The sequence below is a fragment of the Platalea leucorodia genome (assembly GCF_965183815.1).
Source record: "Platalea leucorodia genome assembly, chromosome: 9".
In the NCBI taxonomy this organism is placed as follows: Eukaryota; Metazoa; Chordata; class Aves; order Pelecaniformes; family Threskiornithidae; genus Platalea; species Platalea leucorodia.
In genome coordinates, this window is record NC_138831.1 from 17,449,214 (window position 1) to 17,563,660 (window position 114,447).

Sequence of the window (114,447 nt, forward strand, 5' to 3'; positions counted from 1 at the left end):
CAGCACCCACTGCCCTCGCCCTATCGCCCACCCCGATTTCCTGGTGTGGGGCCTTTCATGTCCCCCTTGTGCCAAGCCGTGTCCCACGTCCCCCCTCCCTGGGCCAGCAGAGACACCCCCCCCCAGGCCCTTTGCACATTTTCACCTTTTCCTCCTCGTTTTCGGCCCCGGGAAAGCCGCCGAGCGCTGCCAGGCTGGGCCCAAGCCCCCTCCATCCCCCCGCTCGCTGTGCATAGTGCTTCTCACCCCTTCGTGGGAGACAGGGCAGAGGAGCGGGGCTCAATGCCCGCTGCCCCCCCGGCCCCTGCAGAGCCCGGGGGGTCCGGCGGGGGCTGAGGGCAAGTAACAGGACCCAGGTATTTGAGCCCAACCAAGTTTTTAAGAGTAGATTTTTTCCGTGAGCAAGAGCGTGATTTTTTTTTTTTTTTAATTTATGTGAATAAAGTGGTCTTGGTTTTGTTTGTTTGGTTTTTTTTTTTTTTTTTTTTAAATGGACTCTGCCACAGCTCCTGTCCATCCGAACCTGAGGGAAGGGGGCAGACCCTCGCAGAGGGCAGAGCCACAGCACGATATGGGGGCCAGCAGGGGTGGGGGGGCCACGCGACACCCCCCACTCGTGCCCTGCCGGCCCCAGGAGGGTGGTCGCATGAAGGACGTGGGACGCAGCTCCGGCGGCTCCGGGGCCAGGGGGCTAGGAGCTGTCGGGGGCTTCGGGGCTGGGGGCTGCAGCCCTCCGCTTCAGGGGGATGATGCAGATGCTGTTTTTGGCTTCTTTGACTCTCCACCACCGGCCGAGCCTATAGATGAGAGAGATGGGGGTCACCCTCGGCCGGGCCGCAGCGGAGAGGGGGCTGCCCCTGGGCAGTGGCAGGGAGTGGGGACGGTACCGGTGCTCCTGTCCAAGGCCGGCCACCAGGAAGTCGCCGCCTGCGGAGAACTTGAGGCTGTTGACAAAACCCACCTGGAGGGGACAGGGCAGGGTGAGGGGCTCCCGCAGTCTCCTCCTGCCGCCCAGGGAGGGGAGCCCCCACCAAGAGACGCCCCCAGCCCAGCTCCAGCATCCCCAACCTCCCCATCCGTACCAAGGGGATGTCACAGAGGGGCTCCAGCTTCCGAAATCCCTCACCACACTTCCAGAGCTTCACGCTGGCACTGTGGGAGCCTGGGGCAGAGAGAGGAGACTCCTGCTATGCATCCTGACCCAGGGAAGGGAGCAGGACAGCCCCCCCAAACCCCTGCTCCAAAGCGGCTGCCACACACCTGTAGCCAGGAGGTCACTGTTGCGCAGAGCGGCCACTGCGGAGATCCAGTACGGCTGCTGCAGGCCCTGGGAGTCCTGCATGCCGTGCGCCTGCCGGGCCAGCGCCAGTGGCTTCTTCTTCGTCAGCCCCCACAGGGCTACGGACCTGCCAGGGCGGGGAGGGGTGAGGGGGCTGCGGGGGGCACCGCCTGCCCACCCCGGGCACCAGCCAGCCCCGCGCTCACCCGTCATCAGCGCCCGACACCATGTGCTCCTCGTTGATCAGCTGGATACAGTCGATGGAGCCCCTACGGAGAGAACAGGCAACTACCAGCAGTTCCGAGCGTGCTTTGGGATTCCATTTAGGAAGCAAGGGCTCACCAGGGCGTCAGTGTCCCCAGAGCGCCAGCAGGCTCCTGGTGACACTTAGCACCCTCACACCGCTGCCCCAGCTGGACCCGCCTGCCCGCAGGCCCCTCTCCTGCCCCAGACCTACTGGTGCCCGTAAAACACAAGCTGTGACTCCTCGGGGATCTTCCAGAGCCGCACGGTGCCGTCCCGTCCCCCCGCCGTCACACAGCAGTCCCGGCTCAGGCTGTCCACCCCTGTGATGACCTGATGACGTCCTGGTGCCCGAAACTGGAGGGAGAGGTGGCAAAGAGCTGCGGCGGGCACAGCCACAGCTGTACAGCTGGTACGTGTCTTTCCAGAAGGACAGGCCCTGCGGATGGACAGACAGATGTCCGTCTGGGGGGGCAGCGGTGAGGGGCACCAGGGAGGATGGCGCTGCCTGGCCCCACAGGCATCACAGCTGATGCCCCTGACTCACCGAGACGGCATTGCGGTGCCCGGTGAAGATGTGCAGGCGCTTGCAGCTGGCTGCATCCCAGATCACGATCAGCTTGTTCCTGTCTCCCGTAGCCTGGCAGAACACAGGGGATACCCGAGACCTACTCCTCGGGGACCTGCGGCCCGTGCCAGCCTCTGCTCCCACCCCATGTGCTTTGGGGGTTCCTAGGGACCCATTCTTGACTCCGGTGGAGGCAGGGGCTGCTTTAACCCAGCAAAGTATACCTGGGCATGAGATACGGCTCCCCAGGACCCCGGGAGGAGATGCACTCCCCACCACCACCTCTCCGCCCCACATGGCAGCGCCAGCATCCCTCTCCCGTACCAGGTACTTGCCATCCGATGAGATGGCCATGCAGAGGACATGCGACGCGTGCCGCTCCCCAGTGCCCTTCTTCCCCCCAGGCACAACGCAGAGCCTCTTCCCGCTCTCCACCTCCCCTACGGGAAAGGCACCACCGTCACCCCCTGGGAGCCTCCCACCACTCCGGAAAGCATCAGTGAGCCTCCCACAGAGCCCAAAACGATGCATGTGCACATCCCCAGAGGGGCCAGGGGCCAAGCCACCTCCACAGGCACCCACGGTCCTGCTGCTGCAGGGTCCCCGCAGGGTTCGGGCTGGGGGAACAGCCCGTCGTGGCCCCAGGGGAACACTTGCATCTGATGAGGGAGCCGTCCTTGGAAGCAGAAAAGATGAACCTGTCATCCGGAGAGATGACCAGGCAGGTGATGGGCAGCTGGTGCGCCCGCAGCATGCGGATGCTGGCTGGATCCAGAGGCTGCACCTGCAGGGAGAGCGGGATGTGAGCTGGGCTGCCCCCGTCCCTTCCCCAGGCTTGGGAGCACCCGAGCACAGCACCCTTCCTTCTCCAGGGCGCCAGCAGCCGGCACGCCGGGCGGGAGAAGGGCTGTGGTCCCATAGCTGGCATGGCAAGTCGGGGTACCAGCTGTGGCCATGCCTGAGTGTCCCCAAAGCCGGCACTTACAGTCCGGCAGCCCCCCAGCACTGGGCACTTACGTCTTTGGCGATGAGGCGCTGCAGCCGGCCCTTCGGCTCGAGCTGGGGAAGAAGCAGGAGGCTCAGCGGAGGCAGCCCCAGCCCCGCGGGAGGGGGACAGAGCCCGCCGGCGCCACCGGGACCAAGGGGACGCGCCCCGCTCCCTGCTCACCACGTCCTCCTTCAGCCGGTCACCGATGAGATCTGCGGGCGTCTCTTCCTCCTCTGCCGCCGCCCGCTCCTCCTCTGCGGTGGACACGGGGCATGAGGGCCAGGCTCAGCACCGGGGGCTGCCTGCCTCTCTGCCCCGCCGGGGCACCGGCGCCAGGGGCCAGGTGGGGCTCACCGTACTGGCGGAGCTGCTCCAGGTACAGCTTGGCCATGCGCAGCTTCTTCTCCTGCGGCATCTCCTCTACCTCCTCCTCCGCCGCCGCCCCAACAACGGGCTGCGGGGACAGGCGTGAGCACCGCCACCGGCACCCCCACCGGTACCGCCACCCCCCCCGGCGCAGCCCTTACCTCTCCGGCTCAGAGTCGCTGGACACCTCCTCGTCGACGGGCCGGCCGGCCGCCGCCCGCGGCCTCCCCTCAGTGCCCGGGACCTGCGGGAAGGGGACAGGCGCGGCAACACCCGCCGGAGCGACCCCGCCGGGGCAGTGCCTCTCGCCCCCCTCCCTCTCCCCGGCCCGGCCCTCACCGCCACCCGTGGCCGCCGCTGCCCCGGCACCCCCCACTCACCGAGACGGTGTGGCGGTGATGGCGTACCCAAATCATCATCAGCTTGTTCTGCCCCTCAGGGCCTCTGGTCCCATCGCACGTCCTTTGGGGGGTCCCAGGGACCCGTCCTTGGCTGTGCCAGGGCCGTGGCTCTGCCCGGGGCGGGTGCCGGGGGGCCTGTCCCAGCGATGCTCTCAAGAGCTAAAATCTGCTCTTGTGCTGAAACTTCATTTTGCGCTGCCCTTCCTGCTGGGGATGCCGCTGGAGCCAGAGCATCGGTGGCTTTGTAGCTCCCGGGCTCGGCCACGTCAGCCCAAGGCAGCGCAGGCTCCTCCGATGGTGGGAGGCAGAAAATGTGATTTACCCCAGCGTGGCCCGGGGGAGGGAAGGCTTCAGCTTCAACTTCAGCTTTGGCTTCAGCTCTGGCTTGGGCTTCTCCTCCCCTCTGTTTCACCGCCCAGCAGAGAAGCTGGTGCTTTGTGGCAAAGACGAAGCGCGTGGGCAGGTCTTGCCCTGGACCGCTGGAAGGAGCGGCTGTCCTGCTGCTCTCCGGAGGACGCCGGCTCCTCGGGGGCTGAGGGCTCTTCTTTCCTGTTAGATGTTGGGAAGAGGAGATACCCCGGCCTGCAGAGCATCCTAGGGCTGGGGCTGCTGCTTCGTCTCTGCCCAAGCAGAGTCCTCGCTGGGGGCCGAGTGCCACCTCATCCACGCCCTCGGCAGCTGTAAGCTCAGCTGTTGTAGGTTAAACCCCGACTTCAGCCTTCCGCATTGCAGGATGAGGTCCGTCTGAATCGCCAGGGAGGAGACCATGGGGCTGGCATCTTTCTTTGCGCCCTGAAGGACTGCAGGCGCAAAGCAGCAGAGGTGAGGTGACAGCCCTCTGTCCCCTCCAGGCAGGGCACGTTGCAGCCCGTGATTCGCAGGGCCAGGAGGGAGCCAGGGGGCAAGTGGCTCGGCTGGAGGCTGCTGGTCAGGAATAGCCCCCTCCAGAAACAGCCCCCTCCCCACAGACCCGCTGGGAGCAGAGTCCCCCTCGCCCAGGGTGGGGGAGCTCCGTGCTGGGGTCCTGCCTCCTCCCCGCTGCCCTCACTCACCCTCTCTGATGTACGCCATCTCCTCACGCATATCCGCCTGCCGTCCCATGAGCCCTGGGGGGACGCAGCATGTCAGGGACCCTGCTGCCTGTCAGGAACCCCGCTTGCCCATCGGGGACCCCGCCACCCAGCCCGCCTGGCTGCACAGCTCCCCGGGGAGGGCTGACCCCGGGGTGCAGCATCGGGGAGAGGACGGATGGGCCTGTTTCCAGCCCCACCTGCGCAGGCAGGGGTGAGAGGGGGTGAAGGGGTGCCCCACAGGTCCTGCCCCGGGACACAGGGACCCTGAGAGAGGAAGGGACCCCGGAGCTCATGGCTCACCGATGAACCTGACAGCCTCCTGCCGCAGGGGCTCCTGCGGGCTCCGCAGGTAAGGCTGGCTCTGGCGCAGGTAGTCCTTGGCCTTCCTCCTCTTCCTGGCCAGCTGGAGAGAGGAGAAGGGCGCAGGCTTGGCATAGAGCTGCCCCCCAGTTGTCCCATCCCCCCACCCAGGGCTACCCTCCTTCCCCCCAGCACGACATTCCCAGCTTCCTGCCATGTGGCATCGGGGTTCAGAGGGAGCAGAGGGCTCCCCAGGGATGCTGGGGTGCCATCCTGGTGGCAGGGTCCCCTTTGGGACCCCAGGGGAGAGGACAGCAGGGAGCAGAGCCTGCTCCGGGAGGCTCCGTGCTGCTAGAGGGGCACAGCCCTCTGTCCCCCGCACTGGGCATGGGGCAGGGTTCGTCCAGGTCGGATCCCGGGGGCACTGGGGCTGCGCTTACCAGGCACTCGCTCATCCTCCATGCCTGCGCGATCTCGGCCAGCTGCGCCAGCTGCCTCCACTTCAGGAACTGGCCAGCGCTGCGGAGGGCTTCAAGGGAGGCCTGGTGAGCAGCAGAGAGATGCCACCACCACCACTCGGGTCACAGGACCCTGTGTCCCCCCTCTTGGCAGGGCTCGGAGCCTGTCCCTGCCCGTGCAGGGAAGACACAGCAGCGGGGGACTGATGCTGCCACCAGGGTCAGCACCCCAGGGTGCTGAAGATAAGTGCAGCCACCCTCTCTGGCTGGAAGCCTATTGGGGCTTCAAGCTTTTGGCCCCAGGATGCTGCGGAGCCATAACCCAGTCTCTGAGGCTGCAGGGACCGACGCCAGGGGCAAGTTAAACCTCATGGTGACACACATTTGAAGGGTCCAGTGTCAGCATTGCCCTGCCCAAAGGACCGGTCAGGTTGGGATCCCACCTTAGCCACACTCTTGTCCTGGTCGTGCAGGTGAAAGAGCAGCGGCAGTACGCTGTCCCACACCTCCTTCTTCATCCTCTTCTTTTCGGCACCCACCACGAGCCCCATCGTGGTTTGGAAGAGACGGATGGAGAGCTCCCGCACGGTGCCTGACTCCTGGGGGAGGAGGGGAGGAGGACCTCAGCCCCAAGCCCATGGCGTGCAAGGGGCTGACATGGAGATGGATGTCCCCAAACCAGTGGCAGGCAACCCCGTTCCAAAAGGGAGCGAGCTGCGGCATGCAGAAGGTCTGCTCAGGGGGGCTGGGGTCCCCGGGGCTGGGGTCCGGAGAGGGAGACCCTGCGGAGGGCTGGGGGATGCTGCCAGGGCAGGGTGCGCATTGGTGGGGCTCAGCACACCTGCTGCCCTCCTGCCACCACCGTCCCCACCGCGGCAGGGAGGCCGAGCTAGGGTGAGTCCATGCTGGGGGCTTGGGACGCAGCACGGAGCCACCGAGGGCAGCGATGGGGTCTGGGGGCTGTGGGGCCAAGCGTCCCCCTGCAGAGCACGGGGCTGCAGCGGGAGGCGTGAATGGAGGTGTCGGGTGAAGGGGGCATGGAGCTGTCCCCCAGCCTTACGTTGTTGAAGAGTGGCTGGAGCTTGCCAGCTAGTGCCAGGGCGGTGAGGCTGGGCACCTTCCCCTCCAGCAGCTGGATCATGTTGCTGAGCACGGACAGGGCCAGGGCGCTGGCATCGCTGTCAGCATCCTGCAGCTGCTCCATGATGTGTGGCAGCAGGACAAGGGTTCTCTTTGCCTGTGTGAGACACGCCACCTCCTTTTTGTAAAGCAGCGACAAATCGCAGGGGTGAAAACCCTCTCCTCCAACACTGGCCTCCCCGCTGGCTTCTCAGCAGGCAGCGTGGGTTATGAGGGCAAGGTCCCAGCAGACAGGGCTTACCGGCATGGCCATGGCAAGTCCAGGGCGCAGAGGGGGAGGACAGGCAGCGCTGGCTCCTTGCCAGCCCTCGGCTGCCTCCTTCTCCACCAGACCCCTTGGGCAGGCTGGTGGGCGACCAGCACTGCCTGCAAAGCTGCCCAAGCTGCCAGCAGCCCCCACCACAGCCACTGCGTTTCACCCTGGGGCTCAGCACCCCCCGCTCAGGCTCTGCAGACCCCACGCTCAGGCTGGTCGCTCTGCTGCCAGCATCCCTGCCTGGACATGCTGGCAGAGGGAGCCCGGTCCCCTTGGCACTGCTGCCTCTCTCCTTGCACGGCACAGCCGTGGGGCAGAGGGCCAGGGAGGCAGGACAGCTGGCTGCAGCCGGCACAGCTCCCGATGCCCAGAAAAGCCTAAGCCGCCGCACTACCCACTGCTCCAGCCTGGGCTGCTCTCCCGGCTGTCCCCTACTCACCGCGTCGGGCCTCTCGGTGAGCCTGAGGATGCCCCTGAGCACCAGGCTGGGCATCCCCAAGCATTGGCTCCGCAGATACATGGGGAAGATTTCCAGGGCACGGTCCAGCTCTTCACCGAGGTCGGTGCAGCCCAGCATCTGAAACACGTGCAGCGGAAGCTGGTGTGGTGCTGGCTCCAACCATCAGCTCAGGGCAAGGAGGCTGGGGCAAGACCAAACCCGGACGGAGGCGGCGGGGATTGCGGAGAGCCCCCGTGCCCCACACCACACCGCCCTGGTTGCTCGCCTGCTCCTCCATGGTACCAACCGGAGCCCACCCACCGCCCCAGCTCCCCCCACAGCGGTGGGCATGGGCGAGCCGAGCGTTGGAGGCAGTTTGGAGCAGTGCCACCTCGAGGCTCACCTCGACGAGGAAGACCATGGCGATCATCTCCCAGGTGGGGTCCTCCACACTGAGGAGCTCTGCCAGATGGCAGAAGATGGTGGAGCGCAGGGGTCTTGGGGTCTTCATCATCTCCCTGGCAGGGGGAAGGAGGCACGGTCAGGCCTGAGCCAGGCAGGCACATCTCTTTGGGGTTCGCACCAGTCTGGACATCACCACTCTGCAGCACTTTCTCTGAGCAACGGGGACCCTGCTGCCATCAGCCCCAAGGGAGGGGGTGGCATGGGGTGCCCAGTCCCCGAGGAGCAGGGAGAAGGGGCTCTCACCTGGCCACAATCCGCACTCCCATGAGGTGGGTCTGGGCGCTGAGCAGGGTGTCCCAGCCACCCTGCGCCTCAATGGCCAGCACCTGGCTCTCAAAGCCCATGCTGCAGAGCAGCATTCTCATGGACTGCACCGCAGACCTGCTCAAGAAGAAATGCTCAGCTCCCACTGGGAGCCCTGGCTTGGCTCCAGGTGGCTGGCAAGGATGAGAGGGCAGGGATGCAGCACCTGATGGGAGTGAGCAGATCCTGTTGGTGCTCCTTCCAGAAGATGTGCACCTCCTGCAGCGTCAGCTCTGTGGTGAACGACACTTGGAAAAGCAGCACCAGGAAAAACTGGGGGAAAATCGCCTCTACCTGCTGCAGGCAGGTGGGCTGCAGGAGGATCTCGCCTATCGTCCTGGCTGCCTGCAGAAGACACCCAAACACCAAGATGTCCCTGCGCCCCTGGGGAGGTCAAGGCTTGGGGTGGGCAGGGAAGGGGAGCAGCGGCCCCGCACAGCTGAGAGCAGCCCCGGAGGTCAGCAACTCACAGCCAGGGAGCGGATGCGCGGGTGATCCTTAGGGGAGGTGGAGGTCTTGCGCAGCGACTGGTTCATCAGCATGCTGAGCAGCTCCTGCAGCACCTTCTTTGCAGCCTGGGGCTCGGACAGCATCGTCTTCCACATGGCCATGGCGACACTGCGGGAAACCAGGGCTCTGTCAGCGGGGACACCCCGGAGGATGGCTGGGCTGAAGTCCCTCAGGAGGGTCTTGGGGCCCCCCTCCCAGTGTGAGAGGAGCCCCAAAGAATGGTGGGCCCCATACGGGGTGCACGTTGGGGAGCACTGCAGCAGGCTGGCCACCACTTCGCTGGGATGTTTGCCCATCAGCACCAGCAGGGCCCTGTCCAAGCTGTTGAGGGCTACCAGCGCCTTGATGGAGGGCAGGCTTCTGTAGATGGCCCACATGACGTTCAGCACCTGGAGGGCAGACATGGGTGGGAGTGGGGATGTCAGCAGGGCAAGCGTGGCCGTTTACCCAGCTCCCACTGGGAGGTGCTTCCGTTCCCGTTGCAGTACGCCGGCTTGAGACAGCATCAGTGCTGGCCAGGCGCAGAGCCGGGGGAGGAAAGGTCCCCCGCTGGGCTGGAGCATCGGCCATGCCACCCACGGGCTCCTCACCTGCCCTGCCTGGAAGGCAGGGTCTGCCACAAGGATGTCCACCATGTGGGCAGCCACACTGATGCTGTAGATGCTTGGGTCTCTGAAGCTCTCGATGGCCATGAGGATGATGTCTGCCTGGTCGGAGGGTCGGAGGTATTTCGTGAACATCTGTGAGATGAAGGAGAGGAGGGAAGATTTGTCACCCAGAGCGTCACCCAGAGCATCTCAGCTGTGCAGTGAGAGTGAGACGCAGAGTCAGGGTGCGCTGGGGAGGAGACCGACAGTGGGGGTCAGGGTCCCGTGGGGAACTGGAGCTCGCTGGGGGCCTTTGCCTAGCCCCTGCTCAGAAACAGCACGAGCTCCCATCATCCCCATGCATTGGGTATCCCTTCACTCATGCCGACCCCCCTGGTCAGGGGCCGAAGGCACTTCTTACCAAGAAGATTTCGCTGGCACAGCCGTTTTGTGAAAGCTGCCAGGGCTGCTTCACTTGCCAGGCCTCCTGCAGCTGCCCTGTGTCATGCAGCCAGGGCCACCTGCCTGGGGAGGAGCAAAACCAGGGTTCTCAGAGCGAGGGTGCAGAGCTGGAGGTGCAGTCTGAGAGCATCGGGCTGAAAAGTCACTGGCAAAGAAAGAGGGCACCCAGACAGGTCTGGGGAGCAGAAACCAGGGAGGGTCCAGGGCTACTGTGAGCAGGGGTGAGGGGAAATGGCTTTTCGGGCAGGCGGGTTGGATCAAGCTTTCTCTTGCCAAGGAGAGCGGCCCCTGGCTGCCCATGCCTCGGGGCACCCAGCCCGACACAGCTTCTCTTACTTCTCTGCTGCAGGACGAAGGTGTGCAGGTGATAGAGAGCTTCTGCAGCCTCGTGGCGGGTCCCCTGGTCCTTGCAGGTGCAGCAGAGGGTGAGGTGCCCCACCAGCTTCCCCAGCATCGCAAACCGATGTGTCTTGGAGCACTGATGTCTGACTGTGGCTTGTGCAAAGCAGGGGCAGAGCTGGGGGAAGAGAGGCAGCATGGGCACAAGGTGAGCCCCAGCTGCTCCCAGAGCAGCCAGGCAGCAGCCCAGAGCAGGGCAGCGCTGCCAGACGCAGGTTCCTGCCTGTGCCCGTGGCAGCCCTGCTCTGCCCTGGGAGAGAGCATGGACAGGACAGGGGCAGGGCAAAGACTCCTGCTCCTGACCTCCTGCTGACTGGGTGCCCAGCTTCCCCGGGAGGTGCTGGGGCTCAGGGCCACAGGGGCTGCCCAGGCCAGGAGCTCCGTACCTGCAGCAGGGGGCAGGTGGTGATGAACTTGGCTAGCCTGGCAATCCGTGCCATGGCCCTCTCCTGCACTGCTGCCAGCTGGGAGTTGGTGAAGGACAGCAGGAGCTGGGAGGAGAAAAGCTGCTGATGTGCCAGGGAGGTGGCATGGCACAGCCCAGCCCAGCCAGGCTTGCGCCGGGGCAGTGCCCGGGATGGGGCACGTGTCCTTCTTGCCCCTCGCGGCAACTTGCTGCGGCCAGGCAGGTCGCCGCATCACACTCCTGCTGCTGCGTCTGCTGCTTTCCACTCACTCCCACCTAAAAAAGTGCCTGCGCCCCCCACCCGAGGACCCCAAGGCTTTGGGATGACCACCTGCCTGGGGACCTGCAGTGCGGGCTCTGGGATATGGCCTGTGGTGAAGCTGGAAGGGGAAAGCCCCAGGGCTGGGCTCCCCTTGCCAGGCAGGCAGGTCCATCTGGGAGGGAGTGTTGGGCAGGATGGGCAGTGGGCAAGGCTGCAGGGGTGAGGCGGGCTGGGGCAGGAGGAGAAGGGTCTCTGGCAGCAGCCAGGAGGCAGCGGGCTGGGTGGGGGGCACGGCAGGGAAGGAGGGATGTTCCCTGCCCCCCTCCTTGCACCAGGCACTGGGCAGGGGGCACTGCTCAACCCGGGGGTCACTGCCCGTGGCGACCCTGTGCCAAGGCCCGACCTGCAAGATCTTCTGCAGCTCCAGGATGCCGAGAGGGCCGGCGCTGCGTACCAGTGCCTGCAGCATGCTGTCCATCGCAGCCAGGGTCTGTGAGGCGGACAGAGTCTTGGGGGCAGCCCTGGAAGCCTCGGGGTGGGGGGGGGATGTCTGTGGCCCTGCGGTGCCCAGGAAGGGGCCTCGGGGTGGGGGAGGTCCCTGTGTTTCACCCTGTGGCGTACCTGGGAGTAGAGGAAAGCCGTGGGTCCCTGGCTGTCCTGCGGAGGCAGGTAGAAGATGCTGCAGAAGCAGATTTGGAGGAGGCTGCTGCTCTTCTCCTGCAGAAGCAGCCCCGCTTGGCTGTGGGGACAGAGAATTGCTCTTCAGATCCAGCAAGGAGGAAGCAGACCCCGGGGTTGGAGACCTGGGCTGATCCCCACACTGCAGGGGACATCTCAACCCCCCCATGACACTGACACTCGCCTTTGGGGGGAAAACCCTGTGGCACCCCCTGCCCTGCTGTCTGCCTCCCTCGTGGACCCAGGGCTGGGGAAGCCCCCGACCTGGGATTGCCCAGCACCGGGAAGGCCAAGCTGGGGGCTGGGGCAGCTACCTCATGGAGCTGATGGCCAGCATGGCTTGCTGCCGCACCGCAGTGTCCAGGTGGTCAGCGGGCTCCTCTTGCAGCAGCACCTGTGGAGCACAGCAGGGTGGGACGGATCGGGATGGGCAGTCTCCCTTGGCCAGCAAGAGCCTGCGGGGCTGGCAGAGCCCAGGTGCCCCCATCTTGGCACCCCCTCCCCACCCAGCACCCAGCGGTCCCAAGCCCTGTGGTGGGAAGGGCTGTGCCCATTACAGAGCCACAGGCTGGCCGAGAGACCTGCAAATGTCATCGGGTCCAAGCCTGGGCTCCAGCCGGGCCACCCAGGTGGCGTTGGAGCATCTACAAGGACGGAGACCCGGAGCAGTGCTCATCCACACCCCGCTGCCTGGCCGAGCCCTCTCCTGCCCCCAGGGCCATGCCACTGCACGCTGCCCCTGCCTCAGCCTGGCTGGCTGTCCCCTCACCTCAATGGTCTCCACCACCTCCAGCTGGCAGAAGTAAAGCATGTCCCACATGGTGGAGTCCACTCTGGTAGTGCTGCAGATGGTGTGGACGGAGGCCAGAAACTGCAGCTTCTGGTCCTCTTGCTGCCAGCCGGGGAGGGGACAGATGGACAGACAGTGTCAGGGGGGAGAGAGAGAGCTGCGGGGTGGCCAGCACAGCCCCCAGCACCTTGTGAGCACGGGATGGGGTCAGAAAGATCGGCCAGGAGACAGGGGCGCCGCCTCGTAGAACTGGCCAAGGTTACCTTTGGTCTGCTCCGGAGGAAGGCTCGGATGATGCCCAGGGTATACGCTTCCTCCCTGGGCAGAGCCAAGGCAGAGTGGCATGAATCTGGCAGAGAGAGAGCAGGCAGGGCTGGGGGGCAGGCAGGGGGGAACACTCGAGCCCTCTGCCCAGCTCCCGGTGATGTCACCAGCCCTGGCTCAAGGCTGGGATGCTGGTGTCCCCTGTGTGCCCCAGGGGCAAAGGTGCGATGCTGGAGGGCCGCACGGGGAGGGGGCCCTGGCGTGCCCAGGTGAGGGACACGCTGGCACTGCGGGGCAGGGAGAGTCCCTGTCCCGGGATGCCATGAGAGGGCTGGCTCCCTGGCCACTGTGCGGTGGGAGCCCCGATGCCAGCCCGCCTGGGGGATGGGAGCCTGGGACAGGGCAGAGCAGGGTGGGCAGCCCCCTGCCTGCAGCGCCCACACACTCACCTGCCTGCAGCGGCTCAACCTTACACATCTCACTGGGCTTTGGCCTGGAGCTGGGAGCTGGGGCAGCTCTGTCCTCCTCCTCCCAGGCCCGCCTAGGGTGGTCGGGGGGTCTCCCCGCCATCCTGCGGAAGGAAGGGAGGGAGGCAAGGGGTGAGAAGGACCCTGCGCCCCCTGGGGCTGCCCTGCCGGGGCAGTGGCGCAGAGGTGGCCGTGCTTGGGGGGGCTCCTTGCTCCCACCCTGACCCAACACCGACACTGTAGGGGCAGGGCTGGGTGACACAGGGTGTCACAAAGGGCCCCAACGTCACCCCCCCCAGGGGGGCACCCCCGAAGTGCCCCCGTTCCCCCCCTCCGCAGGAGCCCTCCTTGCCCCAGGGGGACGGGACTGACTCCCTCTTCCTCCTCCTCCTCCTCCTGCTGTGGGGCTGGCGTTCATCTCTGCCGGAGGCATCCCCCTTGTGGCAGGGACCCCTCTGTCCCCGTCCCCTCGCTCCCGGGGCCTGCTGCCACCCCCACCTGCGGCCGGGCTGAGCGGGGGCGCAGCCCCCAGCCCCTCAGGCACACCGAGGCTTTTCCTTCTTCCACACGAGGCCCGGGACGAGGCCCGCGGGGGTCGCTCCTCTCTCCCCAAAGCCGCGGGCACACAGGCAAGCCCGACGCCCTCCCGCAACTGCTGGGGATGTCGCGGTCCCCCGGTTACGGTTGCCATGGTGCGTGGCAGGGTTCCACCAGCCCCCGGTTGGCCGCGACGGGGGGGGGGGGGGCGGGGGGAGGGCAGAACCCCCCCGCTCCCCTCGCCGGGGCCCACGGCCCCAGCCCGGCCGTACGAGGGCAAGCGGGGTCCCGGCCCCGGGCGCTGAGGGGCGGCGGTGCCCCGAGGGCGGTGTGGCCGGGGAGGAGGCGGTGTGGGCTGAGAGGGGCCGGTGCGTGGGGACGGGAGGCGGCGGCAGGGCCCGCTCGGCCCCCGCCGCAGCGCGGAGCCCGCATCGGGCCCCCCGCCGCAGGGCGCATGCGCAGAGCGGGCGGGGAGCGGGGCCGCGGCCTCCGGCCGCCAGGGGGCGCGGTTCGGGCGCCGAGATGTGGCGGCGGCGGAAGTGAGCGCTGAGCGGCGGAAGTGGCGGCGGCGGCGGCGGCGGGGCCGGCAGGTCGGTACGGGCGGGACGGGGCCGGGGGGAGAGGGAAGGGGAAAAGGGGAAGGGGAGAGGGGTGCGGTGATGGGTCAGTGCTGGGGTCAATGGTGGGGTCAGTGGTAAGTCAGTGATGGGTCAGTTTTGGGGTCAATGATGGGATCAGTGATGGGATCAAAGATGGGTCAATTTTGCGGTTCGTGATGGGTCAGTGATGGCTCAGTTTTGGGGTCAGTGATGGGGTCGATGGGGTCAGTGATGGGCCCAATGGGTCAGCTTTGGGGTCAGTGATGGGTCAGTTTTGGAGTCAATGATGGGGTCATTGATGGCTCAGTTATGAGGTCAGTGATGGGATCAATGATGGCTCAGTTTTGGGATCAGTGATGGGGTCAGTGATGGCTCAGTTTTGGGGTCCGTGATGGGGTCAGTGATGGGGTGGGTGCTGTGTGTTTGGGAGGTGCAGCCATGGGGTGGGGGCAGTGATCAGCTGGGTGCTGCTGTTCAGGTAGCTCTGTCCTCCTCCTCCCAGGCCCGCCTAGGGTGGTCGGGGGGTCTCCCCGCCATCCTGCGGAAGGAAGGGAGGGAGGCAAGGGGTGAGAAGGACCCTGCGCCCCCTGGGGCTGCCCTGCCGGGGCAGTGGCGCAGAAGTGGCCATGCTTGGGGGGCTCCTCGCTCCCCCCCTGTCCGGGAGCTGCTGGCAGCTGCCCAGAGAGCCAACGTGTCCTTCATGTGGGTGGCCAGTGATGGGTGGGGAGCCCTGGAGAGCGTGGTGGCTGGCAGTGAAGCAGTGGCGGAGGGAGCAATCACCATCGAGCTGGCAGCCTACCCCATTAAGGAGTTTGCTGCCTACTTCCGTAACCTCAACCCCTACAATAACAGCCGAAATCCCTGCTTTCGGGAGTTTTGGGAGCAGAAGTTCAAGTGCAGCTTCCACACGCAGGACTGTAGCCGGTACTCCCTCAAGACAGGCAAGTTTGAGCCAGAGTCCAAGATCACGTTTGTGGTCAATGCGGTCTATGCCATGGCCCGCTCTCTCCACAACATGCACCAGGCGCTGTGCCCCAACGCCACCAAGCTCTGCGACGCCGTGAAAGCCGTCAATGGCAAGAGGTTCTACAAGGACTTTATGCTCAATGTTAATTTTGATGGTGAGTCCAGAGATGGAGACAAGGGTTGGCTGCCTAACTGGAAAGGGATGGGTGGAGGGACGGGGAGGAGGAAGGAGACCCGTATTTGACCCAAAGCCCTCCGGTTCCTCCAGCCTGCCCACACCTGGGGACCCGTGTGCTATGGGCTGTGGTTGTCCCAAGATGCCAACAGCTCACCATCACCCTTGGGAGGCAATCTAGGCCTTCTGTCCCCAGTGTGGAGAAGCTGGTGACCAACTCCATCCTGCTAGAGCTGGGTGGGACCGGCCCCACAGGGGCCCCTCCGGGAACGTCAGGCCTTGGAGACCTCACTTGGAAGCGCCATGATTTATTCACATTTCAGGGATTAAAGTGGAGGGAGAACCTTGATCAGGGACCTACATAGTTGGGGATGAATTAGAAGTGTGTCTGTGCTCTGTGGCTTGGGCTGAGCCCAGCTACCCAGGTGTCACTGAGAGCCATGGAGGCTGAAAAATCCCGCTCTGTCCCTGCAGAGCTGGCTGGGGCTGCCGAGCATTTAGGCATGTGGGGAGATGATAGTTCTCAACCATTGCTTTCCTGCTCCTAATGTGTGCATAGGCAGCAATTATGAGAGTGAAGGCAGGGAACAGGTTGGACATTTGCCTGTGACCATGGTGGGATGTGACCCTTTGAAGGGGCCCTGCCTCCACGCCGGGAGCGAGCACTCTCCTGCCCCATGGCAGTCACCATCTCCCTTTCTTCTCCCTCCAGCTCCGTTCAGGCCAGCAGGCACCAAGAGTGTCGTTCGATTTGACCGCTACGGTGATGGCATCGGGCGCTACAACATCTTCAGCTATCACCACATGGACGGGCGGTATCGGTATCAGAAGGTGGGCTACTGGGCTGAGGGGCTCATCCTCAACAGCAGCCTCATCCCCTGGGCTGAGACCTCCATCCCCGTGTCCCAGTGCAGCGACCCCTGCAAGAAGAATGAGAGAAAGAGCATGCAGCCCGGAGACATATGCCGCTGGATCTGCATCCCCTGCCAGCCCTACGAGTACTTGCTGGATGAGTTCACCTGCATGGACTGCGGTCTCGGTTACTGGCCCAATGAGACCCTGAATGGCTGCTACGAGTTGCCCCAAGAGTGTATCCGCTGGAAAGACGCCTGGGCCATTGGTCCCGTCACTATCTCTTGCCTGGGTTTTATCTCCACCCTCTTTGTTTCTGGAGTCTTCGTGAAGAACAATGATGACACCCCCATCGTGAAGGCCTCAGGCCGGGAGCTCTGCTACATTCTCCTGACCGGGGTCCTCACGTGCTACAGCATGACCTTCATCTTCATCGCAAAGCCTTCCACCGAGGTGTGCACGCTCCGGCGTCTGGGGCTGGGCACGTCCTTCGCCGTCTGCTATTCGGCCCTCTTGACCAAGACGAATCGCATCGCCAGGATCTTCAGCGGGGTGAAGGAGGGGGTCCAGCGCCCCCGGTTCATAAGCCCCACGTCACAGGTGGTCATCTGCATGGCCCTTATCTCTTGCCAGCTGATCATCGTCATCATCTGGCTGCTGGTGGAGACCCCCGGCACAGGCAAGGAGACGGAGCCTGACAAGAGGTACATCGTCACCCTCAAGTGCAACAACCGCGATTCCAACATGCTCGTTTCGCTCACCTACAATGTCCTCTTGATGGTCCTCTGCACGGTCTATGCCTTCAAGACACGGAAATGCCCTGAAAACTCTAAAAGGGCTTGATCGGAGCGATCCTGGTGACTTGGGCCCCGCAGGGTTTGTGGCTAGGAGATGCGTGGGCCTGGGCAAGGGTCTTCGGCCATGGACCTGGTGATGGTCACCTCTGCATTGGGGCGTTCGTTACCGGGTGAAGTGTGGCTGAGGGGGTAACGAGTCCTGGGGAGAAGGACTGCCCTTGGCAGACTGTTTGCTAGGGTGAGGATGGGAAATGCCCCTGAGACCTCCAGAGACCCCCTCTGACCTGACTGCAGAGGAGTGATTGCCACCCTTCAGCCCCAGCGCATGAATGCCAACCCCAGGGCCCGCCTGGTCCCTGGGAAGCCGAGCAGTGCAGGGGATGGAGGAGCGTGGGGTGCACCCTGCACCACCTCAACCCCCCAGCAAGGTGCCCTGCCAGCTCTGGAGGACTGTGTGGGGTGGCTGCGGTCGGGGGCTTCTGGAGAGGACCTGTATCCCCTGGTGGGAGCAGGCACTGGGATGAGGGGTGTTGGTGAGGCTGGGTGGGGTGCTGCTCAGGGTGCGCCCCCCTTGCAGGAGCAGCGTGTCCCCATCAGGGCAGTGCCCATCCTCTGCCCATGGGTCTCCAGCAGGTCCACCCTGACGGAGGGACCCGGTGCAGGGTGGGATGTGCCTGCGGGGTGCAGGCAGCAGCCTCTGCCCGGTGGGAGGTGGCTGGTGCCACAGCGAGGGCTTCATCCTGCCCCACTCAGGGCAGAGGGCTGGCGGCAGCAGCACCTGATGCCCACCGCTGTCTCCAGGTCCAGACCACCACCATGTGCATCTCAGTGAGCCTCAGCGGCACCGTGGTCCTTGGCTGCCTCTTCACCCCCAAGCTCCACATCATACTCTTCCAACCCCAGAAGAACGTGGCCAGCCACCGCGTGGGCACCGCTCGGTTCAGCGTGGCAGCCGCCAGCTTTAGCCGGTTCCACGGTGAGTGCAGGGGGGCTGGGGAAGGGCTGGGGGGCAGCACCCCCTTCCTGGCAGGGAGCTGGGGGCAGCCCAGCACGGGCCCCTGAAGGAAACAGGGGTGCAGGGTAGGGCACAGCTGGGAACAGGGCAATAGAGGCTGCTGTGTCCCCTATGGCTCAGCCTTGGCTCTGTCCCAATCCCCCATCTCCCCCTGCCTCACGTGGCTGTGAGCCCCAAGGCTGCAGCATGGTCTGCTGGGGGGGACCACTCCCGGGGGCCTGTCCTCACCCTGGGGGGACACGGCCACCCTGGGCACCCTCCACCCCAGCCCCGGGGGATGCAGCTGCCCCCGGCCCCTGTCACCAACCCAGGGGGGACACAGCTGCCCTGGGCACCCTCGACCCCAGCCCTGGGGGACGGAGCACCCTGGGCACCCATCGCCCACCCCAGTGGGATGCCCTGGGGGGGGTGCTGCTGCCGGACCCCAGCCTGCCCCTGACTGCTGCCTTCCTGGCCAGGCTCGGCCTCGCAGTACGTGCCCACAGTGCGCAACGGCCGTGAGGTGGTGGACTCCACGACGTCGTCCTTGTGAAGGACGGGGAGGCCAGGTCGTGGTGCTGCTGCTCCTGCCTGCGGCTGCACTGCACCCCGGCTCCCTCCCCAGGGAGAGCAGCGCCCGCGGCACCGCCCGCTCAGGGGCCAGAGGCAGCCGGGAGGCTCGGCCCCCGCCCCAGCACGAGCTACACGTCCCACGCGCTGGGTCATGGTACGTTGTCACCCTTCCTTTGCACTGAGCCACGTTACACATCCCTTGTCCCCTGCCCTGAGCCCTGGTGCACTACCCCCTGTCCCTGCACCCAGCCATGGTGAACATCCCCAGTCCTTTGCACTGAGCCGTGGTGCACGACCCTGTTGTCACCTGCACCGAGCCATGGTGCGTGTCCCCCCGTCTCTTGCACTGAGCCGTGGTGCACGTCCCCTGCGTCACCTGCACTGAGCCGTTCTGCACATTCCCCCATCCCCTGCGCTGAGCCCTGGTACGTGTCCCCCTGTCCCTTGCACCAAGCCACGGTCCGTCCACGTCCCCGTCCCTTGCACTGAGCTGAGGTGCACATCATCCCCTCCATTCCCTGCCCCGAGCCACGGTGAACGTGCCCCCCGTCCCTTGCACTGAGCTGCAGTGCACAGACCCCGGCCCTTGAACTGCACTGTGGTACACGTTCCCCACCCCTGCACCAGCTGTGGTGCAAGCCCCTTGCCCCAAGCCGCCGTGCACAACCCGACTCCCTCTTGCTGAGCCACACCAAGTCACGCCCCGCTTGCGCCGAGCCACGCCGAGCCCTGCCCCAGCACCCACTGCCCTCGCCCTATCGCCCACCCCGATTTCCTGGTGTGGGGCCTTTCATGTCCCCCTTGTGCCAAGCCGTGTCCCACGTCCCCCCTCCCTGGGCCAGCAGAGACACCCCCCCCCAGGCCCTTTGCACATTTTCACCTTTTCCTCCTCGTTTTCGGCCCCGGGAAAGCCGCCGAGCGCTGCCAGGCTGGGCCCAAGCCCCCTCCGTCCCCCCGCTCGCTGTGCATAGTGCTTCTCACCCCTTCGTGGGAGACAGGGCAGAGGAGCGGGGCTCAATGCCCGCTGCCCCCCCGGCCCCTGCAGAGCCCGGGGGGTCCGGCGGGGGCTGAGGGCAAGTAACAGGACCCAGGTATTTGAGCCCAACCAAGTTTTTAAGAGTAGATTTTTTCCGTGAGCAAGAGCGTGATTTTTTTTAATTTATGTGAATAAAGTGGTCTTGGTTTTGTTTGTTTGGTTTTTTTTTTTTTTTTTTTTAAATGGACTCTGCCACAGCTCCTGTCCATCCGAACCTGAGGGAAGGGGGCAGACCCTCGCAGAGGGCAGAGCCACAGCACGATATGGGGGCCAGCAGGGGTGGGGGGGCCACGCGACACCCCCCACTCGTGCCCTGCCGGCCCCAGGAGGGTGGTCGCATGAAGGACGTGGGACGCAGCTCCGGCGGCTCCGGGGCCAGGGGGCTAGGAGCTGTCGGGGGCTTCGGGGCTGGGGGCTGCAGCCCTCCGCTTCAGGGGGATGATGCAGATGCTGTTTTTGGCTTTGACTCTCCACCACCGGCCGAGCCTATAGATGAGAGAGATGGGGGTCACCCTCGGCCGGGCCGCAGCGGAGAGGGGGCTGCCCCTGGGCAGTGGCAGGGAGTGGGGACGGTACCGGTGCTCCTGTCCAAGGCCGGCCACCAGGAAGTCGCCGCCTGCGGAGAACTTGAGGCTGTTGACAAAACCCACCTGGAGGGGACAGGGCAGGGTGAGGGGCTCCCGCAGTCTCCTCCTGCCGCCCAGGGAGGGGAGCCCCCACCAAGAGACGCCCCCAGCCCAGCTCCAGCATCCCCAACCTCCCCATCCGTACCAAGGGGATGTCACAGAGGGGCTCCAGCTTCCGAAATCCCTCACCACACTTCCAGAGCTTCACGCTGGCACTGTGGGAGCCTGGGGCAGAGAGAGGAGACTCCTGCTATGCATCCTGACCCAGGGAAGGGAGCAGGACAGCCCCCCCAAACCCCTGCTCCAAAGCGGCTGCCACACACCTGTAGCCAGGAGGTCACTGTTGCGCAGAGCGGCCACTGCGGAGATCCAGTACGGCTGCTGCAGGCCCTGGGAGTCCTGCATGCCGTGCGCCTGCCGGGCCAGCGCCAGTGGCTTCTTCTTCGTCAGCCCCCACAGGGCTACGGACCTGCCAGGGCGGGGAGGGGTGAGGGGGCTGCGGGGGGCACCGCCTGCCCACCCCGGGCACCAGCCAGCCCCGCGCTCACCCGTCATCAGCGCCCGACACCATGTGCTCCTCGTTGATCAGCTGGATACAGTCGATGGAGCCCCTACGGAGAGAACAGGCAACTACCAGCAGTTCCGAGCGTGCTTTGGGATTCCATTTAGGAAGCAAGGGCTCACCAGGGCGTCAGTGTCCCCAGAGCGCCAGCAGGCTCCTGGTGACACTTAGCACCCTCACACCGCTGCCCCAGCTGGACCCGCCTGCCCGCAGGCCCCTCTCCTGCCCCAGACCTACTGGTGCCCGTAAAACACAAGCTGTGACTCCTCGGGGATCTTCCAGAGCCGCACGGTGCCGTCCCGTCCCCCCGCCGTCACACAGCAGTCCCGGCTCAGGCTGTCCACCCCTGTGATGACCTGATGACGTCCTGGTGCCCGAAACTGGAGGGAGAGGTGGCAAAGAGCTGCGGCGGGCACAGCCACAGCTGTACAGCTGGTACGTGTCTTTCCAGAAGGACAGGCCCTGCGGATGGACAGACAGATGTCCGTCTGGGGGGGCAGCGGTGAGGGGCACCAGGGAGGATGGCGCTGCCTGGCCCCACAGGCATCACAGCTGATGCCCCTGACTCACCGAGACGGCATTGCGGTGCCCGGTGAAGATGTGCAGGCGCTTGCAGCTGGCTGCATCCCAGATCACGATCAGCTTGTTCCTGTCTCCCGTAGCCTGGCAGAACACAGGGGATACCCGAGACCTACTCCTCGGGGACCTGCGGCCCGTGCCAGCCTCTGCTCCCACCCCATGTGCTTTGGGGGTTCCTAGGGACCCATTCTTGACTCCGGTGGAGGCAGGGGCTGCTTTAACCCAGCAAAGTATACCTGGGCATGAGATACGGCTCCCCAGGACCCCGGGAGGAGATGCACTCCCCACCACCACCTCTCCGCCCCACATGGCAGCGCCAGCATCCCTCTCCCGTACCAGGTACTTGCCATCCGATGAGATGGCCATGCAGAGGACATGCGACGCGTGCCGCTCCCCAGTGCCCTTCTTCCCCCCAGGCACAACGCAGAGCCTCTTCCCGCTCTCCACCTCCCCTACGGGAAAGGCACCACCGTCACCCCCTGGGAGCCTCCCACCACTCCGGAAAGCATCAGTGAGCCTCCCACAGAGCCCAAAACGATGCATGTGCACATCCCCAGAGGGGCCAGGGGCCAAGCCACCTCCACAGGCACCCACGGTCCTGCTGCTGCAGGGTCCCCGCAGGGTTCGGGCTGGGGGAACAGCCCGTCGTGGCCCCAGGGGAACACTTGCATTTGATGAGGGAGCCGTCCTTGGAAGCAGAAAAGATGAACCTGTCATCCGGAGAGATGACCAGGCAGGTGATGGGCAGCTGGTGCGCCCGCAGCATGCGGATGCTGGCTGGATCCAGAGGCTGCACCTGCAGGGAGAGCGGGATGTGAGCTGGGCTGCCCCCGTCCCTTCCCCAGGCTTGGGAGCACCCGAGCACAGCACCCTTCCTTCTCCAGGGCGCCAGCAGCCGGCACGCCGGGCGGGAGAAGGGCTGTGGTCCCATAGCTGGCATGGCAAGTCGGGGTACCAGCTGTGGCCATGCCTGAGTGTCCCCAAAGCCGGCACTTACAGTCCGGCAGCCCCCCAGCACTGGGCACTTACGTCTTTGGCGATGAGGCGCTGCAGCCGGCCCTTCGGCTCGAGCTGGGGAAGAAGCAGGAGGCTCAGCGGAGGCAGCCCCAGCCCCGCGGGAGGGGGACAGAGCCCGCCGGCGCCACCGGGACCAAGGGGACGCGCCCCGCTCCCTGCTCACCACGTCCTCCTTCAGCCGGTCACCGATGAGATCTGCGGGCGTCTCTTCCTCCTCTGCCGCCGCCCGCTCCTCCTCTGCGGTGGACACGGGGCATGAGGGCCAGGCTCAGCACCGGGGGCTGCCCGCCTCTCTGCCCCGCCGGGGCACCGGCGCCAGGGGCCAGGTGGGGCTCACCGTACTGGCGGAGCTGCTCCAGGTACAGCTTGGCCATGCGCAGCTTCTTCTCCTGCGGCATCTCCTCTACCTCCTCCTCCGCCGCCGCCCCAACAACGGGCTGCGGGGACAGGCGTGAGCACCGCCACCGGCACCCCCACCGGTACCGCCATCCCCCCCGGCGCAGCCCTTACCTCTCCGGCTCAGAGTCGCTGGACACCTCCTCGTCGACGGGCCGGCCGGCCGCCGCCCGCGGCCTCCCCTCAGCGCCCGGGACCTGCGGGAAGGGGACAGGCGCGGCAACACCCGCCGGAGCGACCCCGCCGGGGCAGTGCCTCTCGCCCCCCTCCCTCTCCCCGGCCCGGCCCTCACCGCCACCCGTGGCCGCCGCTGCCCCGGCACCCCCCACTCACCGAGACGGTGTGGCGGTGATGGCGTACCCAAATCATCATCAGCTTGTTCTGCCCCTCAGGGCCTCTGGTCCCATCGCACGTCCTTTGGGGGGTCCCAGGGACCCGTCCTTGGCTGTGCCAGGGCCGTGGCTCTGCCCGGGGCGGGTGCCGGGGGGCCTGTCCCAGCGATGCTCTCAAGAGCTAAAATCTGCTCTTGTGCTGAAACTTCATTTTGCGCTGCCCTTCCTGCTGGGGATGCCGCTGGAGCCAGAGCATCGGTGGCTTTGTAGCTCCCGGGCTCGGCCACGTCAGCCCAAGGCAGCGCAGGCTCCTCCGATGGTGGGAGGCAGAAAATGTGATTTACCCCAGCGTGGCCCGGGGGAGGGAAGGCTTCAGCTTCAACTTCAGCTTTGGCTTCAGCTCTGGCTTGGGCTTCTCCTCCCCTCTGTTTCACCGCCCAGCAGAGAAGCTGGTGCTTTGTGGCAAAGACGAAGCGCGTGGGCAGGTCTTGCCCTGGACCGCTGGAAGGAGCGGCTGTCCTGCTGCTCTCCGGAGGACGCCGGCTCCTCGGGGGCTGAGGGCTCTTCTTTCCTGTTAGATGTTGGGAAGAGGAGATACCCCGGCCTGCAGAGCATCCTAGGGCTGGGGCTGCTGCTTCGTCTCTGCCCAAGCAGAGTCCTCGCTGGGGGCCGAGTGCCACCTCATCCACGCCCTCGGCAGCTGTAAGCTCAGCTGTTGTAGGTTAAACCCCGACTTCAGCCTTCCGCATTGCAGGATGAGGTCCGTCTGAATCGCCAGGGAGGAGACCATGGGGCTGGCATCTTTCTTTGCGCCCTGAAGGACTGCAGGCGCAAAGCAGCAGAGGTGAGGTGACAGCCCTCTGTCCCCTCCAGGCAGGGCACGTTGCAGCCCGTGATTCGCAGGGCCAGGAGGGAGCCAGGGGGCAAGTGGCTCGGCTGGAGGCTGCTGGTCAGGAATAGCCCCCTCCAGAAACAGCCCCCTCCCCACAGACCCGCTGGGAGCAGAGTCCCCCTCGCCCAGGGTGGGGGAGCTCCGTGCTGGGGTCCTGCCTCCTCCCCGCTGCCCTCACTCACCCTCTCTGATGTATGCCATCTCCTCACGCATATCCGCCTGCCGTCCCATGAGCCCTGGGGGGACGCAGCATGTCAGGGACCCTGCTGCCTGTCAGGAACCCCGCTTGCCCATCGGGGACCCCGCCACCCAGCCCGCCTGGCTGCACAGCTCCCCGGGGAGGGCTGACCCCGGGGTGCAGCATCGGGGAGAGGACGGATGGGCCTGTTTCCAGCCCCACCTGCGCAGGCAGGGGTGAGAGGGGGTGAAGGGGTGCCCCACAGGTCCTGCCCCGGGACACAGGGACCCTGAGAGAGGAAGGGACCCCGGAGCTCATGGCTCACCGATGAACCTGACAGCCTCCTGCCGCAGGGGCTCCTGCGGGCTCCGCAGGTAAGGCTGGCTCTGGCGCAGGTAGTCCTTGGCCTTCCTCCTCTTCCTGGCCAGCTGGAGAGAGGAGAAGGGCGCAGGCTTGGCATAGAGCTGCCCCCCAGTTGTCCCATCCCCCCACCCAGGGCTACCCTCCTTCCCCCCAGCACGACATTCCCAGCTTCCTGCCATGTGGCATCGGGGTTCAGAGGGAGCAGAGGGCTCCCCAGGGATGCTGGGGTGCCATCCTGGTGGCAGGGTCCCCTTTGGGACCCCAGGGGAGAGGACAGCAGGGAGCAGAGCCTGCTCCGGGAGGCTCCGTGCTGCTAGAGGGGCACAGCCCTCTGTCCCCCGCACTGGGCATGGGGCAGGGTTCGTCCAGGTCGGATCCCGGGGGCACTGGGGCTGCGCTTACCAGGCACTCGCTCATCCTCCATGCCTGCGCGATCTCGGCCAGCTGCGCCAGCTGCCTCCACTTCAGGAACTGGCCAGCGCTGCGGAGGGCTTCAAGGGAGGCCTGGTGAGCAGCAGAGAGATGCCACCACCACCACTCGGGTCACAGGACCCTGTGTCCCCCCTCTTGGCAGGGCTCGGAGCCTGTCCCTGCCCGTGCAGGGAAGACACAGCAGCGGGGGACTGATGCTGCCACCAGGGTCAGCACCCCAGGGTGCTGAAGATAAGTGCAGCCACCCTCTCTGGCTGGAAGCCTATTGGGGCTTCAAGCTTTTGGCCCCAGGATGCTGCGGAGCCATAACCCAGTCTCTGAGGCTGCAGGGACCGACGCCAGGGGCAAGTTAAACCTCATGGTGACACACATTTGAAGGGTCCAGTGTCAGCATTGCCCTGCCCAAAGGACCGGTCAGGTTGGGATCCCACCTTAGCCACACTCTTGTCCAGGTCGTGCAGGTGAAAGAGCAGCGGCAGTACGCTGTCCCACACCTCCTTCTTCATCCTCTTCTTTTCGGCACCCACCACGAGCCCCATCGTGGTTTGGAAGAGACGGATGGAGAGCTCCCGCACGGTGCCTGACTCCTGGGGGAGGAGGGGAGGAGGACCTCAGCCCCAAGCCCATGGCGTGCAAGGGGCTGACATGGAGATGGATGTCCCCAAACCAGTGGCAGGCAACCCCGTTCCAAAAGGGAGCGAGCTGCGGCATGCAGGTCTGCTCAGGGGGGCTGGGGTCCCCGGGGCTGGGGTCCGGAGAGGGAGACCCTGCGGAGGGCTGGGGGATGCTGCCAGGGCAGGGTGCGCATTGGTGGGGCTCAGCACACCTGCTGCCCTCCTGCCACCACCGTCCCCACCGCGGCAGGGAGGCCGAGCTAGGGTGAGTCCATGCCGGGGGCTTGGGACGCAGCACGGAGCCACCGAGGGCAGCGATGGGGTCTGGGGGCTGTGGGGCCAAGCGTCCCCCTGCAGAGCACGGGGCTGCAGCGGGAGGCGTGAATGGAGGTGTCGGGTGAAGGGGGCATGGAGCTGTCCCCCAGCCTTACGTTGTTGAAGAGTGGCTGGAGCTTGCCAGCTAGTGCCAGGGCGGTGAGGCTGGGCACCTTCCCCTCCAGCAGCTGGATCATGTTGCTGAGCACGGACAGGGCCAGGGCGCTGGCATCGCTGTCAGCATCCTGCAGCTGCTCCATGATGTGTGGCAGCAGGACAAGGGTTCTCTTTGCCTGTGTGAGACACGCCACCTCCTTTTTGTAAAGCAGCGACCAATCGCAGGGGTGAAAACCCTCTCTGCCAACACTGGCCTCCCCGCTGGCTTCTCAGCAGGCAGCGTGGGTTATGAGGGCAAGGTCCCAGCAGACAGGGCTTACCGGCATGGCCATGGCAAGTCCAGGGCGCAGAGGGGGAGGACAGGCAGCGCTGGCTCCTTGCCAGCCCTCGGCTGCCTCCTTCTCCACCAGACCCCTTGGGCAGGCTGGTGGGCGACCAGCACTGCCTGCAAAGCTGCCCAAGCTGCCAGCAGCCCCCACCACAGCCACTGCGTTTCACCCTGGGGCTCAGCACCCCCCGCTCAGGCTCTGCAGACCCCACGCTCAGGCTGGTCGCTCTGCTGCCAGCATCCCTGCCCGGACATGCTGGCAGAGGGAGCCCGGTCCCCTTGGCACTGCTGCCTCTCTCCTTGCACGGCACAGCCGTGGGGCAGAGGGCCAGGGAGGCAGGACAGCTGGCTGCAGCCGGCACAGCTCCCGATGCCCAGAAAAGCCTAAGCCGCCGCACTACCCACTGCTCCAGCCTGGGCTGCTCTCCCGGCTGTCCCCTACTCACCGCGTCGGGCCTCTCGGTGAGCCTGAGGATGCCCCTGAGCACCAGGCTGGGCATCCCCAAGCATTGGCTCCGCAGATACATGGGGAAGATTTCCAGGGCACGGTCCAGCTCTTCACCGAGGTCGGTGCAGCCCAGCATCTGAAACACGTGCAGCGGAAGCTGGTGTGGTGCTGGCTCCAACCATCAGCTCAGGGCAAGGAGGCTGGGGCAAGACCAAACCCGGACGGAGGCGGCGGGGATTGCGGAGAGCCCCCGTGCCCCACACCACACCGCCCTGGTTGCTCGCCTGCTCCTCCATGGTACCAACCGGAGCCCACCCACCGCCCCAGCTCCCCCCACAGCGGTGGGCATGGGCGAGCCGAGCGTTGGAGGCAGTTTGGAGCAGTGCCACCTCGAGGCTCACCTCGACGAGGAAGACCATGGCGATCATCTCCCAGGTGGGGTCCTCCACACTGAGGAGCTCTGCCAGATGGCAGAAGATGGTGGAGCGCAGGGGTCTTGGGGTCTTCATCATCTCCCTGGCAGGGGGAAGGAGGCACGGTCAGGCCTGAGACAGGCAGGCACATCTCTTTGGGGTTCGCACCAGTCTGGACATCACCACTCTGCAGCACTTTCTCTGAGCAACGGGGACCCTGCTGCCATCAGCCCCAAGGGAGGGGGTGGCATGGGGTGCCCAGTCCCCGAGGAGCAGGGAGAAGGGGCTCTCACCTGGCCACAATCCGCACTCCCATGAGGTGGGTCTGGGCGCTGAGCAGGGTGTCCCAGCCACCCTGCGCCTCAATGGCCAGCACCTGGCTCTCAAAGCCCATGCTGCAGAGCAGCATTCTCATGGACTGCACCGCAGACCTGCTCAAGAAGAAATGCTCAGCTCCCACTGGGAGCCCTGGCTTGGCTCCAGGTGGCTGGCAAGGATGAGAGGGCAGGGATGCAGCACCTGATGGGAGTGAGCAGATCCTGTTGGTGCTCCTTCCAGAAGATGTGCACCTCCTGCAGCGTCAGCTCTGTGGTGAACGACACTTGGAAAAGCAGCACCAGGAAAAACTGGGGGAAAATCGCCTCTACCTGCTGCAGGCAGGTGGGCTGCAGGAGGATCTCGCCTATCGTCCTGGCTGCCTGCAGAAGACACCCAAACACCAAGATGTCCCTGCGCCCCTGGGGAGGTCAAGGCTTGGGGTGGGCAGGGAAGGGGAGCAGCGGCCCCGCACAGCTGAGAGCAGCCCCGGAGGTCAGCAACTCACAGCCAGGGAGCGGATGCGCGGGTGATCCTTAGGGGAGGTGGAGGTCTTGCGCAGCGACTGGTTCATCAGCATGCTGAGCAGCTCCTGCAGCACCTTCTTTGCAGCCTGGGGCTCGGACAGCATCGTCTTCCACATGGCCATGGCGACACTGCGGGAAACCAGGGCTCTGTCAGCGGGGACACCCCGGAGGATGGCTGGGCTGAAGTCCCTCAGGAGGGTCTTGGGGCCCCCCTCCCAGTGTGAGAGGAGCCCCAAAGAATGGTGGGCCCCATACGGGGTGCACGTTGGGGAGCACTGCAGCAGGCTGGCCACCACTTCGCTGGGATGTTTGCCCATCAGCACCAGCAGGGCCCTGTCCAAGCTGTTGAGGGCTACCAGCGCCTTGATGGAGGGCAGGCTTCTGTAGATGGCCCACATGACGTTCAGCACCTGGAGGGCAGACATGGGTGGGAGTGGGGATGTCAGCAGGGCAAGCGTGGCCGTTTACCCAGCTCCCACTGGGAGGTGCTTCCGTTCCCGTTGCAGTACGCCGGCTTGAGACAGCATCAGTGCTGGCCAGGCGCAGAGCCGGGGGAGGAAAGGTCCCCCGCTGGGCTGGAGCATCGGCCATGCCACCCACGGGCTCCTCACCTGCCCTGCCTGGAAGGCAGGGTCTGCCACAAGGATGTCCACCATGTGGGCAGCCACACTGATGCTGTAGATGCTTGGGTCTCTGAAGCTCTCGATGGCCATGAGGATGATGTCTGCCTGGTCGGAGGGTCGGAGGTATTTCGTGAACATCTGTGAGATGAAGGAGAGGAGGGAAGATTTGTCACCCAGAGCGTCACCCAGAGCATCTCAGCTGTGCAGTGAGAGTGAGACGCAGAGTCAGGGTGCGCTGGGGAGGAGACCGACAGTGGGGGTCAGGGTCCCGTGGGGAACTGGAGCTCGCTGGGGGCCTTTGCCTAGCCCCTGCTCAGAAACAGCACGAGCTCCCATCATCCCCATGCATTGGGTATCCCTTCACTCATGCCGACCCCCCTGGTCAGGGGCCGAAGGCACTTCTTACCAAGAAGATTTCGCTGGCACAGCCGTTTTGTGAAAGCTGCCAGGGCTGCTTCACTTGCCAGGCCTCCTGCAGCTGCCCTGTGTCATGCAGCCAGGGCCACCTGCCTGGGGAGGAGCAAAACCAGGGTTCTCAGAGCGAGGGTGCAGAGCTGGAGGTGCAGTCTGAGAGCATCGGGCTGAAAAGTCACTGGCAAAGAAAGAGGGCACCCAGACAGGTCTGGGGAGCAGAAACCAGGGAGGGTCCAGGGCTACTGTGAGCAGGGGTGAGGGGAAATGGCTTTTCGGGCAGGCGGGTTGGATCAAGCTTTCTCTTGCCAAGGAGAGCGGCCCCTGGCTGCCCATGCCTCGGGGCACCCAGCCCGACACAGCTTCTCTTACTTCTCTGCTGCAGGACGAAGGTGTGCAGGTGATAGAGAGCTTCTGCAGCCTCGTGGCGGGTCCCCTGGTCCTTGCAGGTGCAGCAGAGGGTGAGGTGCCCCACCAGCTTCCCCAGCATCGCAAACCGATGTGTCTTGGAGCACTGATGTCTGACTGTGGCTTGTGCAAAGCAGGGGCAGAGCTGGGGGAAGAGAGGCAGCATGGGCACAAGGTGAGCCCCAGCTGCTCCCAGAGCAGCCAGGCAGCAGCCCAGAGCAGGGCAGCGCTGCCAGACGCAGGTTCCTGCCTGTGCCCGTGGCAGCCCTGCTCTGCCCTGGGAGAGAGCATGGACAGGACAGGGGCAGGGCAAAGACTCCTGCTCCTGACCTCCTGCTGACTGGGTGCCCAGCTTCCCCGGGAGGTGCTGGGGCTCAGGGCCACAGGGGCTGCCCAGGCCAGGAGCTCCGTACCTGCAGCAGGGGGCAGGTGGTGATGAACTTGGCTAGCCTGGCAATCCGTGCCATGGCCCTCTCCTGCACTGCTGCCAGCTGGGAGTTGGTGAAGGACAGCAGGAGCTGGGAGGAGAAAAGCTGCTGATGTGCCAGGGAGGTGGCATGGCACAGCCCAGCCCAGCCAGGCTTGCGCCGGGGCAGTGCCCGGGATGGGGCACGTGTCCTTCTTGCCCCTCGCGGCAACTTGCTGCGGCCAGGCAGGTCGCCGCATCACACTCCTGCTGCTGCGTCTGCTGCTTTCCACTCACTCCCACCTAAAAAAGTGCCTGCGCCCCCCACCCGAGGACCCCAAGGCTTTGGGATGACCACCTGCCTGGGGACCTGCAGTGCGGGCTCTGGGATATGGCCTGTGGTGAAGCTGGAAGGGGAAAGCCCCAGGGCTGGTCTCCCCTTGCCAGGCAGGCAGGTCCATCTGGGAGGGAGTGTTGGGCAGGATGGGCAGTGGGCAAGGCTGCAGGGGTGAGGCGGGCTGGGGCAGGAGGAGAAGGGTCTCTGGCAGCAGCCAGGAGGCAGCGGGCTGGGTGGGGGGCACGGCAGGGAAGGAGGGATGTTCCCTGCCCCCCTCCTTGCACCAGGCACTGGGCAGGGGGCACTGCTCAACCCGGGGGTCACTGCCCGTGGCGACCCTGTGCCAAGGCCCGACCTGCAAGATCTTCTGCAGCTCCAGGATGCCGAGAGGGCCGGCGCTGCGTACCAGTGCCTGCAGCATGCTGTCCATCGCAGCCAGGGTCTGTGAGGCGGACAGAGTCTTGGGGGCAGCCCTGGAAGCCTCGGGGTGGGGGGGGGATGTCTGTGGCCCTGCGGTGCCCAGGAAGGGGCCTCGGGGTGGGGGAGGTCCCTGTGTTTCACCCTGTGGCGTACCTGGGAGTAGAGGAAAGCCGTGGGTCCCTGGCTGTCCTGCGGAGGCAGGTAGAAGATGCTGCAGAAGCAGATTTGGAGGAGGCTGCTGCTCTTCTCCTGCAGAAGCAGCCCCGCTTGGCTGTGGGGACAGAGAATTGCTCTTCAGATCCAGCAAGGAGGAAGCAGACCCCGGGGTTGGAGACCTGGGCTGATCCCCACACTGCAGGGGACATCTCAACCCCCCCATGACACTGACACTCGCCTTTGGGGGGAAAACCCTGTGGCACCCCCTGCCCTGCTGTCTGCCTCCCTCGTGGACCCAGGGCTGGGGAAGCCCCCGACCTGGGATTGCCCAGCACCAGGAAGGCCAAGCTGGGGGCTGGGGCAGCTACCTCATGGAGCTGATGGCCAGCATGGCTTGCTGCCGCACCGCAGTGTCCAGGTGGTCAGCGGGCTCCTCTTGCAGCAGCACCTGTGGAGCACAGCAGGGTGGGACGGATCGGGATGGGCAGTCTCCCTTGGCCAGCAAGAGCCTGCGGGGCTGGCAGAGCCCAGGTGCCCCCATCTTGGCACCCCCTCCCCACCCAGCACCCAGCGGTCCCAAGCCCTGTGGTGGGAAGGGCTGTGCCCATTACAGAGCCACAGGCTGGCCGAGAGACCTGCAAATGTCATCGGGTCCAAGCCTGGGCTCCAGCCGGGCCACCCAGGTGGCGTTGGAGCATCTACAAGGACGGAGACCCGGAGCAGTGCTCATCCACACCCCGCTGCCTGGCCGAGCCCTCTCCTGCCCCCAGGGCCATGCCACTGCACGCTGCCCCTGCCTCAGCCTGGCTGGCTGTCCCCTCACCTCAATGGTCTCCGCCACCTCCAGCTGGCAGAAGTAAAGCATGTCCCACATGGTGGAGTCCACTCTGGTAGTGCTGCAGATGGTGTGGACGGAGGCCAGAAACTGCAGCTTCTGGTCCTCTTGCTGCCAGCCGGGGAGGGGACAGATGGACAGACAGTGTCAGGGGGGAGAGAGAGAGCTGCGGGGTGGCCAGCACAGCCCCCAGCACCTTGTGAGCACGGGATGGGGTCAGAAAGATCGGCCAGGAGACAGGGGCGCCGCCTCGTAGAACTGGCCAAGGTTACCTTTGGTCTGCTCCGGAGGAAGGCTCGGATGATGCCCAGGGTATACGCTTCCTCCCTGGGCAGAGCCAAGGCAGAGTGGCATGAATCTGGCAGAGAGAGAGCAGGCAGGGCTGGGGGGCAGGCAGGGGGGAACACTCGAGCCCTCTGCCCAGCTCCCGGTGATGTCACCAGCCCTGGCTCAAGGCTGGGATGCTGGTGTCCCCTGTGTGCCCCAGGGGCAAAGGTGCGATGCTGGAGGGCCGCACGGGGAGGGGGCCCTGGCTTGCCCAGGTGAGGGACACGCTGGCACTGCGGGGCAGGGAGAGTCCCTGTCCCGGGATGCCATGAGAGGGCTGGCTCCCTGGCCACTGTGCCGTGGGAGCCCCGATGCCAGCCCGCCTGGGGGATGGGAGCCTGGGACAGGGCAGAGCAGGGTGGGCAGCCCCCTGCCTGCAGCGCCCACACACTCACCTGCCTGCAGCGGCTCAAGCTTACACATCTCACTGGGCTTTGGCCTGGAGCTGGGAGCTGGGGCAGCTCTGTCCTCCTCCTCCCAGGCCCGCCTAGGGTGGTCGGGGGGTCTCCCCGCCATCCTGCGGAAGGAAGGGAGGGAGGCAAGGGGTGAGAAGGACCCTGCGCCCCCTGGGGCTGCCCTGCCGGGGCAGTGGCGCAGAGGTGGCCGTGCTTGGGGGGCTCCTTGCTCCCACCCTGACCCAACACCGACACTGTAGGGGCAGGGCTGGGTGACACAGGGTGTCACAAAGGGCCCCAACGTCACCCCCCCCAGGGGGGCACCCCCGAAGTGCCCCCGTTCCCCCCCTCCGCAGGAGCCCTCCTTGCCCCAGGGGGACGGGACTGACTCCCTCTTCCTCCTCCTCCTCCTCCTGCTGTGGGGCTGGCGTTCATCTCTGCCGGAGGCATCCCCCTTGTGGCAGGGACCCCTCTGTCCCCGTCCCCTCGCTCCCGGGGCCTGCTGCCACCCCCACCTGCGGCCGGGCTGAGCGGGGGCGCAGCCCCCAGCCCCTCAGGCACACCGAGGCTTTTCCTTCTTCCACACGAGGCCCGGGACGAGGCCCGCGGGGGTCGCTCCTCTCTCCCCAAAGCCGCGGGCACACAGGCAAGCCCGACGCCCTCCCGCAACTGCTGGGGATGTCGCGGTCCCCCGGTTACGGTTGCCATGGTGCGTGGCAGGGTTCCACCAGCCCCCGGTTGGCCGCGACGGGGGGGGGGGGGGGGCGGGGGGAGGGCAGAACCCCCCCGCTCCCCTCGCCGGGGCCCACGGCCCCAGCCCGGCCGTACGAGGGCAAGCGGGGTCCCGGCCCCGGGCGCTGAGGGGCGGCGGTGCCCCGAGGGCGGTGTGGCCGGAGAGGAGGCGGTGTGGGCTGAGAGGGGCCGGTGCGTGGGGACGGGAGGCGGCGGCAGGGCCCGCTCGGCCCCCGCCGCAGCGCGGAGCCCGCATCGGGCCCCCCGCCGCAGGGCGCATGCGCAGAGCGGGCGGGGAGCGGGGCCGCGGCCTCCGGCCGCCAGGGGGCGCGGTTCGGGCGCCGAGATGTGGCGGCGGCGGAAGTGAGCGCTGAGCGGCGGAAGTGGCGGCGGCGGCGGCGGCGGGGCCGGCAGGTCGGTACGGGCGGGACGGGGCCGGGGGGAGAGGGAAGGGGAAAAGGGGAAGGGGAGAGGGGTGCGGTGATGGGTCAGTGCTGGGGTCAATGGTGGGGTCAGTGGTAAGTCAGTGATGGGTCAGTTTTGGGGTCAATGATGGGATCAGTGATGGGATCAAAGATGGGTCAATTTTGCGGTTCGTGATGGGTCAGTGATGGCTCAGTTTTGGGGTCAGTGATGGGGTCGATGGGGTCAGTGATGGGCCCAATGGGTCAGCTTTGGGGTCAGTGATGGGTCAGTTTTGGAGTCAATGATGGGGTCATTGATGGCTCAGTTATGAGGTCAGTGATGGGATCAATGATGGCTCAGTTTTGGGATCAGTGATGGGGTCAGTGATGGCTCAGTTTTGGGGTCCGTGATGGGGTCAGTGATGGGGTGGGTGCTGTGTGTTTGGGAGGTGCAGCCATGGGGTGGGGGCAGTGATCAGCTGGGTGCTGCTGTTCAGGTAGCTCTGTCCTCCTCCTCCCAGGCCCGCCTAGGGTGGTCGGGGGGTCTCCCCGCCATCCTGCGGAAGGAAGGGAGGGAGGCAAGGGGTGAGAAGGACCCTGCGCCCCCTGGGGCTGCCCTGCCGGGGCAGTGGCGCAGAAGTGGCCATGCTTGGGGGGCTCCTCGCTCCCCCCCTGTCCGGGAGCTGCTGGCAGCTGCCCAGAGAGCCAACGTGTCCTTCATGTGGGTGGCCAGTGATGGGTGGGGAGCCCTGGAGAGCGTGGTGGCTGGCAGTGAAGCAGTGGCGGAGGGAGCAATCACCATCGAGCTGGCAGCCTACCCCATTAAGGAGTTTGCTGCCTACTTCCGTAACCTCAACCCCTACAATAACAGCCGAAATCCCTGCTTTCGGGACTTTTGGGAGCAGAAGTTCAAGTGCAGCTTCCACACGCAGGACTGTAGCCGGTACTCCCTCAAGACAGGCAAGTTTGAGCCAGAGTCCAAGATCACGTTTGTGGTCAATGCGGTCTATGCCATGGCCCGCTCTCTCCACAACATGCACCAGGCGCTGTGCCCCAACGCCACCAAGCTCTGCGACGCCATGAAAGCCGTCAATGGCAAGAGGTTCTACAAGGACTTTATGCTCAATGTTAATTTTGATGGTGAGTCCAGAGATGGAGACAAGGGTTGGCTGCCTAACTGGAAAGGGATGGGTGGAGGGACGGGGAGGAGGAAGGAGACCCGTATTTGACCCAAAGCCCTCCGGTTCCTCCAGCCTGCCCACACCTGGGGACCCGTGTGCTATGGGCTGTGGTTGTCCCAAGATGCCAACAGCTCACCATCACCCTTGGGAGGCAATCTAGGCCTTCTGTCCCCAGTGTGGAGAAGCTGGTGACCAACTCCATCCTGCTAGAGCTGGGTGGGACCGGCCCCACAGGGGCCCCTCCGGGAACGTCAGGCCTTGGAGACCTCACTTGGAAGCGCCATGATTTATTCACATTTCAGGGATTAAAGTGGAGGGAGAACCTTGATCAGGGACCTACATAGTTGGGGATGAATTAGAAGTGTGTCTGTGCTCTGTGGCTTGGGCTGAGCCCAGCTACCCAGGTGTCACTGAGAGCCATGGAGGCTGAAAAATCCCGCTCTGTCCCTGCAGAGCTGGCTGGGGCTGCCGAGCATTTAGGCATGTGGGGAGATGATAGTTCTCAACCATTGCTTTCCTGCTCCTAATGTGTGCATAGGCAGCAATTATGAGAGTGAAGGCAGGGAACAGGTTGGACATTTGCCTGTGACCATGGTGGGATGTGACCCTTTGAAGGGGCCCTGCCTCCACGCCGGGAGCGAGCACTCTCCTGCCCCATGGCAGTCACCATCTCCCTTTCTTCTCCCTCCAGCTCCGTTCAGGCCAGCAGGCACCAAGAGTGTCGTTCGATTTGACCGCTACGGTGATGGCATCGGGCGCTACAACATCTTCAGCTATCACCACATGGACGGGCGGTATCGGTATCAGAAGGTGGGCTACTGGGCTGAGGGGCTCATCCTCAACAGCAGCCTCATCCCCTGGGCTGAGACCTCCATCCCCGTGTCCCAGTGCAGCGACCCCTGCAAGAAGAATGAGAGAAAGAGCATGCAGCCCGGAGACATATGCCGCTGGATCTGCATCCCCTGCCAGCCCTACGAGTACTTGCTGGATGAGTTCACCTGCATGGACTGCGGTCTCGGTTACTGGCCCAATGAGACCCTGAATGGCTGCTACGAGTTGCCCCAAGAGTGTATCCGCTGGAAAGACGCCTGGGCCATTGGTCCCGTCACTATCTCTTGCCTGGGTTTTATCTCCACCCTCTTTGTTTCTGGAGTCTTCGTGAAGAACAATGATGACACCCCCATCGTGAAGGCCTCAGGCCAGGAGCTCTGCTACATTCTCCTGACCGGGGTCCTCACGTGCTACAGCATGACCTTCATCTTCATCGCAAAGCCTTCCACCGAGGTGTGCACGCTCCGGCGTCTGGGGCTGGGCACGTCCTTCGCCGTCTGCTATTCGGCCCTCTTGACCAAGACGAATCGCATCGCCAGGATCTTCAGCGGGGTGAAGGAGGGGGTCCAGCGCCCCCGGTTCATAAGCCCCACGTCACAGGTGGTCATCTGCATGGCCCTTATCTCTTGCCAGCTGATCATCGTCATCATCTGGCTGCTGGTGGAGACCCCCGGCACAGGCAAGGAGACGGAGCCTGACAAGAGGTACATCATCACCCTCAAGTGCAACAACTGCGATTCCAACATGCTCGTTTCGCTCACCTACAATGTCCTCTTGATGGTCCTCTGCACGGTCTATGCCTTCAAGACACGGAAATGCCCCGAAAACTCTAAAAGGGCTTGATCGGAGCGGTCCTGGTGACTTGGGCCCCGCAGGGTTTGTGGCTAGGAGATGCGTGGGCCTGGGCAAGGGTCTTCGGCCATGGACCTGGTGATGGTCACCTCTGCATTGGGGCGTTCGTTACCGGGTGAAGTGTGGCTGAGGGGGTAACGAGTCCTGGGGAGAAGGACTGCCCTTGGCAGACTGTTTGCTAGGGTGAGGATGGGAAATGCCCCTGAGACCTCCAGAGACCCCCTCCGACCTGACTGCAGAGGAGTGATTGCCACCCTTCAGCCCCAGCGCATGAATGCCAACCCCAGGGCCCGCCTGGTCCCTGGGAAGCCGAGCAGTGCAGGGGATGGAGGAGCGTGGGGTGCACCCTGCACCACCTCAACCCCCCAGCAAGGTGCCCTGCCGGCTCTGGAGGACTGTATGGGGGTGGCTGCGGTCGGGGGCTTCTGGAGAGGACCTGTATCCCCTGGTGGGAGCAGGCACTGGGATGAGGGGTGTTGGTGAGGCTGGGTGGGGTGCTGCTCAGGGTGCGCCCCCCTTGCAGGAGCAGCGTGTCCCCATCAGGGCAGTGCCCATCCTCTGCCCATGGGTCTCCAGCAGGTCCACCCTGACGGAGGGACCCGGTGCAGGGTGGGATGTGCCTGCGGGGTGCAGGCAGCAGCCTCTGCCCGGTGGGAGGTGGCTGGTGCCACAGCGAGGGCTTCATCCTGCCCCACTCGGGGCAGAGGGCTGGCGGCAGCAGCACCTGATGCCCACCGCTGTCTCCAGGTCCAGACCACCACCATGTGCATCTCAGTGAGCCTCAGCGGCACCGTGGTCCTTGGCTGCCTCTTCACCCCCAAGCTCCACATCATACTCTTCCAACCCCAGAAGAACGTGGCCAGCCACCGCGTGGGCACCGCTCGGTTCAGCGTGGCAGCCGCCAGCTTTAGCCAGTCCCACGGTGAGTGCAGGGGGGCTGGGGAAGGGCTGGGGGGCAGCACCCCCTTCCTGGCAGGGAGCTGGGGGCAGCCCAGCACGGGCCCCTGAAGGAAACAGGGGTGCAGGGTAGGGCACAGCTGGGAACAGGGCAATAGAGGCTGCTGTGTCCCCTATGGCTCAGCCTTGGCTCTGTCCCAATCCCCCATCTCCCCCTGCCTCACGTGGCTGTGAGCCCCAAGGCTGCAGCATGGTCTGCTGGGGGGGACCACTCCCGGGGGCCTGTCCTCACCCTGGGGGGACACGGCCACCCTGGGCACCCTCCACCCCAGCCCCGGGGGATGCAGCTGCCCCCGGCCCCTGTCACCAACCCAGGGGGGACACAGCTGCCCTGGGCACCCTCAACCCCAGCCCTGGGGGACGGAGCACCCTGGGCACCCATCGCCCACCCCAGTGGGATGCCCTGGGGGGGGTGCTGCTGCCGGACCCCAGCCTGCCCCTGACTGCTGCCTTCCTGGCCAGGCTCGGCCTCGCAGTACGTGCCCACAGTGCGCAACGGCCGTGAGGTGGTGGACTCCACGACGTCGTCCTTGTGAAGGACGGGGAGGCCAGGTCGTGGTGCTGCTGCTCCTGCCCGCGGCTGCACTGCACCCCGGCTCCCTCCCCAGGGAGAGCAGCGCCCGCGGCACCGCCCGCTCAGGGGCCAGAGGCAGCCGGGAGGCTCGGCCCCCGCCCCAGCACGAGCTACACGTCCCACGCGCTGGGTCATGGTACGTTGTCACCCTTCCTTTGCACTGAGCCACGTTACACATCCCTTGTCCCCTGCCCTGAGCCCTGGTGCACTACCCCCTGTAAGCTCAGTTGTTGTAGGTTAAACCCCGACTTCAGCCTTCCTCATCGCAGGATGAGGTCTGTCTGAATCGCCAGGGAGGAGGCCATGGGGCTGGCATCTTTCTTTGCACCTCGAAGGACTGCAGGGGCAAAGCAGCAGAGGTGAGGTGACAGCCCTCTGTCCCCTCCAGGCAGGGCACGTTGCAGCCCGTGATTCGCAGGGCCAGGAGGGAGCCAGGGGGCAAGTGGCTCGGCTGGAGGCTGCTGGTCAGGAATAGCCCCCTCCAGAAACAGCCCCCCTCCCCACAGACCCGCTGGGAGCAGAGCCCCCCTCGCCCAGGGTGGGGGAGCTCCGTGCTGGGGTCCTGCCTCCTCCCCGCTGCCCTCACTCACCCTCTCTGATGTACGCCATCTCCTCACGCATATCCGCCTGCCGTCCCATGAGCCCTGGGGGGATGCAGCACCCCAGGGTGCTGAAGAGAAGTGCAGCCACCCTCTCTGGCTGGAAGCCTGTTGGGGCTTCAAGCTTTTGGCCCCAGGATGCTGCGGAGCCATAACCCAGTCTCTGAGGCTGCAGGGACCGACGCCAGGGGCAAGTTAAACCTCATGGTGACACACATTTGAAGGGTCCAGTGTCAGCATTGCCCTGCCCAAAGGACCGGTCAGGTTGGGATCCCACCTTAGCCACACTCTTGTCCTGGTCGTGCAGGTGAAAGAGCAGCGGCAGTACGCTGTCCCACACCTCCTTCTTCATCCTCTTCTTTTCGGCACCCACCACGAGCCCCATCGTGGTTTGGAAGAGACGGATGGAGAGCTCCCGCACGGTGCCTGACTCCTGGGGGAGGAGGGGAGGAGGACCTCAGCCCCAAGCCCATGGCGTGCAAGGGGCTGACATGGAGATGGATGTCCCCAAACCAGTGGCAGGCAACCCCGTTCCAAAAGGGAGCGAGCTGCGGCATGCAGAAGGTCTGCTCAGGGGGGCTGGGGTCCCCGGGGCTGGGGTCCGGAGAGGGAGACCCTGCGGAGGGCTGGGGGATGCTGCCAGGGCAGGGTGCGCATTGGTGGGGCTCAGCACACCTGCTGCCCTCCTGCCACCACCGTCCCCACCGCGGCAGGGAGGCCGAGCCGGGGTGAGTCCATGCCGGGGGCTTGGGACGCAGCACGGAGCCACCGAGGGCAGCGATGGGGTCTGGGGGCTGTGGGGCCAAGCGTCCCCCTGCAGAGCACGGGGCTGCAGTGGGAGGCGTGAATGGAGGTGTCGGGTGAAGGGGGCATGGAGCTGTCCCCCAGCCTTACGTTGTTGAAGAGTGGCTGGAGCTTGCCAGCTAGTGCCAGGGCGGTGAGGCTGGGCATCTTCCCCTCCAGCAGCTGGATCATGTTGCTGAGCACGGACAGGGCCAGGGCGCTGGCATCGCTGTCAGCATCCTGCAGCTGCTCCACGATGTGTGGCAGCAGGACAAGGGTTCTCTTTGCCTGTGTGAGACATGCCACCTCCTTTTTGTAAAGCAGCGACCAATCGCAGGGGTGAAAACCCTCTCCGCCAACACTGGCCTCCCCGCTGGCTTCTCAGCAGGCAGCGTGGGTTACGAGGGCAAGGTCCCAGCAGACAGGGCTTACTGGCATGGCCATGGCAAGACCAGGGCGCAGAGGGGGAGGACAGGCAGCGCTGGCTCCTTGCCAGCCCTCGGCTGCCCCCTTCTCCACCAGTCCCCTTGGGCAGGCTGGTGGGCGACCAGCACTGCCTGCAAAGCTGCCCAAGCTGCCAGCAGCCCCCACCACAGCCACTGCGTTTCACCCTGGGGCTCAGCACCCCCCGCTCAGGCTCTGCAGACCCCACGCTCAGGCTGGTCGCTCTGCTGCCAGCATCCCTGCCTGGACATGCTGGCAGAGGGAGCCCGGTCCCCTTGGCACTGCTGCCTCTCTCCTTGCACGGCACAGCCGTGGGGCAGAGGGCCAGGGAGGCAGGACAGCTGGCTGCAGCCGGCACAGCTCCCGATGCCCAGAAAAGCCTAAGCCACCGCATTACCCACTGCTCCAGCCTGGGCTGCTCTCCCGGCTGTCCCCTACTCACCGCGTCGGGCCTCTCGGTGAGCCTGAGGATGCCCCTGAGCACCAGGCTGGGCATCCCCAAGCATTGGCTCCGCAGATACACGGGGAAGATTTCCAGGGCACGGTCCAGCTCTTCACTGAGGTTGGTGCAGCCCAGCATCTGAAACACGTGCAGCGGAAGCTGGCGTGGTGCTGGCTCCAACCATCAGCTCAGGGCAAGGAGGCTGGGGCAAGACCAAACCCGGACGGAGGCGGCGGGGATTGCGGAGAGCCCCCGTGCCCCACACCACGCCGCCCTGGTTGCTCGCCTGCTCCTCCATGGTACCAACCGGAGCCCACCCACCGCCCCAGCTCCCCCCCCAGCGGTGGGCATGGGCGAGCCGAGCGTTGGAGGCAGTTTGGAGCAGTGCCACCTCGAGGCTCACCTCGACGAGGAAGACCATGGCGATCATCTCCCAGGTGGGGTCCTCCACACTGAGGAGCTCTGCCAGATGGCAGAAGATGGTGGAGCGCAGGGGTCTTGGGGTCTTCATCATCTCCCTGGCAGGGGGAAGGAGGCACGGTCAGGCCTGAGCCAGGCAGGCACATCTCTTTGGGGTTCGCACCAGTCTGGACATCACCAGTCTGCAGCACTTTCTCTGAGCAACGGGGACCCTGCTGCCATCAGCCCCAAGGGAGGGGGTGTGTCCCGATCCAATGTCGGGGGAGGTATCGCTAGGATCCCAAGGAGAAGGTTAAGACGCTGGAATCCGTGAGGTGTCGTACAAACTTTCACTTTTATTTGAGGGGAGAAGAGAATGGAGGGAGGAGGGAGGAGAGGAAAAGAATAGGGGAGAGAGACAGAAAGAGAAGGAGGAGTTTATCACCACTCCTTCGAGTCTGATGATCTTCGGCTGGGTCTTCGGTGCCCTCAGGCGTCGTCGGGGACCGAAGCGAGGGGGCGGGGGGCCCCCCGAGGGTACAAGCATGAAAGGAGCGATCTCGCGCGCCGCCCCTGCTGTGGGGCACGCGCGCTCCTTATATAGGGGGCCTCACGCATGCGCAGACCACAAGTGTGTACGTGCGGTTCGCCACGGACGTGCTGCCCCCGCCTCGGCTCTTTTCGCGCCTTTTGTCCCTGCGCAGGCGCACGAGGTGGTTTTCCTCAGAACTGTGGAGAAGAGGGTCTTTTCGAGGCGCGACGCTGGATGGCGCTACAGCGGCAATGTCGAGACAAAACCGCATTTTTCTATCGGTCCTTTACAGCAGCCCGTGGCTCGACATTGCAGCTTGGTGGCATAAGGGAGAGAGAAAGAGAGAGGGAAAAAAAGGGAGAAAGGAAGAAAACGGGGAGTTGAGGGAGTTGGGGATAAGGGTGAAGGAAAATTGTGGGAAGGAAGAAGGGAACAAGATTGTTTCGGGTGAAGGAATGCCTTAACATGGATTAACTGGGGTATTGCTCAATGCAAGCTCATTCTCGAACGACTTTAACAATTCTTTAGCTTTGAAGGGTCAACATTAGAAATGGGGTTAACAATAACTGGCAATATGCAATTTCTTCCTTCAGGAGGAATTGGGAACGGGTTTAAATGATTGGTACTGAGATTGGTTGTGGCTGATGGATGGTATGGATTTTTGTTACACCATCAGGTGGAGCGCTAGGAACAAATTGCATATTTGACACAACATGTCGAATTAATTGAATAAAACATGGAATTAGGCAGGGTAGGAACAGTAAGGTGGCAGTTGCACATGGCAAACACAATATTAATTGTTTGACCCATGGTGCCCCTGGTAACCAGGACCACAAATCGCCGTTCCAACCACTCCACGTTTGAACAGGGACTTGGGCTATTTTCCTGATATCTTGGGTCAATTGGAGAACTACTTCTCCCACCACATCTATTTCTAGGCAGCAGTTAGAGAGATTTAATTTTCCACACACCCGTCCCTCCTCAGCCAATAAATAATCTAAAACCATACAGTGTGGAAGGATTGCCGTGCGCATTTGTTGAGATTGTCGAGTTAATAGGTCTGTGGCGTCAGCGGTTTTGTTGGTGATAATTTCGAGTGCCGCTTGTAGTCCGATTATTCGATTTAGATTATAGATTGGTTCTCTTGCCCCTGCAATGGGCTCGTTAGGATTCCAGGTTGCTGGCCCATAATGTTCAATTATTCGCTCGGGGGGCCATTCGTCATTTCCCCATTTTTGTGTCCCACCTAAATTTACCTTGGTAGATCGCGTCTTACGGGCAATACTTCTATCCCCGAGGTTATCATACACCTTTACGCCTAGTTGGGGTCCACCAGTTTCTGGCAGGAGGAAAAATAGGGGCCTTATGATCCCTATATAACAAACTCCCGACCACCCCGCGGGTAAGAATTTATATGCCGTATTCCCACAAATCCAATAATGCCCCTTTTTGGCTTTATTTCCCTGAGCAAATGGCCCGTCTTTCCCCGGTGGAAACTGAAAATAAGTTGTGTCTTTGTCACCCAGAGGGCTGAAAAAGGTGGTTGCCCCATCCCTTATTCGGCCGGTACAATACCAAGCCCCATAAGTACCCCTCCATTTACAAGTTTGTTTGTAATGCCGGAGAATCAAGGTTTCATTTTTGCTTGACCAATATCCCTTAAACCCCTGGTTACGCCCTGTGTCATTAAGCCACACCCACAGGTCCCTTTCCTTGTTGAGGGGCTTACGTGTGAGAGTCCATTGACATTTGCTTTCTCCCACTTCGACCCCTCCTTTCTGGGTGCGATTCAAACAATATTGCCCCTTAGCTGGAAACTGAATTGGCCAGGTCCCACTGTCATCCCACGGATCGCCTGCGGCTTCGCTGTATTTGCTTACAATTTGGTCTGGGGTGAGGGGTGCGGATGTCCACGGCCAACTTGATAGCCCTAGGGGTCCGCCGCAAACCCAACAGTGGCTCAGATTGAAAGTTTGACTCACGGCTTTCGCTAATAACACGAACTCGTTGTTCTCGAAGGGATTGTATGGAGGAGGGGAAGGTAGAGGGAGTGGTCACTTTCATGGAGGTGTCCCTGAGTTAAAATGATCCAAAGTAGCAGGTGCGTCGTGGTCATATCGCCGCCCTTAAAAACAGAAACAGGAACAAAACTCGCTCCTTGGGCTAGAAGGAGGGAATAATCCATTTGGTGTGGATTTTGTGGGTTCTCCCCCTGGTATCTTTTGCTTTCCATGTATGTTTGCTTAGGGGGGTATCTAATATGAGAGGCACAGCTCCCACGGTGGGAAGCTCAACCAGAACCGGCTGGCCAGGAGAGTAAAATGGTGCACTGGGGGAGCTGGGGTTTCGAGAGACAGGTACCATGGTTGGGGCTTGCGGACAAAACACCGCAATTTTCGGGCACCCGTTTGTACCCCAGCGATTATTGACATTGGTCACTGCCTCCCCCACCCGCTCGGCCCATCCCGGTTGGTGTGGTTTTAAAAAGCGCTTAAGCAGCCCGTTGGTCCGTTCCACAATCCCGTTTGCCTGTGGATAATACGGAGTGTGGAACATCCACGAAATCCCTTCCCGAGCCGCCCATGCTTGGACTATTTTGGCGGTGAAGTGCGTGCCGTTGTCTGACTGGATGGTCTGTGGTTTAGGGAAGGTCCCGAACCATTCTTTGAGGGCCCTTACAGTATTTTCCCCAGTTGCTTTCGCACAAGCCCGGGCTCGTACAAGTCCGGAGACTATCTCAACCCCTACATTCAATACGTAACGTTTCCCTGCGGACTTTTGGAAGGGCCCGATATAGTCGATCTGCCAGGCCTCCCACAAACCTTTCCCTTCCCTGAGGTGCAGGGGCTCGTTTTCCAGGGGGTGTCTGTCCAAACGGACACGGCATTGTTCACAAGAGGATATGCAAGTCTTGCACTCCTCCCTGGTGACTGGCCATCCCCGAGCTTGTGCTTCCCGGTACAAATCATTGATCCCTGAGTGCCTCCGCTCTACATGTAGGCACTCTAGTAGGTGTTCCCAGTTCTCCTGCACTTGGGTGCTCTATAGCGGGGCTAGTCGGGCCAACTCGTCCGCCTCTGCATTCCACCAGCCCGCCGGGGTATCGGTTTGTTGGCGGGAAGCTACCCACGCCACCGCAAATGTCCCCCGTTTTGCAATTTCGAGAATATCTTGCCACTTCTCCTTCTGCCAGATTGGTAGTCTGTTGACTTCCCAGCCATTCTGCTCCCAAAACGGGAGCCACTCCGTGCAGCCCTTGACTACTGCATAGGAGTCTGTATAAATGTGCACAGGGGAGGTGGTCTGGCTTTCGCGTTGAAAAACGCTCCACGCTGCGACCAGCTCTCCTACCTGTGCACTGCCTTCTCCCTCTGTAATTATTTTCTCCTTAGTTGCTACTTGAAGGGCTACAGCCCGATATTTCCAAACCTTCCCTTCCCGCTTCGAGGAAGCGTCAGTGAACCATGCGTTTGGGCCCTGCTCTGAAAACGGGGGAGCTACTTTGACCACGGGGGCAAGTGGAGGGTTTTCCCTATTTAAGTCTGCCTCGTCTTGTATGGTTAGCATTTTAGCGGCCCCTTCCGTAACGGAGAAGACCTCACAATAGTGTTCTATCTGAGCATGCCATTTCCTTACGGACGCTCGCTGAGCCACCCCGTCGGGGGGTGGGGTCCCTGCCAAGACTGCTTTAGTCACCTTAAATGGGCTCCGAAGAACTATCGGCTGTTGCCGAATAGTTCGTTCGGCCTCCCGTAAAGCTAGGCTAACTACAAACAACCCCTTCTCCCAAGTAGTGTATCGCTTTTCGGCATCCTTGAAGCTGCGCGAGTAGAATCCGATGGGCCGGGTGGGCCCTTCGGGTCCCTTTTGCCACAGGTGGATGGAGAGCCCGGTACGGGCAAATCCCCATTCGATCTGAACCGGATCGGCGGGGTGAACGGGCCCTAGGGCTTGATGGGCGTTTGCCTCAAAAGTTAGTAGCTACAAGGCTTCCTCGTGGATTGGGGTCCACTCCCACTGAGCCTTTTTCCTTAGTAGGTCGTATAGTGGTCTAGCAATAATCAAAAAGTCAGGAATACGTTTTCTCCAAAATACAAGCAGCCCTAGAGCGTGTTGCAAGTCTTTTTTGGATTCGGGCATTTTGAGGGAGTCTAATGAGGATAGGGTATCCGGGGGAATACAAGCCATCCCCCCCCTCCACCAGATTCCTAAAAATTTTACCTCACTGGAAGGGGTTTGGACCTTTTTGGGTGGGATTGTCAATCCTATCCGTTCCAGGTGGGTGACAATATCACGCTGCGTTTTTTCAACGTCCTCTACCTGGGTCCCTCCTATAAGCACATCATCTATATACTGATAAATTTTGACTCCTGCTTGTATGGGGATAGTTTCAAGTTCTTGTGCCAGTGCATGGTGGGCCAACGTAGGGGAGTGTTTATATCCTTGGGGCAGTCGAGTGAACGTATATTGTTGTCCCTCCCACGTGAAGGCAAAGCGCTCCTGGTCCCCAGGCTGCAGCGGGACCATAAAAAACATGTCTTTGACATCAATGGTTGCCATCACTGGATGGGCTTGCTCCTGAATGGTTGCAATTAATTCGGCAATATTTGGCACGGCGGCTGTTAAAGGGCCGGTATTGCTGTTGAGGCGCCGGTAATCTACGGTTCATCTCCATTTACCACTGGGTTTTCTAACAGGCCACACAGGAGAGTTAAAAGGGGATTGTACGGGAATTGTATGACTCCTTGCCGTTTCAGGTCCTCTAGTACAGGGATGATGCCTTCCCTTGCTCCCAAGGGTAGCGGGTAGGGTTTCACATTGGTCAACCGGGAAGGAGGAAGGGGAGGCGCTGCTTGCAGCAGGCGCATTTCTGCACTAAGGGCTCCTGGCTAATCTTCTGACCTGGGGAACACCGAAGGACCACGAGTTCCCCTGGGTGTCCCGCCACTGTTTCCCTTTTAAAACATCTATTCCCAGGAGATTCATTTGAAAAGGTCCTGCAGCCGCCATGGTGTTCACCGGACTCTCATCTCCTGGTAGCCGTAAGGTTACCGGGGTCATGGGCACAGATTGGGTTTTCCCTAGGGCATTTGATACTATCAGGTGCTTAGAAGGGGTTGAAATGCCGCACCGTTCTGTCTCGCTCTGTTTTATTGCTGTAATTTGGGCCCCCGTATCAATTAAAAAGATCATGGGCCTCTTCCTCGGCCCTACTGCAACGGTAATGAGGAGGTCCCCTTTATCGTTGCAGGTGAGTTGTCTAATGAACATCCACCCCCCGCCTCCCCCCTCACCCTGAGGGGGCGGAGGTTTTAGTTTCCCACCGCCCTTTCGTCCCCCTTGAACCCCTCCTCCCTGTCCAATGCTGGGGCGGAAGGCGGGTTCGGTTTGGGAGGGGGTCCTTGCCCAGACCACCTCCGCACCAGGAGCTCTAACTTTTTGGTGGGGAGCCCATCCGTTAGGTCTCGGGGCACACCCTTTTGCAGTCCCTTCTGCCACAATTCTTGTCGTCCTCATATATGTATTCTGTCTTTACCAGCGGGCACATATGGGGGGGTTTATCCACAGTCTCTCTTAATCGCTTTAAATCTTTCTGGGGATAAATTTGGCGTACCCCTTTCTCCTCCAGCATTACCTCCGCCTCAGCGGGGGCGTCTGCCTCCCTCAGGAGCTGAACCCTCAGCTCCTCCTTCAAAATCATATTTTGGCACTTCTCCTCCTCTAGCGCCCGTTTGGTCTCTAGTAATTGCTCTCGCAGCGGCGCTATCGCCGCTTGCAAGAAAGCAGCCACAGCCTCCGATTGGCAGGGCGCTCGTTTCTTGTCCTCCACCGCCACTGCCAGACGCGCTCCTAACACAGCACAAACGATGGCTTTCCCTTTCCCCTTCTTCACTCTAGCTTCTTTATGCAAGACTGCTATTCGGTCCATAACACTTTGCAGTTGGAACCAGTGGTCCCGTGCCCAATCTCGTCCCGGGGGTGAGGGGCGAGAGCGGTATGTTTCTAAAAACTCATATAATTTCTCCATCTCTTCAGAAAAATCGCCTGCCTTTTGGGCGGCCGTGTCCTACAAAGGGGAGTTCGTCCCGGGAGGGTCAAACCTTAGAAAAACTAAGTTTCCCCTGTGCACTCCCAGGAGGCCAAAACACAAATGAATACCAAAAAGTTCCTACAAAGGGGGGGTGTCGTCCCGAGAGGGTCACGCTTCAGTATCCAAGTTCCCCCTATATGCTCCCAGGAGGCCAAACCGTACACTGCTACAAGACAGAAAAGAGCCTACAAAGGGGATACCGTCCTGAGGGGATCACCCCGTAAAATTCAAGCTTCCCCTGTACTCCCTCAGGGGACCAAACCGTACACTACTACAAGACAAAGACGAGCTTACAAAGGGGATATCATCCTGAGGGGGTCACACCGTAAAATTCAAGCTTCCCCCATACTCCCCCAGGAGGCCAGACCATAAACTACTATGAGGCACAGGAGAGCCTACAAAGGGGATATCATCCTGAGGGGGTCACAACATAAAATTCAGCTTTCCCCTATACTCCCTCAGGAGGCCAAATCACAAACTAAGACACGAGTTTCAGTGCAAAGGTCTCAACACCCACTCCTTCCTTGCGCTTTGTTCATCTCCAGCTGCTTCCCTCACGGGAGAGCAGAACCGCGGATTGGAACTCCGCACTTGCTTCGTATTTATTTGTACTTCTCGTTCACATGCAATTGCTCAGCACACCATAAGGTTGTATGACACTCTCGTCTCAAGGGATCCTGTCCGTGACGCCAATTAAATGTCCCGATCCAATGTCGGGGGAGGTTTCGATACAATCCCAAGGACAAGATTAAGATGCTGGAATCGGTCAGATGTCGTACAACCTTTCACTTTTATTTGAGGGGAGAAGAGAATGGAGGGAGGAGGGAGGGCAAGGGAGGAGAGGAAAAGAATAGGGGAGAGAGAGAGAAAGAAAGAGGAGGAGGGCTTTATCACCACCCCTTCGAGTCCGATGATCTTCGGCTGGGTCTTCGGTGGCCTCAGGCGTCGTCGGGGACCGAAGAGGGGGGGGCCCTGAGGGTGCAGGCATGGAAGGAGTGGTCGCGCGCGCCGCCTCCCCCGCTGCGGGGCACGTGTGCTCCTTATATAGGGGGCCTCACGCATGCGGAGACCACAAATGTGTATGTGCGGTTCGCCACGGACGTGCTGCCCCCGCCTCTGCACTTTTCGCGCCTTTTGTCCCTGCGCAGGCGCACGAGGTTGTTTTCCTCAAAACTGTGGAGAAGAGGGTTTACTCAAAGCGCGACGCTGGAGGCGCTACAGCGGCAATGTCAAGACAAAACCGCATTTGGGTGATCTCGGCCAGCTGCGCCAGCTGCCTCCACTTCAGGAACTAGCCAGTGCTGCGGAGGGCTTCAAGGGAGGCCTGGTGAGCAGCAGAGAGATGCCACCACCACCACTCGGGTCACAGGACCCTGTGTCCCCCCTCTTGGCAGGGCTCAGAGTCCTCGCTGGGGGCCGAGTGGCACCTCATCCACGCCCTCGGCAGCTGTAAGCTCAGCTGTTGTAGGTTAAACCCCGACTTCAGCCTTCCTCATCGCAGGATGAGGTCCGTCTGAGTCGCCAGGGAGGAGACCATGGGGCTGGCATCTTTCTTTGCGCCCTGAAGGACTGCAGGCGCAAAGCAGCAGAGGTGAGGTGACAGCCCTCTGTCCCCTCCAGGCAGGGCACGTTGCAGCCCGTGATTCGCAGGGCCAGGAGGGAGCCAGGGGGCAAGTGGCTCGGCTGGAGGCTGCTGGTCAGGAATAGCCCCCTCCAGAAACAGCCCCCTCCCCACAGACCCGCTGGGAGCAGAGCCCCCCTCGCCCAGGGTGGGGGAGCTCCGTGCTGGGGTCCTGCCTCCTCCCCGCTGCCCTCACTCACCCTCTCTGATGTACGCCATCTCCTCACGCATATCCGCCTGCCGTCCCATGAGCCCTGGGGGGACACAGCATGTCAGGGACCCTGCTGCCTGTCAGGAACCCCGCTTGCCCATCGGGGACCCCGCCACCCAGCCCGCCTGGCTGCACAGCTCCCCGGGGAGGGCTGACCCCGGGGTGCAGCATCGGGGAGAGGATGGATGGGCCTGTTTCCAGCCCCACCTGCGCAGGCAGGGGTGAGAGGGGGTGAAGGGGTGCCCCACAGGTCCTGCCCCGGGACACAGGGACCCTGAGAGAGGAAGGGACCCCGGAGCTCATGGCTCACCGATGAACCTGACGGCCTCCTGCCGCAGGGGCTCCTGCGGGCTCCGCAGGTAAGGCTGGCTCTGGCACAGGTAGTCCTTGGCCTTCCTCCTCTTCCTGGCCAGCTGGAGAGAGGAGAAGGGCGCAGGCTTGGCACAGAGCTGCCCCCGAGTTGTCCCATCCCCCCACCCAGGGCTACCCTCCTTCCCCCCAGCACGACATTCCCAGCTTCCTGCCATGTGGCATCGGGGTTCAGAGGGAGCAGAGGGCTCCCCAGGGATGCTGGGGTGCCATCCTGGTGGCAGGGTCCCCTTTGGGACCCCAGGGGAGAGGACAGCCGGGAGCAGAGCCTGCTCCGGGAGGCTCCGTGCTGCTAGAGGGGCACAGCCCTCTGTCCCCCGCACTGGGCATGGGGCAGGGTTCGTCCAGGTCGGATCCCGGGGGCATAGGGGCTGTGCTTACCAGGCACTCGCTGATCCTCCATGCCTGCGTGATCTCGGCCAGCTGCGCCAGCTGCCTCCACTTCAGGAACTGGCCAGCGCTGCGGAGGGCTTCAAGGGAGGCCTGGTGAGCAGCAGAGAGATGCCACCACCACCACTCGGGTCACAGGACCCTGTGTCCCCCCTCTTGGCAGGGCTCAGAGCCTATCCCTGCCCGTGCAGGGAAGACACAGCAGCGCGGGACTGATGCTGCCACCAGGTTCAGCACCCCAGGGTGCTGAAGATAAGTGCAGCCACCCTCTCTGGCTGGAAGCCTGTTGGGGCTTCAAGCTTTTGGCCCCAGGATGCTGCGGAGCCATAACCCAGTCTCTGAGGCTGCAGGGACCGATGCCAGGGGCTGTGTGGAGGGAGCTGGGTGGGAAAGGGACCCACCTCCCCATCCATCCAGGTAGCAGGAGGAAAAAGACAGCAGTAGGCAGGGAGGTGGGCCATGCCTGGTCCTAGGCACTCAGCAAGCTAAACCTCATGGTGACACACATTTGAAGGGTCCAGTGCCCTGCCCAAAGGACCGGTCAGGTTGGGATCCCACCTTAGCCACACTCTTGTCCTGGTCGTGCAGGTGAAAGAGCAGCGGCAGTATGCTGTCCCACACCTCCTTCTTCATCCTCTTCTTTTCGGCACCCACCACGAGCCCCATCGTGGTTTGGAAGAGACAGATGGAGAGCTCCCGCACGGTGCCTGACTCCTGGGGGAGGAGGGGAGGAGGACCTCAGCCCCAAGCCCATGGCGTGCAAGGGGCTGACATGGAGATGGATGTCCCCAAACCAGTGGCAGGCAACCCCGTTCCAAAAGGGAGCGAGCTGCGGCATGCAGAAGGTCTGCTCAGGGGGGCTGGGGTCCCCGGGGCTGGGGTCCGGAGAGGGAGACCCTGCGGAGGGCTGGGGGATGCTGCCAGGGCAGGGTGCGCATTGGTGGGGCTCAGCACACCTGCTGCCCTCCTGCCACCACCGTCCCCACCGCGGCAGGGAGGCCGAGCCGGGGTGAGTCCATGCCGGGGGCTTGGGACGCAGCACGGAGCCACCGAGGGCAGCGATGGGGTCTGGGGGCTGTGGGGCCAAGCGTCCCCCTGCAGAGCACGGGGCTGCAGTGGGAGGCGTGAATGGAGGTGTCGGGTGAAGGGGGCATGGAGCTGTCCCCCAGCCTTACATTGTTGAAGAGTGGCTGGAGCTTGCCAGCTAGTGCCAGGGCGGTGAGGCTGGGCATCTTCCCCTCCAGCAGCTGGATCATGTTGCTGAGCACGGACAGGGCCAGGGCGCTGGCATCGCTGTCAGCATCCTGCAGCTGCTCCACGATGTGTGGCCGCAGGACAAGGGTTCTCTTTGCCTGTGTGAGACACGCCACCTCCTTTTTGTAAAGCAGCGACCAATCGCAGGGGTGAAAACCCTCTCCGCCAACACTGGCCTCCCCGCTGGCTTCTCAGCAGGCAGCGTGGGTTACGAGGGCAAGGTCCCAGCAGACAGGGCTTACCGGCATGGCCATGGCAAGACCAGGGCGCAGAGGGGGAGGACAGGCAGCGCTGGCTCCTTGCCAGCCCTCGGCTGGACATCACCACTCTGCAGCACTTTCTCTGAGCAACGGGGACCCTGCTGCCATCAGCCCCAAGGGAGGGGGTGGCATGGGGTGCCCAGTCCCCGAGGAGCAGGGAGAAGGGGCTCTCACCTGGCCACAATCCGCACTCCCATGAGGTGGGTCTGGGCGCTGAGCAGGGTGTCCCAGCCACCCTGCGCCTCAATGGCCAGCACCTGGCTCTCAAAGCCCATGCTGCAGAGCAGCATTCTCATGGACTGCACCGCAGACCTGCTCAAGAAGAAATGCTCAGCTCCCACTGGGAGCCCTGGCTTGGCTCCAGGTGGCTGGCAAGGATGAGAGGGCAGGGATGCAGCACCTGATGGGAGTGAGCAGATCCTGTTGGTGCTCCTTCCAGAAGATGTGCACCTCCTGCAGCGTCAGCTCTGTGGTGAACGACACTTGGAAAAGCAGCACCAGGAAAAACTGGGGGAAAATCGCCTCCACCTGCTGCAGGCAGGTGGGCTGCAGGAGGATCTCGCCTATCGTCCTGGCTGCCTGCAGAAGACACCCAAACACCAAGATGTCCCTGCGCCCCTGGGGAGGTCAAGGCTTGAGGTGGGCAGGGAAGGGGAGCAGCGGCCCCGCACAGCTGAGAGCAGCCCCGGAGGTCAGCAACTCACAGCCAGGGAGCAGATGCGCGGGTGATCCTTAGGGGAGGTGGAGGTCTTGCGCAGCGACTGGTTCATCAGCATGCTGAGCAGCTCCTGCAGCACCTTCTTTGCAGCCTGGGGCTCGGACAGCATCGTCTTCCACATGGCCATGGCGACACTGCGGGAAACCAGGGCTCTGTCAGCGGGGACACCCCGGAGGATGGCTGGGCTGAAGTCCCTCAGGAGGGTCTTGGGGCCCCCCTCCCAGTGTGAGAGGAGCCCCAAAGAATGGTGGGCCCCATACGGGGTGCACGTTGGGGAGCACTGCAGCAGGCTGGCCACCACTTCGCTGGGATGTTTGCCCATCAGCACCAGCAGGGCCCTGTCCAAGCTGTTGAGGGCTACCAGCGCCTTGATGGAGGGCAGGCTTCTGTAGATGGCCCACATGACGTTCAGCACCTGGAGGGCAGACGTGGGTGGGAGTGGGGATGTCAGCAGGGCAAGCGTGGCCGTTTACCCAGCTCCCACTGGGAGGTGCTTCCGTTCCCGTTGCAGTACGCCAGCTTGAGACAGCATCAGTGCTGGCCAGGCGCAGAGCCGGGGGAGGAAAGGTCCCCCGCTGGGCTGGAGCATCGGCCATGCCACCCACGGGCTCCTCACCTGCCCTGCCTGGAAGGCAGGGTCTGCCACAAGGATGTCCACCATGTGGGCAGCCACACTGATGCTGTAGATGCTTGGGTCTCTGAAGCTCTCGATGGCCATGAGGATGATGTCTGCCTGGTCGGAGGGTCGGAGGTATTTCGTGAACATCTGTGAGATGAAGGAGAGGAGGGAAGATTTGTCACCCGGAGCGTCACCCAGAGCATCTCAGCTGTGCAGCGAGAGTGAGACGCAGAGTCAGGGTGCGCTGGGGAGGAGACCGACAGTGGGGGTCAGGGTCCCGTGGGGAACTGGAGCTCGCTGGGGGCCTTTGCCTAGCCCCTGCTCAGAAACAGCACGAGCTCCCATCATCCCCATGCATTGGGTATCCCTTCACTCATGCCGACCCCCCTGGTCAGGGGCCGAAGGCACTTCTTACCAAGAAGATTTCGCTGGCACAGCCGTTTTGTGAAAGCTGCCAGGGCTGCTTCACTTGCCAGGCCTCCTGCAGCTGCCCTGTGTCATGCAGCCAGGGCCACCTGCCTGGGGAGGAGCAAAACCAGGGTTCTCAGAGCGAGGGTGCAGAGCTGGAGGTGCAGTCTGAGAGCATCGGGCTGAAAAGTCACTGGCAAAGAAAGAGGGCACCCAGACAGGTCTGGGGAGCAGAAACCAGGGAGGGTCCAGGGCTAGTGTGAGCAGGGGTGAGGGGAAATGGCTTTTCGGGCAGGCGGGTTGGATCAAGCTTTCTCTTGCCAAGGAGAGTGGCCCCTGGCTGCCCATGCCTCGGGGCACCCAGCCCGACACAGCTTCTCTTACTTCTCTGCTGCAGGACGAAGGTGTGCAGGTGATAGAGAGCTTCTGCAGCCTCGTGGCGGGTCCCCTGGTCCTTGCAGGTGCAGCAGAGGGTGAGGTGCCCCACCAGCTTCCCCAGCATCGCAAACCGATGTGTCTTGGAGCACTGATGTCTGACTGTGGCTTGTGCAAAGCAGGGGCAGAGCTGGGGGAAGAGAGGCAGCATGGGCACAAGGTGAGCCCCAGCTGCTCCCAGAGCAGCCAGGCAGCAGCCCAGAGCAGGGCAGCGCTGCCAGACGCAGGTTCCTGCCTGTGCCCGTGGCAGCCCTGCTCTGCCCTGGGAGAGAGCATGGACAGGACAGGGGCAGGGCAAAGACTCCTGCTCCTGACCTCCTGCTGACTGGGTGCCCAGCTTCCCCGGGAGGTGCTGGGGCTCAGGGGCACGGGGATGGGGGACTGGGGCTGCTCAGGCCAGGAGCTCCGTACCTGCAGCAGGGGGCAGGTGGTGATGAACTCGGCTAGCCTGGCAATCCGTGCCATGGCCCTCTCCTGCACTGCTGCCAGCTGGGAGTTGGTGAAGGACAGCAGGAGCTGGGAGGAGAAAAGCTGCTGATGTGCCAGGGAGGTGGCATGGCACAGCCCAGCCCAGCCAGGCTTGCGCCGGGGCAGTGCCCGGGATGGGGCACGTGTCCTTCTTGCCCCTCGCGGCAACTTGCTGCGGCCAGGCAGGTCGCCGCATCGCACTCCTGCTGCTGCGTCTGCTGCTTTCCACTCACTCCCACCTAAAAAAGTGCCTGCGCCCCCCACCCGAGGACCCCAAGGCTTTGGGATGACCACCTGCCTGGGGACCTGCAGTGCGGGCTCTGGGATATGGCCTGTGGTGAAGCTGGAAGGGGAAAGCCCCAGGGCTGGGCTCCCCTTGCCAGGCAGGCAGGTCCACCTGGGAGGGAGTGTTGGGCAGGATGGGCAGTGGGCAAGGCTGCAGGGGTGAGGCGGGCTGGGGCAGGAGGAGAAGGGTCTCTGGCAGCAGCCAGGAGGCAGCGGGCTGGGTGGGGGGCACGGCAGGGAAGGAGGGATGTTCCCTGCCCCCCTCCTTGCACCAGGCACTGGGCAGGGGGCACTGCTCAACCTGGGGGTCACTGCCCGTGGCGACCCTGTGCCAAGGCCCGACCTGCAAGATCTTCTGCAGCTCCAGGATGCCGAGAGGGCCGGCGCTGCGTACCAGTGCCTGCAGCATGCTGTCCATCGCAGCCAGGGTCTGTGAGGCGGACAGAGTCTTGGGGGCAGCCCTGGAAGCCTCGGGGTGGGGGTGGGGGGTGTCTGTGGCCCTGCGGTGCCCAGGAAGGGGCCTCGGGGTGGGGGAGGTCCCTGTGTTTCACCCTGTGGCGTACCTGGGAGTAGAGGAAAGCCGTGGGTCCCTGGCTGTCCTGCGGAGGCAGGTGGAAGATGCTGCAGAAGCAGATTTGGAGGAGGCTGCTGCTCTTCTCCTGCAGAAGCAGCCCCGCTTGGCTGTGGGGACAGAGAATTGCTCTTCAGATCCAGCAAGGAGGAAGCAGACCCCGGGGTTGGAGACCTGGGCTGATCCCCACACTGCAGGGGACATCTCAACCCCCCCATGACGCTGACACTCGCCTTTAGGGGGAAAACCCTGTGGCACCCCCTGCCCTGCTGTCTGCCTCCCTCGTGGACCCAGGGCTGGGGAAGCCCCCGACCTGGGATTGCCCAGCACCGGGAAGGCCAAGCTGGGGGCTGGGGCAGCTACCTCATGGAGCTGATGGCCAGCATGGCTTGCTGCCGCACCGCAGTGTCCAGGTGGTCAGCGGGCTCCTCTTGCAGCAGCACCTGTGGAGCACAGCAGGGTGGGACGGATCGGGATGGGCAGTCTCCCTTGGCCAGCAAGAGCCTGCGGGGCTGGCAGAGCCCAGGTGCCCCCATCTTGGCACCCCCTCCCCACCCAGCACCCAGCGGTCCCAAGCCCTGTGGTGGGAAGGGCTGTGCCCATTACAGAGCCACAGGCTGGCCGAGAGACCTGCAAATGTCATCGGGTCCAAGCCTGGGCTCCAGCCGGGCCACCCAGGTGGCGTTGGAGCATCTACAAGGACGGAGACCCGGAGCAGTGCTCATCCACACCCCGCTGCCTGGCCGAGCCCTCTCCTGCCCCCAGGGCCATGCCACTGCACACTGCCCCTGCCTCAGCCTGGCTGGCAGCCCCTCACCTCAATGGTCTCCGCCACCTCCAGCTGGCAGAAGTAAAGCATGTCCCACATGGTGGAGTCCACTCTGGTAGTGCTGCAGATGGTGTGGACGGAGGCCAGAAACTGCAGCTTCTGGTCCTCTTGCTGCCAGCCGGGGAGGGGACAGATGGACAGACAGTGTCAGGGGGGAGAGAGAGAGCTGCGGGGTGGCCAGCACAGCCCCCAGCACCTTGTGAGCACGGGATGGGGTCAGAAAGATCGGCCAGGAGACAGGGGCGCCGCCTCGTAGAACTGGCCAAGGTTACCTTTGGTCTGCTCCGGAGGAAGGCTCGGATGATGCCCAGGGTATACGCTTCCTCCCTGGGCAGAGCCAAGGCAGAGTGGCATGAATCTGGCAGAGAGAGAGCAGGCAGGGCTGGGGGGCAGGCAGGGGGGAACACTCGAGCCCTCTGCCCAGCTCCCGGTGATGTCACCAGCCCTGGCTCAAGGCTGGGATGCTGGTGTCCCCTGTGTGCCCCAGGGGCAAAGGTGCGATGCTGGAGGGCCGCACGGGGAGGGGGCCCTGGCTTGCCCAGGTGAGGGACACGCTGGCACTGCGGGGCAGGGAGAGTCCCTGTCCCGGGATGCCATGAGAGGGCTGGCTCCCTGGCCACTGTGCCGTGGGAGCCCCGATGCCAGCCTGCCTGGGGGATGGGAGCCTGGGACAGGGCAGAGCAGGGTGGGCAGCCCCCTGCCTGCAGCGCCCACACACTCACCTGCCTGCAGCGGCTCAAGCTTACACATCTCACTGGGCTTTGGCCTGGAGCTGGGAGCTGGGGCAGCTCTGTCCTCCTCGGCCCGCCTAGGGTGGTCGGGGGGTCTCCCCGCCATCCTGCGGAAGGAAGGGAGGGAGGCAAGGGGTGAGAAGGACCCTGCGCCCCCTGGGGCTGCCCTGCCGGGGCGGTGGGGCAGAGGTGGCCGTGCTTGGGAGGCTCCTCGCTCCCCCCCTGTCCGGGAGCTGCTGGCAGCTGCCCAGAGAGCCAACGTGTCCTTCATGTGGGTGGCCAGTGATGGGTGGGGAGCCCTGGAGAGCGTGGTGGCTGGCAGTGAAGCAGTGGCGGAGGGAGCAATCACCATCGAGCTGGCAGCCTACCCCATTAAGGAGTTTGCTGCCTACTTCCGTAACCTCAACCCCTACAATAACAGCCGAAATCCCTGCTTTCGGGACTTTTGGGAGCAGAAGTTCAAGTGCAGCTTCCACACGCAGGACTGTAGCCGGTACTCCCTCAAGACAGGCAAGTTTGAGCCAGAGTCCAAGATCACGTTTGTGGTCAATGCGGTCTATGCCATGGCCCGCTCTCTCCACAACATGCACCAGGCGCTGTGCCCCAACGCCACCAAGCTCTGCGACGCCGTGAAAGCCGTCAATGGCAAGAGGTTCTACAAGGACTTTATGCTCAATGTTAATTTTGATGGTGAGTCCAGAGATGGAGACAAGGGTTGGCTGCCTAACTGGAAAGGGATGGGTGGAGGGACGGGGAGGAGGAAGGAGACCCGTATTTGACCCAAAGCCCTCCGGTTCCTCCAGCCTGCCCACACCTGGGGACCCGTGTGCTATGGGCTGTGGTTGTCCCAAGATGCCAACAGCTCACCATCACCCTTGGGAGGCAATCTAGGCCTTCTGTCCCCAGTGTGGAGAAGCTGGTGACCAACTCCATCCTGCTAGAGCTGGGTGGGACCGGCCCCACAGGGGCCCCTCCGGGAACGTCAGGCCTTGGAGACCTCACTTGGAAGCGCCATGATTTATTCACATTTCAGGGATTAAAGTGGAGGGAGAACCTTGATCAGGGACCTACATAGTTGGGGATGAATTAGAAGTGTGTCTGTGCTCTGTGACTTGGGCTGAGCCCAGCTACCCAGGTGTCACTGAGAGCCATGGAGGCTGAAAAATCCCGCTCTGTCCCTGCAGAGCTGGCTGGGGCTGCCGAGCATTTAGGCATGTGGGGAGATGATAGTTCTCAACCATTGCTTTCCTGCTCCTAACGTGTGCATAGGCAGCAATTATGAGAGTGAAGGCAGGGAACAGGTTGGACATTTGCCTGTGACCATGGTGGGATGTGACCCTTTGAAGGGGCCCTGCCTCCACGCCGGGAGCGAGCACTCTCCTGCCCCATGGCAGTCACCATCTCCCTTTCTTCTCCCTCCAGCTCCGTTCAGGCCAGCAGGCACCCAGAGTGTCGTTCGATTTGACCGCTACGGTGATGGCATCGGGCGCTACAACATCTTCAGCTATCACCACATGGACGGGCGGTATCGGTATCAGAAGGTGGGCTACTGGGCTGAGGGGCTCATCCTCAACAGCAGCCTCATCCCCTGGGCTGAGACCTCCATCCCCGTGTCCCAGTGCAGCGACCCCTGCAAGAAGAATGAGAGAAAGAGCATGCAGCCCGGAGACATATGCTGCTGGATCTGCATCCCCTGCCAGCCCTACGAGTACTTGCTGGATGAGTTCACCTGCATGGACTGCGGTCTCGGTTACTGGCCCAATGAGACCCTGAATGGCTGCTACGAGTTGCCCCAAGAGTGTATCCACTGGAAAGACGCCTGGGCCATTGGTCCCGTCACTATCTCTTGCCTGGGTTTTATCTCCACCCTCTTTGTTTCTGGAGTCTTCGTGAAGAACAATGATGACACCCCCATCGTGAAGGCCTCAGGCCGGGAGCTCTGCTACATTCTCCTGACCGGGGTCCTCACGTGCTACAGCATGACCTTCATCTTCATCGCAAAGCCTTCCACCGAGGTGTGCACGCTCCGGCGTCTGGGGCTGGGCACGTCCTTCGCCGTCTGCTATTCGGCCCTCTTGACCAAGACGAATCGCATCGCCAGGATCTTCAGCGGGGTGAAGGAGGGGGTCCAGCGCCCCCGGTTCATAAGCCCCACGTCACAGGTGGTCATCTGCATGGCCCTTATCTCTTGCCAGCTGATCATCGTCATCATCTGGCTGCTGGTGGAGACCCCCGGCACAGGCAAGGAGACGGAGCCTGACAAGAGGTACATCGTCACCCTCAAGTGCAACAACTGCGATTCCAACATGCTCGTTTCGCTCACCTACAATGTCCTCTTGATGGTCCTCTGCACGGTCTATGCCTTCAAGACACGGAAATGCCCTGAAAACTCTAAAAGGGCTTGATCGGAGCGGTCCTGGTGACTTGGGCCCCGCAGGGTTTGTGGCTAGGAGATGCGTGGGCCTGGGCAAGGGTCTTCGGCCATGGACCTGGTGATGGTCACCTCTGCATTGGGGCGTTCGTTACCGGGTGAAGTGTGGCTGAGGGGGTAATGAGTCCTGGGGAGAAGGACTGCCCTTGGCAGACTGTTTGCTAGGGTGAGGATGGGAAATGCCCCTGAGACCTCCAGAGACCCCCTCTGACCTGACTGCAGAGGAGTGATTGCCACCCTTCAGCCCCAGCGCATGAATGCCAACCCCAGGGCCCGCCTGGTCCCTGGGAAGCCGAGCAGTGCAGGGGATGGAGGAGCGTGGGGTGCACCCTGCACCACCTCAACCCCCCAGCAAGGTGCCCTGCCGGCTCTGGAGGACTGTGTGGGGGTGGCTGCGGTCGGGGGCTTCTGGAGAGGACCTGTATCCCCTGGTGGGAGCAGGCACTGGGATGAGGGGTGTTGGTGAGGCTGGGTGGGGTGCTGCTCAGGGTGCGCCCCCCTTGCAGGAGCAGCGTGTCCCCATCAGGGCAGTGCCCATCCTCTGCCCATGGGTCTCCAGCAGGTCCACCCTGACGGAGGGACCCGGTGCAGGGTGGGATGTGCCTGCGGGGTGCAGGCAGCAGCCTCTGCCCGGTGGGAGGTGGCTGGTGCCACAGCGAGGGCTTCATCCTGCCCCACTCGGGGCAGAGGGCTGGCGGCAGCAGCACCTGATGCCCACCGCTGTCTCCAGGTCCAGACCACCACCATGTGCATCTCAGTGAGCCTCAGCGGCACCGTGGTCCTTGGCTGCCTCTTCACCCCCAAGCTCCACATCATACTCTTCCAACCCCAGAAGAACGTGGCCAGCCACCGCGTGGGCACCGCTCGGTTCAGCGTGGCAGCCGCCAGCTTTAGCCAGTCCCACGGTGAGTGCAGGGGGGCTGGGGAAGGGCTGGGGGGCAGCACCCCCTTCCTGGCAGGGAGCTGGGGGCAGCCCAGCACGGGCCCCTGAAGGAAACAGGGGTGCAGGGTAGGGCACAGCTGGGAACAGGGCAATAGAGGCTGCTGTGTCCCCTATGGCTCAGCCTTGGCTCTGTCCCAATCCCCCATCTCCCCCTGCCTCACGTGGCTGTGAGCCCCAAAGCTGCAGCATGGTCTGCTGGGGGGGACCACTCCCGGGGGCCTGTCCTCACCCCGGGGGGACACGGCCACCCTGGGCACCCTCCACCCCAGCCCCGGGGGATGCAGCTGCCCCCGGCCCCTGTCACCAACCCAGGGGGGGCACAGCTGCCCTGGGCACCCTCGACCCCAGCCCTGGGGGACGGAGCACCCTGGGCACCCATCGCCCACCCCAGTGGGATGCCGTGGGGGGGGTGCTGCTGCCGGACCCCAGCCTGCCCCTGACTGCTGCCTTCCTGGCCAGGCTCGGCCTCACAGTACGTGCCCACAGTGCGCAACGGCCGTGAGGTGGTGGACTCCACAACGTCGTCCTTGTGAAGGACGGGGAGGCCAGGTCGTGGTGCTGCTGCTCCTGCCCGCGGCTGCACTGCACCCCGGCTCCCTCCCCAGGGAGAGCAGCGCCTGCGGCACCGCCCGCTCAGGGGCCAGAGGCAACCGGGAGGCTCGGCCCCCGCCCCAGCACGAGCTGCACGTCCCACGCGCTGGGTCATGGTACGTTGTCACCCTTCCTTTGCACTGAGCCACGTTACACATCCCTTGTCCCCTGCCCTGAGCCCTGGTGCACTACCCCCTGTCCCTGCACCCAGCCATGGTGAACATCCCCAGTCCTTTGCACTGAGCCGTGGTGCACGACCCTGTTGTCACCTGCACCGAGCCATGGTGCGTGTCCCCCCGTCTCTTGCACTGAGCCGTGGTGCACGTCCCCTGCGTCACCTGCACTGAGCCGTTCTGCACATTCCCCCATCCCCTGCGCTGAGCCCTGGTACGTGTCCCCCTGTCCCTTGCACCAAGCCACGGTCCACGTCCCCGTCCCTTGCACTGAGCTGAGGTGCACATCATCCCCTCCATCCCCTGCCCCGAGCCACGGTGAACGTGCCCCCCGTCCCTTGCACTGAGCCGCAGTGCACAGACCCCGGCCCTTGAACTGCACTGTGGTACACGTTCCCCACCCCTGCACCAGCTGTGGTGCAAGCCCCTTGCCCCAAGCCGCCGTGCACAACCCGACTCCCTCTTGCTGAGCCACACCAAGTCACGCCCCGCTTGCCCCGAGCCACGCCGAGCCCTGCCCCAGCACCCACTGCCCTCGCCCTATCGCCCACCCCGATTTCCTGGTGTGGGGCCTTTCATGTCCCCCTTGTGCCAAGCCGTGTCCCACGTCCCCCCTCCCTGGGCCAGCAGAGACACCCCCCCCCCAGGCCCTTTGCACATTTTCACATTTTCCTCCTCGTTTTCGGCCCCGGGAAAGCCGCCGAGTGCTGCCAGGCTGGGCCCAAGCCCCCTCCGTCCCCCCGCTCGCTGTGCATAGTGCTTCTCACCCCTTCGTGGGAGACAGGGCAGAGGAGCGGGGCTCAATGCCCGCTGCCCCCCCGGCCCCTGCAGAGCCCGGGGGATCCGGCGGGGGCTGAGGGCAAGTAACAGGACCCAGGTATTTGAGCCCAACCAAGTTTTTAAGAGTAGATTTTTTCCGTGAGCAAGAGCGTGATTTTTTTTTTTTTTAATTTATGTGAATAAAGTGGTCTTGGTTTTGTTTGTTTGGTTTTTTTTTTTTTTTTTTTTAAATGGACTCTGCCACAGCTCCTGTCCATCCGAACCTGAGGGAAGGGGGCAGACCCTCGCAGAGGGCAGAGCCACAGCACGATATGGGGGCCAGCAGGGGTGGGGGGGCCACGCGACACCCCCCACTCGTGCCCTGCCGGCCCCAGGAGGGTGGTCGCATGAAGGACGTGGGACGCAGCTCCGGCGGCTCCGGGGCCAGGGGGCTAGGAGCTGTCGGGGGCTTCGGGGCTGGGGGCTGCAGCCCTCCGCTTCAGGGGGATGATGCAGATGCTGTTTTTGGCTTCTTTGACTCTCCACCACCGGCCGAGCCTATAGATGAGAGAGATGGGGGTCACCCTCGGCCGGGCCGCAGCGGAGAGGGGGCTGCCCCTGGGCAGTGGCAGGGAGTGGGGACGGTACCGGTGCTCCTGTCCAAGGCCGGCCACCAGGAAGTCGCCGCCTGCGGAGAACTTGAGGCTGTTGACAAAACCCACCTGGAGGGGACAGGGCAGGGTGAGGGGCTCCCGCAGTCTCCTCCTGCCGCCCAGGGAGGGGAGCCCCCACCAAGAGACGCCCCCAGCCCAGCTCCAGCATCCCCAACCTCCCCATCCGTACCAAGGGGATGTCGCAGAGGGGCTCCAGCTTCCGAAATCCCTCACCACACTTCCAGAGCTTCACGCTGGCACTGTGGGAGCCTGGGGCAGAGAGAGGAGACTCCTGCTATGCATCCTGACCCAGGGAAGGGAGCAGGACAGCCCCCCCAAACCCCTGCTCCAAAGCGGCTGCCACACACCTGTAGCCAGGAGGTCACTGTTGCGCAGAGCGGCCACTGCGGAGATCCAGTACGGCTGCTGCAGGCCCTGGGAGTCCTGCATGCCGTGCGCCTGCCGCGCCAGCGCCAGTGGCTTCTTCTTCGTCAGCCCCCACAGGGCTACGGACCTGCCAGGGCGGGGAGGGGTGAGGGGGCTGCGGGGGGCACCGCCTGCCCACCCCGGGCACCAGCCAGCCCCGCGCTCACCCGTCATCAGCGCCCGACACCATGTGCTCCTCGTTGATCAGCTGGATACAGTCGATGGAGCCCCTACGGAGAGAACAGGCAACTACCAGCAGTTCCGAGCGTGCTTTGGGATTCCATTTAGGAAGCAAGGGCTCACCAGGGCGTCAGTGTCCCCAGAGCGCCAGCAGGCTCCTGGTGACACTTGGCACCCTCACACCGCTGCCCCAGCTGGACCCGCCTGCCCGCAGGCCCCTCTCCCGCCCCAGACCTACTGGTGCCCGTAAAACACAAGCTGTGACTCCTCGGGGATCTTCCAGAGCCGCACGGTGCCGTCCCGTCCCCCCGCCGTCACACAGCAGTCCCGGCTCAGGCTGTCCAGCCCTGTGATGACGTCCTGGTGCCCGAAACTGGAGGGAGAGGTGGCAAAGAGCTGCGGCGGGCACGGCCCTCCGCCACAGCGCCTGCCCCCGGCGAGGGGGGTCAGCGGGGTGTCCCCTCCCACGTCTTACAGGGTCTCCATGTATGCATTCTCCGCCACGTTCCAGACCTTGACGCAGCGGTCACGGGAGGCGCTGTACAGCTGGTACGTGTCTTTCCGGAAGGACAGGCCCTGCGGATGGACAGACAGATGTCCGTCTGGGGGGGCAGCGGTGAGGGGCACCAGGGAGGATGGCGCTGCCTGGCCCCACAGGCGTCACAGCTGATGCCCCTGACTCACCGAGACGGCATTGCGGTGCCCGGTGAAGATGTGCAGGCGCTTGCAGCTGGCTGCATCCCAGATCACGATCATCTTGTTCCTGTCTCCCGTAGCCTGGCAGAACACAGGGGATACCCGAGACCTACTCCTCGGGGACCTGCGGCCCGTGCCAGCCTCTGCTCCCACCCCATGTGCTTTGGGGGGTCCCAGGGACCCATTCTTGACTCCGGTGGAGGCAGGGGCTGCTTTAACCCAGCAAAGTATACCTGGGCATGAGATACGGCTCCCCAGGACCCCGGGAGGAGATGCACTCCCCACCACCACCTCTCCGCCCCACATGGCAGCGCCAGCATCCCTCTCCCGTACCAGGTACTTGCCATCCGATGAGATGGCCATGCAGAGGACATGCGACGCGTGCCCCATGTGCCGCTCCCCAGTGCCCTTCTTCCCCCCAGGCACAACGCAGAGCCTCTTCCCGCTCTCCACCTCCCCTACGGGAAAGGCACCACCGTCACCCCCTGGGAGCCTCCCACCGCTCCGGAAAGCATCAGTGAGCCTCCCACAGAGCCCAAAACGATGCATGTGCACATCCCCAGAGGGGCCAGGGGCCAAGCCACCTCCACAGGCACCCACGGTCCTGCTGCTGCAGGGTCCCCGCAGGGTTCGGGCTGGGGGAACAGCCCGTCGTGGCCCCAGGGGAACACTTGCATTTGATGAGGGAGCCGTCCTTGGAAGCAGAAAAGATGAACCTGTCATCCGGAGAGATGACCAGGCAGGTGATGGGCAGCTGGTGCGCCCGCAGCATGCGGATGCTGGCTGGATCCAGAGGCTGCACCTGCAGGGAGAGCGGGATGTGAGCTGGGCTGCCCCCGTCCCTTCCCCAGGCTTGGGAGCACCCGAGCACAGCACCCTTCCTTCTCCAGGGCGCCAGCAGCCGGCACGCCGGGCGGGAGAAGGGCTGTGGTCCCATAGCTGGCATGGCAAGTCGGGGTACCAGCTGTGGCCATGCCTGAGTGTCCCCAAAGCCGGCACTTACAGTCCGGCAGCCCCCCAGCACTGGGCACTTACGTCTTTGGCGATGAGGCGCTGCAGCCGGCCCTTCGGCTCGAGCTGGGGAAGAAGCAGGAGGCTCAGCAGAGGCAGCCCCAGCCCCGCGGGAGGGGGACAGAGCCCGCCGGCGCCACCGGGACCAAGGGGACGCGCCCCGCTCCCTGCTCACCACGTCCTCCTTCAGCCGGTCACCGATGAGATCTGCGGGCGTCTCTTCCTCCTCTGCCGCCGCCCGCTCCTCCTCTGCGGTGGACACGGGGCATGAGGGCCAGGCTCAGCACCGGGGGCTGCCCGCCTCTCTGCCCCGCCGGGGCACCGGCGCCAGGGGCCAGGTGGGGCTCACCGTACTGGCGGAGCTGCTCCAGGTACAGCTTGGCCATGCGCAGCTTCTTCTCCTGCGGCATCTCCTCTACCTCCTCCTCCGCCGCCGCCCCAACAACGGGCTGCGGGGACAGGCGTGAGCACCGCCACCGGCACCCCCACCGGTACTGCCATCCCCCCCGGCGCAGCCCTTACCTCTCCGGCTTGGAGTCGCTGGACACCTCCTCGCCGCCACCCGCGGCCTCCCCTCGGTGCCCGGGACCTGCGGGAAGGGGACAGGCGCGGCAACACCCGCCGGAGCGACCCCGCCGGGGCAGTGCCTCTCGCCCCCCTCCCTCTCCCCGGCCCGGCCCTCACCGCCGCCCGTGGCCGCCGCTGCCCCGGCACCCCCCACTCACCGAGACGGTGTGGCGGTGATGGCGTACCCAAATCATCATCAGCTTGTTCTGCCCCTCAGGGCCTCTGGTCCCATCGCACGTCCTTTGGGGGGTCCCAGGGACCCGTCCTTGGCTGTGCCGCGGCCGTGGCTCTGCCTGGGGCGGGTGCCGGGGGGCCTGTCCCGGCGATGCTCTCAAGAGCTAAAATCTGCTCTTGTGCTGAAACTTCATTTTGCGCTGCCCTTCCTGCTGGGGACGCCGCTGGAGCCAGAGCATCGGTGGCTTTGTAGCTCCCGGGCTCGGCCACGTCAGCCCAAGGCAGCGCAGGCTCCTCCGATGGTGGGAGGCAGAAAAAGTGATTTACCCCAGTGTGGCCCGGGGGAGGGAAGGCTTCAGCTTCAACTTCGGCTTCGGCTTCGGCTTCGGCTTCGGCTCTGGCTTGGGCTTCTCCTCCCCTCTGTTTCGCCGCCCAGCAGAGAAGCTGGTGCTTTGTGGCAAAGACGAAGCGCGTGGACAGGTCTTGCCCTGGACCGCTGGAAGGAGCGGCTGTCCTGCTGCTCTCCGGAGGATGCCGGCTCCTCGGGGGCTGAGGGCTCTTCTTTCCTGTTAGACGCTGGAAGAGCAGATACCCCGGCCTGCAGAGCGTCCTAGGGCTGGGGCTGCTGCTTTGTCTCTGCCCAAGCAGAGTCCTCGCTGGGGGCCGAGTGCCACCTCATCCACGCCCTCGGCAGCTGTAAGCTCAGCTGTTGTAGGTTAAACCCCGACTTCAGCCTTCCGCATTGCAGGATGAGGTCCGTCTGAGTCGCCAGGGAGGAGGCCATGGGGCTGGCATCTTTCTTTGCGCCCTGAAGGACTGCAGGCGCAAAGCAGCAGAGGTGAGGTGACAGCCCTCTGTCCCCTCCAGGCAGGGCACGTTGCAGCCCGTGATTCACAGGGCCAGGAGGGAGCCAGGGGGCAAGTGGCTCGGCTGGAGGCTGCTGGTCAGGAATAGCCCCCTCCAGAAACAGCCCCCCTCCCCACAGACCCGCTGGGAGCAGAGTCCCCCTCGCCCAGGGTGGGGGAGCTCCGTGCTGGGGTCCTGCCTCCTCCCCGCTGCCCTCACTCACCCTCTCTGATGTACGCCATCTCCTCACGCATATCCGCCTGCCGTCCCATGAGCCCTGGGGGGACGCAGCGTGTTGGGGACCCTGCTGCCTGTCAGGAACCCCGCTTGCCCATCGGGGACCCCGCCACCCAGCCCGCCTGGCTGCACAGCTCCCCGGGGAGGGCTGACCCCGGGGTGCAGCATCGGGGAGAGGACAGATGGGCCTGTTTCCAGCCCCACCTGCGCAGGCAGGGGTGAGAGGGGGTGAAGGGGTGCCCCACAGGTCCTGCCCCGGGACACAGGGACCCTGAGAGAGGAAGGGACCCCGGAGCTCATGGCTCACCGATGAACCTGACAGCCTCCTGCCGCAGGGGCTCCTGCAGGCTCCGCAGGTAAGGCTGGCTCTGGCGCAGGTAGTCCTTGGCCTTCCTCCTCTTCCTGGCCAGCTGGAGAGAGGAGAAGGGCGCAGGCTTGGCATAGAGCTGCCCCCCAGTTGTCCCATCCCCCCACCCAGGGCTACCCTCCTTCCCCCCAGCACCACATTCCCAGCTTCCTGCCATGTGGCATCGGGGTTCAGAGGGAGCAGAGGGCTCCCCAGGGATGCTGGGGTGCCATCCTGGTGGCAGGGTCCCCTTTGGGACCCCAGGGGAGAGGACAGCAGGGAGCAGAGCCTGCTCCGGGAGGCTCCGTGCTGCTAGAGGGGCACAGCCCTCTGTCCCCCGCACTGGGCATGGGGCAGGGTTCGTCCAGGTCGGATCCCGGGGGCACTGGGGCTGCGCTTACCAGGCACTCGCTCATCCTCCATGCCTGCGCGATCTCGGCCAGCTGCGCCAGCTGCCTCCACTTCAGGAACTGGCCAGCGCTGCGGAGGGCTTCAAGGGAGGCCTGGTGAGCAGCAGAGAGATGCCACCACCGCCAGTCGGGTCACAGGACCCTGTGTCCCCCCTCTTGGCAGGGCTCAGAGCCTATCCCTGCCCATGCAGGAAAGACACAGCAGCGGGGGACTGATGCTGCCACCAGGTTCAGCACCCCAGGGTGCTGAAGATAAGTGCAGCCACCCTCTCTGGCTGGAAGCCTGTTGGGGCTTCAAGCTTTTGGCCCCAGGATGCTGCGGAGCCATAACCCAGTCTCTGAGGCTGCAGGGACCGATGCCAGGGGCTGTGTGGAGGGAGCTGGGTGGGAAAGGGACCCACCTCCCCATCCATCCAGGTAGCAGGAGGTAAAAGACAGCAGTGGGCAGGGAGGTGGGCCCTGCCTGGTCCTAGGCACTCAGCAAGCTAAACCTCATGGTGACACACATTTGAAGGGTCCAGTGCCCTGCCCAAAGGACCGGTCAGGTTGGGATCCCACCTTAGCCACACTCTTGTCCTGGTCGTGCAGGTGAAAGAGCAGCGGCAGTACGCTGTCCCACACCTCCTTCTTCATCCTCTTCTTTTCGGCACCCACCACGAGCCCCATCGTGGTTTGGAAGAGACGGATGGAGAGCTCCCGCACGGTGCCTGACTCCTGGGGGAGGAGGGGAGGAGGACCTCAGCCCCAAGCCCATGGCGTGCAAGGGGCTGACATGGAGATGGATGTCCCCAAACCAGTGGCAGGCAACCCCGTTCCAAAAGGGAGCGAGCTGCGGCATGCAGAAGGTCTGCTCAGGGGGGCTGGGGTCCCCGGGGCTGGGGTCCGGAGAGGGAGACCCTGCGGAGGGCTGGGGGATGCTGCCAGGGCAGGGTGCGCATTGGTGGGGCTCAGCACACCTGCTGCCCTCCTGCCACCACCGTCCCCACCGCGGCAGGGAGGCCGAGCCGGGGTGAGTCCATGCCAGGGGCTTGGGACACAGCACGGAGTGACCGAGGGCAGCGATGGGGTCTGGGGGCTGTGGGGCCAAGCGTCCCCCTGCAGAGCACGGGGCTGCAGTGGGAGGCGTGAAGGGAGGTGTCGGGTGAAGGGGGCATGGAGCTGTCCCCCAGCCTTACGTTGTTGAAGAGTGGCTGGAGCTTGCCAGCTAGTGCCAGGGCGGTGAGGCTGGGCATCTTCCCCTCCAGCAGCTGGAGCACGTTGCTGAGCACGGACAGGGCCAGGGCGCTGGCATCGCTGTCAGCATCCTGCAGCTGCTCCATGATGTGCGGCAGCAGGACAAGGGTTCTCTTTGCCTGTGTGAGACATGCCACCTCCTTTTTGTAAAGCAGCGACCAATCGCAGGGGTGAAAACCCTCTCCGCCAACACTGGCCTCCCCGCTGGCTTCTCAGCAGGCAGCGTGGGTTACGAGGGCAAGGTCCCAGCAGACAGGGCTTACTGGCATGGCCATGGCAAGACCAGGGCGCAGAGGGGGAGGACAGGCAGCGCTGGCTCCTTGCCAGCCCTCGGCTGCCTCCTTCTCCACCAGACCCCTTGGGCAGGCTGGTGGGCGACCAGCACTGCCTGCAAAGCTGCCCAAGCTGCCAGCAGCCCCCACCACAGCCACTGCGTTTCACCCTGGGGCTCAGCACCCCCCGCTCAGGCTCTGCAGACCCCACGCTCAGGCTGGTCGCTCTGCTGCCAGCATCCCTGCCCGGACATGCTGGCAGAGGGAGCCCGGTCCCCTTGGCACTGCTGCCTCTCTCCTTGCACGGCACAGCCATGGGGCAGAGGGCCAGGGAGGCAGGACAGCTGGCTGCAGCCGGCACAGCTCCCGATGCCCAGAAAAGCCTAAGCTGCCGCATTACCCACTGCTCCAGCCTGGGCTGCTCTCCCGGCTGTCCCCTACTCACCGTGTCGGGCCTCTCGGTGAGCCTGAGGATGCCCCTGAGCACCAGGCTGGGCATCCCCAAGCATTGGCTCCGCAGATACATGGGGAAGATTTCCAGGGCACGGTCCAGCTCTTCACCGAGGTCGGTGCAGCCCAGCATCTGAAACACGTGCAGCGGAAGCTGGTGTGGTGCTGGCTCCAACCATCAGCTCAGGGCAAGGAGGCTGGGGCAAGACCAAACCCGGACGGAGGCGGCGGGGATTGCGGAGAGCCCCTGTGCCCCACACCACACCGCCCTGGTTGCTCGCCTGCTCCTCCATGGTACCAGCCGGAGCCCACCCACCGCCCCAGCTCCCCCCCCAGCGGTGGGCATGGGCGAGCCGAGCGTTGGAGGCAGTTTGGAGCAGTGCCACCTCGAGGCTCACCTCGACGAGGAAGACCATGGCGATCATCTCCCAGGTGGGGTCCTCCACACTGAGGAGCTCTGCCAGATGGCAGAAGATGGTGGAGCACAGGGGTCTTGGGGTCTTCATCATCTCCCTGGCAGGGGGAAGGAGGCACGGTCAGGCCTGAGCCAGGCAGGCACATCTCTTTGGGGTTTGCACCAGTCTGGACATCACCACTCTGCAGCACTTTGAGCAACAGGGACCCTGCTGCCATCAGCCCCAAGGGTGGGGGTGGCATGGGGTGCCCAGTCCCCGAGGAGCAGGGAGAAGGGGCTCTCACCTGGCCACAATCCGCACTCCCATGAGGTGGGTCTGGGCGCTGAGCAGGGTGTCCCAGCCACCCTGCGCCTCAATGGCCAGCACCTGGCTCTCAAAGCCCATGCTGCAGAGCAGCATTCTCATGGACTGCACCGCAGACCTGCTCAAGAAGAAATGCTCAGCTCCCACTGGGAGCCCTGGCTTGGCTCCAGGTGGCTGGCAAGGATGAGAGGGCAGGGATGCAGCACCTGATGGGAGTGAGCAGATCCTGTTGGTGCTCCTTCCAGAAGATGTGCACCTCCTGCAGCGTCAGCTCTGTGGTGAACGACACTTGGAAAAGCAGCACCAGGAAAAACTGGGGGAAAATCGCCTCTACCTGCTGCAGGCAGGTGGGCTGCAGGAGGATCTCGCCTATCGTCCTGGCTGCCTGCAGAAGACACCCAAACACCAAGATGTCCCTGCGCCCCTGGGGAGGTCAAGGCTTGGGGTGGGCAGGGAAGGGGAGCAGCGGCCCCGCACAGCTGAGAGCAGCCCCGGAGGTCAGCAACTCACAGCCAGGGAGCAGATGCGCGGGTGATCCTTAGGGGAGGTGGAGGTCTTGCGCAGTGACTGGTTCATCAGCATGCTGAGCAGCTCCTGCAGCACCTTCTTTGCAGCCTGGGGCTTGGACAGCATCGTCTTCCACATGGCCATGGCGACACTGCGGGAAACCAGGGCTCTGTCAGCGGGGACACCCCGGAGGATGGCTGGGCTGAAGTCCCTCAGGAGGGTCTTGGGGCCCCCCTCCCAGTGTGAGAGGAGCCCCAAAGAATGGTGGGCCCCATACGGGGTGCACGTTGGGGAGCACTGCAGCAGGCTGGCCACCACTTCGCTGGGATGTTTGCCCATCAGCACCAGCAGGGCCCTGTCCAAGCTGTTGAGGGCTACCAGCGCCTTGATGGAGGGCAGGCTTCTGTAGATGGCCCACATGACGTTCAGCACCTGGAGGGCAGACATGGGTGGGAGTGGGGATGTCAGCAGGGCAAGCGTGGCCGTTTACCCAGCTCCCACTGGGAGGTGCTTCCGTTCCCGTTGCAGTACGCCGGCTTGAGACAGCATCAGTGCTGGCCAGGCGCAGAGCCGGGGGAGGAAAGGTCCCCCGCTGGGCTGGAGCATCGGCCATGCCACCCACGGGCTCCTCACCTGCCCTGCCTGGAAGGCAGGGTCTGCCACAAGGATGTCCACCATGTGGGCAGCCACACTGATGCTGTAGATGCTTGGGTCTCTGAAGCTCTCGATGGCCATGAGGATGATGTCTGCCTGGTCGGAGGGTCGGAGGTATTTCGTGAACATCTGTGAGATGAAGGAGAGGAGGGAAGATTTGTCACCCAGAGCGTCACCCAGAGCATCTCAGCTGTGGAGTGAGAGTGAGACGCAGAGTCAGGGTGCGCTGGGGAGGAGACCGACAGTGGGGGTCAGGGTCCCGTGGGGAACTGGAGCTCGCTGGGGGCCTTTGCCTAGCCCCTGCTCAGAAACAGCACGAGCTCCCATCATCCCCATGCATTGGGTATCCCTTCACTCATGCCGACCCCCCTGGTCAGGGGCTGAAGGCACTTCTTACCAAGAAGATTTCGCTGGCACAGCCGTTTTGTGAAAGCTGCCAGGGCTGCTTCACTTGCCAGGCCTCCTGCAGCTGCCCTGTGTCATGCAGCCAGGGCCACCTGCCTGGGGAGGAGCAAAACCAGGGTTCTCAGAGCGAGGGTGCAGAGCTGGAGGTGCAGTCTGAGAGCATCGGGCTGAAAAGTCACTGGCAAAGAAAGAGGGCACCCAGACAGGTCTGGGGAGCAGAAACCAGGGAGGGTCCAGGGCTAGTGTGAGCAGGGGTGAGGGGAAATGGCTTTTCGGGCAGGCGGGTTGGATCAAGCTTTCTCTTGCCAAGGAGAGCGGCCCCTGGCTGCCCATGCCTCGGGGCACCCAGCCCGACACAGCTTCTCTTACTTCTCTGCTGCAGGACGAAGGTGTGCAGGTGATAGAGAGCTTCTGCAGCCTCGTGGCGGGTCCCCTGGTCCTTGCAGGTGCAGCAGAGGGTGAGGTGCCCCACCAGCTTCCCCAGCATCGCAAACCGATGTGTCTTGGAGCACTGATGTCTGACTGTGGCTTGTGCAAAGCAGGGGCAGAGCTGGGGGAAGAGAGGCAGCATGGGCACAAGGTGAGCCCCAGCTGCTCCCAGAGCAGCCAGGCAGCAGCCCAGAGCAGGGCAGCGCTGCCAGACGCAGGTTCCTGCCTGTGCCCGTGGCAGCCCTGCTCTGCCCTGGGAGAGAGCATGGACAGGACAGGGGCAGGGCAAAGACTCCTGCTCCTGACCTCCTGCTGACTGGGTGCCCAGCTTCCCCGGGAGGTGCTGGGGCTCAGGGCCACAGGGATGGGGGACTGGGGCTGCCCAGGCCAGGAGCTCCGTACCTGCAGCAGGGGGCAGGTGGTGATGAACTCGGCTAGCCTGGCAATCCGTGCCATGGCCCTCTCCTGCACTGCTGCCAGCTGGGAGTTGGTGAAGGACAGCAGGAGCTGGGAGGAGAAAAGCTGCTGATGTGCCAGGGAGGTGGCATGGCACAGCCCAGCCCAGCCAGGCTTGCGCCGGGGCAGTGCCCAGGATGGGGCACGTGTCCTTCTTGCCCCTCGCGGCAACTTGCTGCGGCCAGGCAGGTCGCCGCATCGCACTCCTGCTGCTGCGTCTGCTGCTTTCCACTCACTCCCACCTAAAAAAGTGCCTGCGCCCCCCACCCGAGGACCCCAAGGCTTTGGGATGACCACCTGCCTGGGGACCTGCAGTGCGGGCTCTGGGATATGGCCTGTGGTGAAGCTGGAAGGGGAAAGCCCCAGGGCTGGGCTCCCCTTGCCAGGCAGGCAGGCAGGTCCATCTGGGAGGGAGTGTTGGGCAGGATGGGCAGTGGGCAAGGCTGCAGGGGTGAGGCGGGCTGGGGCAGGAGGAGAAGGGTCTCTGGCAGCAGCCAGGAGGCAGCGGGCTGGGTGGGGGCACGGCAGGGAAGGAGGGATGTTCCCTGCCCCCCTCCTTGCACCAGGCACTGGGCAGGGGGCACTGCTCAACCCGGGGGTCACTGCCCGTGGCGACCCTGTGCCAAGGCCCGACCTGCAAGATCTTCTGCAGCTCCAGGATGCCGAGAGGGCCGGCGCTGCGTACCAGTGCCTGCAGCATGCTGTCCATCGCAGCCAGGGTCTGTGAGGCGGACAGAGTCTTGGGGGCAGCCCTGGAAGCCTCGGGGTGGGGGTGGGGGGGGTGTCTGTGGCCCTGCGGTGCCCAGGAAGGGGCCTCGGGGTGGGGGAGGTCCCTGTGTTTCACCCTGTGGCGTACCTGGGAGTAGAGGAAAGCCGTGGGTCCCTGGCTGTCCTGCGGAGGCAGGTGGAAGATGCTGCAGAAGCAGATTTGGAGGAGGCTGCTGCTCTTCTCCTGCAGAAGCAGCCCCGCTTGGCTGTGGGGACAGAGAATTGCTCTTCAGATCCAGCAAGGAGGAAGCAGACCCCGGGGTTGGAGACCTGGGCTGATCCCCACACTGCAGGGGACATCTCAACCCCCCCATGACGCTGACACTCGCCTTTAGGGGGAAAACCCTGTGGCACCCCCTGCCCTGCTGTCTGCCTCCCTCGTGGACCCAGGGCTGGGGAAGCCCCCGACCTGGGATTGCCCAGCACCGGGAAGGCCAAGCTGGGGGCTGGGGCAGCTACCTCATGGAGCTGATGGCCAGCATGGCTTGCTGCCGCACCGCAGTGTCCAGGTGGTCAGCGGGCTCCTCTTGCAGCAGCACCTGTGGAGCACAGCAGGGTGGGACGGATCGGGATGGGCAGTCTCCCTTGGCCAGCAAGAGCCTGCGGGGCTGGCAGAGCCCAGGTGCCCCCATCTTGGCACCCCCTCCCCACCCAGCACCCAGCGGTCCCAAGCCCTGTGGTGGGAAGGGCTGTGCCCATTACAGAGCCACAGGCTGGCCGAGAGACCTGCAAATGTCATCGGGTCCAAGCCTGGGCTCCAGCCGGGCCACCCAGGTGGCGTTGGAGCATCTACAAGGACGGAGACCCGGAGCAGTGCTCATCCACACCCCGCTGCCTGGCCGAGCCCTCTCCTGCCCCCAGGGCCATGCCACTGCACACTGCCCCTGCCTCAGCCTGGCTGGCAGCCCCTCACCTCAATGGTCTCCGCCACCTCCAGCTGGCAGAAGTAAAGCATGTCCCACATGGTGGAGTCCACTCTGGTAGTGCTGCAGATGGTGTGGACGGAGGCCAGAAACTGCAGCTTCTGGTCCTCTTGCTGCCAGCCGGGGAGGGGACAGATGGACAGACAGTGTCAGGGGGGAGAGAGAGAGCTGCGGGGTGGCCAGCACAGCCCCCAGCACCTTGTGAGCACGGGATGGGGTCAGAAAGATCGGCCAGGAGACAGGGGCGCCGCCTCGTAGAACTGGCCAAGGTTACCTTTGGTCTGCTCCGGAGGAAGGCTCGGATGATGCCCAGGGTATACGCTTCCTCCCTGGGCAGAGCCAAGGCAGAGTGGCATGAATCTGGCAGAGAGAGAGCAGGCAGGGCTGGGGGGCAGGCAGGGGGGAACACTCGAGCCCTCTGCCCAGCTCCCGGTGATGTCACCAGCCCTGGCTCAAGGCTGGGATGCTGGTGTCCCCTGTGTGCCCCAGGGGCAAAGGTGCGATGCTGGAGGGCAGCACGGGGAGGGGGCCCTGGCTTGCCCAGGTGAGGGACACGCTGGCACTGCGGGGCAGGGAGAGTCGCTGTCCCGGGATGCCATGAGAGGGCTGGCTCCCTGGCCACTGTGCCGTGGGAGCCCCGATGCCAGCCTGCCTGGGGGATGGGAGCCTGGGACAGGGCAGAGCAGGGTGGGCAGCCCCCTGCCTGCAGCGCCCACACACTCACCTGCCTGCAGCGGCTCAAGCTTACACATCTCACTGGGCTTTGGCCTGGAGCTGGGAGCTGGGGCAGCTCTGTCCTCCTCGGCCCGCCTAGGGTGGTCGGGGGGTCTCCCCGCCATCCTGCGGAAGGAAGGGAGGGAGGCAAGGGGTGAGAAGGACCCTGCGCCCCCTGGGGCTGCCCTGCCGGGGCAGTGGCGCAGAGGTGGCCGTGCTTGGGGGGCTCCTTGCTCCCACCCTGACCCAACACCGACACTGTAGGGGCAGGGCTGGGTGACACAGGGTGTCACAAAGGGCCCCAACGTCACCCCCCCCAGGGGGGCACCCCCGAAGTGCCCCCGTTCCCCCCCTCCGCAGGAGCCCTCCTTGCCCCAAGGGGACGGGACTGACTCCCTCTTCCTCCTCCTCCTCCTCCTGCTGTGGGGCTGGCGTTCATCTCTGCCGGAGGCATCCCCCTTGTGGCAGGGACCCCTCTGTCCCCGTCCCCTCGCTCCCGGGGCCTGCTGCCACCCCCACCTGCGGCCGGGCTGAGCGGGGGCGCAGCCCCCAGCCCCTCAGGCACACCGAGGCTTTTCCTTCTTCCACACGAGGCCCGGGACGAGGCCCGCGGGGGTCGCTCCTCTCTCCCCAAAGCCGCGGGCACACAGGCAAGCCCGACGCCCTCCCGCAACTGCTGGGGATGTCGCGGTCCCCCGGTTACGGTTGCCATGGTGCGTGGCAGGGTTCCACCAGCCCCCGGTTGGCCGCGGGGGGGGCGGGGGGAGGGCAGAACCCCCCCCCGCTCCCCTCGCCGGGGCCCACGGCCCCAGCCCGGCCGTACGAGGGCAAGCGGGGTCCCGGCCCCGGGCGCTGAGGGGCGGCGGTGCCCCGAGGTCGGGACGGGCGGGACGGGGCCGGGGGGAGAGGGAAGGGGAAAAGGGGAAGGGGAGAGGGGTGCGGTGATGGGTCAGTGCTGGGGTCAATGGTGGGGTCAGTGGTAAGTCAGTGATGGGTCAGTTTTGGGGTCAATGATGGGATCAGTGATGGGATCAAAGATGGGTCAATTTTGCGGTTCGTGATGGGTCAGTGATGGCTCAGTTTTGGGGTCAGTGATGGGGTCGATGGGGTCAGTGATGGGCCCAATGGGTCAGTTTTGGGGTCAGTGATGGGTCAGTTTTGGAGTCAATGATGGGGTCATTGATGGCTCAGTTATGGGGTCAGTGATGGGATCAAAGATGGGTCAGTTTTGGGATCAGTGATGGGGTCAGTGATGGCTCAGTTTTGGGGTCCGTGATGGGGTCAGTGATGGGGTGGGTGCTGTGTGTTTGGGAGGTGCAGCCATGGGGTGGGGGCAGTGATCAGCTGGGTGCTGCTGTTCAGGTAGCTCTGTCCTCCTCCTCCCAGGCCCGCCTAGGGTGGTCGGGGGGTCTCCCCGCCATCCTGCGGAAGGAAGGGAGGGAGGCAAGGGGTGAGAAGGACCCTGCGCCCCCTGGGGCTGCCCTGCCGGGGCGGTGGGGCAGAGGTGGCCGTGCTTGGGAGGCTCCTCGCTCCCCCCCTGTCCGGGAGCTGCTGGCAGCTGCCCAGAGAGCCAACGTGTCCTTCATGTGGGTGGCCAGTGATGGGTGGGGAGCCCTGGAGAGCGTGGTGGCTGGCAGTGAAGCGGTGGCGGAGGGAGCAATCACCATCGAGCTGGCAGCCTACCCCATTAAGGAGTTTGCTGCCTACTTCCGTAACCTCAACCCCTACAATAACAGCCGAAATCCCTGCTTTCGGGACTTTTGGGAGCAGAAGTTCAAGTGCAGCTTCCACACGCAGGACTGTAGCCGGTACTCCCTCAAGACAGGCAAGTTTGAGCCAGAGTCCAAGATCACGTTTGTGGTCAATGCGGTCTATGCCATGGCCCGCTCTCTCCACAACATGCACCAGGTGCTGTGCCCCAACGCCACCAAGCTCTGCGACGCCATGAAAGCCGTCAATGGCAAGAGGTTCTACAAGGACTTTATGCTCAATGTTAATTTTGATGGTGAGTCCAGAGATGGAGACAAGGGTTGGCTGCCTAACTGGAAAGGGATGGGTGGAGGGACGGGGAGGAGGAAGGAGACCCGTATTTGACCCAAAGCCCTCCGGTTCCTCCATCCTGCCCACACCTGGGGACCCGTGTGCTATGGGCTGTGGTTGTCCCAAGATGCCAACAGCTCACCATCACCCTTGGGAGGCAATCTAGGCCTTCTGTCCCCAGTGTGGAGAAGCTGGTGACCAACTCCATCCTGCTAGAGCTGGGTGGGACCGGCCCCACAGGGGCCCCTCCGGGAACGTCAGGCCTTGGAGACCTCACTTGGAAGCGCCATGATTTATTCACATTTCAGGGATTAAAGTGGAGGGAGAACCTTGATCAGGGACCTACATAGTTGGGGATGAATTAGAAGTGTGGCTGTGCTCTGTGACTTGGGCTGAGCCCAGCTACCCAGGTGTCACTGAGAGCCATGGAGGCTGAAAAATCCCGCTCTGTCCCTGCAGAGCTGGCTGGGGCTGCCGAGCATTTAGGCATGTGGGGAGATGATAGTTCTCAACCATTGCTTTCCTGCTCCTAACGTGTGCATAGGCAGCAATTATGAGAGTGAAGGCAGGGAACAGGTTGGACATTTGCCTGTGACCATGGTGGGATGTGACCCTTTGAAGGGGCCCTGCCTCCACGCCGGGAGCGAGCACTCTCCTGCCCCATGGCAGTCACCATCTCCCTTTCTTCTCCCTCCAGCTCCGTTCAGGCCAGCAGGCACCCAGAGTGTCGTTCGATTTGACCGCTACGGTGATGGCATCGGGCGCTACAACATCTTCAGCTATCACCACATGGACGGGCGGTATCGGTATCAGAAGGTGGGCTACTGGGCTGAGGGGCTCATCCTCAACAGCAGCCTCATCCCCTGGGCTGAGACCTCCATCCCCGTGTCCCAGTGCAGCGACCCCTGCAAGAAGAATGAGAGAAAGAGCATGCAGCCCGGAGACATATGCTGCTGGATCTGCATCCCCTGCCAGCCCTACGAGTACTTGCTGGATGAGTTCACCTGCGTGGACTGCGGTCTCGGTTACTGGCCCAATGAGACCCTGAATGGCTGCTACGAGTTGCCCCAAGAGTGTATCCACTGGAAAGACGCCTGGGCCATTGGTCCCGTCACTATCTCTTGCCTGGGTTTTATCTCCACCCTCTTTGTTTCTGGAGTCTTCGTGAAGAACAATGATGACACCCCCATTGTGAAGGCCTCAGGCCGGGAGCTCTGCTACATTCTCCTGACCGGGGTCCTCACGTGCTACAGCATGACCTTCATCTTCATCGCAAAGCCTTCCACCGAGGTGTGCACGCTCCGGCGTCTGGGGCTGGGCACGTCCTTCGCCGTCTGCTATTCGGCCCTCTTGACCAAGACGAATCGCATCGCCAGGATCTTCAGCGGGGTGAAGGAGGGGGTCCAGCGCCCCCGGTTCATAAGCCCCACGTCACAGGTGGTCATCTGCATGGCCCTTATCTCTTGCCAGCTGATCATCGTCATCATCTGGCTGCTGGTGGAGACCCCTGGCACAGGCAAGGAGACGGAGCCTGACAAGAGGTACATCATCACCCTCAAGTGCAACAACTGCGATTCCAACATGCTCGTTTCGCTCACCTACAATGTCCTCTTGATGGTCCTCTGCACGGTCTATGCCTTCAAGACACGGAAATGCCCTGAAAACTCTAAAAGGGCTTGATCGGAGCGGTCCTGGTGACTTGGGCCCCGCAGGGTTTGTGGCTAGGAGATGCGTGGGCCTGGGCAAGGGTCTTCGGCCATGGACCTGGTGATGGTCACCTCTGCATTGGGGCGTTCGTTACCGGGTGAAGTGTGGCTGAGGGGGTAACGAGTCCTGGGGGGGGTGCTGCTGCCGGACCCCAGCCTGCCCCTGACTGCTGCCTTCCTGGCCAGGCTCGGCCTCGCAGTACGTGCCCACAGTGCGCAACGGCCGTGAGGTGGTGGACTCCATGACGTCGTCCTTGTGAAGGACGGGGAGGCCAGGTCGTGGTGCTGCTGCTCCTGCCCGCGGCTGCACTGCACCCCGGCTCCCTCCCCAGGGAGAGCAGCGCCCGCGGCACCGCCCGCTCAGGGGCCAGAGGCAGCCGGGAGGCTCGGCCCCCGCCCCAGCACGAGCTACACGTCCCACGCGCTGGGTCATGGTACGTTGTCACCCTTCCTTTGCACTGAGCCACGTTACACATCCCTTGTCCCCTGCCCTGAGCCCTGGTGCACTACCCCCTGTCCCTGCACCCAGCCATGGTGAACATCCCCAGTCCTTTGCACTGAGCCGTGGTGCACGACCCTGTTGTCACCTGCACCGAGCCATGGTGCGTGTCCCCCCGTCTCTTGCACTGAGCCGTGGTGCACGTCCCCTGCGTCACCTGCACTGAGCCGTTCTGCACATTCCCCCATCCCCTGCGCTGAGCCCTGGTACGTGTCCCCCTGTCCCTTGCACCAAGCCACGGTCCGTCCACGTCCCCGTCCCTTGCACTGAGCTGAGGTGCACATCATCCCCTCCATCCCCTGCCCCGAGCCACGGTGAACGTGCCCCCCGTCCCTTGCACTGAGCCGCAGTGCACAGACCCCGGCCCTTGAACTGCACTGTGGTACACGTTCCCCACCCCTGCACCAGCTGTGGTGCAAGCCCCTTGCCCCAAGCCGCCGTGCACAACCCGACTCCCTCTTGCTGAGCCACACCAAGTCACGCCCCGCTTGCCCCGAGCCACGCCGAGCCCTGCCCCAGCACCCACTGCCCTCGCCCTATCGCCCACCCCGATTTCCTGGTGTGGGGCCTTTCATGTCCCCCTTGTGCCAAGCCGTGTCCCACGTCCCCCCTCCCTGGGCCAGCAGAGACACCCCCCCCCAGGCCCTTTGCACATTTTCACCTTTTCCTCCTCGTTTTCGGCCCCGGGAAAGCCGCCGAGCGCTGCCAGGCTGGGCCCAAGCCCCCTCCGTCCCCCCGCTCGCTGTGCATAGTGCTTCTCACCCCTTCGTGGGAGACAGGGCAGAGGAGCGGGGCTCAATGCTCGCTGCCCCCCCGGCCCCTGCAGAGCCCGGGGGGTCCGGCGGGGGCTGAGGGCAAGTAACAGGACCCAGGTATTTGAGCCCAACCAAGTTTTTAAGAGTAGATTTTTTCCGTGAGCAAGAGCGTGATTTTTTTTTTTTTTTAATTTATGTGAATAAAGTGGTCTTGGTTTTGTTTGTTTTTGTTTTTTAAATGGACTCTGCCACAGCTCCTGTCCATCCGAACCTGAGGGAAGGGGGCAGACCCTCGCAGAGGGCAGAGCCACAGCACGATATGGGGGCCAGCAGGGGTGGGGGGGCCACGCGACACCCCCCACTCGTGCCCTGCCGGCCCCAGGAGGGTGGTCGCATGAAGGACGTGGGACGCAGCTCCGGCGGCTCCGGGGCCAGGGGGCTAGGAGCTGTCGGGGGCTTCGGGGCTGGGGGCTGCAGCCCTCCGCTTCAGGGGGATGATGCAGATGCTGTTTTTGGCTTCTTTGACTCTCCACCACCGGCCGAGCCTATAGATGAGAGAGATGGGGGTCACCCTCGGCCGGGCCGCAGCGGAGAGGGGGCTGCCCCTGGGCAGTGGCAGGGAGTGGGGACGGTACCGGTGCTCCTGTCCAAGGCCGGCCACCAGGAAGTCGCCGCCTGCGGAGAACTTGAGGCTGTTGACAAAACCCACCTGGAGGGGACAGGGCAGGGTGAGGGGCTCCCGCAGTCTCCTCCTGCCGCCCAGGGAGGGGAGCCCCCACCAAGAGACGCCCCCAGCCCAGCTCCAGCATCCCCAACCTCCCCATCCGTACCAAGGGGATGTCGCAGAGGGGCTCCAGCTTCCGAAATCCCTCACCACACTTCCAGAGCTTCACGCTGGCACTGTGGGAGCCTGGGGCAGAGAGAGGAGACTCCTGCTATGCATCCTGACCCAGGGAAGGGAGCAGGACAGCCCCCCCAAACCCCTGCTCCAAAGCGGCTGCCACACACCTGTAGCCAGGAGGTCACTGTTGCGCAGAGCGGCCACTGCGGAGATCCAGTACGGCTGCTGCAGGCCCTGGGAGTCCTGCATGCCGTGCGCCTGCCGGGCCAGCGCCAGTGGCTTCTTCTTCGTCAGCCCCCACAGGGCTACGGACCTGCCAGGGCGGGGAGGGGTGAGGGGGCTGCGGGGGGCACCGCCTGCCCACCCCGGGCACCAGCCAGCCCCGCGCTCACCCGTCATCAGCGCCCGACACCATGTGCTCCTCGTTGATCAGCTGGATACAGTCGATGGAGCCCCTACGGAGAGAACAGGCAACTACCAGCAGTTCCGAGCGTGCTTTGGGATTCCATTTAGGAAGCAAGGGCTCACCAGGGCGTCAGTGTCCCCAGAGCGCCAGCAGGCTCCTGGTGACACTTGGCACCCTCACACCGCTGCCCCAGCTGGACCCGCCTGCCCGCAGGCCCCTCTCCCGCCCCAGACCTACTGGTGCCCGTAAAACACAAGCTGTGACTCCTCGGGGATCTTCCAGAGCCGCACGGTGCCGTCCCGTCCCCCCGCCGTCACACAGCAGTCCCGGCTCAGGCTGTCCAGCCCTGTGATGACGTCCTGGTGCCCGAAACTGGAGGGAGAGGTGGCAAAGAGCTGCGGCGGGCACGGCCCTCCGCCACAGCGCCTGCCCCCGGCGAGGGGGGTCAGCGGGGTGTCCCCTCCCACGTCTTACAGGGTCTCCATGTATGCATTCTCCGCCACGTTCCAGACCTTGACGCAGCGGTCACGGGAGGCGCTGTACAGCTGGTACGTGTCTTTCCGGAAGGACAGGCCCTGCGGATGGACAGACAGATGTCCGTCTGGGGGGGCAGCGGTGAGGGGCACCAGGGAGGATGGCGCTGCCTGGCCCCACAGGCGTCACAGCTGATGCCCCTGACTCACCGAGACGGCATTGCGGTGCCCGGTGAAGATGTGCAGGCGCTTGCAGCTGGCTGCATCCCAGATCACGATCATCTTGTTCCTGTCTCCCGTAGCCTGGCAGAACACAGGGGATACCCGAGACCTACTCCTCGGGGACCTGCGGCCCGTGCCAGCCTCTGCTCCCACCCCATGTGCTTTGGGGGGTCCCAGGGACCCATTCTTGACTCCGGTGGAGGCAGGGGCTGCTTTAACCCAGCAAAGTATACCTGGGCATGAGATACGGCTCCCCAGGACCCCGGGAGGAGATGCACTCCCCACCACCACCTCTCCGCCCCACATGGCAGCGCCAGCATCCCTCTCCCGTACCAGGTACTTGCCATCCGATGAGATGGCCATGCAGAGGACATGCGACGCGTGCCCCATGTGCCGCTCCCCAGTGCCCTTCTTCCCCCCAGGCACAACGCAGAGCCTCTTCCCGCTCTCCACCTCCCCTACGGGAAAGGCACCACCGTCACCCCCTGGGAGCCTCCCACCGCTCCGGAAAGCATCAGTGAGCCTCCCACAGAGCCCAAAACGATGCATGTGCACATCCCCAGAGGGGCCAGGGGCCAAGCCACCTCCACAGGCACCCACGGTCCTGCTGCTGCAGGGTCCCCGCAGGGTTCAGGCTGGGGGAACAGCCCGTCGTGGCCCCAGGGGAACACTTGCATTTGATGAGGGAGCCGTCCTTGGAAGCAGAAAAGATGAACCTGTCATCCGGAGAGATGACCAGGCAGGTGATGGGCAGCTGGTGCGCCCGCAGCATGCGGATGCTGGCTGGATCCAGAGGCTGCACCTGCAGGGAGAGCGGGATGTGAGCTGGGCTGCCCCCGTCCCTTCCCCAGGCTTGGGAGCACCCGAGCACAGCACCCTTCCTTCTCCAGGGCGCCAGCAGCCGGCACGCCGGGCGGGAGAAGGGCTGTGGTCCCATAGCTGGCATGGCAAGTCGGGGTACCAGCTGTGGCCATGCCTGAGTGTCCCCAAAGCCGGCACTTACAGTCCGGCAGCCCCCCAGCACTGGGCACTTACGTCTTTGGCGATGAGGCGCTGCAGCCGGCCCTTCGGCTCGAGCTGGGGAAGAAGCAGGAGGCTCAGCAGAGGCAGCCCCAGCCCCGCGGGAGGGGGACAGAGCCCACCGGCGCCACCGGGACCAAGGGGACGCGCCCCGCTCCCTGCTCACCACGTCCTCCTTCAGCCGGTCACCGATGAGATCTGCGGGCGTCTCTTCCTCCTCTGCCGCCGCCCGCTCCTCCTCTGCGGTGGACACGGGGCATGAGGGCCAGGCTCAGCACCGGGGGCTGCCCGCCTCTCTGCCCCGCCGGGGCACCGGCGCCAGGGGCCAGGTGGGGCTCACCGTACTGGCGGAGCTGCTCCAGGTACAGCTTGGCCATGCGCAGCTTCTTCTCCTGCGGCATCTCCTCTACCTCCTCCTCCGCCGCCGCCCCAACAACGGGCTGCGGGGACAGGCGTGAGCACCGCCACCGGCACCCCCACCGGTACCGCCATCCCCCCCGGCGCAGCCCTTACCTCTCCGGCTTGGAGTCGCTGGACACCTCCTCGCCGCCACCCGCGGCCTCCCCTCGGCGCCCGGGACCTGCGGGAAGGGGACAGGCGCGGCAACACCCGCCGGAGCGACCCCGCCGGGGCAGTGCCTCTCGCCCCCCTCCCTCTCCCCGGCCCGGCCCTCACCGCCGCCCACGGCCGCCGCTGCCCCGGCACCCCCCACTCACCGAGACGGTGTGGCGGTGATGGCGTACCCAAATCATCATCAGCTTGTTCTGCCCCTCAGGGCCTCTGGTCCCATCGCACGTCCTTTGGGGGGTCCCAGGGACCCGTCCTTGGCTGTGCCGCGGCCGTGGCTCTGCCTGGGGCGGGTGCCGGGGGGCCTGTCCCGGCGATGCTCTCAAGAGCTAAAATCTGCTCTTGTGCTGAAACTTCATTTTGCGCTGCCCTTCCTGCTGGGGACGCCGCTGGAGCCAGAGCATCGGTGGCTTTGTAGCTCCCGGGCTCGGCCACATCAGCCCAAGGCAGCGCAGGCTCCTCCGATGGTGGGAGGCAGAAAAAGTGATTTACCCCAGTGTGGCCCGGGGGAGGGAAGGCTTCAGCTTCAACTTCGGCTTCGGCTTCGGCTTCGGCTCTGGCTTGGGCTTCTCCTCCCCTCTGTTTCGCCGCCCAGCAGAGAAGCTGGTGCTTTGTGGCAAAGACGAAGCGCGTGGACAGGTCTTGCCCTGGACCGCTGGAAGGAGCGGCTGTCCTGCTGCTCTCCGGAGGATGCCGGCTCCTCGGGGGCTGAGGGCTCTTCTTTCCTGTTAGACGCTGGAAGAGCAGATACCCCGGCCTGCAGAGCGTCCTAGGGCTGGGGCTGCTGCTTTGTCTCTGCCCAAGCAGAGTCCTCGCTGGGGGCCGAGTGCCACCTCATCCACGCCCTCGGCAGCTGTAAGCTCAGCTGTTGTAGGTTAAACCCCGACTTCAGCCTTCCGCATTGCAGGATGAGGTCCGTCTGAGTCGCCAGGGAGGAGGCCATGGGGCTGGCATCTTTCTTTGCGCCCTGAAGGACTGCAGGCGCAAAGCAGCAGAGGTGAGGTGACAGCCCTCTGTCCCCTCCAGGCAGGGCACGTTGCAGCCCGTGATTCACAGGGCCAGGAGGGAGCCAGGGGGCAAGTGGCTCGGCTGGAGGCTGCTGGTCAGGAATAGCCCCCTCCAGAAACAGCCCCCCTCCCCACAGACCCGCTGGGAGCAGAGTCCCCCTCGCCCAGGGTGGGGGAGCTCCGTGCTGGGGTCCTGCCTCCTCCCCGCTGCCCTCACTCACCCTCTCTGATGTACGCCATCTCCTCACGCATATCCGCCTGCCGTCCCATGAGCCCTGGGGGGACGCAGCGTGTTGGGGACCCTGCTGCCTGTCAGGAACCCCGCTTGCCCATCGGGGACCCCGCCACCCAGCCCGCCTGGCTGCACAGCTCCCCGGGGAGGGCTGACCCCGGGGTGCAGCATCGGGGAGAGGATGGATGGGCCTGTTTCCAGCCCCACCTGCGCAGGCAGGGGTGAGAGGGGGTGAAGGGGTGCCCCACAGGTTCTGCCCCGGGACACGGGGACCCTGAGAGAGGAAGGGACCCCGGAGCTCATGGCTCACCGATGAACCTGACAGCCTCCTGCCGCAGGGGCTCCTGCGGGCTCCGCAGGTAAGGCTGGCTCTGGCGCAGGTAGTCCTTGGCCTTCCTCCTCTTCCTGGCCAGCTGGAGAGAGGAGAAGGGCGCAGGCTTGGCATAGAGCTGCCCCCCAGTTGGCCCGTCCCCCCACCCAGGGCTACCCTCCTTCCCCCCAGCACCACATTCCCAGCTTCCTGCCATGTGGCATCGGGGTTCAGAGGGAGCAGAGGGCTCCCCAGGGATGCTGGGGTGCCATCCTGGTGGCAGGGTCCCCTTTGGGGACCTTTGGGGACCCCAGGGGAGAGGACAGCAGGGAGCAGAGCCTGCTCCGGGAGGCTCCGTGCTGCTAGAGGGGCACAGCCCTCTGTCCCCCGCACTGGGCATGGGGCAGGGTTCGTCCAGGTCGGATCCCGGGGGCACTGGGGCTGCGCTTACCAGGCACTCGCTCATCCTCCATGCCTGCGCGATCTCGGCCAGCTGCGCCAGCTGCCTCCACTTCAGGAACTGGCCAGCGCTGCGGAGGGCTTCAAGGGAGGCCTGGTGAGCAGCAGAGAGATGCCACCACCGCCAGTCGGGTCACAGGACCCTGTGTCCCCCCTCTTGGCAGGGCTCAGAGCCTATCCCTGCCCATGCAGGAAAGACACAGCAGCGGGGGACTGATGCTGCCACCAGGTTCAGCACCCCAGGGTGCTGAAGATAAGTGCAGCCACCCTCTCTGGCTGGAAGCCTGTTGGGGCTTCAAGCTTTTGGCCCCAGGATGCTGCGGAGCCATAACCCAGTCTCTGAGGCTGCAGGGACCGATGCCAGGGGCTGTGTGGAGGGAGCTGGGTGGGAAAGGGACCCACCTCCCCATCCATCCAGGTAGCAGGAGGTAAAAGACAGCAGTGGGCAGGGAGGTGGGCCCTGCCTGGTCCTAGGCACTCAGCAAGCTAAACCTCATGGTGACACACATTTGAAGGGTCCAGTGCCCTGCCCAAAGGACCGGTCAGGTTGGGATCCCACCTTAGCCACACTCTTGTCCTGGTCGTGCAGGTGAAAGAGCAGCGGCAGTACGCTGTCCCACACCTCCTTCTTCATCCTCTTCTTTTCGGCACCCACCACGAGCCCCATCGTGGTTTGGAAGAGACGGATGGAGAGCTCCCGCACGGTGCCTGACTCCTGGGGGAGGAGGGGAGGAGGACCTCAGCCCCAAGCCCATGGCGTGCAAGGGGCTGACATGGAGATGGATGTCCCCAAACCAGTGGCAGGCAACCCCGTTCCAAAAGGGAGCGAGCTGCGGCATGCAGAAGGTCTGCTCAGGGGGGCTGGGGTCCCCGGGGCTGGGGTCCGGAGAGGGAGACCCTGCGGAGGGCTGGGGGATGCTGCCAGGGCAGGGTGCGCATTGGTGGGGCTCAGCACACCTGCTGCCCTCCTGCCACCACCGTCCCCACCGCGGCAGGGAGGCCGAGCCGGGGTGAGTCCATGCCAGGGGCTTGGGACGCAGCACGGAGTGACCGAGGGCAGCGATGGGGTCTGGGGGCTGTGGGGCCAAGCGTCCCCCTGCAGAGCACGGGGCTGCAGTGGGAGGCGTGAAGGGAGGTGTCGGGTGAAGGGGGCATGGAGCTGTCCCCCAGCCTTACGTTGTTGAAGAGTGGCTGGAGCTTGCCAGCTAGTGCCAGGGCGGTGAGGCTGGGCATCTTCCCCTCCAGCAGCTGGAGCACGTTGCTGAGCACGGACAGGGCCAGGGCGCTGGCATCGCTGTCAGCATCCTGCAGCTGCTCCATGATGTGCGGCAGCAGGACAAGGGTTCTCTTTGCCTGTGTGAGACATGCCACCTCCTTTTTGTAAAGCAGCGACCAATCGCAGGGGTGAAAACCCTCTCCGCCAACACTGGCCTCCCCGCTGGCTTCTCAGCAGGCAGCGTGGGTTACGAGGGCAAGGTCCCAGCAGACAGGGCTTACTGGCATGGCCATGGCAAGACCAGGGCGCAGAGGGGGAGGACAGGCAGCGCTGGCTCCTTGCCAGCCCTCGGCTGCCTCCTTCTCCACCAGACCCCTTGGGCAGGCTGGTGGGCGACCAGCACTGCCTGCAAAGCTGCCCAAGCTGCCAGCAGCCCCCACCACAGCCACTGCGTTTCACCCTGGGGCTCAGCACCCCCCGCTCAGGCTCTGCAGACCCCACGCTCAGGCTGGTCGCTCTGCTGCCAGCATCCCTGCCCGGACATGCTGGCAGAGGGAGCCCGGTCCCCTTGGCACTGCTGCCTCTCTCCTTGCACGGCACAGCCATGGGGCAGAGGGCCAGGGAGGCAGGACAGCTGGCTGCAGCCGGCACAGCTCCCGATGCCCAGAAAAGCCTAAGCTGCCGCATTACCCACTGCTCCAGCCTGGGCTGCTCTCCCGGCTGTCCCCTACTCACCGTGTCGGGCCTCTCGGTGAGCCTGAGGATGCCCCTGAGCACCAGGCTGGGCATCCCCAAGCATTGGCTCCGCAGATACATGGGGAAGATTTCCAGGGCACGGTCCAGCTCTTCACCGAGGTCGGTGCAGCCCAGCATCTGAAACACGTGCAGCGGAAGCTGGTGTGGTGCTGGCTCCAACCATCAGCTCAGGGCAAGGAGGCTGGGGCAAGACCAAACCCGGACGGAGGCGGCGGGGATTGCGGAGAGCCCCCGTGCCCCACACCACACCGCCCTGGTTGCTCGCCTGCTCCTCCATGGTACCAGCCGGAGCCCACCCACCGCCCCAGCTCCCCCCCCAGCGGTGGGCATGGGCGAGCCGAGCGTTGGAGGCAGTTTGGAGCAGTGCCACCTCGAGGCTCACCTCGACGAGGAAGACCATGGCGATCATCTCCCAGGTGGGGTCCTCCACACTGAGGAGCTCTGCCAGATGGCAGAAGATGGTGGAGCGCAGGGGTCTTGGGGTCTTCATCATCTCCCTGGCAGGGGGAAGGAGGCACGGTCAGGCCTGAGCCAGGCAGGCACATCTCTTTGGGGTTTGCACCAGTCTGGACATCACCACTCTGCAGCACTTTGAGCAACAGGGACCCTGCTGCCATCAGCCCCAAGGGTGGGGGTGGCATGGGGTGCCCAGTCCCCGAGGAGCAGGGAGAAGGGGCTCTCACCTGGCCACAATCCGCACTCCCATGAGGTGGGTCTGGGCGCTGAGCAGGGTGTCCCAGCCACCCTGCGCCTCAATGGCCAGCACCTGGCTCTCAAAGCCCATGCTGCAGAGCAGCATTCTCATGGACTGCACCGCAGACCTGCTCAAGAAGAAATGCTCAGCTCCCACTGGGAGCCCTGGCTTGGCTCCAGGTGGCTGGCAAGGATGAGAGGGCAGGGATGCAGCACCTGATGGGAGTGAGCAGATCCTGTTGGTGCTCCTTCCAGAAGATGTGCACCTCCTGCAGCGTCAGCTCTGTGGTGAACGACACTTGGAAAAGCAGCACCAGGAAAAACTGGGGGAAAATCGCCTCTACCTGCTGCAGGCAGGTGGGCTGCAGGAGGATCTCGCCTATCGTCCTGGCTGCCTGCAGAAGACACCCAAACACCAAGATGTCCCTGCGCCCCTGGGGAGGTCAAGGCTTGGGGTGGGCAGGGAAGGGGAGCAGCGGCCCCGCACAGCTGAGAGCAGCCCCGGAGGTCAGCAACTCACAGCCAGGGAGCAGATGCGCGGGTGATCCTTAGGGGAGGTGGAGGTCTTGCGCAGCGACTGGTTCATCAGCATGCTGAGCAGCTCCTGCAGCACCTTCTTTGCAGCCTGGGGCTCGGACAGCATCGTCTTCCACATGGCCATGGCGACACTGCGGGAAACCAGGGCTCTGTCAGCGGGGACACCCCGGAGGATGGCCGGGCTGAAGTCCCTCAGGAGGGTCTTGGGGCCCCCCTCCCAGTGTGAGAGGAGCCCCAAAGAATGGTGGGCCCCGTACGGGGTGCACGTTGGGGAGCACTGCAGCAGGCTGGCCACCACTTCGCTGGGATGTTTGCCCATCAGCACCAGCAGGGCCCTGTCCAAGCTGTTGAGGGCTACCAGCGCCTTGATGGAGGGCAGGCTTCTGTAGATGGCCCACATGACGTTCAGCACCTGGAGGGCAGACATGGGTGGGAGTGGGGATGTCAGCAGGGCAAGCGTGGCCGTTTACCCAGCTCCCACTGGGAGGTGCTTCCGTTCCCGTTGCAGTACGCCGGCTTGAGACAGCATCAGTGCTGGCCAGGCGCAGAGCCGGGGGAGGAAAGGTCCCCCGCTGGGCTGGAGCATCGGCCATGCCACCCACGGGCTCCTCACCTGCCCTGCCTGGAAGGCAGGGTCTGCCACAAGGATGTCCACCATATGGGCAGCCACACTGATGCTGTAGATGCTTGGGTCTCTGAAGCTCTCGATGGCCATGAGGATGATGTCTGCCTGGTCGGAGGGTCGGAGGTATTTCGTGAACATCTGTGAGATGAAGGAGAGGAGGGAAGATTTGTCACCCGGAGCGTCACCCAGAGCATCTCAGCTGTGGAGTGAGAGTGAGACGCAGAGTCAGGGTGCGCTGGGGAGGAGACCGACAGTGGGGGTCAGGGTCCCGTGGGGAACTGGAGCTCGCTGGGGGCCTTTGCCTAGCCCCTGCTCAGAAACAGCACGAGCTCCCATCATCCCCATGCATTGGGTATCCCTTCACTCATGCCGACCCCCCTGGTCAGGGGCTGAAGGCACTTCTTACCAAGAAGATTTCGCTGGCACAGCCGTTTTGTGAAAGCTGCCAGGGCTGCTTCACTTGCCAGGCCTCCTGCAGCTGCCCTGTGTCATGCAGCCAGGGCCACCTGCCTGGGGAGGAGCAAAACCAGGGTTCTCAGAGCGAGGGTGCAGAGCTGGAGGTGCAGTCTGAGAGCATCGGGCTGAAAAGTCACTGGCAAAGAAAGAGGGCACCCAGACAGGTCTGGGGAGCAGAAACCAGGGAGGGTCCAGGGCTAGTGTGAGCAGGGGTGAGGGGAAATGGCTTTTCGGGCAGGCGGGTTGGATCAAGCTTTCTCTTGCCAAGGAGAGCGGCCCCTGGCTGCCCATGCCTCGGGGCACCCAGCCCGACACAGCTTCTCTTACTTCTCTGCTGCAGGACGAAGGTGTGCAGGTGATAGAGAGCTTCTGCAGCCTCGTGGCGGGTCCCCTGGTCCTTGCAGGTGCAGCAGAGGGTGAGGTGCCCCACCAGCTTCCCCAGCATCGCAAACCGATGTGTCTTGGAGCACTGATGTCTGACTGTGGCTTGTGCAAAGCAGGGGCAGAGCTGGGGGAAGAGAGGCAGCATGGGCACAAGGTGAGCCCCAGCTGCTCCCAGAGCAGCCAGGCAGCAGCCCAGAGCAGGGCAGCGCTGCCAGACGCAGGTTCCTGCCTGTGCCCGTGGCAGCCCTGCTCTGCCCTGGGAGAGAGCATGGACAGGACAGGGGCAGGGCAAAGACTCCTGCTCCTGACCTCCTGCTGACTGGGTGCCCAGCTTCCCCGGGAGGTGCTGGGGCTCAGGGCCACAGGGATGGGGGACTGGGGCTGCCCAGGCCAGGAGCTCCGTACCTGCAGCAGGGGGCAGGTGGTGATGAACTCGGCTAGCCTGGCAATCCGTGCCATGGCCCTCTCCTGCACTGCTGCCAGCTGGGAGTTGGTGAAGGACAGCAGGAGCTGGGAGGAGAAAAGCTGCTGATGTGCCAGGGAGGTGGCATGGCACAGCCCAGCCCAGCCAGGCTTGCGCCGGGGCAGTGCCCAGGATGGGGCACGTGTCCTTCTTGCCCCTCGCGGCAACTTGCTGCGGCCAGGCAGGTCGCCGCATCGCACTCCTGCTGCTGCGTCTGCTGCTTTCCACTCACTCCCACCTAAAAAAGTGCCTGCGCCCCCCACCCGAGGACCCCAAGGCTTTGGGATGACCACCTGCCTGGGGACCTGCAGTGCGGGCTCTGGGATATGGCCTGTGGTGAAGCTGGAAGGGGAAAGCCCCAGGGCTGGGCTCCCCTTGCCAGGCAGGCAGGCAGGTCCATCTGGGAGGGAGTGTTGGGCAGGATGGGCAGTGGGCAAGGCTGCAGGGGTGAGGCGGGCTGGGGCAGGAGGAGAAGGGTCTCTGGCAGCAGCCAGGAGGCAGCGGGCTGGGTGGGGGCACGGCAGGGAAGGAGGGATGTTCCCTGCCCCCCTCCTTGCACCAGGCACTGGGCAGGGGGCACTGCTCAACCCGGGGGTCACTGCCCATGGCGACCCTGTGCCAAGGCCCGACCTGCAAGATCTTCTGCAGCTCCAGGATGCCGAGAGGGCCGGCGCTGCGTACCAGTGCCTGCAGCATGCTGTCCATCGCAGCCAGGGTCTGTGAGGCGGACAGAGTCTTGGGGGCAGCCCTGGAAGCCTCGGGGTGGGGGTGGGGGGTGTCTGTGGCCCTGCGGTGCCCAGGAAGGGGCCTCGGGGTGGGGGAGGTCCCTGTGTTTCACCCTGTGGCGTACCTGGGAGTAGAGGAAAGCCGTGGGTCCCTGGCTGTCCTGCGGAGGCAGGTGGAAGATGCTGCAGAAGCAGATTTGGAGGAGGCTGCTGCTCTTCTCCTGCAGAAGCAGCCCCGCTTGGCTGTGGGGACAGAGAATTGCTCTTCAGATCCAGCAAGGAGGAAGCAGACCCCGGGGTTGGAGACCTGGGCTGATCCCCACACTGCAGGGGACATCTCAACCCCCCCATGACGCTGACACTCGCCTTTAGGGGGAAAACCCTGTGGCACCCCCTGCCCTGCTGTCTGCCTCCCTCGTGGACCCAGGGCTGGGGAAGCCCCCGACCTGGGATTGCCCAGCACCGGGAAGGCCAAGCTGGGGGCTGGGGCAGCTACCTCATGGAGCTGATGGCCAGCATGGCTTGCTGCCGCACCGCAGTGTCCAGGTGGTCAGCGGGCTCCTCTTGCAGCAGCACCTGTGGAGCACAGCAGGGTGGGACGGATCGGGATGGGCAGTCTCCCTTGGCCAGCAAGAGCCTGCGGGGCTGGCAGAGCCCAGGTGCCCCCATCTTGGCACCCCCTCCCCACCCAGCACCCAGCGGTCCCAAGCCCTGTGGTGGGAAGGGCTGTGCCCATTACAGAGCCACAGGCTGGCCGAGAGACCTGCAAATGTCATCGGGTCCAAGCCTGGGCTCCAGCCGGGCCACCCAGGTGGCGTTGGAGCATCTACAAGGACGGAGACCCGGAGCAGTGCTCATCCACACCCCGCTGCCTGGCCGAGCCCTCTCCTGCCCCCAGGGCCATGCCACTGCACACTGCCCCTGCCTCAGCCTGGCTGGCAGCCCCTCACCTCAATGGTCTCCGCCACCTCCAGCTGGCAGAAGTAAAGCATGTCCCACATGGTGGAGTCCACTCTGGTAGTGCTGCAGATGGTGTGGACGGAGGCCAGAAACTGCAGCTTCTGGTCCTCTTGCTGCCAGCCGGGGAGGGGACAGATGGACAGACAGTGTCAGGGGGGAGAGAGAGAGCTGCGGGGAGGCCAGCACAGCCCCCAGCACCTTGTGAGCACGGGATGGGGTCAGAAAGATCGGCCAGGAGACAGGGGCGCCGCCTCGTAGAACTGGCCAAGGTTACCTTTGGTCTGCTCCGGAGGAAGGCTCGGATGATGCCCAGGGTATACGCTTCCTCCCTGGGCAGAGCCAAGGCAGAGTGGCATGAATCTGGCAGAGAGAGAGCAGGCAGGGCTGGGGGGCAGGCAGGGGGGAACACTCGAGCCCTCTGCCCAGCTCCCGGTGATGTCACCAGCCCTGGCTCAAGGCTGGGATGCTGGTGTCCCCTGTGTGCCCCAGGGGCAAAGGTGCGATGCTGGAGGGCAGCACGGGGAGGGGGCCCTGGCTTGCCCAGGTGAGGGACACGCTGGCACTGCGGGGCAGGGAGAGTCCCTGTCCCGGGATGCCATGAGAGGGCTGGCTCCCTGGCCACTGTGCCGTGGGAGCCCCGATGCCAGCCTGCCTGGGGGATGGGAGCCTGGGACAGGGCAGAGCAGGGTGGGCAGCCCCCTGCCTGCAGCGCCCACACACTCACCTGCCTGCAGCGGCTCAAGCTTACACATCTCACTGGGCTTTGGCCTGGAGCTGGGAGCTGGGGCAGCTCTGTCCTCCTCGGCCCGCCTAGGGTGGTCGGGGGGTCTCCCCGCCATCCTGCGGAAGGAAGGGAGGGAGGCAAGGGGTGAGAAGGACCCTGCGCCCCCTGGGGCTGCCCTGCCGGGGCAGTGGCGCAGAGGTGGCCGTGCTTGGGGGGCTCCTTGCTCCCACCCTGACCCAACACCGACACTGTAGGGGCAGGGCTGGGTGACACAGGGTGTCACAAAGGGCCCCAACGTCACCCCCCCCAGGGGGGCACCCCCGAAGTGCCCCCGTTCCCCCCCTCCGCAGGAGCCCTCCTTGCCCCAAGGGGACGGGACTGACTCCCTCTTCCTCCTCCTCCTCCTCCTGCTGTGGGGCTGGCGTTCATCTCTGCCGGAGGCATCCCCCTTGTGGCAGGGACCCCTCTGTCCCCGTCCCCTCGCTCCCGGGGCCTGCTGCCACCCCCACCTGCGGCCGGGCTGAGCGGGGGCGCAGCCCCCAGCCCCTCAGGCACACCGAGGCTTTTCCTTCTTCCACACGAGGCCCGGGACGAGGCCCGCGGGGGTCGCTCCTCTCTCCCCAAAGCCGCGGGCACACAGGCAAGCCCGACGCCCTCCCGCAACTGCTGGGGATGTCGCGGTCCCCCGGTTACGGTTGCCATGGTGCGTGGCAGGGTTCCACCAGCCCCCGGTTGGCCGCGGGGGGGGCGGGGGGAGGGCAGAACCCCCCCCCGCTCCCCTCGCCGGGGCCCACGGCCCCAGCCCGGCCGTACGAGGGCAAGCGGGGTCCCGGCCCCGGGCGCTGAGGGGCGGCGGTGCCCCGAGGTCGGGACGGGCGGGACGGGGCCGGGGGGAGAGGGAAGGGGAAAAGGGGAAGGGGAGAGGGGTGCGGTGATGGGTCAGTGCTGGGGTCAATGGTGGGGTCAGTGGTAAGTCAGTGATGGGTCAGTTTTGGGGTCAATGATGGGATCAGTGATGGGATCAAAGATGGGTCAATTTTGCGGTTCGTGATGGGTCAGTGATGGCTCAGTTTTGGGGTCAGTGATGGGGTCGATGGGGTCAGTGATGGGCCCAATGGGTCAGTTTTGGGGTCAGTGATGGGTCAGTTTTGGAGTCAATGATGGGGTCATTGATGGCTCAGTTATGGGGTCAGTGATGGGATCAAAGATGGGTCAGTTTTGGGATCAGTGATGGGGTCAGTGATGGCTCAGTTTTGGGGTCCGTGATGGGGTCAGTGATGGGGTGGGTGCTGTGTGTTTGGGAGGTGCAGCCATGGGGTGGGGGCAGTGATCAGCTGGGTGCTGCTGTTCAGGTAGCTCTGTCCTCCTCCTCCCAGGCCCGCCTAGGGTGGTCGGGGGGTCTCCCCGCCATCCTGCGGAAGGAAGGGAGGGAGGCAAGGGGTGAGAAGGACCCTGCGCCCCCTGGGGCTGCCCTGCCGGGGCGGTGGGGCAGAGGTGGCCGTGCTTGGGAGGCTCCTCGCTCCCCCCCTGTCCGGGAGCTGCTGGCAGCTGCCCAGAGAGCCAACGTGTCCTTCATGTGGGTGGCCAGTGATGGGTGGGGAGCCCTGGAGAGCGTGGTGGCTGGCAGTGAAGCAGTGGCGGAGGGAGCAATCACCATCGAGCTGGCAGCCTACCCCATTAAGGAGTTTGCTGCCTACTTCCGTAACCTCAACCCCTACAATAACAGCCGAAATCCCTGCTTTCGGGACTTTTGGGAGCAGAAGTTCAAGTGCAGCTTCCACACGCAGGACTGTAGCCGGTACTCCCTCAAGACAGGCAAGTTTGAGCCAGAGTCCAAGATCACGTTTGTGGTCAATGCGGTCTATGCCATGGCCCGCTCTCTCCACAACATGCACCAGGCGCTGTGCCCCAACGCCACCAAGCTCTGCGACGCCATGAAAGCCGTCAATGGCAAGAGGTTCTACAAGGACTTTATGCTCAATGTTAATTTTGATGGTGAGTCCAGAGATGGAGACAAGGGTTGGCTGCCTAACTGGAAAGGGATGGGTGGAGGGACGGGGAGGAGGAAGGAGACCCGTATTTGACCCAAAGCCCTCCGGTTCCTCCAGCCTGCCCACACCTGGGGACCCGTGTGCTATGGGCTGTGGTTGTCCCAAGATGCCAACAGCTCACCATCACCCTTGGGAGGCAATCTAGGCCTTCTGTCCCCAGTGTGGAGAAGCTGGTGACCAACTCCATCCTGCTAGAGCTGGGTGGGACCGGCCCCACAGGGGCCCCTCCGGGAACGTCAGGCCTTGGAGACCTCACTTGGAAGCGCCATGATTTATTCACATTTCAGGGATTAAAGTGGAGGGAGAACCTTGATCAGGGACCTACATAGTTGGGGATGAATTAGAAGTGTGGCTGTGCTCTGTGACTTGGGCTGAGCCCAGCTACCCAGGTGTCACTGAGAGCCATGGAGGCTGAAAAATCCCGCTCTGTCCCTGCAGAGCTGGCTGGGGCTGCCGAGCATTTAGGCATGTGGGGAGATGATAGTTCTCAACCATTGCTTTCCTGCTCCTAATGTGTGCATAGGCAGCAATTATGAGAGTGAAGGCAGGGAACAGGTTGGACATTTGCCTGTGACCATGGTGGGATGTGACCCTTTGAAGGGGCCCTGCCTCCACGCCGGGAGCGAGCACTCTCCTGCCCCATGGCAGTCACCATCTCCCTTTCTTCTCCCTCCAGCTCCGTTCAGGCCAGCAGGCACCAAGAGTGTCGTTCGATTTGACCGCTACGGTGATGGCATCGGGCGCTACAACATCTTCAGCTATCACCACATGGACGGGCGGTATCGGTATCAGAAGGTGGGCTACTGGGCTGAGGGGCTCATCCTCAACAGCAGCCTCATCCCCTGGGCTGAGACCTCCATCCCCGTGTCCCAGTGCAGCGACCCCTGCAAGAAGAATGAGAGAAAGAGCATGCAGCCCGGAGACATATGCTGCTGGATCTGCATCCCCTGCCAGCCCTACGAGTACTTGCTGGATGAGTTCACCTGCGTGGACTGCGGTCTCGGTTACTGGCCCAATGAGACACTGAATGGCTGCTACGAGTTGCCCCAAGAGTGTATCCGCTGGAAAGACGCCTGGGCCATTGGTCCCGTCACTATCTCTTGCCTGGGTTTTATCTCCACCCTCTTTGTTTCTGGAGTCTTCGTGAAGAACAATGATGACACCCCCATTGTGAAGGCCTCAGGCCGGGAGCTCTGCTACATTCTCCTGACCGGGGTCCTCACGTGCTACAGCATGACCTTCATCTTCATCGCAAAGCCTTCCACCGAGGTGTGCACGCTCCGGCGTCTGGGGCTGGGCACGTCCTTCGCCGTCTGCTATTCGGCCCTCTTGACCAAGACGAATCGCATCGCCAGGATCTTCAGCGGGGTGAAGGAGGGGGTCCAGCGCCCCCGGTTCATAAGCCCCACGTCACAGGTGGTCATCTGCATGGCCCTTATCTCTTGCCAGCTGATCATCGTCATCATCTGGCTGCTGGTGGAGACCCCTGGCACAGGCAAGGAGACGGAGCCTGACAAGAGGTACATCATCACCCTCAAGTGCAACAACTGCGATTCCAACATGCTCGTTTCGCTCACCTACAATGTCCTCTTGATGGTCCTCTGCACGGTCTATGCCTTCAAGACACGGAAATGCCCCGAAAACTCTAAAAGGGCTTGATCGGAGCGGTCCTGGTGACTTGGGCCCCGCAGGGTTTGTGGCTAGGAGATGCGTGGGCCTGGGCAAGGGTCTTCGGCCATGGACCTGGTGATGGTCACCTCTGCATTGGGGCGTTCGTTACCGGGTGAAGTGTGGCTGAGGGGGTAACGAGTCCTGGGGGGGTGCTGCTGCCGGACCCCAGCCTGCCCCTGACTGCTGCCTTCCTGGCCAGGCTCGGCCTCGCAGTACGTGCCCACAGTGCGCAACGGCCGTGAGGTGGTGGACTCCATGACGTCGTCCTTGTGAAGGACGGGGAGGCCAGGTCGTGGTGCTGCTGCTCCTGCCTGCGGCTGCACTGCACCCCGGCTCCCTCCCCAGGGAGAGCAGCGCCCGCGGCACCGCCCGCTCAGGGGCCAGAGGCAGCCGGGAGGCTCGGCCCCCGCCCCAGCACGAGCTACACGTCCCACGCGCTGGGTCATGGTACGTTGTCACCCTTCCTTTGCACTGAGCCACGTTACACATCCCTTGTCCCCTGCCCTGAGCCCTGGTGCACTACCCCCTGTCCCTGCACCCAGCCATGGTGAACATCCCCAGTCCTTTGCACTGAGCCGTGGTGCACGACCCTGTTGTCACCTGCACCGAGCCATGGTGCGTGTCCCCCCGTCTCTTGCACTGAGCCGTGGTGCACGTCCCCTGCGTCACCTGCACTGAGCCGTTCTGCACATTCCCCCATCCCCTGCGCTGAGCCCTGGTACGTGTCCCCCTGTCCCTTGCACCAAGCCACGGTCCGTCCACGTCCCCGTCCCTTGCACTGAGCTGAGGTGCACATCATCCCCTCCATCCCCTGCCCCGAGCCACGGTGAACGTGCCCCCCGTCCCTTGCACTGAGCCGCAGTGCACAGACCCCGGCCCTTGAACTGCACTGTGGTACACGTTCCCCACCCCTGCACCAGCTGTGGTGCAAGCCCCTTGCCCCAAGCCGCCGTGCACAACCCGACTCCCTCTTGCTGAGCCACACCAAGTCACGCCCCGCTTGCCCCGAGCCACGCCGAGCCCTGCCCCAGCACCCACTGCCCTCGCCCTATCGCCCACCCCGATTTCCTGGTGTGGGGCCTTTCATGTCCCCCTTGTGCCAAGCCGTGTCCCACGTCCCCCCTCCCTGGGCCAGCAGAGACACCCCCCCCCAGGCCCTTTGCACATTTTCACCTTTTCCTCCTCGTTTTCGGCCCCGGGAAAGCCGCCGAGCGCTGCCAGGCTGGGCCCAAGCCCCCTCCGTCCCCCCGCTCGCTGTGCATAGTGCTTCTCACCCCTTCGTGGGAGACAGGGCAGAGGAGCGGGGCTCAATGCTCGCTGCCCCCCCGGCCCCTGCAGAGCCCGGGGGGTCCGGCGGGGGCTGAGGGCAAGTAACAGGACCCAGGTATTTGAGCCCAACCAAGTTTTTAAGAGTAGATTTTTTCCGTGAGCAAGAGCGTGATTTTTTTTTTTTTTTAATTTATGTGAATAAAGTGGTCTTGGTTTTGTTTGTTTTTGTTTTTTAAATGGACTCTGCCACAGCTCCTGTCCATCCGAACCTGAGGGAAGGGGGCAGACCCTCGCAGAGGGCAGAGCCACAGCACGATATGGGGGCCAGCAGGGGTGGGGGGGCCACGCGACACCCCCCACTCGTGCCCTGCCGGCCCCAGGAGGGTGGTCGCATGAAGGACGTGGGACGCAGCTCCGGCGGCTCCGGGGCCAGGGGGCTAGGAGCTGTCGGGGGCTTCGGGGCTGGGGGCTGCAGCCCTCCGCTTCAGGGGGATGATGCAGATGCTGTTTTTGGCTTCTTTGACTCTCCACCACCGGCCGAGCCTATAGATGAGAGAGATGGGGGTCACCCTCGGCCGGGCCGCAGCGGAGAGGGGGCTGCCCCTGGGCAGTGGCAGGGAGTGGGGACGGTACCGGTGCTCCTGTCCAAGGCCGGCCACCAGGAAGTCGCCGCCTGCGGAGAACTTGAGGCTGTTGACAAAACCCACCTGGAGGGGACAGGGCAGGGTGAGGGGCTCCCGCAGTCTCCTCCTGCCGCCCAGGGAGGGGAGCCCCCACCAAGAGACGCCCCCAGCCCAGCTCCAGCATCCCCAACCTCCCCATCCGTACCAAGGGGATGTCGCAGAGGGGCTCCAGCTTCCGAAATCCCTCACCACACTTCCAGAGCTTCACGCTGGCACTGTGGGAGCCTGGGGCAGAGAGAGGAGACTCCTGCTATGCATCCTGACCCAGGGAAGGGAGCAGGACAGCCCCCCCAAACCCCTGCTCCAAAGCGGCTGCCACACACCTGTAGCCAGGAGGTCACTGTTGCGCAGAGCGGCCACTGCGGAGATCCAGTACGGCTGCTGCAGGCCCTGGGAGTCCTGCATGCCGTGCGCCTGCCGGGCCAGCGCCAGTGGCTTCTTCTTCGTCAGCCCCCACAGGGCTACGGACCTGCCAGGGCGGGGAGGGGTGAGGGGGCTGCGGGGGGCACCGCCTGCCCACCCCGGGCACCAGCCAGCCCCGCGCTCACCCGTCATCAGCGCCCGACACCATGTGCTCCTCGTTGATCAGCTGGATACAGTCGATGGAGCCCCTACGGAGAGAACAGGCAACTACCAGCAGTTCCGAGCGTGCTTTGGGATTCCATTTAGGAAGCAAGGGCTCACCAGGGCGTCAGTGTCCCCAGAGCGCCAGCAGGCTCCTGGTGACACTTGGCACCCTCACACCGCTGCCCCAGCTGGACCCGCCTGCCCGCAGGCCCCTCTCCCGCCCCAGACCTACTGGTGCCCGTAAAACACAAGCTGTGACTCCTCGGGGATCTTCCAGAGCCGCACGGTGCCGTCCCGTCCCCCCGCCGTCACACAGCAGTCCCGGCTCAGGCTGTCCAGCCCTGTGATGACGTCCTGGTGCCCGAAACTGGAGGGAGAGGTGGCAAAGAGCTGCGGCGGGCACGGCCCTCCGCCACAGCGCCTGCCCCCGGCGAGGGGGGTCAGCGGGGTGTCCCCTCCCACGTCTTACAGGGTCTCCATGTATGCATTCTCCGCCACGTTCCAGACCTTGATGCAGCGGTCACGGGAGGCGCTGTACAGCTGGTACGTGTCTTTCCGGAAGGACAGGCCCTGCGGATGGACAGACAGATGTCCGTCTGGGGGGGCAGCGGTGAGGGGCACCAGGGAGGATGGCGCTGCCTGGCCCCACAGGCGTCACAGCTGATGCCCCTGACTCACCGAGACGGCATTGCGGTGCCCGGTGAAGATGTGCAGGCGCTTGCAGCTGGCTGCATCCCAGATCACGATCATCTTGTTCCTGTCTCCCGTAGCCTGGCAGAACACAGGGGATACCCGAGACCTACTCCTCGGGGACCTGCGGCCCGTGCCAGCCTCTGCTCCCACCCCATGTGCTTTGGGGGGTCCCAGGGACCCATTCTTGACTCCGGTGGAGGCAGGGGCTGCTTTAACCCAGCAAAGTATACCTGGGCATGAGATACGGCTCCCCAGGACCCCGGGAGGAGATGCACTCCCCACCACCACCTCTCCGCCCCACATGGCAGCGCCAGCATCCCTCTCCCGTACCAGGTACTTGCCATCCGATGAGATGGCCATGCAGAGGACATGCGACGCGTGCCCCATGTGCCGCTCCCCAGTGCCCTTCTTCCCCCCAGGCACAACGCAGAGCCTCTTCCCGCTCTCCACCTCCCCTACGGGAAAGGCACCACCGTCACCCCCTGGGAGCCTCCCACCGCTCCGGAAAGCATCAGTGAGCCTCCCACAGAGCCCAAAACGATGCATGTGCACATCCCCAGAGGGGCCAGGGGCCAAGCCACCTCCACAGGCACCCACGGTCCTGCTGCTGCAGGGTCCCCGCAGGGTTCAGGCTGGGGGAACAGCCCGTCGTGGCCCCAGGGGAACACTTGCATTTGATGAGGGAGCCGTCCTTGGAAGCAGAAAAGATGAACCTGTCATCCGGAGAGATGACCAGGCAGGTGATGGGCAGCTGGTGCGCCCGCAGCATGCGGATGCTGGCTGGATCCAGAGGCTGCACCTGCAGGGAGAGCGGGATGTGAGCTGGGCTGCCCCCGTCCCTTCCCCAGGCTTGGGAGCACCCGAGCACAGCACCCTTCCTTCTCCAGGGCGCCAGCAGCCGGCACGCCGGGCGGGAGAAGGGCTGTGGTCCCATAGCTGGCATGGCAAGTCGGGGTACCAGCTGTGGCCATGCCTGAGTGTCCCCAAAGCCGGCACTTACAGTCCGGCAGCCCCCCAGCACTGGGCACTTACGTCTTTGGCGATGAGGCGCTGCAGCCGGCCCTTCGGCTCGAGCTGGGGAAGAAGCAGGAGGCTCAGCAGAGGCAGCCCCAGCCCCGCGGGAGGGGGACAGAGCCCGCCGGCGCCACCGGGACCAAGGGGACGCGCCCCGCTCCCTGCTCACCACGTCCTCCTTCAGCCGGTCACCGATGAGATCTGCGGGCGTCTCTTCCTCCTCTGCCGCCGCCCGCTCCTCCTCTGCGGTGGACACGGGGCATGAGGGCCAGGCTCAGCACCGGGGGCTGCCCGCCTCTCTGCCCCGCCGGGGCACCGGCGCCAGGGGCCAGGTGGGGCTCACCGTACTGGCGGAGCTGCTCCAGGTACAGCTTGGCCATGCGCAGCTTCTTCTCCTGCGGCATCTCCTCTACCTCCTCCTCCGCCGCCGCCCCAACAACGGGCTGCGGGGACAGGCGTGAGCACCGCCACCGGCACCCCCACCGGTACCGCCATCCCCCCCGGCGCAGCCCTTACCTCTCCGGCTTGGAGTCGCTGGACACCTCCTCGCCGCCACCCGCGGCCTCCCCTCGGCGCCCGGGACCTGCGGGAAGGGGACAGGCGCGGCAACACCCGCCGGAGCGACCCCGCCGGGGCAGTGCCTCTCGCCCCCCTCCCTCTCCCCGGCCCGGCCCTCACCGCCGCCCACGGCCGCCGCCGCCCCGGCACCCCCCACTCACCGAGACGGTGTGGCGGTGATGGCGTACCCAAATCATCATCAGCTTGTTCTGCCCCTCAGGGCCTCTGGTCCCATCGCACGTCCTTTGGGGGGTCCCAGGGACCCGTCCTTGGCTGTGCCGCGGCCGTGGCTCTGCCTGGGGCGGGTGCCGGGGGGCCTGTCCCGGCGATGCTCTCAAGAGCTAAAATCTGCTCTTGTGCTGAAACTTCATTTTGCGCTGCCCTTCCTGCTGGGGACGCCGCTGGAGCCAGAGCATCGGTGGCTTTGTAGCTCCCGGGCTCGGCCACATCAGCCCAAGGCAGCGCAGGCTCCTCCGATGGTGGGAGGCAGAAAAAGTGATTTACCCCAGTGTGGCCCGGGGGAGGGAAGGCTTCAGCTTCAACTTCGGCTTCGGCTTCGGCTTCGGCTCTGGCTTGGGCTTCTCCTCCCCTCTGTTTCGCCGCCCAGCAGAGAAGCTGGTGCTTTGTGGCAAAGACGAAGCGCGTGGACAGGTCTTGCCCTGGACCGCTGGAAGGAGCGGCTGTCCTGCTGCTCTCCGGAGGATGCCGGCTCCTCGGGGGCTGAGGGCTCTTCTTTCCTGTTAGACGCTGGAAGAGCAGATACCCCGGCCTGCAGAGCGTCCTAGGGCTGGGGCTGCTGCTTTGTCTCTGCCCAAGCAGAGTCCTCGCTGGGGGCCGAGTGCCACCTCATCCACGCCCTCGGCAGCTGTAAGCTCAGCTGTTGTAGGTTAAACCCCGACTTCAGCCTTCCGCATTGCAGGATGAGGTCCGTCTGAGTCGCCAGGGAGGAGGCCATGGGGCTGGCATCTTTCTTTGCGCCCTGAAGGACTGCAGGCGCAAAGCAGCAGAGGTGAGGTGACAGCCCTCTGTCCCCTCCAGGCAGGGCACGTTGCAGCCCGTGATTCGCAGGGCCAGGAGGGAGCCAGGGGGCAAGTGGCTCGGCTGGAGGCTGCTGGTCAGGAATAGCCCCCTCCAGAAACAGCCCCCCTCCCCACAGACCCGCTGGGAGCAGAGTCCCCCTCGCCCAGGGTGGGGGAGCTCCGTGCTGGGGTCCTGCCTCCTCCCCGCTGCCCTCACTCACCCTCTCTGATGTACGCCATCTCCTCACGCATATCCGCCTGCCGTCCCATGAGCCCTGGGGGGACGCAGCGTGTTGGGGACCCTGCTGCCTGTCAGGAACCCCGCTTGCCCATCGGGGACCCCGCCACCCAGCCCGCCTGGCTGCACAGCTCCCCGGGGAGGGCTGACCCCGGGGTGCAGCATCGGGGAGAGGATGGATGGGCCTGTTTCCAGCCCCACCTGCGCAGGCAGGGGTGAGAGGGGGTGAAGGGGTGCCCCACAGGTTCTGCCCCGGGACACGGGGACCCTGAGAGAGGAAGGGACCCCGGAGCTCATGGCTCACCGATGAACCTGACAGCCTCCTGCCGCAGGGGCTCCTGCGGGCTCCGCAGGTAAGGCTGGCTCTGGCGCAGGTAGTCCTTGGCCTTCCTCCTCTTCCTGGCCAGCTGGAGAGAGGAGAAGGGCGCAGGCTTGGCATAGAGCTGCCCCCCAGTTGGCCCGTCCCCCCACCCAGGGCTACCCTCCTTCCCCCCAGCACCACATTCCCAGCTTCCTGCCATGTGGCATCGGGGTTCAGAGGGAGCAGAGGGCTCCCCAGGGATGCTGGGGTGCCATCCTGGTGGCAGGGTCCCCTTTGGGGACCTTTGGGGACCCCAGGGGAGAGGACAGCAGGGAGCAGAGCCTGCTCCGGGAGGCTCCGTGCTGCTAGAGGGGCACAGCCCTCTGTCCCCCGCACTGGGCATGGGGCAGGGTTCGTCCAGGTCGGATCCCGGGGGCACTGGGGCTGCGCTTACCAGGCACTCGCTCATCCTCCATGCCTGCGCGATCTCGGCCAGCTGCGCCAGCTGCCTCCACTTCAGGAACTGGCCAGCGCTGCGGAGGGCTTCAAGGGAGGCCTGGTGAGCAGCAGAGAGATGCCACCACCGCCAGTCGGGTCACAGGACCCTGTGTCCCCCCTCTTGGCAGGGCTCAGAGCCTATCCCTGCCCATGCAGGAAAGACACAGCAGCGGGGGACTGATGCTGCCACCAGGTTCAGCACCCCAGGGTGCTGAAGATAAGTGCAGCCACCCTCTCTGGCTGGAAGCCTGTTGGGGCTTCAAGCTTTTGGCCCCAGGATGCTGCGGAGCCATAACCCAGTCTCTGAGGCTGCAGGGACCGATGCCAGGGGCTGTGTGGAGGGAGCTGGGTGGGAAAGGGACCCACCTCCCCATCCATCCAGGTAGCAGGAGGTAAAAGACAGCAGTGGGCAGGGAGGTGGGCCCTGCCTGGTCCTAGGCACTCAGCAAGCTAAACCTCATGGTGACACACATTTGAAGGGTCCAGTGCCCTGCCCAAAGGACCGGTCAGGTTGGGATCCCACCTTAGCCACACTCTTGTCCTGGTCGTGCAGGTGAAAGAGCAGCGGCAGTACGCTGTCCCACACCTCCTTCTTCATCCTCTTCTTTTCGGCACCCACCACGAGCCCCATCGTGGTTTGGAAGAGACGGATGGAGAGCTCCCGCACGGTGCCTGACTCCTGGGGGAGGAGGGGAGGAGGACCTCAGCCCCAAGCCCATGGCGTGCAAGGGGCTGACATGGAGATGGATGTCCCCAAACCAGTGGCAGGCAACCCCGTTCCAAAAGGGAGTGAGCTGCGGCATGCAGGTCTGCTCAGGGGGGCTGGGGTCCCCGGGGCTGGGGTCCGGAGAGGGAGACCCTGCGGAGGGCTGGGGGATGCTGCCAGGGCAGGGTGCGCATTGGTGGGGCTCAGCACACCTGCTGCCCTCCTGCCACCACCGTCCCCACCGCGGCAGGGAGGCCGAGCCGGGGTGAGTCCATGCCAGGGGCTTGGGACGCAGCACGGAGTGACCGAGGGCAGCGATGGGGTCTGGGGGCTGTGGGGCCAAGCGTCCCCCTGCAGAGCACGGGGCTGCAGTGGGAGGCGTGAAGGGAGGTGTCGGGTGAAGGGGGCATGGAGCTGTCCCCCAGCCTTACGTTGTTGAAGAGTGGCTGGAGCTTGCCAGCTAGTGCCAGGGCGGTGAGGCTGGGCATCTTCCCCTCCAGCAGCTGGAGCACGTTGCTGAGCACGGACAGGGCCAGGGCGCTGGCATCGCTGTCAGCATCCTGCAGCTGCTCCATGATGTGTGGCAGCAGGACAAGGGTTCTCTTTGCCTGTGTGAGACATGCCACCTCCTTTTTGTAAAGCAGCGACCAATCGCAGGGGTGAAAACCCTCTCCGCCAACACTGGCCTCCCCGCTGGCTTCTCAGCAGGCAGCGTGGGTTACGAGGGCAAGGTCCCAGCAGACAGGGCTTACCGGCATGGCCATGGCAAGACCAGGGCGCAGAGGGGGAGGACAGGCAGCGCTGGCTCCTTGCCAGCCCTCGGCTGCCTCCTTCTCCACCAGACCCCTTGGGCAGGCTGGTGGGCGACCAGCACTGCCTGCAAAGCTGCCCAAGCTGCCAGCAGCCCCCACCACAGCCACTGCGTTTCACCCTGGGGCTCAGCACCCCCCGCTCAGGCTCTGCAGACCCCACGCTCAGGCTGGTCGCTCTGCTGCCAGCATCCCTGCCCGGACATGCTGGCAGAGGGAGCCCGGTCCCCTTGGCACTGCTGCCTCTCTCCTTGCACGGCACAGCCATGGGGCAGAGGGCCAGGGAGGCAGGACAGCTGGCTGCAGCCGGCACAGCTCCCGATGCCCAGAAAAGCCTAAGCTGCCGCATTACCCACTGCTCCAGCCTGGGCTGCTCTCCCGGCTGTCCCCTACTCACCGTGTCGGGCCTCTCGGTGAGCCTGAGGATGCCCCTGAGCACCAGGCTGGGCATCCCCAAGCATTGGCTCCGCAGATACATGGGGAAGATTTCCAGGGCACGGTCCAGCTCTTCACCGAGGTCGGTGCAGCCCAGCATCTGAAACACGTGCAGCGGAAGCTGGTGTGGTGCTGGCTCCAACCATCAGCTCAGGGCAAGGAGGCTGGGGCAAGACCAAACCCGGACAGAGGCGGCGGGGATTGCGGAGAGCCCCCGTGCCCCACACCACGCCGCCCTGGTTGCTCGCCTGCTCCTCCATGGTACCAGCCGGAGCCCACCCACCGCCCCAGCTCCCCCCCCAGCGGTGGGCATGGGCGAGCCGAGCGTTGGAGGCAGTTTGGAGCAGTGCCACCTCGAGGCTCACCTCGACGAGGAAGACCATGGCGATCATCTCCCAGGTGGGGTCCTCCACACTGAGGAGCTCTGCCAGATGGCAGAAGATGGTGGAGCGCAGGGGTCTTGGGGTCTTCATCATCTCCCTGGCAGGGGGAAGGAGGCACGGTCAGGCCTGAGACAGGCAGGCACATCTCTTTGGGGTTCGCACCAGTCTGGACATCACCAGTCTGCAGCACTTTCTCTGAGCAACGGGGACCCTGCTGCCATCAGCCCCAAGGGTGGGGGTGGCATGGGGTGCCCAGTCCCCGAGGAGCAGGGAGAAGGGGCTCTCACCTGGCCACAATCCGCACTCCCATGAGGTGGGTCTGGGCGCTGAGCAGGGTGTCCCAGCCACCCTGCGCCTCAATGGCCAGCACCTGGCTCTCAAAGCCCATGCTGCAGAGCAGCATTCTCATGGACTGCACCGCAGACCTGCTCAAGAAGAAATGCTCAGCTCCCACTGGGAGCCCTGGCTTGGCTCCAGGTGGCTGGCAAGGATGAGAGGGCAGGGATGCAGCACCTGATGGGAGTGAGCAGATCCTGTTGGTGCTCCTTCCAGAAGATGTGCACCTCCTGCAGCGTCAGCTCTGTGGTGAACGACACTTGGAAAAGCAGCACCAGGAAAAACTGGGGGAAAATCGCCTCCACCTGCTGCAGGCAGGTGGGCTGCAGGAGGATCTCGCCTATCGTCCTGGCTGCCTGCAGAAGACACCCAAACACCAAGATGTCCCTGCGCCCCTGGGGAGGTCAAGGCTTGGGGTGGGCAGGGAAGGGGAGCAGCGGCCCCGCACAGCTGAGAGCAGCCCCGGAGGTCAGCAACTCACAGCCAGGGAGCAGATGCGCGGGTGATCCTTAGGGGAGGTGGAGGTCTTGCGCAGCGACTGGTTCATCAGCATGCTGAGCAGCTCCTGCAGCACCTTCTTTGCAGCCTGGGGCTCGGACAGCATCGTCTTCCACATGGCCATGGCGACACTGCGGGAAACCAGGGCTCTGTCAGCGGGGACACCCCGGAGGATGGCCGGGCTGAAGTCCCTCAGGAGGGTCTTGGGGCCCCCCTCCCAGTGTGAGAGGAGCCCCAAAGAATGGTGGGCCCCGTACGGGGTGCACGTTGGGGAGCACTGCAGCAGGCTGGCCACCACTTCGCTGGGATGTTTGCCCATCAGCACCAGCAGGGCCCTGTCCAAGCTGTTGAGGGCTACCAGCGCCTTGATGGAGGGCAGGCTTCTGTAGATGGCCCACATGACGTTCAGCACCTGGAGGGCAGACATGGGTGGGAGTGGGGATGTCAGCAGGGCAAGCGTGGCCGTTTACCCAGCTCCCACTGGGAGGTGCTTCCGTTCCCGTTGCAGTACGCCGGCTTGAGACAGCATCAGTGCTGGCCAGGCGCAGAGCCGGGGGAGGAAAGGTCCCCCGCTGGGCTGGAGCATCGGCCATGCCACCCACGGGCTCCTCACCTGCCCTGCCTGGAAGGCAGGGTCTGCCACAAGGATGTCCACCATGTGGGCAGCCACACTGATGCTGTAGATGCTTGGGTCTCTGAAGCTCTCGATGGCCATGAGGATGATGTCTGCCTGGTCGGAGGGTCGGAGGTATTTCGTGAACATCTGTGAGATGAAGGAGAGGAGGGAAGATTTGTCACCCAGAGCGTCACCCAGAGCATCTCAGCTGTGGAGTGAGAGTGAGACGCAGAGTCAGGGTGCGCTGGGGAGGAGACCGACAGTGGGGGTCAGGGTCCCGTGGGGAACTGGAGCTCGCTGGGGGCCTTTGCCTAGCCCCTGCTCAGAAACAGCACGAGCTCCCATCATCCCCATGCATTGGGTGTCCCTTCACTCATGCCGACCCCCCTGGTCAGGGGCCGAAGGCACTTCTTACCAAGAAGATTTCGCTGGCACAGCCGTTTTGTGAAAGCTGCCAGGGCTGCTTCACTTGCCAGGCCTCCTGCAGCTGCCCTGTGTCATGCAGCCAGGGCCACCTGCCTGGGGAGGAGCAAAACCAGGGTTCTCAGAGCGAGGGTGCAGAGCTGGAGGTGCAGTCTGAGAGCATCGGGCTGAAAAGTCACTGGCAAAGAAAGAGGGCACCCAGACAGGTCTGGGGAGCAGAAACCAGGGAGGGTCCAGGGCTAGTGTGAGCAGGGGTGAGGGGAAATGGCTTTTCGGGCAGGCGGGTTGGATCAAGCTTTCTCTTGCCAAGGAGAGCGGCCCCTGGCTGCCCATGCCTCGGGGCACCCAGCCCGACACAGCTTCTCTTACTTCTCTGCTGCAGGACGAAGGTGTGCAGGTGACAGAGAGCTTCTGCAGCCTCGTGGCGGGTCCCCTGGTCCTTGCAGGTGCAGCAGAGGGTGAGGTGCCCCACCAGCTTCCCCAGCATCGCAAACCGATGTGTCTTGGAGCACTGATGTCTGACTGTGGCTTGTGCAAAGCAGGGGCAGAGCTGGGGGAAGAGAGGCAGCATGGGCACAAGGTGAGCCCCAGCTGCTCCCAGAGCAGCCAGGCAGCAGCCCAGAGCAGGGCAGCGCTGCCAGACGCAGGTTCCTGCCTGTGCCCGTGGCAGCCCTGCTCTGCCCTGGGAGAGAGCATGGACAGGACAGGGGCAGGGCAAAGACTCCTGCTCCTGACCTCCTGCTGACTGGGTGCCCAGCTTCCCCGGGAGGTGCTGGGGCTCAGGGCCACAGGGATGGGGGACTGGGGCTGCCCAGGCCAGGAGCTCCGTACCTGCAGCAGGGGGCAGGTGGTGATGAACTCGGCTAGCCTGGCAATCCGTGCCATGGCCCTCTCCTGCACTGCTGCCAGCTGGGAGTTGGTGAAGGACAGCAGGAGCTGGGAGGAGAAAAGCTGCTGATGTGCCAGGGAGGTGGCATGGCACAGCCCAGCCCAGCCAGGCTTGCGCCGGGGCAGTGCCCAGGATGGGGCACGTGTCCTTCTTGCCCCTCGCGGCAACTTGCTGCGGCCAGGCAGGTCGCCGCATCGCACTCCTGCTGCTGCGTCTGCTGCTTTCCACTCACTCCCACCTAAAAAAGTGCCTGCGCCCCCCACCCGAGGACCCCAAGGCTTTGGGATGACCACCTGCCTGGGGACCTGCAGTGCGGGCTCTGGGATATGGCCTGTGGTGAAGCTGGAAGGGGAAAGCCCCAGGGCTGGGCTCCCCTTGCCAGGCAGGCAGGCAGGTCCATCTGGGAGGGAGCGTTGGGCAGGATGGGCAGTGGGCAAGGCTGCAGGGGTGAGGCGGGCTGGGGCAGGAGGAGAAGGGTCTCTGGCAGCAGCCAGGAGGCAGCGGGCTGGGTGGGGGCACGGCAGGGAAGGAGGGATGTTCCCTGCCCCCCTCCTTGCACCAGGCACTGGGCAGGGGGCACTGCTCAACCCGGGGGTCACTGCCCGTGGCGACCCTGTGCCAAGGCCCGACCTGCAAGATCTTCTGCAGCTCCAGGATGCCGAGAGGGCCGGCGCTGCGTACCAGTGCCTGCAGCATGCTGTCCATCGCAGCCAGGGTCTGTGAGGCGGACAGAGTCTTGGGGGCAGCCCTGGAAGCCTCGGGGTGGGGGTGGGGGGGGGTGTCTGTGGCCCTGCGGTGCCCAGGAAGGGGCCTCGGGGTGGGGGAGGTCCCTGTGTTTCACCCTGTGGCGTACCTGGGAGTAGAGGAAAGCCGTGGGTCCCTGGCTGTCCTGCGGAGGCAGGTAGAAGATGCTGCAGAAGCAGATTTGGAGGAGGCTGCTGCTCTTCTCCTGCAGAAGCAGCCCCGCTTGGCTGTGGGGACAGAGAATTGCTCTTCAGATCCAGCAAGGAGGAAGCAGACCCCGGGGTTGGAGACCTGGGCTGATCCCCACACTGCAGGGGACATCTCAACCCCCCCATGACGCTGACACTCGCCTTTAGGGGGAAAACCCTGTGGCACCCCCTGCCCTGCTGTCTGCCTCCCTCGTGGACCCAGGGCTGGGGAAGCCCCCGACCTGGGATTGCCCAGCACCGGGAAGGCCAAGCTGGGGGCTGGGGCAGCTACCTCATGGAGCTGATGGCCAGCATGGCTTGCTGCCGCACCGCAGTGTCCAGGTGGTCAGCGGGCTCCTCTTGCAGCAGCACCTGTGGAGCACAGCAGGGTGGGACGGATCGGGATGGGCAGTCTCCCTTGGCCAGCAAGAGCCTGCGGGGCTGGCAGAGCCCAGGTGCCCCCGTCTTGGCACCCCCTCCCCACCCAGCACCCAGCGGTCCCAAGCCCTGTGGTGGGAAGGGCTGTGCCCATTACAGAGCCACAGGCTGGCCGAGAGACCTGCAAATGTCATCGGGTCCAAGCCTGGGCTCCAGCCGGGCCACCCAGGTGGCGTTGGAGCATCTACAAGGACAGAGACCCGGAGCAGTGCTCATCCACACCCCGCTGCCTGGCCGAGCCCTCTCCTGCCCCCAGGGCCATGCCACTGCACACTGCCCCTGCCTCAGCCTGGCTGGCAGCCCCTCACCTCAATGGTCTCCGCCACCTCCAGCTGGCAGAAGTAAAGCATGTCCCACATGGTGGAGTCCACTCTGGTAGTGCTGCAGATGGTGTGGACGGAGGCCAGAAACTGCAGCTTCTGGTCCTCTTGCTGCCAGCCGGGGAGGGGACAGATGGACAGACAGTGTCAGGGGGGAGAGAGAGAGCTGCGGGGTGGCCAGCACAGCCCCCAGCACCTTGTGAGCACGGGATGGGGTCAGAAAGATCGGCCAGGAGACAGGGGCGCCGCCTCGTAGAACTGGCCAAGGTTACCTTTGGTCTGCTCCGGAGGAAGGCTCGGATGATGCCCAGGGTATACGCTTCCTCCCTGGGCAGAGCCAAGGCAGAGTGGCATGAATCTGGCAGAGAGAGAGCAGGCAGGGCTGGGGGGCAGGCAGGGGGGAACACTCGAGCCCTCTGCCCAGCTCCCGGTGATGTCACCAGCCCTGGCTCAAGGCTGGGATGCTGGTGTCCCCTGTGTGCCCCAGGGGCAAAGGTGCGATGCTGGAGGGCAGCACGGGGAGGGGGCCCTGGCTTGCCCAGGTGAGGGACACGCTGGCACTGCGGGGCAGGGAGAGTCCCTGTCCCGGGATGCCATGAGAGGGCTGGCTCCCTGGCCACTGTGCCGTGGGAGCCCCGATGCCAGCCTGCCTGGGGGATGGGAGCCTGGGACAGGGCAGAGCAGGGTGGGCAGCCCCCTGCCTGCAGCGCCCACACACTCACCTGCCTGCAGCGGCTCAAGCTTACACATCTCACTGGGCTTTGGCCTGGAGCTGGGAGCTGGGGCAGCTCTGTCCTCCTCGGCCCGCCTAGGGTGGTCGGGGGGTCTCCCCGCCATCCTGCGGAAGGAAGGGAGGGAGGCAAGGGGTGAGAAGGACCCTGCGCCCCCTGGGGCTGCCCTGCCGGGGCAGTGGGGCAGAGGTGGCCGTGCTTGGGGGGCTCCTTGCTCCCACCCTGACCCAACACCGACACTGTAGGGGCAGGGCTGGGTGACACAGGGTGTCACAAAGGGCCCCAACGTCACCCCCCCCAGGGGGGCACCCCCGAAGTGCCCCCGTTCCCCCCCTCCGCAGGAGCCCTCCTTGCCCCAGGGGGACGGGACTGACTCCCTCTTCCTCCTCCTCCTCCTGCTGTGGGGCTGGCGTTCATCTCTGCCGGAGGCATCCCCCTTGTGGCAGGGACCCCTCTGTCCCCGTCCCCTCGCTCCCGGGGCCTGCTGCCACCCCCACCTGCGGCCGGGCTGAGCGGGGGCGCAGCCCCCAGCCCCTCAGGCACACCGAGGCTTTTCCTTCTTCCACACGAGGCCCGGGACGAGGCCCGCGGGGGTCGCTCCTCTCTCCCCAAAGCCGCGGGCACACAGGCAAGCCCGACGCCCTCCCGCAACTGCTGGGGATGTCGCGGTCCCCCGGTTACGGTTGCCATGGTGCGTGGCAGGGTTCCACCAGCCCCCGGTTGGCCGCGGGGGGGGCGGGGGGAGGGCAGAACCCCCCCCCGCTCCCCTCGCCGGGGCCCACGGCCCCAGCCCGGCCGTACGAGGGCAAGCGGGGTCCCGGCCCCGGGCGCTGAGGGGCGGCGGTGCCCCGAGGTCGGGACGGGCGGGACGGGGCCGGGGGGAGAGGGAAGGGGAAAAGGGGAAGGGGAGAGGGGTGCGGTGATGGGTCAGTGCTGGGGTCAATGGTGGGGTCAGTGGTAAGTCAGTGATGGGTCAGTTTTGGGGTCAATGATGGGATCAGTGATGGGATCAAAGATGGGTCAATTTTGCGGTTCGTGATGGGTCAGTGATGGCTCAGTTTTGGGGTCAGTGATGGGGTCGATGGGGTCAGTGATGGGCCCAATGGGTCAGTTTTGGGGTCAGTGATGGGTCAGTTTTGGAGTCAATGATGGGGTCATTGATGGCTCAGTTATGGGGTCAGTGATGGGATCAAAGATGGGTCAGTTTTGGGATCAGTGATGGGGTCAGTGATGGCTCAGTTTTGGGGTCCGTGATGGGGTCAGTGATGGGGTGGGTGCTGTGTGTTTGGGAGGTGCAGCCATGGGGTGGGGGCAGTGATCAGCTGGGTGCTGCTGTTCAGGTAGCTCTGTCCTCCTCCTCCCAGGCCCGCCTAGGGTGGTCGGGGGGTCTCCCCGCCATCCTGCGGAAGGAAGGGAGGGAGGCAAGGGGTGAGAAGGACCCTGCGCCCCCTGGGGCTGCCCTGCCGGGGCGGTGGGGCAGAGGTGGCCGTGCTTGGGAGGCTCCTCGCTCCCCCCCTGTCCGGGAGCTGCTGGCAGCTGCCCAGAGAGCCAACGTGTCCTTCATGTGGGTGGCCAGTGATGGGTGGGGAGCCCTGGAGAGCGTGGTGGCTGGCAGTGAAGCAGTGGCGGAGGGAGCAATCACCATCGAGCTGGCAGCCTACCCCATTAAGGAGTTTGCTGCCTACTTCCGTAACCTCAACCCCTACAATAACAGCCGAAATCCCTGCTTTCGGGACTTTTGGGAGCAGAAGTTCAAGTGCAGCTTCCACACGCAGGACTGTAGCCGGTACTCCCTCAAGACAGGCAAGTTTGAGCCAGAGTCCAAGATCACGTTTGTGGTCAATGCGGTCTATGCCATGGCCCGCTCTCTCCACAACATGCACCAGGCGCTGTGCCCCAACGCCACCAAGCTCTGCGACGCCATGAAAGCCGTCAATGGCAAGAGGTTCTACAAGGACTTTATGCTCAATGTTAATTTTGATGGTGAGTCCAGAGATGGAGACAAGGGTTGGCTGCCTAACTGGAAAGGGATGGGTGGAGGGACGGGGAGGAGGAAGGAGACCCGTATTTGACCCAAAGCCCTCCGGTTCCTCCATCCTGCCCACACCTGGGGACCCGTGTGCTATGGGCTGTGGTTGTCCCAAGATGCCAACAGCTCACCATCACCCTTGGGAGGCAATCTAGGCCTTCTGTCCCCAGTGTGGAGAAGCTGGTGACCAACTCCATCCTGCTAGAGCTGGGTGGGACCGGCCCCACAGGAGCCCCTCCGGGAACGTCAGGCCTTGGAGACCTCACTTGGAAGCGCCATGATTTATTCACATTTCAGGGATTAAAGTGGAGGGAGAACCTTGATCAGGGACCTACATAGTTGGGGATGAATTAGAAGTGTGGCTGTGCTCTGTGACTTGGGCTGAGCCCAGCTACCCAGGTGTCACTGAGAGCCATGGAGGCTGAAAAATCCCGCTCTGTCCCTGCAGAGCTGGCTGGGGCTGCCGAGCATTTAGGCATGTGGGGAGATGATAGTTCTCAACCATTGCTTTCCTGCTCCTAATGTGTGCATAGGCAGCAATTATGAGAGTGAAGGCAGGGAACAGGTTGGACATTTGCCTGTGACCATGGTGGGATGTGACCCTTTGAAGGGGCCCTGCCTCCACGCCGGGAGCGAGCACTCTCCTGCCCCATGGCAGTCACCATCTCCCTTTCTTCTCCCTCCAGCTCCGTTCAGGCCAGCAGGCACCAAGAGTGTCGTTCGATTTGACCGCTACGGTGATGGCATCGGGCGCTACAACATCTTCAGCTATCACCACATGGACGGGCGGTATCGGTATCAGAAGGTGGGCTACTGGGCTGAGGGGCTCATCCTCAACAGCAGCCTCATCCCCTGGGCTGAGACCTCCATCCCCGTGTCCCAGTGCAGCGACCCCTGCAAGAAGAATGAGAGAAAGAGCATGCAGCCCGGAGACATATGCTGCTGGATCTGCATCCCCTGCCAGCCCTACGAGTACTTGCTGGATGAGTTCACCTGCATGGACTGCGGTCTCGGTTACTGGCCCAATGAGACCCTGAATGGCTGCTACGAGTTGCCCCAAGAGTGTATCCGCTGGAAAGACGCCTGGGCCATTGGTCCCGTCACTATCTCTTGCCTGGGTTTTATCTCCACCCTCTTTGTTTCTGGAGTCTTCGTGAAGAACAATGATGACACCCCCATCGTGAAGGCCTCAGGCCGGGAGCTCTGCTACATTCTCCTGACCGGGGTCCTCACGTGCTACAGCATGACCTTCATCTTCATCGCAAAGCCTTCCACCGAGGTGTGCACGCTCCGGCGTCTGGGGCTGGGCACGTCCTTCGCCGTCTGCTATTCGGCCCTCTTGACCAAGACGAATCGCATCGCCAGGATCTTCAGCGGGGTGAAGGAGGGGGTCCAGCGCCCCCGGTTCATAAGCCCCACGTCACAGGTGGTCATCTGCATGGCCCTTATCTCTTGCCAGCTGATCATCGTCATCATCTGGCTGCTGGTGGAGACCCCCGGCACAGGCAAGGAGACGGAGCCTGACAAGAGGTACATCGTCACCCTCAAGTGCAACAACTGCGATTCCAACATGCTCGTTTCGCTCACCTACAATGTCCTCTTGATGGTCCTCTGCACGGTCTATGCCTTCAAGACACGGAAATGCCCCGAAAACTCTAAAAGGGCTTGATCGGAGCGGTCCTGGTGACTTGGGCCCCGCAGGGTTTGTGGCTAGGAGATGCGCGGGCCTGGGCAAGGGTCTTCGGCCATGGACCTGGTGATGGTCACCTCTGCATTGGGGCGTTCGTTACCGGGTGAAGTGTGGCTGAGGGGGTAACGAGTCCTGGGGAGAAGGACTGCCCTTGGCAGACTGTTTGCTAGGGTGAGGATGGGAAATGCCCCTGAGACCTCCAGAGA

General features: G+C 64.2%; 9 protein-coding genes and 2 pseudogenes across 11 annotated transcripts; 6 read left to right on the plus strand and 5 right to left on the minus strand.

The window, feature by feature from the left end:
- Nucleotides 1-628: 628 nt before the first annotated feature.
- On the minus strand, nucleotides 629-12,403 carry LOC309594859 (U3 small nucleolar RNA-interacting protein 2-like; annotated as a pseudogene). The gene is made up of 20 exons: nucleotides 12,353-12,403; nucleotides 10,624-10,701; nucleotides 9,380-9,529; nucleotides 9,082-9,178; nucleotides 7,915-7,973; nucleotides 7,512-7,649; nucleotides 5,219-5,321; nucleotides 4,168-4,394; nucleotides 3,433-3,532; nucleotides 3,259-3,332; nucleotides 3,108-3,149; nucleotides 2,742-2,874; nucleotides 2,415-2,530; nucleotides 2,070-2,162; nucleotides 1,737-1,961; nucleotides 1,486-1,584; nucleotides 1,261-1,406; nucleotides 1,083-1,162; nucleotides 888-961; nucleotides 629-797 (listed from the first exon to the last, which is right to left on the minus strand). The product of its transcript is annotated as a U3 small nucleolar RNA-interacting protein 2-like (transcript).
- A 2,537-nt stretch (nucleotides 12,404-14,940) lies between these two features.
- On the plus strand, nucleotides 14,941-17,076 carry LOC309594860 (metabotropic glutamate receptor 2-like; the record flags this gene model as incomplete). The annotated part of the gene is made up of 2 exons (XM_082321261.1): nucleotides 14,941-15,361; nucleotides 16,094-17,076. 2 exons carry the CDS (start codon nucleotides 14,941-14,943, stop codon nucleotides 17,074-17,076), a joined length of 1,404 nt encoding a protein of 467 aa, XP_082177387.1.
- Nucleotides 17,077-18,201: 1,125 nt separating this feature from the next.
- LOC309594861 (U3 small nucleolar RNA-interacting protein 2-like) lies at nucleotides 18,202-31,722 on the minus strand (annotated as a pseudogene). The gene is made up of 22 exons: nucleotides 31,672-31,722; nucleotides 29,943-30,020; nucleotides 28,699-28,848; nucleotides 28,401-28,497; nucleotides 27,234-27,292; nucleotides 26,831-26,968; nucleotides 24,541-24,643; nucleotides 24,220-24,273; nucleotides 23,490-23,716; nucleotides 22,755-22,854; nucleotides 22,581-22,654; nucleotides 22,430-22,471; nucleotides 22,064-22,196; nucleotides 21,737-21,852; nucleotides 21,392-21,484; nucleotides 21,059-21,283; nucleotides 20,808-20,870; nucleotides 20,583-20,728; nucleotides 20,405-20,484; nucleotides 20,210-20,283; nucleotides 19,940-20,119; nucleotides 18,202-18,274 (listed from the first exon to the last, which is right to left on the minus strand). The product of its transcript is annotated as a U3 small nucleolar RNA-interacting protein 2-like (transcript).
- Nucleotides 31,723-33,640: 1,918 nt separating this feature from the next.
- Nucleotides 33,641-36,614, plus strand: LOC309594862 (metabotropic glutamate receptor 2-like; the record flags this gene model as incomplete). Its single annotated transcript, XM_082321262.1, has 3 exons — nucleotides 33,641-33,655; nucleotides 34,225-34,681; nucleotides 35,414-36,614. The coding sequence occupies 3 exons, from the start codon at nucleotides 33,641-33,643 to the stop codon at nucleotides 36,394-36,396; spliced, it is 1,455 nt and encodes a 484-aa protein (XP_082177388.1). The 3' UTR covers nucleotides 36,397-36,614.
- Nucleotides 36,615-55,701: 19,087 nt separating this feature from the next.
- Nucleotides 55,702-58,800, plus strand: LOC309594863 (metabotropic glutamate receptor 2-like; the record flags this gene model as incomplete). Its single annotated transcript, XM_082321263.1, has 3 exons — nucleotides 55,702-55,719; nucleotides 56,629-57,085; nucleotides 57,818-58,800. The coding sequence occupies 3 exons, from the start codon at nucleotides 55,702-55,704 to the stop codon at nucleotides 58,798-58,800; spliced, it is 1,458 nt and encodes a 485-aa protein (XP_082177389.1).
- Nucleotides 58,801-61,681: 2,881 nt separating this feature from the next.
- LOC309594864 (U3 small nucleolar RNA-interacting protein 2-like) lies at nucleotides 61,682-73,695 on the minus strand (the record flags this gene model as incomplete). Its single annotated transcript, XM_082321264.1, has 21 exons — nucleotides 61,682-61,850; nucleotides 61,941-62,014; nucleotides 62,136-62,215; nucleotides 62,314-62,459; nucleotides 62,539-62,637; nucleotides 62,790-62,924; nucleotides 63,027-63,127; nucleotides 63,236-63,328; nucleotides 63,581-63,705; nucleotides 63,917-64,049; nucleotides 64,283-64,324; nucleotides 64,434-64,507; nucleotides 64,608-64,707; nucleotides 65,327-65,565; nucleotides 66,390-66,492; nucleotides 68,789-68,926; nucleotides 69,192-69,250; nucleotides 70,355-70,451; nucleotides 70,653-70,802; nucleotides 71,910-71,987; nucleotides 73,645-73,695. 21 exons carry the CDS (start codon nucleotides 73,693-73,695, stop codon nucleotides 61,745-61,747), a joined length of 2,223 nt encoding a protein of 740 aa, XP_082177390.1. The 3' UTR covers nucleotides 61,682-61,744.
- A 1,637-nt stretch (nucleotides 73,696-75,332) lies between these two features.
- Nucleotides 75,333-78,088, plus strand: LOC309594866 (metabotropic glutamate receptor 2-like; the record flags this gene model as incomplete). Its single annotated transcript, XM_082321266.1, has 3 exons — nucleotides 75,333-75,347; nucleotides 75,917-76,373; nucleotides 77,106-78,088. 3 exons carry the CDS (start codon nucleotides 75,333-75,335, stop codon nucleotides 78,086-78,088), a joined length of 1,455 nt encoding a protein of 484 aa, XP_082177392.1.
- Nucleotides 78,089-79,735: 1,647 nt separating this feature from the next.
- Nucleotides 79,736-91,761, minus strand: LOC309594867 (U3 small nucleolar RNA-interacting protein 2-like; the record flags this gene model as incomplete). Its single annotated transcript, XM_082321267.1, has 21 exons — nucleotides 79,736-79,913; nucleotides 80,004-80,077; nucleotides 80,199-80,278; nucleotides 80,377-80,522; nucleotides 80,602-80,700; nucleotides 80,853-80,987; nucleotides 81,090-81,190; nucleotides 81,299-81,391; nucleotides 81,644-81,768; nucleotides 81,980-82,112; nucleotides 82,346-82,387; nucleotides 82,497-82,570; nucleotides 82,671-82,770; nucleotides 83,390-83,622; nucleotides 84,447-84,549; nucleotides 86,857-86,994; nucleotides 87,260-87,318; nucleotides 88,423-88,519; nucleotides 88,721-88,870; nucleotides 89,978-90,055; nucleotides 91,711-91,761. The coding sequence occupies 21 exons, from the start codon at nucleotides 91,759-91,761 to the stop codon at nucleotides 79,808-79,810; spliced, it is 2,217 nt and encodes a 738-aa protein (XP_082177393.1). The 3' UTR covers nucleotides 79,736-79,807.
- A 1,637-nt stretch (nucleotides 91,762-93,398) lies between these two features.
- On the plus strand, nucleotides 93,399-96,154 carry LOC309594868 (metabotropic glutamate receptor 2-like; the record flags this gene model as incomplete). Its single annotated transcript, XM_082321268.1, has 3 exons — nucleotides 93,399-93,413; nucleotides 93,983-94,439; nucleotides 95,172-96,154. The coding sequence occupies 3 exons, from the start codon at nucleotides 93,399-93,401 to the stop codon at nucleotides 96,152-96,154; spliced, it is 1,455 nt and encodes a 484-aa protein (XP_082177394.1).
- A 1,646-nt stretch (nucleotides 96,155-97,800) lies between these two features.
- LOC309594869 (U3 small nucleolar RNA-interacting protein 2-like) lies at nucleotides 97,801-109,830 on the minus strand (the record flags this gene model as incomplete). Its single annotated transcript, XM_082321269.1, has 21 exons — nucleotides 97,801-97,978; nucleotides 98,069-98,142; nucleotides 98,264-98,343; nucleotides 98,442-98,587; nucleotides 98,667-98,765; nucleotides 98,918-99,052; nucleotides 99,155-99,255; nucleotides 99,364-99,456; nucleotides 99,709-99,833; nucleotides 100,045-100,177; nucleotides 100,411-100,452; nucleotides 100,562-100,635; nucleotides 100,736-100,835; nucleotides 101,455-101,687; nucleotides 102,512-102,614; nucleotides 104,919-105,056; nucleotides 105,322-105,380; nucleotides 106,489-106,585; nucleotides 106,787-106,936; nucleotides 108,044-108,121; nucleotides 109,780-109,830. 21 exons carry the CDS (start codon nucleotides 109,828-109,830, stop codon nucleotides 97,873-97,875), a joined length of 2,217 nt encoding a protein of 738 aa, XP_082177395.1. The 3' UTR covers nucleotides 97,801-97,872.
- A 1,634-nt stretch (nucleotides 109,831-111,464) lies between these two features.
- Nucleotides 111,465-114,220, plus strand: LOC309594870 (metabotropic glutamate receptor 2-like; the record flags this gene model as incomplete). Its single annotated transcript, XM_082321270.1, has 3 exons — nucleotides 111,465-111,479; nucleotides 112,049-112,505; nucleotides 113,238-114,220. The coding sequence occupies 3 exons, from the start codon at nucleotides 111,465-111,467 to the stop codon at nucleotides 114,218-114,220; spliced, it is 1,455 nt and encodes a 484-aa protein (XP_082177396.1).
- Between the last annotated feature and the right edge of the window lie 227 nt (nucleotides 114,221-114,447).